This window comes from Grampus griseus (genome assembly GCF_964374135.1).
Source record: "Grampus griseus genome assembly, chromosome: 14".
NCBI lineage: Eukaryota > Metazoa > Chordata > Mammalia > Artiodactyla > Delphinidae > Grampus > Grampus griseus.
In genome coordinates, this window is record NC_139008.1 from 27,870,156 (window position 1) to 28,014,334 (window position 144,179).

Genomic DNA, 144,179 nt, shown 5'->3' on the forward strand with positions numbered 1-144,179 from the left:
AACTGAATGGGAGGATCCATTCCTGTTGGTAGAACAGCCTCTGGGCAGCACATCCTTTAGGCTCTCGGATGATGAAGGTTCTTCGTTTGTTGTCATGGTTTTGCTTAAGAGAGTTGTGCAGACTTTTCTTTTCTCTTGGAGGATTTATAATTCACCATATTCACTTCCTTGCTGGTCCAAATCAGGCTGCATCAGGTTCGATATGCATTTCTATCTTGATCTCTTATAAATGAGAGGCAGTTTTCACAAACAAATTGAGAAGCAGAGTTTTCCATCCCAGAGGCAAATATTTGATTTACTTCCTGGGCCTGAAGCAGGGGTGATGGTTTGGCTTCTCTGTGTCCATATGCAGAATTTGCATACCGTGTGGACATTTTACGTGTCCCAGTGTTTCGCATTGATGCCAGTGGGTTTGCATACCTGCCAGTTTCAGCTGTGACAACTCACATTCATAGAGTATTATAACCTGAGTGTTTGTGTCCTTCCCAAATTCACATGTTAAAGTCTTAACCCCCAACATGATGGCATTGGAGATGGGGCCTTGAAGGAAGTAAATAAACCTAATTGAGTTCATAAGGGTGGAGCCCTGACCCTTGACAAGGATTAGTGTCCTTAGAAGAAGGGAAAGAGAATACCCATTGCCCCGAAAATGTATTTCCAAGTATTATGTAAGCTGGTCATTCCATATCATGTGAAGAAGAGAGTGGAAACTGGCTTATGTTACATGCTCTAGAACTCAGGGCTCTAAAACTCCTTTAACTTTTTAGCTGGGGAATTGAACAAAGGTTTTAGTAAGAGGTACATTTGGTAGAAGCATGGAGTAGAGCGTAGGTCTCAAACTGGGAACTGTGGTTGAATTTGCCCACAGATGTGGGCTTTGTTTGGCTTACATATTGGGTTTTTGTGTGTTTTTTTTGATTGATTCAAAACAACAAAAAAAAAACAAACTCTAAATACTGTTTGACCGTGGGCAATTCACTTCTCTGAGTCTCCATTTTCTTATGTGTTAAAATAGTTGCAAGTTTGTAATGAGCATTACATGGGATCACATATACAAAGCACACAGCACAGGGACTTCCCTGGTGGCTCAGTAGTTTAAGAATCCACCTGCCAATGCAGGAGACATGGATTCGAGCCCTGGTCCGGGAAGATCCCACATGCCACGGAGCAACTAAGCCCGTGAGTCACAACTACTGAGCCTGTGAACTGCAACTACTGAATCCCGCATGCCTAGAGCCTGTGCTCCGCAACAAGAGAAGCCACTGCAACGAGAAGCATGGACACCCCAACGAAGAGTAACCTCCGTTCGCAGCAACTAGAGAAAAGCCTGTGTGCAGCAATGAAGACCCAACGCAGATAAATAAATAAATAAATAAAAAGAATCGTCCAAGGAAAACACATACATACTGACAAAATTTTAAAAAGACTTTAAAAAAAAAAAAGCACACAGCACAAAGCAGGGCACATAATAAGTGTTTAGGCAATGGTAGCTTCTACTGATGAACATAGCAAGTGCACTAACGAATGGGAGTTTTCCACCAAAGACAGCATCAGAGCCTTTCACTTGGCTGATTTACAGTGTATCATTTTCCAGTGTGATCAGTTGAGAAGTGTTGATGGCTTATCTGATCCACCTAAGGTCAAGTACCAGCTCAGTACACCCACCCACCAGCTGCCATAAAGGCTTGATGTTCTCCAGATGTCATTTGGAGAAGCTGCTCCTTCTCTGCGTGACAGCCCAGAACTATGATGACTCACATTGGGAATTGCTAGCCTGCCCACCACTCACTGCCTTGGTCCATACTTGGCCTCCAAGGCTGGCCTACCTTTGGATTTCAGACAGCATTTCCAAGAATGGCAGGTGCCTCATGGCTGAAATTCTTTGAAAGTTGAAGGACAGCGATAAGTGGGCCATCAGAAGGAATGCACAGCTTGGAAAAGTCCTCCCAGTGGGAACATGCCTCTGTATGGTAATTACCTCCTCATTCCTCGGACTCCTGTACTCCAGTAAAAAGTCCTTGAAGTTAGAATCCATGGGCAACTCATCTTTGTATCCCTAGTTCTAGCACAGGACCTGGCTCAGGGGTGGGGCCCAGTAAGGGTTAGTTGAATGTGTCTGTGAATAACTTATTTTTTTCTTTTAAAAAATCTTTTTATAGAAAATTTTGCACATACATAAAAATAGAGCCACTATATAATGAACCTCCAGGTACTAATCACCCAGCTTCAACCATTATTAACATTTGCCGCTCTTGGTTCACCTACTCTTCCCAGTTTTCTTTCTTCTGTAATAGTTTAAAGCAAATAATGTATTATAGCATTTCAACTGTAAAAGATTTAGTATGCATTAGTAACATAAAGAATCTGTTAAAAGCAGAACTATAATATTATTATCATACCTTACAAGTTTAACAGTCATTTCTTACATATTCTCTACTACTTGGTTTATATTCAAAATTCTACATTTGTCTTAAAATGTCTTTTTTTGCGGGGGGGGGGTCATGCTTTGAATGTTTGTTCAGCTTCGTTTTAGAATATTTTGCTAATTTACTCTCAGAATTGGTTTATGACGTAGGTATACGTTTGCTTTGTTCTGTACAGTCTGATTTGGGATATTTAAGGACCTCAAAGTTGAAGAGTTCATCACAGTGTATATGTGATACATGTTAGTGAATGAAAGTTTGTGTGCTTCTGTAAATAAAAACAAAGGCTATTTAGAAATTTCTGATATAAACACACATGCGTGCACACACACACACACACACACAAACAAACACAACCTAAACTTGAAATAGAAACAAATCCACTCTCACAAGAAAATTTTGGCTGTATTCAGATTAAAATAGAAAAGACTAGAATACACATTTCAAATAAACTGATTCTTTTGATAAAAATGTTTTAACTGTTTTTTATACACCTGAAGTGATTTTCATATTGAGATAAATCAGAGCACTTTAAACAATGAATTGAATATTATCGGCTATAATGTCTTATGCAAAATTTTAGACATTGGATGATATTTATGGAGGTGCTCATAACTGTGAAAAATAGTTTATGAAAATAATTTCTTATATATTACCTACTACTTGGTTTATATTCATAATTCTACATTTTTCTTAAAATGTCTTTTTATAGTTATGTTTTTTGAGATTGGTATCCAAACAACCCTTACATTTTAACTATAACAGTTTATATAAGAATACAACTGTGGGGGGCTTCCCTGGTGGTGCAGTGGTTGAGAGTCCGCCTGCCAATGCAGGGGACACGGGTTCGTGCCCCGGCCCGGGAAGATCCCACATGCCTTGGAGCGGCTGGGCCCGTGAGCCTGCGCGTCCAGAGCCTGTGCTCCGCAACGGGAGAGGCCACAACAGTGAGAGGCCCGCATACCGCATAAAAAAAATTTAAAAAAAAAAGAGAGGTTCTGAAGACAGGTGGAGACATATGGGACTAGAGCTCAGGGAAAAAATTAGCATGACAAAGAATGCAACTGTGATCATCTCCCCCTCTTTTTTCTTATATCCCAGATTTGGCTGATTGTAATCTTGTGGCTCTTTAACAACTTCCTCCTTTTCCTTTATTTCCTATAAACTGTTAGTTAGGGTTAGAAGCTTTATTTTCATGCTTGTTTTTTCTGGAAAAAAATACCTCTTGGATACCTCTGTTTGCTTCCTGTTGTATCACATCTGGAGGCATTGGATTTGTCCCACTTTTAGTGATTGAAAAATGGCAATTTAAAAATTATATAATTTCTTCTGTATTTATTAATAGGAATTCTCTTAGAAGAAACAATCTGGTGACTCTGAAATACAGCTGACCCTTGAACAATGTGGGTTTGAACTGCAAGGGTCCATTTATACTGAGATATTTTCCAGTAGTAAATACTGCAGTGCTACACGGTCAGGTCCATGGTTGGTTGAACCCACAGATGCATAAGAACTGCAGATATGGAGGGCCAACTGTAAATTATATGCAAATTAACCACCCCGTGTTGTTCAAGAATCAACATGAGTATAGTCTATTTATAAAAAGCAGGATGAATGCTTGGTTTCTGTATTTTTAATTACTAACTTAGAATAACGGATTGATGCCCTAGCAACTGCTAAAGTTGACTGGTTACTTTTTAGGTTAATATAATTATAAACTCATGAATTTTTACATATTTAGTGTGCTTTAATCCTTTGTGGTGACTTTTCTTTTTAATGCTCAAATTGTTCCACTTTGGACAGTGGAAGCCCCATCAAAGTAACTACTATGTCATTTTTGACACCAACACTTATTATTGATAGTTTCCCTGCTTTCAGACACAAAATGTCCCAGGCTCCCCTTGCTTATTACCTGTCTTATACCTGGGGTTAACCATTTCCCCAAGTAGCCCTAATTCCTTTTCTAAGGAAATAGTATTTAGAAACCACAATCTGGGCCTAAGAGTGATAATTACTAATGTACTGTCAATGTCTCTTGCCTTTTTAGTGTTCAGAGCTAGGAAATATATATATATTTTTAGAAAGAAAAAAAAAATCCTGAGTTCATACTGATATTCTCAATTCAAATAAAAATTAGTGGCTTTTTAAACTTAATTATTTAGATTTTATAGTTGTATTTATTTTCTCTGATGCTTAAAATCTAGGTACAAAGTGGCATTAACATTATATATATTTATTATATCATATATATATATATATATATTTTTTTTTTTTTTTACCGTACGCGGACCTCTCACTGTTATGGCCTCTCCTGTTGCGGAGCACAGGCTCCGGACGCGCAGGCTCAGCGGCCGTGGCTCACGGGCCCAGCCGCTCCGCGGCATGTGGGATCTTCCCGGACCGGGGCACGAACCCGTGTCCCCTGCATCGGCAGGCGGACTCTCAATCACTGCGCCACCAGGGGAGCCCCTATATTTTTTTAACGAAACTTTTATTTTATTTTTTTTTGGCCATGCAGTACAGCAGGAGGGATCTTAGTTCCCAAACCAGGGATCGAACCCACGTCCCCTGCAGTGGAAGCACAGAGTCTTGACCACTGGACCGCCAGGTAAGTCCTGTATCATATATTTATGTGTGCATATAATAATTTCAAGGTAAGAATAACAATACTTTTATTAATGCTAAGACTGCTGGAGACAGTTTAGCTCTTGCTTTTTGGATACTTGCCACTTGGTATGTAAAGTCAACATCCTCTGTGCTGTCACTTAAAATAATTCTGTGGGTGTTTATGGCAACAACGCGATATACAGTTAGGCTATTTGCTTCAATTTGTGTCCTGCAGGCAATTCTCCAACACCAATTTGTGCTCCTGTAATTCAATTCAATTCTGACATTTACTACCCAGAGTTAACATCCAGTCTCACAAGGTAAAGGGTAAGGTCCCCAACAAGAACCCCCCTTACTTCAGACACCAGCCTCAAGTGAGGTCCCCAGGCTACCTTCACTTCTGCACAGCCAACTGCAGTTTGGGGGCTTTCCACAACTTGCTGCCTTTAATAATTTTCTAGAACCACTCACAGAACTCAGGAAAGTGCTATACTTACAATTACCATTTTAATATAACCGATACAAATGAACAGCCAGATGAGGAGATACATAGGGTGGCAAGGTCTCAAAAAGTTCTTAGTCCAGGAGCTTCTGTCTTATGCAGTCAGAGGGTGCGCCTTCTCCAGTACTTTGATATGGTCACCAACCAGGAAACTCCTTCAATCCTTGGTGTTCAGTTTTTTACCAAGGTTTAATTACATAGGAATGATGGATTAAATCATTGACAATGTGATTGAACTCAAATTCCAGGCCTCTTCCCTTCCCCAAAGTTGGGCAGCTGAAAGTTCCAACCCTCTAATCATGTGGTTGGTTTTTCTGGTGACCAGCCCTAATCCTGAAGCTCTCTAGGGGCTCTGACATAAATCATCTCATTAGCATACAATGACATGTCCATCACTCAAGAAATTTCAAGGTTTTTGAAGCTCTATGCCAGGAACCAGGGACAAAGACCAGACGTTTAAAAAAATTATACTATGCAGATTATTCTCAATTTAATATTATTTTTAACAGTGGATATTGCTATTATGACGTTGTCCAAATAAAGGTGCCTAGCATAGCATTTTGTACATCAAAGGTGCTCCACTAATTATTTGTGCTCAGATGATTCTCAGTCTCGTTGGGTTTATGAATAAAATGGTGCCTGTGTTCTGTGTATGTGGGTTTCATGCACGTGGGTCTTTTCTCCCATCTTGTTTTTTTCCAAGATTAGGACAACTCCATTTCCGCTCATATATAAAATATCAGTGTTGCTGTGGCTGGGTTTGATAAATGAATATTGAACTAAATTGAAAAGTTTTAAAAAACACTGAGAATATAAAGGTAGAAGGTGTTAGGAAAATCCTCGAATTCTTCCATTTTTAGTAATTTTAATATGTAGTTTCCCAGAAAAAAAAATCTACCTTTACATTCTTGCCTCCATATCTGCTGTTTTGTCTTTATCAGTGATTCTCAAGGCTTGTGGCATCTTTCAGTCACCTGGGGGGGCTTTCCAAAAAATTACCTGGGCCTGGACAAGATACCTTTCTCCATCTTCCTCGAGTCAAATTTAACTGAGTCCAATTCAGTTGATCTGGACTGGGTTTGGGGCATTGGTATTTTAAAAAATATACCCAGGCATTAGTATGAACTCATATTTAACTTAATATAGATGCAGATGGTTACATATAGAAATACTTATAGATAAATGCATGTATATATACAGTTAGTATACATACATGAAATTCTTTCTCTGTTAGTTGAGAGGACCTAGAAGCAACACTTCAGTAGCAACAAGCAGTCCTAGAGCCCATATCTTAGTTTCTCATACATTCCCCAATAAATTCTAAGCTCCAATAAAATGTACCAGTGCTCCTTGGAGAAATGGCTGATTTCAAGACTGGGCAAAAAATATACAAGATAAGTCTGGAGTGGCTTGTGGTGCTAGAGAGTAAGAAAGTGCTAAAAAACAAAACAAAACAAAACAAAAACCAAAATCAAAAAAGAGAAAAAAAAAGACACCCCCCCCAGAAAAACCCCAAAATAACAACAAACGTAAAACAAATCCACAATGACAGGGATATGTTAAAGACATGAGGAGTCAATTGAAAGAACTCCCAATGGCCAAAGCTGGAACAACTGGAGCAAAAAGTAATAAAGCAGTATTGGATGATAACTCAGAGCAGAAAATAAATAGCCACCAGTCTATGCTGATGTAAGTAAATAGTTAAATAAATGATGAAAATAGGCAAATTTCCCAGGTAGAACAATTCCAAAGAATTTATGTAGGTGTTCCCTTTTCAAGGAGGGGGGAGCCTCAGACCCCACCCTGTAAGTGTGGGCTCCATATAATGACTTCCTTCCAAAGAGTCCAGTATGGAAAGGGGAAATAAGAGTGGCTGAATAGTGGAGAAACCTGGAAAACGCTACTCAGCCAGGTTATCAAAGTCAACATCAACAGTGATGTCATCTTGAGAGCATGTACCCTTGGTATTATGGCAGTTTACCTCTGTGTTCATCTTCCTATAAACCCATAATCCCAGTCTAATCATGAGATAAATGTCAGACAAATCTCAGTGGAGGGATATCCTACAAAATACTTGACCAGCACTCCTCAGACTCTCAAGGTCATCAAAAACAAGATGAATCTGAGGAACTGTCACAGCCCAGATTGCTTAAGGAGAACATGATGACTAAATGTCACGTGGTGCCCTGGATGGGATCCTGGAACAGAGACAGGACATTAGGTAAAAACTAAAGAAGTAAGAATAAACTATGGGCTCTAGTTAATGATAATGTATCAATATTGGTTCGCTAACTGTGAAAAATGCATTATATTAATGTAAGATGTTAATAATAGGAGGACCTGGATGGGGGTATAAGAGGATTCGTGCTATCTTCACAATTTTTCTGTAAATCCAAAACTGTGCTAAAATGAAAAGTTTTATTTAAAAAAAAAAAATCCTACCCAGCCATTTTCTTCCTTCCTCTCCTTTGCAACATCCCAGACTAAAGAAAAAGAAGAAAAGGATCCCTTCTACCACAGTTACAATACCCATTCAGTATGCTATTCAAGTATAAATTGGATATCTAACTGTTAAAACTAAAGTGTGACTTTCTAATAGGCTTAGCATTTTCAGGTGGTATTCACATTTTAAAAGAGGCTCTTATTTACTCAAATCTCAAAATATAACACCCTGGAGATATTTCTGAGCTGAGCCTTTTTGATGCTCTGTTATCTGTGACTTCCGTAAGCAATCCTCACAAAGAAGAACAACACAAAACCAACAGACTCCTGAAGTCTGCGTAGACAAAGCTGATAGCTTTTGACACAAATATGAAATAAAATTGTAAAAGCCCAAACCAGTAGAGACAAAGCATGGTGCAATGGGAAGATCTTGGTCACTGATATTAGACGGGCCTGGGTTCTGATTACGATGCCGGCACTGATAACTTCATGACTTTGGTCATGCTACTTGATTGCTCTGAGTCTCAGTTTCCATATTCGCGAAATATGGATAATTAAAGATTTTAAGAGACATAATACATATGAAATGCCAGGTATGATGCCTAGCACATAGGAGATTAAAAAAAGATGATTGTTAATGTGTTGCTACCATTCTCATCACCATCATCATTTTCATCGTGATCATTATCAATGGCCCCTCCATTCTCAAGCTGAGTAACCCGGGGCAAGTTACTCAACATACCTCAGCTTCAGTTGCTTGTGTAAAATGGCAATAAAAACTGTATATTCCACATGGAAGTGCTATGAAGGTTAAATGAAGTACTGGTTTGATATGTTTTTTCTTGTGTTCTGACACAGTTGTTTGTATCTATCTCTCTATCCATCCTTCCATCTGTCTTCCTATCTACCCATTTATCTATCTTTAACATTTAAATAGAGTTAACAAAACAACTAGGATCTTGTACAAGAGCTTGTCATTGTTTTTAACAGTGGAAAGGAATGAGTTTTGAAAAAGGTTCAAAGGTCTTCTTTGATATTCATGTGTTCCAGATAAAATTCTCAAATAATGCATATAAATGAAGAGAGCCTTAACCTGCAATAATTAAAGAAAAAAAACTATTGGTTTTGAATGATATTGAAACTGTGGCTTTATTACATGTCCAGTGCCTTGAATTTAGAGTATAAAATAAAACCAAGGCCAGGGAGCCTGCCTCTACTTAAAGGTTACTCCTAATTAATATTTTTTGGATTGAAACGTTGGTGTTTTCTTGCTGGGGACGCTGAAGCTGGTTGAGAAATTATTAATAATTCTGGATGCTTTGAAGCTTGAAGCCAGGCGTACTTCTCTTATTTTTCATTGCAACTGCCCGTATTGCAGGATCCTTGCAAGCAGTTTGTCAATAAATATTCAAAAACTTTATGGTTACACTGTGATAAGCAACACAGTGGTTAATATCCTTTGTTATTCCTGTCATCCTGTCCTTCACTGACATCTGTCTAAGACCACACACTCCTTCCTTCCTCAGGCAACAGAGACTCACTCTCCTCTCACATTCCAGCCAGTAAACAGGCAGACATAATGGTCAAATTGCTTGGGTGAGTCCAACTCTGAGATCTTTTGGATTAACTGGGAATCTAGCTTGGAAAATGAAGGGAAGGGAAAGAACTTGAAGGGGGCCCAGGACTGAATCCTGAGTAACTGCCCTTTGGAATCAAGTAGAAGACTAACAGATAGATGTAAAAGCATGGTTAGGGAGAGAGGGGGATAAACCAAATATGCTGGAAACAGACAGAGCCCAGCTCCAGCTGCCCACACAGACCTTGACAAGCGCAGTTGAGAGACTGAGTGAAATGAAGACCCACATATGGGCACTGGGTTTGACAATGTGGCGGTCACTAGTAGTATTGGACGAGAAGTCTCCATGGAGGGAGAAGGGTCGGGGAGCTGAGGTGGAGAAGTGAATGGGAAGTGAGAGTATAGGGGAGACCCATGCCTTTCTTTGTGTTTGAAAATTTTTATAATTAAATAAACGAAAGCATTTCTAAAGCCAGTTTCAAAAAGCTATACCTGCATACACATGCACACACATGGCTCTCACATTTCATGTCATGGATGACAAGGGACATGAACTTAAGTCCATAGGACTCGGGTCCAGTGCTGCCCCTACCCTGCTCCGCCTCACCTTTCCATGGCACCGTGTTACAGCTCAGCCCAGAGTACCCACCTGACAACTTTTTCTTTGCTGATGTCTTAATGATTAGATTCCTTTGCTACTCTCTTTCTGAGACACTATTTTGAGGTCAGCACTGTCTACCCTTCTTCCTAGAAGCAACTGGCTCTCAAGACTTCATTGCACGGTAGAGCAAGGTCTTCTCTTCTTTCCTTTGATGCCCCTTCACTGACCATATGGTAAGAGCAAAAGACCCAAGTTCTCCCTTTGGGCTACAGGGTTCCACCTGACCATCCAGCTCCTGGCTCCTTTCTAAACTTTTCTCACCACTGGCCCCCTGTCATAGCCCTCCAGCCATATTGGCTTCCTTGCAGATCCTTGAACGTATAAATGTCCACCTTGGGACCTTTGCACCTACTCTTCCCCCTGCCTTGAACACTCTATCCCATAGTCACATGTTTTACTCCCTAACTTCATTTGGAACTCTGCCCAAATGTTACCTCCTCAAAGTGTCACCTTCCCTAACATGCCTAGTTAAAAGAGCAACTCTTGTTTCTCTCTCTCCCTCTTACTCTGAATTGTTATATTTTTCATAGTACTTATCTTCCTCTGATTATATTGTTTAGTTGGTATTGTTTATTAACTGTTTCTGTACCACTCTTCCCACACCCAAAAGTGAGCTTCATGTATTAGCCAGTATGGTGAACAGGTTCTTGGTACAAAGTAGTTATTCGGTAAATAGTTGTTGAGTGAAGTAAAAGAATATGACTGATATTTTCTGATTTTAAAAGGATTTTTTAATCCTTTTCTTATTTAAAAAAATTATCTTTATTCCTGGTTACTGAGTAAAGAACCACAAAGTTAGTCCAGGAGTCTTGAAGTTGGAGGAGACCTGAAAAAGCATCTAAATCTGTATTTCCCACCAATTCTATGTTAGGTGAATCTGTGAAAAAAACTTTCGAAATTAAGCATGTTTGGAAGATGCTGCAAATTACCCTCTTGGAGAATTACAATGCATATTAACATAGGGTAAGCCAGAAGTTCCACCGTAAAGAAAGTTTAACTTGGTTTAACCCAACACTAACTGGGCAATTCACCTAAAAAATATTTTTTGATCATAGCATATTTTATTAGGAAATTTTCATGGCACTATTTTGTGGAATATATAGAAATACATAAATGCACAGTATAGCATAGTGGGGAAGATCAGTGTGGTGTAGTAATTGAGTGTAGACTCTGAGCCCAGGTCTGCCTTGATTATATCCTGGCCCCAAGGCTGCCAGCTGTGTAACACTGGGCCAGTTATTTAATCCTTCCGAGACTCAGTTTCCTCATAGGCAAAATGGATGATAACAATGGGACCTACCTCATTCAGTTGTAATGAAGATTAAGTGGGTTAGTCCATATAGGTGCTTACAGAAGTGCCTGACTCATAGTAAGCACCCACTAGCTCTTAGCTGTTCCTACATGCATATGTTTTTCAGAAAAAGTAAGTGCCAACACAATGTCGGTTTTCAGACTCTGTAGACCCCAGCGATTTTAAAATGCAGAAAGGTTTCAATCTCATTGTAGTGACAAGGAATTCTGACCTCATTTCTAGGAATTGCTCTTTGGCAGTTTGGAAACCTCTCTTGCCCATTTCACTGAACATTTAATGATGTCGCATGACCTCTTGATTTCTTTATTTCTGGCTGCTAAGCTATACTCAAACTAAAAAAATATGCAAAATAATATGATGTCCTTACTATGCATATATGCAATTGTCTTTAACAAATATATTGTTTCCTTCTTCCTCTGCTTATGTCTCTGGCCTCTGCCTTTCTCTGTGTTTATTTCTGTCTGTCTTTGGTTTTAAATTGAAGTATACTTGATTTACAATGTTGTGTTAGTTTGTGGTGTACAGCAAAGTGATTCAGTTATACGTATATGTATATACATATTCCCTTTCATGTTCTTTTCCATTATGGTTTATTACGGGATATTGTATACAGTTCCCTGTGCTATACAGTAGGACCTTGCTGTTTATCTATTTTATATATAGTAGTCTGTATCTGCTAATCCTAGCTCCTAATTTATCCCTCCTCTACCCCTTTCCCCCTTTGGTAACCATACGTTTGTCGTCTATGTCTGTGAGTCTGTTTCTGTTTTGTAAGTAAGTTCATCTAAGTTTTTAGGTTCCAATATAAGTGATATGGTATTTGTCTTTCTCTGTCTGACTTACTTCAGTTAGCATAATGTCCTCCAAGTCCATCCATGTTGCTGCAAATGGCAGAATTTCATTCTTTTTTATGGCTGAGTAGTATTTCATTGTATACATGTGCCACATCTTCTTTACCCATTCATCTGTCGATGGGTATTTAGGTTGCTTCCATGTCTTGGTTATTGTAAATACTACCTCTATGAACACTGGGGTGCATGTACCTTTTTGAATTACAGTTTTGTCTGGGTATAGGCCCAGGAATGGGATTGCTGGATCATATGGCAACTCTATTTTTAGTTTTTTAAGGAACCTCCATACTGTTTTCCATAGTGGCTGCACTAATTTACATTTCCACCAACAGTGTAGGAAGGTTCCCTTTTTCCACACCCTCTCCAGCATTTGTCATTTGTGTCTCTCTGTCTTTATCTCAGCCTTTGTCTGTTTCTAGCCTAGTTTCTATTTGTCTGTCTGTCTTTCTTATCTCTGCTTCTGTCTGCGTTTCTGTCTTTCTTTATCTCTTTCTTTTTTTGATGTCTTTCTCATAACACACACAAAAACAATATATATGGTGTGTCTGTTTTTCTCTTTGTGTGTGTGTGTGTGCATGAGTATTTTCCCAGATATGACTCTGCTTCATCTTGTTGCATCTTATACCAACTCTTCTCTCCCTTTATGATGAGGGACTGGGCTTCCCTAAGACACACATCCAAGTTCTCTTGGCTTAAGCCTTTTGACTTGGGCTAAGTGGAAGATAAAGGCCCCTCTCAATGGCTCCTTTTGTTTAACCCAGCATTGCAAACATGCCAGTGTCTATTTGGAAAGTGTTTCATTTGGGAGGATATTTCCTCCTCAAAATCCCATTTAAAATTACCCATTTTGGGTTCAGTCTTTGTCTCTTTTTGCAACTCAGTCCCACCCAAGGTCAATCACCTCTCTTCTCTACCTTTCAATTATCTTTGGTGCTTTTATTCCCATCCACAACTTGAGTTGCTACCTAGCAATTTGAATCAGAGTGTTCAGCCTCTGAGATTTGCGAATGAATAGAACCCCTGATAATAAGTGTTGGTTGACAAGCCCCATTGCCTGTCTGCATTGTTAAATGGTGGGAAGAATGAGATATAAATAGAAAGTCAAATTCTTGTATCTTCTTTCGGGTAATTCTCCTGTTAATTTCACTGTGAGTAGAAACCTGTGGTCTTCATTTGAAGCAAGGACATTTGACACTAGCATTTTAATCAGATTTGTCCGGAGTAGATTGGAAGTTGATTTTCCAGACATCAAAAAATTATCTAGAAGAAGCTGTCACAATGGGTTTGTTTTTGTGGGTTTTAAAAAAATATCCCAACAACTTTTTTTTCCCCTCTTTTTTCTTTTTTATTGAAGTATATTGACATACAATATTATATTGGTTTCAGGTGTACAACATAGTGATTTGACATTTACACACATTATGAAATGAAATGATCACCAGGATGTCTGTTAACCATCTGTCGCCATACAAAGTTACCACTATATTATTGACTGTATTCCTTATGATGTACATTACATCCCCGTGACTTATTTAGCTTATAACCGGAAGGTTGAACCTCTTTTTTTTTTTTAACATCTTTTTTGGAGTATAATTGCTTTACACTGTGTGTTAGTTTCTGCTGTAAAACAAAGTGAATCAGTTATATGTATACATATATCCCCATATCTCCTCCCTCTTGCGTTTCCCTCCTATCCTCCCTATCCCACCCCTCTAGGTGGACACAAAGCACCGAGCTGATCTCCCTGTCTGTGCTATGCAGCTGCTTCCCACTAGCTATCTATTTTACATTTGGTAGAGTATATATGTCCATGCCACTCTCTCACTTTGTCCCAGCTTACCCTTCCCCCTCCCCATGTCCTCAAGTCCATTCTCTACATCTGCGTCTTCATTTTTGTCCTGCCCCTAGGTTCTTCAGAACCTTTTTTTTTTTTTAGATTCCATATATATGTGTTAGCATAGGGCATTTGTTTTTCAATTTCTGACTTACTTCACTCTGTATGACAGACTCTAGGTCCATGCACCTCACTACAAATAACTCAATTTCGTTTCTTTTTATGGCTGAGTAGTATTCCATGTGCCCCATCTTCTTTATCCATTCATCTGTTGTTGGGCACTTAGGTTGCTTCCATGTCCTGGCTATTGTAAATAGTGCTGCAGTGAACATTGGGGTACATGACTCTTTTTGAATGATGGTTTCCTCAGGGTATATGCCCAGTAGTGGGATTGCTGGGTCATATGGTAATTCTATTTTTAGTTTTTTAAGGAACCTCCATACTGTTCTCCACAGTGGCTGTATCAATTTACATTCCCACCAACAGTGCAAGAGGGTTCCCTTTTCTCCACACCTTCTCCAGCATTTATTGTTTGTAGATTTTTTGATGATGGCCATTCTGACCCGTGTGAGGTAATACCTCACTGTAGTTTTGATTTGCATTTCTCTAATGATTAGTGATGTTGAGCATCCTTTCATGTGTTTGTTGGCAATCTGTGTATCTTCTTTGGAGAAATGTCTATTTAAGTCTCCTGCCCATTTTTGGATTGGGTTGTTTGTTGTTTTGATATTGAGCTGCATGAGCTGCTTATATATTTTGGAGATTAATCCTTTGTCAGTTGCTTCATTTGCAAATATTTTCTCCCATTCTGAGGGTTGTCTTTTGGTCTTATTTTTGGTTTCCTTTGCTAGGAAAAAGCTTTTAAGTTTCATTAGGTCCCATTTGTTTATTTTTGTTTTTATTTCCATTTCTGTAGGAGGTGGGTCAAAAAGGATCTTGCTTTGATTTATGTCATAAAGTGTTTTGCCTATGTTTTCCTCTAAGAATTTTATAGTGTCTGGCCTTACATTTAGGTCTTTAATGCATTTTGAGTTTATTTTTGTGTATGGTGTTAGAGAGTGTTCTAATTTCATTCTTTTACATATAGCTGTCCACGTTTCCTAGCACCACTTATTGAAGAGGCTGTCTTTTCTCCATTGTATATTCTTGCCTCCTTTATCAAAGATAAGGTGACCATATGTGTGTGGGTTTATCTCTAGGCTTTCTATCCTGTGCCATTGATTTATATTTGTGTTTTTCTGCCAGTACCATACTGTCTTGATTACTGTAGCTTTGTAGTATAGTTTGAAATCAGGGAGCCTGATTCCTCCAGCTCCGTTTTTCTCTCTCAAGATTGCTTTGGCTATTCGGGGTCTTTTGTGTTTCCATACAAATTGTGAATTTTTTTGTTCTAGTTCTGTGAAAAATGCCATTGGTAGTTTGATAGGGATTGCATTGAATCTGTAGATTGCTTTGGATAGTATAGTCATGTTCACAATATTGATTCGTCCAATCCAAGAACATGTATATCTCTCCATCTGTTTGTATCATCTTAATTTCTTTCATCAGTGTCTTATAGTTTTCTGCATACAGGTCTCTTTTCTCTTTAGGTAGGTTTATTCCTAGGTATTTTATTCTTTTTGTTGCAGTGGTAAATGGGAGTGTTTCCTTAATTTCTCTTGCAGATTTTTAATCATTAGTGTCTAGGAATGCCAGAGATTTCTGTGCATTAATTTTGTATCCTGCTACTTTACCAAATCCAACAACTTTTGACCTATATAATCTGTCTTCAGAAAGTGGTTTCCCCATGCGTGACATAGTTAGACTGCCTTGTAAAAGCACAATTTTTATTTGACAGTTTTAATATTTTGAACACTCCATGTTGACATTTTTTATCAGATGGTTTGGTTGTTTTCATTGGCAGTAAAAGTTTGCAAGCTAATGAGGAAAATAAGAAAGGAAATTAGCTTGAAGCTGCTGAGTATTTGTGACCAGTAGGTAAACTAAGAAGATACCAAAGTCTGGAAATAATTACCATCACTGCCACAGTCCTCCATTAGGTCTGGCCAAAGACCCAGTGTCTGACAGTTAAATTAAAGCTTGCAACCCAGTGAAAAATTCGCAGCAGAAAGCTTGAATTCTGGTAACATCACACTGCATGCCATTTACTGTAGGACATGACAACTTTGCTCCATTCATAAGATTCATTGGTGAGACAAGATTGCTTAGAAGATGTGGAAAACAAATTCATCTACAGCAGGCAGGGTTTACAAAGCAGTGACCCAAGCAGTCTGCCATTGAAGTAGAAGTTTGCTCAGTGAAATTCTTCTTTTATTATGTGACATTGGATGATGACTGGAGTCTGAGCTTTTAACTCAGATAGAGTTGAGTGTAATACCCAGTTCCAACAGTTACTGGCTATGTGTCCTTGGGCTGGTGACTTCACCTTTCTGAACATTAGTTTCCTCACCTTCAAAATGTAGATATTACCATGAACTACCTAATAAAAGTTACTGGGAGTCAATAAGTAAATGCATATAAAGTACATAGCATGATGCCTGGCACATCATCAGTGATGACATTAATAGTTGATTCTGTTGTTCATGCAAATGGTAGAGGAGGAGATTAACTGTATTGGAGACATTTGGAGGCTCCTTGGAAAATGTGGAAGTTGAGATTCACCTTGAACTAAGAGTGAGGGTTTGACACGAGCGTATAAGTTGGGAGAAGAATAGCAACCTAGAAAGGGAATGCTTGAGCAAAGATCTGGAGATGGAGGGTTTATGGCTTATTCAAGGAATAGGAGACGGGCAGGGAATAGGGAATGAGCTTGAGCTAAAGTAGTTTCAGGACCACTTTCTCTGTGATTCATCATGCATAAGAAGTGGCCTTCTTGAGTAGCCGGGTGACTTGTTTCAAACTAGGTTCTTTAGTCCAGTTCTTAAGCATCAGGGAAGACCCACCATTCAGGTAGTTCATCATTTCTTCCAAGACCCTCAAGCGCATTAACCCTTGCCCCCTTACCCTGGCCAGTATTTGCCAATCTGATGGATGAAAAAATGGTGTCTTCTGGTTGACTCCTCATTTGAAAAATGGATATAATGCTGCAATACAAATATAATGCTATGATCCTTTATGAAATTAACCCAGCAGTATCTATTAAGATTAGCTATATGAATACCCCTTCACTCACAAATCCGACTTTGCAGAATTTATCCTATAGAAATAAATGTACCAGTACATGAAGATCAATGTGTCAGCATGTTTATTGCAGTATTAATAACAATGGCTAAAAAAGGCAGAAGGAAATTCAGTGTCGTCCACTGATAGAGATGGTTGAATTAATGGATTGGATTGCTCATTTTACAGAATATTATACAGATTTTATAAGAATTAATTACATCTCTATACCTTAACCTGAGAAGTTGTACACTATATTGAGAATAGTGTGATCCAGTTATCTTAAAAATAACTTTATGTATGTGACTATGTTTACATATGACTGTATGAATGTAGAGAAAAGTTTAGAAGCTCACACCCTAAATTTAGCCTTGTTTCTTTGGTGGAAGGGTGACAGGGATTGAGTGAGAAGGGAGAAACAGTTGCCTTTTTTTTTGTAAACCTCTGATTTTTGACTTGTTGCCACAAGCATGCATTGTGTTGCTTGAAAGGAAAATCCAGTAAAATGTATAAAAAAGGCACTCACCTGATGAATGGAGGAAACAGTAAAAGAAAAGTAGAATAAAAGCAACGGAAAATTGTGGGAGCTGTAAGCATAGGAAAGAATGAGTGACAGCTGCTTTTGATCATTTATGTGCCGGTTGGGCTTAAAGTCGGCTTGAGGGGGAATTTTTCTCCCTTCCTGCACAGTGTAAAAGGAAGCTACGAAGTCAATTCACAAATCTTAGCTTGTCATGGAAACTTCCCTGCTAACCTGTCCAGCCTCGTGTCCCACCTGACCCTTACTCACTGGTAACTTTGAGCTGCTTATCCAGTGGCCCACACTCTACCATAAACACACACACAGTATGCACACTTGCATGCGCACACACATGCACAGACATTCATGGCTGTGTTTTATGTGGTTTCTCACCTCTAAGTTGTTCCTTCAGCCCAGAACACTCTTCCCTCTACTCATTGTCTGATTAACTCCCTTTCTCTAAGATTTGAGTTGGGAAATATTCCTCCACCCAAGACTGGGCTAAGCACCCTGCCTACGTGCCCCCCAGCAGCCTAAGTCAACGTCTAGCTCAGCATTTCCATCTGCATGTGTGGTACTATCTCCCCACCAAAAATGAATTTTCTTTCTCTCTTTTGATTAAACCATTTTAACTGGGTTTCAGTCCCAGTTAACAAGAGCTGTCATATAATTCCCCAAAGCACAGGGAATTAGGTGAATTTTTATTTGGTTTCTATTTCAGATGAAGAAATGGAAGCTCAGAGTACTTGAGTGACCTGTTCAAGGTCCCACAGTAAAGTATTGATAGGAGCAAACCTCTAGCCCATCTCTCCATACTCCTACCTTGGGACTTTTCCACTCCACCCACACTGAAACTGCAGAAATATACACAGTCTGATGAAATTAACTGGAGACTCTATTTACTATTATCCAGGTGTGCTTTGTAGTCTAGTACAGGTTGCCTCAGAAAATCCCATTTGTTTTGCATCATGTTTACTTGCTCTCAGCCAGACTATAATAGTCTAATGACCACGTGTATGAATTAGGATGCTTTCAGCTGCAAGTAACAAGAAAGTCTAACTGAAAATAGCTTAAATATTAAGGATGTGTATTATTTCTCATAAAGAAAAGTTTGTCTCAAGGCATTAGCAAGAACACTAGCCTTCCCATCTTTCTCCTCAGTCACCCTGCGCTTGTGACTTTTATCCCCAAGTGGGTCACCTCGCAGTTGCAGGATAGTTGCTGCAGTTCCAGGCCTCACAACTGCTCACAAGAACAATTAAATGTGGAAAAAGAGAGAATCTCTATCTTGTACCTCCTTTAAAGATAGGAGAGAAAAATTCCACATGTCCTCCTCTGTGAATCTGTGCAGTAAAGGATTAAACTTGCCCCAAGGTTTGGGCTTTGGCCCCAGCTCCTGGGAGGTAACCTCTAAGCCCTTGGGTAGTCCTGCCTGATAAGAATATCTGTTTACCTGGGGGCTTTGGGCCAGGCCAGACAGTCTCTGCTGACAATGTGATTTATGGTGGGAAGCCTTGGGCCAGGGTGTATCAGTTTGACCTTTGGAAGGGCTGGAGACTAAGGTCAGCCATGGGGATGGTCAATCACATCTTTGTGACTGAGTCCCAATAAAAACTCTGGACACCAATGTTTGGATGAGTGTTCCTGGCTGGCATTATATCATGCATATCATTATAGCTGCTGGGAGAAGTAAGTGCTATCTGCATGATTCCACTAGAAGAAGACAACTGGAATCTCCATACTGGGTATCTCTTGAATGCTGCCCATGAAACTTGGCTGATTTTAAAGCGTCCTTTTGCTATAAAAAAAAAAAAAAAAAAACGCGTAATAGTTAGTATGAAGACTTTGCTGAGTTCTGTGAGTCCTTCTAGTGAATTATTGTACTTGAGCATGGTCTTGGAGACCAACAAACTTGTAGTTGATGTCGGAAGTGAGAATGGTCTTGTAGATGTTTTCCTCCTTACACCTTTTTGACCAGAGCTGCATCCCAAGCTCACCTCTCAGCCAATCACAGGCAAGTGGAACTGCCATGAGTGGCTTGAGCTGATAAAGATATAGCCCGTGGGCTGGTGAAGAGCCTCCTCTGGAGCACATAGCCCATGAGTCTTGACATTTCTGTTAGCAACAAAGAAGGGGGGCATAGCTATTGGGGAAGCAACTAACAGTGTCTACCACAAACTGTTGCCACCTTTTTTCTGCCCAGTGGGAGGAACTACAATACCATAGAGGAACCCTTTACCTCTGCTCTTTGGATCCATCTCTGCTTCCCATAGGCTGAAGGACAGGGAATTTTTATTCCAGAGAGCAGCACTGATAAACTTGCCAATGTTCTTATCCACCTGGAGGCCAGAAGGCTTTGACACAAGCAGCTTGAGCTGACCTTCTCCTGTGAGTGGTATTTGTGCAGAATAAGGACAAAAAATAACTATGTAGAGACCCGAGAGAGGTCTTCCTTGGGGCAGCTTTCTATTCACAAACCACCTCCAATTAGTTTAAGCCCAGTATCGCAACCAGCTCACTTCGGCTTACAAATTGTTTCTAGTGATACAAGTGCCCAAGAAAAATAATAAATTCATATAATAATGATGTCAGTTTATTGACTGCTATTATGTACTAGGCATTGTGGAAGGGCTGTGCGTCCATTACCTCATTTACTCCTCAAAACAATCATGTGGGGTAGGTTTTGTTGATAATTCTTTCTGTGTAAATGAGGAAACTGAGTCTCAGAGAGCTGAAGTAACTTTCCCATAGTCACACAGCCAGTAAGTGCTGTAGTTAAACCTGGGAGCCTCTAAATCAGAGTCTAGAGCCTTTGGGCTACACGGCTATGTGAGGTCATATCTGCTGGGAAAGGGACTTTATCCCAGGAAGAGTAGGGTATCACTGAAGGATTTTGAGCAAAGGATAGCTAACTCATTCTGAAAAGGGCATTTGGGTAAGATTAGAGTGTTCCAAACTGCCCTTAGTAGGCTTGTTCACACTACTGCTGGAGTTTCTTTGAGAACTACCTTGAATGCACACTTGCCTCAAGTGAGAAGCATCTCTTTGTTCTGTTTTACACCTTGGATTCCATGTAATATTTCATTTGAATGAAACATTTAATTGTGTTTAGAAAAGAAATTTAGAAATCCATTGTGGACCAAATCCAAAAGTTGCCTAATTTTGTAAATGAAGTTATATTGGAACATAATCATATCCATTTACATGTTGTCTAAGGTTGCTTTTGCTGTGAATAGCAAAGTCTAAAATATTTACTATCTGGCCCTTTCCAGAAAATGTTTTCAGACCTCTGAGCTATATCAGGGTTTCTCAAACTTGGCACTATTAACATTTTGGGCTGAATGATTCTTTTTGTGGGATTCTGACCTGTATGTTTTAAGATGGTTAATAGCATCCCTGGCCCAACTAGACACCAGTAGCATTGTCCCCACAGCTGTCAACCAACACCCCCAGGTGAGAACTACTGAACTAGATGATATGTTCTTTCCAGAGCTGATATTCTAGATATTTGTTTGTTTGTTTTTGAAGTATAGTTGATTTCAATATTGATTTAGTTTCAGGTGTACAGCAAAGTGATTCAGCAATATATATATATGTATACCCACACATATATGTGTATATATGTGTGTGTATATATATATATATATATACACATATATATATTTGTTGGTGTATACGTGTTCATAGTATATTCGCATGATTTTTTTTGTATTTCTGCAGTATCAGTTGTTATTTCTCCTCTTTCATTTCTTATTTTGCTTATTTGTGTCCTCTCTCTTTTATTCTTGGTGAGCCTGGCTAGAGGTTTGTCAATTTTGTTTATCCATTCAAAAAACCAGCTCTTGGTTTTAGTGATCCTGTCTATTGTTTTTTTTATCTCCATTTTATTTATTTCCTCTCTGATATTTATTATTTTCTTCCTTCTGCTGACTTTGGGTTTTGTTTGTTATTCTTTTTATAATTCTTTTAGGTGGTAGGTTAGGTTGTTTATTTGAATTTTTCTTGTTTCTTTGGGAAGGCCTGTGTTACTATGAACCTCCCTCTTAGAACTGCTTTTGCTGCATCCCACAGATTTTGTAAGGTTGTTTTCCTTGCTGTTTGTCTCAAGGTATTTTCTGATTTCCTCTTTGATTTCATTGCTGACCCACTGATTTTTTAGTAGCATGTTGTTTAGTCTCCATGTCATCATTTTTTTTTCCTGTTTTCCTTTCTGTGGTTGATTTCTAGTTTTATACTGTTGTGGTCAGAGAAGATGCTTGAAATAATTTCTACCCTCTTAAATTTGTTATTCTTTATCTTTCCTTCAATTCTGGATGATAATTCTCTGGGTAGAGTATCCTAGGTTTTTCCCTTCCAGCACTTTAAATATATCATGCCACTGCCTTCTTGCTTGCAAATTTTCTGCAGAAAAGTCTGCTGATAGCTGGTTCCCTTGTATATGACTCTTTGTTTTTCTCTTGCTGCCTTTAGAATTCTATCTTTATGTTTAAAGTTTTCCATTTTAATTATGATATGTCTTGGTGTGAGTCTCTTTGGGTTCATCTTGTTTGGACTCTCTCTGATTCCTATACCTGGATATCTGTTTCCTTCTTCGGGCTTGGAAAGTTTTCAGCCATAATTTCATCAAATACATTTTTGTCCCCCTTCTCTATTTCTTCTTCTGACCTCTATAATGTGACCTAGGGGACTCAGAAGAGGATGGGAATATCACAAGCTTGGAGGTCCTCCCTGGGGAGTGTGTGGTTCAAACTGCATATTGGGCACAGGTCCCAAACTTAACCGCTTCTCTTCCCTCCCTTTGTGACTCTGTGTGGACCTTTCTTTACAGCCTTGGTTGTAGAAGAGTCTTTCTGACAGTCTCATTTGTTTTCGGTGAGAATTGCTCTACATGTAGATGTATTTTTGATGTGTTCGTGGGGGGCGTTGAGATCAGTGTCCTCCTACTCTGCCATCTTGATCTCTTCTCCTCCCTGGTACAAATTTGTATTTTCCTGCAGAATAGGAGAGGTACCTCTCTGAAGTACTAAAGTTTTGAGAAGGTTCATGAAACAAATGATTAAATTTTCTCAAGTCTCTCTTTTTGCTGGTAAAGAAATATGGCTTTGTGACTATAATACATTCAAGAGTACAGAGTAAAAGAAAGTGGGAATTAAGCTACATTTTATGATTTGGTGATTATAAACTCTTGGGAGCTGGAATATCACTGTAGAGTTAGACAAGAAAATGATGCTTGATTATGATATTTCCAGGCCCATAGTGTTAGTACCATAATTTTAAAAACTCAAGTTTGGAGCTGGGATGCTTTCCATTTTCACAATTTCTTCTGCTTTTGTAAATTCTAAGAATTCAGAGACCCTCTGTACCTGTGCCATTGTCAAGTACTGAAACGGTTGTCTCAAAATCTATTTCATTGTACTAATAGCTATAGAGTTGTCTATAGTTTAGACATTTCCTTGCAGCCAAAAGATTACACAGTGGTATAATCAGAGAGGCATGTAAGCTAATTATCTATGGTTGAATTTTGATTCAGCTTCCGCTTTTCTAATAAGAGATTTCACACTTAGGTTTTGAGCCATTATGGGGGTGGAACTTTCTCTTGTATGTATATGAATGTGTGTGCATACACGGGAATGTTAAAGATGTGATATGTGGAAAGCTGTCCAGGGAAAATAAATGGTGTGAAGGTCTCTGTCCAAATGCCGAAATTTTTGAAAGCTTTTCCAACCAGTGGGTGGATCCTGGGCTGGAAGTCAAAAAGTCTGGGTTGCATTCTGCTTCTGCCCATTGCCCGTTCTGTGTCCCTGGGAGAGTTTCCCTTCTCTGGGCCTCGGTTTTCTCATCTGTAAAATGAGCACTTTAGATGGAACAGAGCTTTTGCCATTGTGTTTCCTAGTCCTTCTCTCCATCTAGTCTTTCCTTCTCCTCTGACCTCCAGCCCTTCATTTAGGCCAAGTCGACATATTCAACTCCTTCTCTTTCACCTCTTCTATCTCAATCCATTATCTCCCACTGACTTCCATTGGCAACAGCCCTATTATGGGATAATTTTCCAAAAAACATAAAATTATGATTTCCATAGTGATACAGAATAAACACACTAGGTTGAATAGTGTCCCCCCATTCACATCTGTGAAGGCAACCTTATTTAGGGATAAGGTCTTTTCAGATGTAATCAAATTAAGATGATGTCATACTGAATTAGGGTAGGTCCTAAATCCCTATAAGAGGGAAATTTCAAGACAGACTCACAGGGAGAACGCTGTGTGTAGACAGAGACAGAGAAGTAGAATGATATCTATAAACCGAGGATTGCCAGAAACTGCAAGAAGCTAAGGAGAAGCAAGGAAGGATCTTTTCCTGGAACTTTCAGAGGGAGCATGGCCCTGCAGATGCCTTGCTGTCAGATTTCCATCCTTCAGAACTGTGAGAGAATAAATTTCTGTTGTCTTAAGCCACTCAGTTTGTGGTAATTTGTTGTGGCAGCCTTAGCAAACTGAAACACATGTTAAAGACTTTATTTAACTCAATTAGATGAGGAAAACAGGCAGCAAACAGTTCAAAGCACAAATTTATGGGAAGTAAAGGAAAGTTAAAATGTATTTGCAAATGGATACAAAATTGGCTTTTTCATGGGGATGAAGGAGTGGGGAGTTGGAGTAGGCGTCTCTCTACTGGACATAATTTATTTGCATGTCTATACCAGAATTATTTTTATTGCTATCAGTTATCTACAACTTACAAAGTCGGAAAGTAGGGTCTATAGAATTAGACAACTTGGAAGGTGCACTCTTGACAGTGCATAGTTGTCCACTGAAATACACATGTTCCCTTCTTTACTTTCTTGTTCACTCAGGCTTAGAGTTCAGGGTCATTTTTTATTTTCCATCTCTTCCATGCTTCTTGAAACCCTCCTCTTGCTTGTTTTCCCTCTTTTGCCTCCACCTTGTTTAGATGCTTCTTCCTGGATCATCCCTGGTTTCCCTGATCCCAACCTTCACTTACTTGGAGACCTAAAACTGGCCCCAGATCCCTGTGATGTTGGGGATTAAGGCAGTGCAGTGGGTTGAACAGCATGTCCCCAAAATTCATGTCTGCCTGGAACCTTAGATTGTGACTTTATTTGGAAATAGAGCATTTAAAGGATGTAATTGGTTAAGGATCTTGAGATGAAGTCATCCTGTATTTAAGGTAAGCCTAAATCTAATGACTTATATCCTTATAAGAAGAGGAGAGGACACAGAAAGACACACAGACACACAGGGACAAAGGCCATGTGAGACGGAGGCAAAGATTATAGTCATGCTACCACAAACCAAGGAAGGCCAGGAGCCACCAAAAGGTAGAAGAAATAAAGAAGGACTCTCGCCTAGAGCCTCCAGAGAGAGCATGGCCATGCCAATGCCTTAAGTTGGGCTCAGTGAAATTGATTTTAGACTTCTAGCCTCTAGAACTGTGAGGCAATAAATTTCTGTTTTTTTCAGCCACTGAGTTTGAGGTAATTTATTACAGCTGCCCTTGGAAACTATGACGGGAGAGAGGGCAGTGGGAAATAATTTAATTTAACAAACTTTTGCTGAGGACCTACTATATGGTTTCCAGCCTTGTGGCAGGAATTGGGAATTTTGAAACTGCTGACCAGGAGCTCTGGTCACCTTTGATAACACATGGTAGTGACCACACGATATGGGCTGGTTTTCCTCTTCCTCCTCCTCCTCTTCCTTCTTCTTCTCTTTACCTCCAAATGGATCTTCCTTTTCAATACATCATTTGGATTTTGTCACTGTATTGGGTCCCTCTCGTGGACCACCACAAACCCTGTCAGCCCAACCTCTTATTACCAATGCTGCTGTAGCAATCAGATGAGAGCAGATTTCAACAATTTTTAACTGGTCAGTCCCCACCTGGATCCGCAGGGCAAATTTCTGGCTTCTCTGACGTCGTGGTGGCCTGTAGGAAATGATTGGCATTCAGTTGGGACACAGGAGTTGTGTGTGTGTGTGTGTGTGTGTGTGTGTGTGTGTGTGTGTGTGTTTAAGGGACCACCTTGAACAGTGGGGCTGAGCAGATGAGTGCCCCCAGGCAGAAAGGTCCAGATGCATTCGATCAGCATCTACAGACTGAGCACCCTCAGCAGGGGCCACCACATCATGCATCTTCACATTCTTTTCCCTTCCCATTGTTCCTCTTCCCTGGTCTAACTCCAACTCCCTACAGTCACTTGCCAAAGAAATGACCTGCAGGGAGGCCCTTGTCACGTTTAGTTCTCTCAGGAGACCCTGATGAAGACAGCATTCCTCTCTCCCTGTGGTGCCTTCCTCTGTCAGATCTTCTTTCCATACAACCTCAGCCTTGACTCATCTTGTGCAAATCATTCCCCTCTCTGCTTTGGGACCACTTACCCTCTGGCCCAGGTCATGTTTTCGTTCTTCTGATCATAATGGAATAAAATATGCAATATGAGGAGACTGAAGCTGGTTGAAGCATTCCATAAGACATTGATGCTGTGGTTGTTAAATTCCAGGGGTCGCTCTGGACAGCAGAATTAGGTCTTCACTGTCTGCAGCTCAGATCCTTCAGATGTGTCTGGGAGCCTGCAGCAGAAAAGTGGGGGACCATTTCCAACTCTTTACTGTTTCCTTTTGGCAGAAATTGAGAGTCCTTAGGGACTCCAGTTATCATGTTGTGTTAGTTTCCTATTACTGCTGTAACAAATTATCACAAACTGTTGGCTCAAAACAACATAAATTTATCATCTTATAGTTCTGGAGGTCAGAAGTCCTAAAACCAGGGTGTTGGCAGGGCTACATTCCTTTTGGAGGTTTTAGAGGAGAACCCATTTTCTTGCCTTTTCCAGCTTCAGGAGTTCTCCTGCATTCCTTGGCTCGTGGCCCCTTCCTCCATCTTCTAAATGCATTGCTCCAACCTCTAATTCCATCATCACATCTCCTCCTCGGTCTCTGAGCTCCTGCCTCCCTCTTATAATACCCAGTGTAGCTACATTGGGCTTAGCCAGGTAATCCAGGATAATCTCCCCATCCCAGTGTCCTTAACTTAATCACATCTGCAAAGTCCCTCTTGCCATGTGTTAGCTTTAACATAGTCACAGGTTCTGGGGATTAGGGCATGGGAATCTTTGGAGGGGGTCATTATTTAGCTGAACGCAAGCTTTCTTTTATCTTATTTATGACATTGATGAAAAGCTCTTTATCTATCTATCTATCTGTCTATCATCTTTTTATCATATATAATCTGTCTACTTACCTTCATCTTTATGAATCTCATGGACCATGATTCTTAAATAACGAGGGACTCTCCTACCTGGTATAATTATCAAACAAGATGAAATTTAAGCAAAGAACCTTCAGACAATGAAAAATGTTTCCTCGCTACAGAGGAACAAATTAATTTTAGAAATGACACTTGGACTCTGGAACACCTTGTTCAAAAGTAATATTCTTTCCAGGAAGAAATATTATATGGAAGTCTCAGGTTGTAACAGGATTTCACAAAATCATTGCCTACCAAACTGGGTCCAAAATGAGATTTCTGCTCAAAGATTAGGTAATGCCTGCTTAGCAGTTAATTGATACAGTTAGGATGAGATTTTAATGTATGGCCCATTTCTTCTCTTCTAGTCCTTGTGGGTTGGCATTTTTCTTTCTTGGGTTTGCCCAAAGCAAAAAGTCAGAATTCCAGCCACCATGAAAGGAGAGTGATTATTTTCTACCAAAGAACAGTTGGAGGACCATGCCTGTCCACTGCAGTTTGTGTAAATCTCTGTACACTATCAGATTCCCATCTTGTGGTTCCTTTTCTCCCTGTTGAAGTTGTTATAACAATTATATGCAAGATAATGATCTCAGAAGCCTGTGTTCTGTTGATTGTATGATGGAGAGACCTGAGCTTCTTCCAATGCTTCAGTGTTGTGGTTTCTAGAGAAATATTCTAGTAAATATTCTAGTAAATATTCTAGTAAAATTAGTAAATATTGTAGTAAATATTCTAGTAAAAATGGCCTCTGGTCCTCAGGCCATGTATTCATTAATCAGCCTGAGTGGGTGATGTAATTAATCCTTCAACTGATAGCCAGAAGGGAGTGGATGGGAAAGTCAGACAGGGCTGGTGGTGTTGATACCGCCCATGGCAACATTCATTGGTGTCCCATGTTGATGTGGGAGCCAGGGAGTTAAGATTACAACCAAGGACCAGAGAGTTCAGGAGGGAATTCTTTCCTGCCCCCTGGTATTTGCTGAGATAGTGTCTTTATGGACTGAGATTGTTTTCCTCCTTCAGAAGCCAATTTATTAGGGAAAGGATTATTTCAGACACATCATCCTAGGACTTAGTATAGCAGGTGCTAAGGGTTTGTGTCTTTGTATGTACATGCCAACTAAGCATTTGAAAAAAGCAATCATTTTGGACAGAAATTTTAACCTCAGAGTAGTTGCCATTGGCAGTTATAAGCTACTTTATGACCCCAGGTGGTTGTTCATTTGTTCCAGCTGACCTTTGTGGCTAATGCTCTCCATCTTGACTGTCTATGGATAATGGCCCTCTTCCCTCCGTCCTTCTTCTGCCTTCACTCTAGATAGATCTACTTTTCATATTATACCATTGATCAGAAATATCAAATAGCTCTCATTTTGTATGTTTCCTATGAATATAGTCCAGCCTTCTTGGTCAGGCCCAAGGCTACATTTCTTGTCTTATCTCCTACTTTTTCCCTGAAAGTTTCAGCTACTGAAGACATCTTGTTTTCCAACATCCATGACTTTGGTCAACACTTATTTTAAGTTAGAACTTGCTCTCCCATCCTTTTCCTACAAATTCCTATCCCTTCTGCAATGGACAGTTCAAGTGCTTTCTGCTTCCAAAAACGTCCCAGCATTTTCTCAACCAGATGCAGCCTTTTTCTCCACCAGAGGAAGCCTTTTTTCTCCTTGAAACTTTTCTTCTTAGAGTTTCTGTAAACTCTTCTTCTTAGATATTTTTTCTGAGAAATGATGGGATCATTACCAGCTATGTTTTTTTACAAGTTATTAGTTCACGTGATAATTCCCTTAAAGGATTGACTTACTACGAAGAACTTCAATTTAATATTGTCCAAATGAGCAGTCCCCTGACCACTTTGAATGATTCAGTTAGCTAGGATGACATATAAAGGAACATACTGTTCCTTTATATAAGGAAACATATAAGGAACATATAAGGAAATACTGTTCCTTAGCATTTTTTTTAGAACCAATTTAAACCATGGGCTCTTGTTCTCCAACAGGTTAGCAAGGCAAAATTCCAGAGAATTTTTCATAACATTTCAGAATGTCCTCAGAGTGCTTGAAGTTGATCCATGGAACACCATACCCTCATTTGCCCAAGGTTGAGAACTTCAATAGGTTAATTCTCTTGCATCATGTATTAGCTGAAGTATGGGGGAACAACTATATTTGGTATTGCCAATAGACAACTTCCAACCAGATTAATAGTAACTTGATTCAATAACTGTATTTTTTAGGGTCTACTGTCAGAAGGAAAAGAAAAGGGACTATATGTAGGCCTTGATAAGGTCAGGACATTATAAGTGCTATTTGCTTGGATGTAAGTGAAATATACATTTTGGCTCTGTACTGATCAGAAATGCTTAAATCCAAGTTGCCAAGGGCTCGAACTACCCTCTTTGTGGCATAAAAATAACTTTCCCAGATCAGTAGCGACCATGTAGTGCATCAGATTCCAACCTCTGATAAAATAATAATACACTCTGCTCTCAACGGGGCCATTTCTTATTAAGCAAGACTGAAGCTGTAGCTGCTTTATATCAAATCAACTGTTTGGGGGCATTTTCTGTGGTTGTTCTACAAAGCTGTTAAAACAGCTGTGGGCCAAGTAATTAATTAATGGGTCAAATTAATTGATTGAATTTGGTCATTATTATGCTAGAGAAAGCAATTCACATGAAAGCGATAGAGTTTTGGATGATAGCTGTTCTTAAGAGCTTCAGTGTCACTATGTGTGAATGTAAAACTGAACTAACTCTCTTGCTGTCTATCTGCTCCAAGTCTGTGGCTTCTCTCTCGGAGAGCTCCTTCACCCTTTCTCTGGCTCTCCACTAATTTCTGTTGATTAGTGTAATTTCCCTTGTCATTCCTTTCACTGACATTGCTACCAATCCCTCAAACCCAGACCACTGCAATGCCCTCCGATCATGCTTCTAGCTTCTGTTTTCTCCTCCATGCCAACAAGTTTCTTTAAAAAAAAAAATTACTTTTTTTAAAAATGAATTTATTTATTTATTTATTTATTTATTTATGGCTGCATTGGGTCTTTGTTGCTGCATGTGGGCTTTCTCTAGTTGCTGCGAGCGGGGGCTACTCCTCGTTGCGGTGTGCGGGCTTCTCATTGCGGTGGCTTCTCTTGTTGCGGAGCATGGGCTCTAGGCACGCAGGCTTCAGTAGTTGTGGCACACGGGCTTCAGTAGTTGTGGCACACAGGCTTCAGTAATTGTGGCACATGGGCTCAGTAGCTGTGGTTCATGGGCTCTGCAGCGCAGGCTCAGTAGTTGTGGCACATGGGCTTAGTTGCTCTGCGGCATGTGGGATCTTCCCGGACCAGGGCTCGAACCCGTGTCCCCTGCATTGGCAGGCAGATTCCCAACCACTGCGCCATCAGGGAAGTCCCTATTACTTTTTATTGACATAAATAATACATGAATACATTTCCCTCATCAAAAGACATGAGGATGTATGTGAAATCCCTTTGACAACCTTATCCCCCAAATTGTGTTCCTCTCTCCAGACTCCTCATATGCATACAATTTGGTACGTGAATTTCCAGACGTCATTCTGTGTATTTGCCAACTTATGTGCCGATAGAACGTATGTCGAAATATGTGTGTGTATTAGAAGTATCTCAATTTATTATTATTTGGCAACATGCTTTTTTGCACTCAACAATATGACTTGAAGATCTTTCCAAATTCTCACATAGAAACTGACTTCATTCTTTTTAACTACTGCATAGGATTCCATGGTATAAATATACCAAAGCTTATTCAGCCATTTCCTGTTGATATTTTCACGTTTTCGTTATCAAAAGCAATGCAACTTATTTCTACATCTTCTATCAGTAAAGCACCCCGCAGGCTTCCCTGATGGTGCAGTAGTTGGGAGTCCGCCTGCTGATGCAGGGGACGCGGGTTCGTGCCCCGGTCCGGGAGGATTCCGCATGCCGCGAAGCGGCTGGGCCCGTGAGCCATGGCCGCTGAGCCTGCGCATCCGGAGCCTGTGCTCTGCAACGGGAGAGGCCACAGCAGTGAGAGACCCACGTACAGCGAAAAAATAAATAAATAAATAAAGCACCCCTCAGTGAGCACTCCCGCATCACACTTTCAGGTGCCTATACCATGAAGGCTCTGCGGGAGGTCCCTACGCTGATCTTCATCTTCTCTGTATATTTTACTTCTCACTGCTCCCTTACCACATGCCCATCACCAAGCTGGTGTTTACATTCCTTAAACACTCTTGTGCTGTGGTTCATTCAGCATGAGCCTTGATTGTTTTTTTTTTTATCACGTTCAGGATCATTGCCGCCATCCTCATCCTCCTCCTACTCATCATGGTTATCATCATCACATCACCCCTCCCCCATGTATAGGACTTACTATATTCTAGTCATTTTCTAAGTACTTTACACTTATCTAATCTTTTCTCATTTTCTAAGTACTTTACATGGATCTGATCTTTCCCACCACCCTATGATGTAGGTACCATAATTTTCCTCATTTTACAGATACAGAAACGGAGACACCATGAGGCCAAATAATCTGCCCAGAGCCACCTAGTATGTACGTGGTGTGGCCAGGATTCAAGTTCAGGCAGCCCAGCTCCAGAGGCAATGCTCATAATCCCTCATTCTCTCTTTTACAAATCATACACCACTGCCTCCTTTAAGTCTTCCTTGACCATCACTCTATAGACGTTTACTTTTATTCTCCTGTTCAACAAACAAGTTTGAGCCCCCTACTATGTGCACGTTCTGTGATAGTTTCCAGGGAGATACTGGTGAACAGAACGATGCAGTGCATATCCTGAACATGTCAAAGCTAATGAACTCGACCTTCACATGCATTGTTATCCACGCCACTCCATGGTACGTGATGCGTGCTACCGTTTATCTTTTTATATATGTGTTTTGCATCCTATATCTCCTTTAGGGAATTAGTTGTGTTTTTGCTGTTGGGCATCTCTCTTAACACTTAGCTGATCATGGTTGCTTAATTAACATTTAAAGATGATGATGCTATAGTAGACAGTGTTCCATATAGATTGTTTAAGTCTTACCTACAAAAGCATTTGTGATATGGTGCCACGTAAATCATAAGATTTGCTAATAAGTCTAACTCCCACCTCACTGTCCAGAGAACCACTTGACATACTGCTGAAACCCACTTGTTGAGGACTCTGATGTTCCCACTGAAGAAGTAGGACTTCAGGAAATTCCCTGGTGGTCCAGTGGTTAGGACTCGGTGCTTTCACTGCCGGGCCGGGTTTAATGCCTGGTTAGGGAACTAAGATCCTGCAAGATGTAGGGCGTGGCCAAAAAAAAAAAGAAAGAAAGAAAGAAGTGGGACTTCAGTACCTAAAGATCATCTGCATCTGAAGGACCTCATCTGAGGCCTCGGGTTCTTTCAAAGCAGATGAATGAATCCTGGGGGCTGAACCAATATGGCTTCAGGGAGCGTGTGGGCTTAGAGAAGTGTGTGGGGCCAGTCCTGGCTCTTGGGCCGTGAGCATCACACAATAAGGGAGACAAAGGGTAAAAGAGTGCCTGTTCACTATAGTGGCCTCATGTCTGTCCATTTTACCTTCTGTAAGACTGTTTCTATTAAACTCATGCCTCTGGTGCCCACACTTAATATTTTATCCCCTCACCTGACCTAGTGGAAGTAAAAACATTTGGAAGCATCTTTAGGTTGCATGGCTTAGAAGGGGATTATCCTACTGTGTAACATACCAGGTGAAAAATACCAGGTGTTGTGCTTTTTCTCCTATACATGATAACAGAGATTGAGAAGAGGATCAGAGAGAAGTAGGTAGAAACAACAGCAATTAAGAAGTGGAAACAATAGAGCTAGTGGTTCAGAGCTGTATGTTCCACATCATTATGCCATCAAAGGGCAGGAAAAAAACTCACTGGACCAAATTTGTTAAAATTGGTCCTTGCTTGTTTATATACCGGTATTGTTTAGACAATACCTTTGGAGCTTTTTAAGAATGTATTTTTTTGTTGTTGTTCATTTTGCCTTGATTCAGTTCTGACACTGGGAATAAAACTCAGTCCTTTACCTGTTCTGAGCATTTTTGGCAAAATACTCTTCTATTCATAGGCTTGTCCTACATCCTTGCTCAGAAAAGGAGGAAGTCGTCCCTGATCCCAATACTTTGTATTCGTACAGTGTTTTGAGGGGATAAACATAGCCTTGCAGCTTTCACAGTCTCTATTTCACAGATGAAGGAAAGCTGATTGCTGAAGTTAGTGGTAGAGTGAGTATTAGAATACGGACTTCAAATCCTTATCCAACCACCAGTTTTCCACCACAGTGCTTTTCTTTTCTGTACTGGGGATATCTTTTTAAGGTGAACATCAACATTAGCCTGAGAGGTCGGGTACTATTCAAAATCATATCCCGCCAGTTCTACATAGGCTGAGCGCTAATAATACCAACCAGCTCCCTAGTTCCCCTAGACATCCCTTGGCCTTTTATGCCTCTCTTCTTTTGCACACCTGGTTCTCTTCCCCCTTCCCCTTTTGTGCGGTGAGAGCCTCCACTTCCTTCCAGACTCAGTTCAAGTGTCACTTCCTCTGGGAAGCCCTCCATGATTTCATTTTTACTCCAGCTTTTTGAGATGACCCTTTCTTTCTTTTTTTTTAACATCTTTATTGGAGTATAATTGCTTTACAATGTTGTGTTAGTTTCTGCTGTATAACAAAGTGAATCAGCTATACGTATACATATATCCCCATATCCCCTGCCTCTTGTGCCTCCCTCCCACCCTCCCTATCCCGCCCCTCTAGGTGGTCACAAAGCACCGAGCTGATCTCCCTGTGCTATGCGGCTGCTTCCCACTATCTATTTTACATTTGGAAGTGTATATATGTCAATGTTTCTCTCTTCATCCCAGCTTCCCCTCCCCACCTCCCCTGTGTCCTCAAGTCTTCTCTACGTCTGCGTCTTTATTCCTGTCCTGCACCTAGGTTCATCAGAACCTTTTTTTTTCTTAGATTCCATATATATGTGTTAGCATAAGGTGTTTGTTTTTCTCTTTCTGACTTACTTCATTTTGTATGACAGACTCTAGGTCCATCCACCTCACTACGAATAATTCAGTTTCATTTCTTTTTATGGCTGAGTAATATTCCATTGTATATATATGCCACATTGACACTTTCTTTTGATATTCATCTCAAATGTCTAGAGCTCCAATCTAAGAGAAGGCAGGAAATCTGCTATCTGTATCTCCAAGGATTCCTGGCAGGACCCGGAGTGAAGGGACTTAACCCTCTCCTGGTTGTCTCTTGTCCTGAGGTTCTGTCTCTATTGAATTTCTGACCTTCTGCTTCTTACCACCTCCTGCAACTTTTCTCTTCTCTCCATCCCTTCTGACCCATACTGGTCTTCAAAGTACTGCTGACACAGGCTGTACTGTCTAGCAGATATTTATTTAACAGAAGATTTTTGCTCACAGCGGGAGATTACATCACGGAACAGAAGAGACCATAACTTGAGATGAAATATTAGATGTCACGAACCCAAGAACTCATTAAACGTTTCCTGGCACTGGGAATTTCTCACTGGCTAGGTCGTAGCTGAGGATTTCATTTTCTGTACCTTTCTTGCTCTGCTTCCCCAGATGTCCCCTCCCCTCTACTTTTGCCACCCTTGAACCCTGAACATCCTTGTGACTTAAATACAGAACATTCTAGTGCTCTTCTGTCCCTTATTCTAAACTAATCTCTGGCCTACTTTACATATCCAAAAATTTCATTAAGATGGCCCCACTGAATAAGGAGCTTTTAATCCTGGTCTCTCCCTTTAGACCACAATGCATCTAATTTGTGGACATTATTGTTTTTATTAGTAGTATTTCCAATGGGTGAGAAAATGGAATTGGTAGAAGGGAGACAGTCAAGGACTCTGTTTTCTTTTTTTCAATATGTATTTCTTTATGGTTTGCATTTTATTTTTACAATTAGTTTATTGGTGTATTTCTAATGAATTCGTTAATGCAAAAAAGTTTAAAATGCACTTCGAAAACAAATTGTAACCTTTTTCTAATTCTCGGGATAGTATTCAATTCTTGTACAGGTGTTTCTTTCACAGGGGCCTTGTAAACAGAACAGGAGCAACAGAAAGATTTATTCTCCTCCTGTTCGGAGAAAAGCAAGTCCTTTGTTTATGTCAGTTTTCCCAGATACCATGTGAGAAATCAGAGGCTGCATCTTAATCATCTTCGTAGTGTAAGGAAAAGTGGTGCTTCAGTGGGAAATTACCCACTGCCTAGAGCATGTTCTTCCTGGTTATCGGATGCTAGGCTTTCACTGTCTTTGAGTTCTTTGATGGCTCTGTAAGTTGTGGATAACCAACAGCAATGCAAAGTCATCCCTGCCAGTAGACATCCCAAAATTCTGTATAACGAAGGTTCAAATCTGGACAGTGGAGGTTCCCAAACTGTGGAAGAAGCCAGTTTTTCCCCATTTGCATATTCAGTTTAATATTTCTGACCTATGCATGTGTGTAATCTTTGCATTCTCCTTTGACCTGATCATAACCTACTATTTCCCTCATTAATGACTTAACTAAATTCTCTAACACGTTTTCACTTTCCTTCTGTATGAGAGTCATGATTTTCCCTTTACTGAAATTTGGAAAATAATCCGTTAACAATTTTATTGCCTCAGTCAAGGACTGATTTATGGCCCCCACAATAAATGTTTGTTGAATGAATGAATAAATGAGAAAACAGGAATGTCTAACCTCATTTCTATTAATATAACATGAGTTCAAGCGAGTGCATCATTAATAAGTTTGAGCTTTCCCACAGCTTGCTGGCTAATGTGAAAGCTGGTGATAACTTAGGTTTTACCCAAGCCATCTTCATTCGATTTTATTCCAGTTAGAAAAATACTATTTTTTAGAAAAATCAGAAGAGATAGAAAGGATAAAGAGTAAATCGTAACCATCCCATAATCTCTCTCCCCTGAGTAATCACTATTTTTTAAATTACAATTTAACTAATTTAAGATAGATAATACACATACATGGCAAAAGTACAAAGCGTACAAAAAATTTTTAAATAAAAAGTCAATCTTCCTTTCTTACCGGAATAGTCGTGGCTTAAAACCGCACAGATTTTCCTTACAGTTCTAGAGGTCAGATGTTCTAAAATCAAGGTGTTGGCAGGGCTGCATTCCTTCCGAATTCTCTAAGGGGGAATCTGTTTCCTTGCCTTTTCCAGCTTCTAGATGCTACTTGCTTTTTTTGGCTTTTGGCCCATTCCTCCATCTTTAAGTCAGCAACGTAACGTCTTCAAATCTCTCTGTCTCTGACCTCTTCTTCCATCGTCACTTATCCCAACTTTGACCTGTTGGCCTCCCCCTTATAAGGATCCTTGTGATTGCATTGGGCCCACTAGACAATCCAGAATAATCTTCCCTTATTACGATTCTTTACTTAATCACATTGCAAAGTCTCTTTTGCCATGTACATATCACAGATTTCGAAGATTAGGATATGGACAGCTTTGAGTGTCATTATTCTGCCTACACGTAATCTTCAAGTGCCAAGTAATCACTATTAATTCTTGGTGTATTTCCTTCTAGTTTTTTCCCTGCATCTCTTCATTCAACAAGAATTTACTAAGTACTTACTGTGTGCCAGGTACTGTGGCTATAGCACTGAAGAAAACAGACAAGGCCCCTACCCTTTCGGAGCTGACAATCTAAGTGGGAGGGGAGAAAAAATAGACACAGAAATGAATAAGAATATCCCAGTCAGTAAAGAGCACGTGTATGCTTCTCATTGAATATTTTCTATACGTTGAGTTTGTGTGAGTTAGTAAAATTAGTTTTAAGTCATGTATCCGTTATTAACAGCCTAAGCTCAAATGCATTGGTACAGAATTTTTTTTAAAATTTTATTGAAGTGTAATTGATTTACAGTGTTGTGTTAATTTCTGCTGTACAGCAAAGTGACCCAGTTATACATATATATATATTCTTTTTTATATTCTTCTCCATTTTGGTTTATCACAGGATAGTGAATATAGTTCCCTGCAGAACTGGTTATTGAATCAGCATCCAGCTCTTCTCTGTGGCCCTGCTCTCTTCTATCTCCACAACATTCTATAACGAGGTGTATGAAATTACAGTTGGTCACCCCTGCAAAGGTCAATGGCTCTGCTTCCCCTCCATGCCTCTGAGACTCAGAGTCAGGCTTTTAACTGAAACATCTTCCTGAGGGAACACAGAGTAAGAGTCATTTTTTTTTTTTCCTGTAGGGTTTCAAACAAGAAAAGCATCCCCAACGTGTGGGGAACTTGAATTTCCCCTTGATCTGTCCCTGATTGGTGGGAGGGGACTGTCACATGGAGAGAGAGAGAGCGATGGTGGCAGAGGAGGAGGTGGGAACAAGAGGCAGCTAAGTTTGATATTTTTCCCTTGAAAAGGTTATGCTCCCATTGGCAGACCTCACATATTTGGGGAGAAGTCACAGTTTACCAGCATCCAGACACGGTAGCTTTCTTTTCTTGTCAGGATGTTTCATTTCAAATGAAAGGTTCCTCAAACTTATATACATATATACACTACCAGATGTAAAACCTTTTATTAAATTTGAGAACCTAACCTGAGAGTACATGTCTTGGAGATGAAGGCACGCGCGTGCACGTGTGTGTGTGTGTGTGTGTGTGTGTGTGTGTGTGTGTGTGTGTGTGTGTGTGTGTGTGTGTGTGTGTGTGTGTGTGTGTGTGTGTGTGTTTCAATTTTAGACTAGCTCCCACACAGGAGCTGTGCTCTAAGATTGGGAAGAATGTAAGACTGTTTGAAGGGCTTACATCTAAATTGGTTCCCAGTCATAGCTTAGTATTGATTTATAACAAATTTCCTGTAGGGCAAATTCATGAGTTGCTTATTTCTATGACCTGGGGCATGAGATCCTTGGTTTAGTGATATAAGATAATGGCCTTTTCATATGGTTAGAGACAAGAATAGTGTCATCTCTTAAGGCTCTAGCTCTCTCTCTCTGCCTCTTTCTCTGTCCCTCTCTGATTCTGATGGCTCAGAATATTTTGTCCTAGTGCCAATGGAACAACGTCTCAACTCAGACATCTGAAAAAGATGTGAAAGGGCTTACCAAACACAGGCATTGCAGAGATACTACATTCATTTTAGAGCATGTCTTCACTCACTCTACTATGTATATATTTAATTGAACTATAATTGACATACAATGTTATATTAGTTTCAGGTGTACAACATAGCAATTCAATATTTGTATACATTATGAGATGATTATTACTCTAAGTCTAGTTACCATTGTCATCATTTAAAGTTATTACAGTATTATTTACTATATTCCTAATGCTGTACATTATATCCCCATAGCTTATTTTATAACTGGAAATTTGTACCTCCTAATCCATTTCACCTATCTCACCCATTCCCCCAGGCCCTTCCCCTCTGGAGACCACCAGTTTGTTCTCTGTATCTTTCAGTCTGTTTCTCTTTTATGTTTGTTCATTTGTTTTGTTTTTTAGATTCCACATGTGAGTGAAATCATGTGGTATTTGTCTTTCTCTGCCTGACTTATTTCACTTGGCATAATACCCTCTAGGTCCATTCGTGCTGTCAGAAATGGCAAGATGATATATATATATCACATCTTCTTTATCCATTCATCTATTGATGAACACGTCAGTTGCTTTCATGTCTTGCCTATTGTAAATAATGCTGCAATGAACATAAGGGTGCACATCATTTTTTGAATTAGTGTTCTTGTTTTCTTCAGATAAATACCTGGAAATGGAATTGCTGGATTATATGGTAGTTCTATTTTTAATTTTTTGAAGAACCTTCCTACTGTTTTCCATATTACATTCCCACCAACAGTGAATGAGGGAGAAGATGTTTGAAAATCATATATCCGATAAGGCAGGGGTCCCCAACCCTGTTGGGAACCGGGCTGCACAGCAGGAGGTGAGTGACGGGTGAGCGAGCAAAGTTTCAGCTGCTCCCCAGCGCTCCCATTACCGCCTGAACTCCACCTCCTGTCAGATCAGCGGCGGCATTAGATTCTCATAGGAGTGCGAACCCTAACGTGAACTGCGCATGCGAGGGATCTAGGTTGCCTGCTTCTTATGAGAATCTAATGCCTGATGATCTGAGGTGGATCTGAGGTGGTGATGCCAGCGCTGGGGAGCGGCTGCAAATACAGATTATCATTAGCAGAGAGGTTTGACGGCACAGAGACCATAATAAATCAATTGCTTGCAGACTCATATCAAAACCTTACCAGTGAGTGGCAAGTGACAAGCTGCATCTGGTGCAGGCTTTAAGTCAGAATCCAACACGTATTTTTAGTCTGCGTGTGGTTCACCCATTACTTTGTTTACCACTTCCATCCGCGCCTCCTTCCCCCACTGTGCACTTGTCTCAGTCAGTTTTGGTAAGCCCACAAGCTAACCCTAGCCAAAAGGAGTAAAAAACAAACGTCACTGAAGAGCTACTTTGAAAAGGGGGAAAGACTGAATGACGAGAGGGCAGAAGACTCTAAGACTGCCAACAAAAGGAAAGCTGCATTTAAAAGAAAATACCAAGAGTCCTACTTAAATTACGGGTTCATTGCAACCGGTGATTCACATTCTCCAAGCCTGGTTTGTATAATATGTGGCGACCTGCTAGCCAATGAAGCCATGAACCCTTCAAAACTGCTTCGTCACATGGAGACCAAGCACTCTGCATTGAAAGACAAGCCTTTGGAGTTTTTCAAAAGAAAAAAATGTGAACACAAAGAACAGAGCAATTATTGAAGGCCACCACTTCATCAGATGTTTCTGCACTGAGAGCATCATTCTTAGTGGCTAACCGCATTGCTAAAGCTAAGAAGCTCTTTGCTATTGGTGAAGAGTTGATCCTGCCTGCTGCTAAGGACATTTGTCGTGAACTTTTAGGAGAGGCTGCAGTTAAAGAGGTGGCACGTGTTCCTCTTTCGGCTAGCACCATAACTGGACGAATTGATGAAATAGCAGAGGATATTGAGGCACAATTGTTAGAGAGGATTAATGAGTCACCGTGGTATGCAGTCCAGGGTGACGAGTCTACTGATGTTGACAACAAGGCAACAATGCTTGCGGTATAAAAATGTGATATGTTTTTCAGGAGGATGTACATGAGGATATGTTATGTGCACTTTTGTTGCCGGCCAACACCACAGCTGCAGAACTATTCAAGTCTTTGAATGATTACATATCAGGAAAACTGAATTGGTCATTTTGCGTCGATATATGCATGGACAGAGCAGCTGTCGTGACTGGACGGCTTTCTGGTTTCACTACTCGGGTCAAAGAGGTCGCTTCTGAATGTGGGTTTATGCACTGTGTCACCCATAGAGAAATGCTGCCTAGCCAAAAAATGTCACCTGAACTTAACAACGTTTTGCAGGTTGTGATTAAAATCATCAACCACATTAAAGTACATGCCCTTAACTCACGTCTGTTTGTGCAGCTCTGTGAGGAGATGGACGCAGAGCACACATGTCTTCTCTTATACACAGAAGTGAGATGGCTTCTAAAAGTAGATCACTGGCCAGATTTTTTGAGTTATGAGAGCTGCTCCAGAGATTTCTTTTATAAAAACAGTCACCACTAGCAGCACATTTCAGTGACACAGAATGGGTTGCAAAACTTGCTTATTTGTGTGACATATTCAACCTGCTCAACGAACTCAATCTGTCACTTCAGGGGAGAACGACAACTGTGTTGAAGTCGGCAGATAAAGTGGCTACGTTCAAAGCCAAACTGGAATTATGGGGGTGACGAGTGAACATTGGGATTTTTGACATGTTTCCAGCATTAACAGAGATTTTGAAAGAGACTGAGCCAGGGCCTTCTTTCTCCCAGCTGGTGCATGGTCACCAGTCTCAGCTTTCGAAAGAGTTTGAGCATTACTTCCCAACCACAAAAGACCCCTGAACTGGGAAGAAGTGGATCGCAACCCATTTGTGAATAAGCCAGGTGAATCCACTTCGTCCGTGCTAGAAGAGGCACCTGCTTGAGATCGCAAATGACAGTGGCCTTAAAAGTATGTTTGAGACAACTTCAAATCTCCATATGTTCTGGATTAAAGTCAAGGTGGAATATCCTGAGATGGCCACAAAAGCACTGAAAAGCCTGCTTCCATTTCCAACATTCTATCTCTGTGAAACAAGGGTTATCTGCAGTGACAGCAACCAAGATTACGGAGTAGACAGGACATAAGCAATGCACTTTGGGTGGCACTGTCTCCCATCACCCCCAGATGGGACCATCTAGTTGCAGGAAAAAAATCTCAGGCCTCCCACTGACTCTGCATTATGGTGAGTTGTATAATTATTTCATTATATATTACAATGTAATAGTAATAGAAATAAAGGACATAATAAATGTAATGAGCTTGAATCATCCTGAAACCATCCCTACCCGCCTGCCCTGGGTCTGTGGAAACATTGTCTTCCATGAAACCAGTCCCTGGTGCCAAAAATGTTGGGGACCACTGCGATAAACGGTTAAATCCAAAATATATAGAAAACTCATACAACCTAATATCAAAAACCAAACAATTTGATTAAAAAATGGGCAGAGGACCTGAACAGACAATTTTCCAAAGAAGATATACAGATGGCCAACAGGCACGTGAAAAAAACCTCAGTATCACTAATCATCAGGGAAATGCAAATCAGAACCACAGTGAGACATCACCTCACACTTGTCAGAATGGATATTATCAAAAAGACAAGAAATAACAAGTGTTGGCAACGATATGGAGAAAAAGGAACCCTTGTCTGTCTGTAACATTATGTAATATACATGAGTATTTAATATTTCTTTTCTGATACTTTCATGGGTGAGTCTCGGTTTCACTCATCCAAGTGTTGATTACTGATCTTTGATATGTTTTAGACTCTTTACCCAACATATTGGTTTATTGGATTCAGGCTGCTAAGATCCCCATCCGACCCCTACCGCGCCACCAGTCCCTCAGTTGCTGTGGCCCCAGGGCCCTGGAGTAATACAAGTTATAAAAGGGACTAACTGCCTGGCAAAATTTTAGGAGGTGTTATTGGACCAGGCATGACTGTGGGTGATTTTCACAAATACTCTCCTGCTACCAATTCTCTTCCCAAGACGTTTCCTTAACCATCCAAGCAAACATCATCAGGAGACCCTAGGTAAATTCATTCACAGCTTCAGTCCGTGACCCAAGAAGTTCCTATGTTGTCACGTGGGGAAGAAGGAGAGGTTACTAATTCAGACTTGTTCTGTGGCTGGATTCATTCCAGTAAACTCTGGCCTTAATGTCCCCATCCCAAACCTCTTGGATTTTATACACCTGAAAGGAAAAATACCTGTCCTTCACCTTTCCCACCTTGTTGTTTGAAGGCTATGACAGTATGTAAGATCTGCAGTTAGATTATAAACAAGTGAGTCTTAACTGATGATTCATGGAAAGAAGATAAGGAAGATTATTTGTACACCATCTCTTCCAACAGGAAAGGCGGGAGGTTTGAACTTTTCTTTCCAAATTAACTGATAATTTTATTTTATTGTTAAAGTTCTTGTAGGATTAATGTTCCTCCTCTGCAGGTTTAAAAGTTTACCTTAACTGACTGTAAGTAAGCCCACTGTGGGCAGGAATCATGTGTGATGTCTTTGCCTAAGCCACCATTACTTCTCATTTAGATTACTGCAACAGCCTCCTGAACGGCCTCACTGCTTGTACACCTGCCCCTATAATATATTCTTCACACAGCAGCCAGGTGATTTTTTAAAAACATAATTCATATCATATTACTCCCTTGCTAAAACCATCCAGTGGCTTCCCTTGCCCCTTAGAATAAAATGGAAACTTCACCATGACTTACAAGTTCAATCTCTGCATCCCTGTTTCTATTTCCTCTTCCTTTCACTTACCAAGGTTTCAGAAATCTGAAGTTCCCACCCAGGGCCTCTGCACTACCTGTTCTGTCTTCCTAGCATGCTCTTTTTTTAAAAAATTATTTATTTATTTATTTATTTTTGGTTGCGTTGCTGCACGTAGGCCTTCTCTAGTTGTGTTGAGCGGGGGCTACTCTTTGTTGCGGTGCGCGGGCTTCTCATTGCAGTGGCTTCTCTGGTTGTGGAACATGGGCTCCAGGCACGAGGGCTTCAGTAGCTGTGGCTCGCGGGCTCTAGAGCGCAGGCTCAGTAGTTGTGGCGCACGGGCTTAGTTGCTCTGCGGCATGTGGGATCTTCCCAGAACAGGGCATGAACCCGTGTCCCCTGCACTGGCAGGCAGATTCTTAACCACCGCGCCACCAGGGAAGTCCTGAGAATGCTCTTTTTTTTTAGACTTTCGTGTAGCTAATTTCTTCTTGCTGTTGAGATCTCAGATTAAATTTCACCTCCTCGTCCAATATCAAACAGCCACTCTCTCATTCTCTCTTACTTCACTTAGTCTTAATTTATCTGAAAAAGCACTCATCTCTGTATGATCTTTTTCTTCATTTTCTTCTTTTGCTTTTCTGTCTCCTGTCCCCCTCCTGCCTCCCCTGCTGCCCAGAAGATGTAAGCTGCTTGAGACCAGAGATCTTACCTGTCTTGTTCATGGCTGTATCCTTGCTTAGCATCTAGTACAAAACTTGACATGTAGTGGGTGGTCAACAGATGTTTGCGGATTGAATGGATGAATTGTATAGCATCCCCTCCATTTCCAGATTGGAAGCCAGATTTTCTTTGGGAAGTAAAGGATGTTTTTGCATTGACTATTGTTTGTATAAACTATTGCAAGTGGGACATGAAACTGGGAGCACTGACTTATAGAAGCATTGGTTCCTGGGGTGACTGGCATTCAGCCTGTCATGCCTGAGTGACACTTATTCCCTCCCAGTGTGGTCAAAGCTTTTGATCTCTGAGTGTGGCTTAGGTCCCATGGGCCCAGAAGCAGTTGTAATTAACTGCCTGAGCCTTGAAAGGGTTTTCTGAAGTAACCCAGAGCAACCGAGCTTTGTAAACAGTAGTTAGCTAGAAGAAAAGGTAAAATTGCATGTGTCATCCCATTTTCTATCACATGCATTTTATGGTTCAAAGGGATTATATTAAAATGAATATCCCAATGTTCTCATATGTACCTGCCTTCAAAAGAGCAAAGAAAAAGCTTTTAAGTAAAGTAGGGCTGCAGGCACCCCTCCTTAATTACTCAGGCCAGGGATGTTTGAGGAGCAAAATGACCACGCTAGTGAAAACCATTTCTCACTGTTAACTACGCCCAATGAGACATTCTACAGAAAGTGGTGCATTTACTCTCATCATAGTTTGAGGGGGAGATATTGCCAGCCCTGTTTTGTAGATGAGGGGAAACTGAACCCTAGAGGGCAGTAATACACAGTTAAGTGATTTATTTTTTCATTCATTCATTCATTCAAGATTGATTAGGCATCCACGTGCAGCAGGGGCTGTGCTAGATGCGTATATTCAGTGAGCAAAACAGATGCAGCTCCCCCCTGCCCTCATGGGGCTTGGAGTCCTCGGGAAGGAGGACAGGCATTTGACAAATAAACGTGCAGATAAATATTTAATTATTAGAACAGAGCCAAGGTTGTGAAGAGAAAGGACAGGATGTTAGGAGATAAGAGGAAACCTTCTTCAAATTATGGGGTCAGGAAAGCCTTTCTGAGGAAGTGACATTCAGCTTAGACCACAGAATGAGGAGAAGCTGGGGAAGAAGGGCTCCAGGAGTAGGGGGTGGTGATTAGCCTAGGCCAGGAAGGAGCTCGGAATGATCCAGAGCTGTACAAGGCCACGTGGCTGGATGATGGTGAGTCAAGGGGCAAAGAAGCAATGGCTGGTGGGAGGCCAGACCATTGCGGGGGTATGTGGAAATTTGGATTTTATTCTACAGATAACTGGAAGCCAAGAGAGGGGATGTCTGACACTGTGCTTCCCTAGAAAGCGAAAAAAGAATAGGTCCCCAAACCTCTGAGTGTTCCCTGACACAAGTGAGTTTACACTGGGGTTACCTTGGAGGAATATAATTAATCCTCCTGTTTGTAGAAGACAGTGCCTTCTATCTCCTGGAGTCCACCCAGAATAATTCTGACAGTGCTACCACCAGAGAGTCCTTCTTAACAGCTAAGGATTTTGACTCTTATAAAACTCAAAGGAGATTCACTCATATGACGGAATAATATGCAGCCATTAAAATAATAAAGAAAGGAATTCCCTGGCAGTCCAGTGGTTAAGGCTCCACGCTTCCACTGCAGAGGCCACGGGTTCAATCCCTGGTCGGGGAATTAAGATCCCACATGCTGCAAGGTGCTGCCAAAAAAAACCAAAAAAAAAACCCAAGGAATTTAAAGGATGAGCGAAGATGGCATGATTGTATCTGATTACAAAGTAGTATATATTGCATGATCTTATTGTTTTAAATGCTGTTAAAAAACCCATGTTTTGGAAAAAGGAAAATCCTGGATGAATGTTTATCAAAATGGTGGCACCTCTGAGTCGTGGGATCCCAAGTACATTTTACTCCCATCCTAAGTTTGAGAGTAGACGCTGCCAACCCTAATTTCTAGATGAGGAAAACAGTTACCCAAAGAAATAAAACATTACTGATACAATTCAAGGTCCCTGTATATTATTCCATTCCCATTACACTCCGTCCCTTCACATTAGGGGTAAACACTACTGTGACTTGGGTGTTTATCATTCTCAGGCATTTCTTGGATTACAGTGAATTTTTATCTCCTTTTTGCACGCTCACATCGTTGAGATTTCCTGCAGCGAACACATACCCTTTCAAGGAAAAAAGAAAACCCAGTAAAAATTACTTTTTTAAACCCAAATGGAGATGATGGAAATCAGGCCTGAAAAAAACAGTCTGTCGAGGAACCTGCAGTCAATGGCTTTCCCCCCTCCTGCTGGGTCCTCTGAACCCTCCCGCCCCAGCTATCCCTCCTGGCCCCTCTCCTGAGATCTGGATAATCATCAGCCAGGAAGGACTCCTTCTCAGGTCCTCTTGCTTCCTAAAAATATCGAAAGGACCGTGTTTGTTGATGCCTGGAGCTGGGGTTGTCAGGCTCCTGATGGAACTGTGTCCTTGATCTCTTGCTACTCCATGGACACCCCTGTTCTTCGGGACAGCACTGACCAAGGGCAAGAAGGAGCAAATGTTCAAGCAGGGAGGAATGTCCTCCAAATGCATTTCCAATACAAAAGCTGAAATTAGAATGAAACTTTACCGTGCATTTTTTACGATGTGTGTCTTAGTCAACTTCTGTATTTGCAAAGGCAACGGGAATCGATATTTAATATGGGCATGGTGAAAGGAGAGGGGAAAGATCCTTTCTCTGCTGTGTTCTTGAATCTTCAATTTCCTTGACATTTCTGCCTTTAATCTCTTAATTATGAGGTAGATATTGTCCTCTTCCATTTCTCTTTGACGTTGGGTAAGAACTGCTTTGTCCTTGGACTCGAATAGACCTGAGCTCTTCCATTTATGTGCCAGGTGACCTTGGGCTTCAGTTTCCTCTTCAGAGAAATGGGGTAATAATACCTACACTGTGGGGGGGGGTGCAATGAAGATTCAGTGAAATAATTAGGTGTAGCAGAAGAAAACAATATATGGAACCCTATGAACCCAGATGGACTGTCGCCAGTCAGCCTCTGAAGGACGAGAATGGGGTGGCTATATCTGTTCTAGGAAGGGTAGAAGAAATCGCTTTCATTAGATAGACTGGTGTGGAAGAGAAGAGGGGGAGTCTGAAAATTTAAAGCTTCTATACAATCTTTTGTGCTGTGTGGAGGCCACACCTTGGCATATTTGACAATGGATTTCAACAGAGAGATTTTCTGTGTTTATGAATATGAAGATAGGTCCAAGACTAAATTGCTCTGCAAAATATAGGAGGGTCTGAGGGTGAAGGAACCCAAGCAAGCAGAGGATGGAGGAGACAGTCTTGCAGCTTCTTATTCAGCAGGTCTGGGGTGAGGACTGGTGAGGGCTATGAAGACATAGTACAGGAGAAGTGTGGCGGAGGGGGATCAGGGAGGAGGGTCTTATTTTAAATGCTGTTTTTAAAAAATAAATTTTATTTTGTTATTATTATTATTTTTTGCCTCATTGGGTCTTCATTGCTGTGCGTAGGCTTCCTCTAGTTGTGGAGAGCAGGGGCTACTCTTCGTTGTGGTGCGCGGGCTTCTCATTGCAGTGACTTCTCTTGATGCGGAGCATGGGCTCTAGGCACCCGGGCTTCAGTAGTTGTGGCACACGGGCTCAGTAGTTGTGGCTCGCAGGCTTAGTTGCTCCATGGCACGTGGGATCTACCTGGACCAGGGCTCGAACCTGTGTCCCCTGCATTGGCAGGCAGATATTTAACCACTGTTCCACCAGGGAAGTCCCAAGCATCTTATTTTAGATCAGGTGTCATGGAGAGCTTTTTGGAGGCGGGGGCATTTTGAACTGTGACCTGGCTGGTAAGGGAGAGTGTTTGTGCACTGACCCAGGGGAAAAGCATTTCAGGGAATAACTGGCAAATGGACCTCGGGAGGAAATGAACTGAAGCCTGGAAGACAGCCTGAGGGTCGAGTGCAGCAGATGAAAGGAGACTGAAAGGAGATACTGTCAGAGAAGCAGCCACGGTGCCCTTTTGTGTAAGTCAGGGAAAGGAGTTGGGTTGTATTCCAAATATGATGGGAAGACATTGGAGGGGGTGAGCCTTGATTCAGGTTTCAGCAAGATCACTCAGGATGCTGTCTGAGGAGCAGATGATAACTCAGTGCTTGGCAATAATAGCTGCTGAATAAATAGTAGCTCCTCCAGCAGCTTAATTCCCATCCATCAGGTGTCTTAGAGAAGATTTCTGCATTAGGAGGGAAATTGGCCTGACTACCCTCCAAAGGCTATTTGAAACAAACTATAATTCTATGACTTCTTATGCTAGGACACCTGGGGCCACATGACTCACTCACTAAGACTTTTTGTTTGATTGTGTTTCATTTACTGGAAAAACTGAAAAGACATAGTTTCAAGTATATAGTTTCCAGATTCTTTTATTGATTTTTTTCTCTTTTACTGACTTTTAAATATGGAAGGATGAGGTACATTTTGCAAAGTGCCAATACTTGACCCCATCAGATTGTGATACAATATGACTTTCCTTTTCTTTGAGTATTTAGTCTCCAGGCAACTGGCCCCTCTTTGCTCTCCACTAAAATTTTGTATTTTAAGCAAATTCTGTTATGTTTTCTAGTTACAGAAGGATGACAACCTATTATAGAAAAAATTATAAAATCCAGGCAAGCTCAACTATTATTAAAAATAATGACTGAAATTTATTGAGCACTCACTATGTGCCAGACACGAAGTTTGGCATATACTTGCATTATATCATTTTATTCTCACCGTAACTCCAGGGGGTAGGGACTATTATTATCTCAATTTTAGAGAAGAGAGCACAGTTTGAGTGGGGTCAAGTAGCTTGCTCAGCTGGGCAGCTAGTAGGTGGCGAAAATAAGCTGAACTCAGTTACCTGACCTCAAAACTTGAGCTCTTAACCATGCAGCCAGTGTTCCACCACTTGGATGAATCATCATAGGTGTTTGGTACATAGCCTGCCAGGATTTAGTATATAAGCAATATGCATGTGCATAAACATGATTTTGTCCGATTTTATCATCCATCACAAATATCTCATTTCCAACCAAAGGTACGGATATGTGTATGTACATGTGTGTGTATGTGTATATATATATAAATATATACATGCACACATATATACGTATATATATACACACACACAGAATAGGATATAAACACCATGAGATGTGGTCTCATTCCCTCACCCCTCCACCCTCACCATATCCCTAACATTTAGAACAGTGCTTAGAATGAAGCAGACACTCAGTGACTATTTGTTGAATAAACAAGCTAAATAAATATTAGCTCAATCAGCAACTTTTATCTATAAATATGTAAACATTTAAAATACTGGCTCAATCAGCAACTTTTATCTATAAATATGTAAACCTTTAAAATACTGGCTCAATCAGCAACTTTCGTCTATAAATATGTAAACATTTAATAATCCGATCCTTCCCTTGAAGCAAGCTATCACGAACGTCCCTGACATCCACTACTTTAGCAACACCTCGTTTTTAATGCCTCTGCGTGGTTATCAACGGACATTTTCAGTTCTTTTTCTTTTATTACCTGTTGGGAGTATCTTGAAACATTCTCTTTCGTTGGCCTCAGGAATTCTGCCCTTTCCTGGTTTTCCTGTGATCTCTCTGGCTACTCCAGTATCCTTTGCCTTCGCATCTTCCACCTTCCTCTCCAAGGCATGCTGGCGTTTCCCAGGGCTTGAGTTGGGTCCTTGTCCCTGCTCTCTCTTCACACTTCCTGGGCAAGCCCATCTACATCCTTGTCTTCAATTAGGACCTTCCAGATGCATGCTAGGCACTCCACATCCATTACTTTCTCTCCTTGATTCTTCACATGGTGCTCTGAGGCAGGCACCATCAAACTTGGAAGCATAACGTGCCTGCATGACTTCACAAGTGTCACGCAGCTGGAACACAGAAGTGCTAGGATTTTAAGTCAGATCTGTCTGATCAAAACAGAGGAGCTCCGTCCTCTGTATTCTCTAGAGCACTTAATACAGAACATCTTATACTCCTTAATAACTGCTCGTTGAAGCAGTAAATCCTATGTTTTAATCCCCAAGGACTACTTTTGTGAGCCATTTCTTCTGACTAAAAGGATTCTGTCTTGGATTCTCCAATTTCCACTTCCGCTTTTCCTCACAATTCTTCCTCTTCCTTTTGTTTCTGCTTTTGAATCCTCAAGCCTGACAATTGGAGATTTCCACCCAACTGTAATTGGAGTTTCAGTGGAACTTCAAAGTCTGTCTTATAACTTAGGAGCAGTTAACATCCACTAATTGAGTTGTGGCTGCCTAGAAAGATCCTGAACTTAAGCCGGTCAAATCACTGCACTCCGCTGGATCAAATAACTAAACCAGGGATGGTGGCTTCAGAGAAGCTGCTTGTCACTGCTGATTCAGCACCTACTACATTTGGGGGGTCAGGTGGACATCGAGAGGCTTCAGCAATAGCACTGCTACGCGGCCCCCTTTCCTCTCTCTTCCCACTGTCGGCCCCCCTACGCCCACATGGATGCAACATCCCACCCACAGAGATGGTCCGTGGTGAGGAGGATGACTGTGGAGGCAGGGGCTGGGCGTTGAGGATTCCAGGAACCACATAGAGTTTACACTGCAATGTGTGACAAAGTGAGACACGATGGTCCTCGTGGGATGCCATTAATGCCTTCCTTCAGTTCAAATGGAACTTGCTGGGTGATTCTGAACATTGGGAGAAGCACTACATCCAAGTACATCTTGGGATTAGTGTTGGCAAGGTCTCAAACGAGAACTTAAATATCAGAAAACCCACTATGTACTGAAATAGTCTATTCTGGGCTGTCCAACAGAAACTTCTGTGATGATGGAGATGTTGTATATGTGTGCTGTCTGAGCCATTTTCCACTAGCCACATGTGGCTATGAGTCCCTTGAGATGTGATCAGGGCACACATGTGTAGTTGCCTCAAGGAAAACAAAGGCATAAAAAAGAATACCTGGAAAGTGAGTAGAAGGTTAAAAAAAAAGTGCTAGATAGTGGGGAGGTAACAAGGAGAAGACACTCAGCCTCCTGACCTCATGAAACTCTTGGTCTAAGGGAAATGGCAGATATTAATCAAATTACCATGCAGATAATTAACTACAATCATGATAAATGCAACAAGTAAAAGTTCAGCATGCTGTGAGAGCACATAGTAGGAGTATTTCCCCTAATCTAAGAGGGCTGGTAGCTGTCCCACTGTACGGTACAGGTCTATTCTGTTGCTACATCTCTTTCTCCATCATCTGTCACTCCTATTTATCTCCTTATCCCTCTTCTTTTCTATGATGGACTGGATTTTGTACCCCTAAAATTCACGTGTCGAAGTCCTAACCCTTGATACCTCTGAATGTGACCTTAGTAGGAGATAGAGTCTTTAAAGAGATAACTAACTTAAAACGAGGTCATGAGGGTGGGCCCTAATCCAATATGACTGCTGTTCTTATAAGAGGAGGAGATTAGAACACAGACATGCACAGAGGGAAAGGAGATCATGTAAATACATAAGGAGAAGACAGCCATCCACAAGCCAAGGAGAGAGGCCTTAGAAGAAACAAACCTTGCTTATACCTTGAGCTCCGATTTCTAGTTTTCAGAATTGTGAGAAAATAAATTTCTGTTGTTTAAACCACCCAGTCTGTGGTACTTTATCATGGCATTCTGAGCAGACTAATACAGTTCTCTCTCCATCCTTCCTCCCATCCATCCAACCACCCATCTGTCCTTCCATCCATCCATGCTTCCATCCAGACATCCATTCATTCAACCACCCATCCATCCATCTGTCCATCCATCCATCCACACATTCATCCATTCAACCATCCATCCATCCATCTAGTAATTATGATTTCTTTTTATCACGTCATAAATTTCAAATGCTACTGGAGGATCATGTTATTTTCTTATCTTCAACACAATGTTATTACTAACTTAAAATTGACATTAATAATGATGGTTACTGTTTCTGACCTCCCAGCTTGAGCAAGGCCCTTATTTCTAGGTTAATCTTCCCAACTAGCTCAGACATGTTAAGTAAAATAGTCTAAATCAAAGCCTTGAGTCCATGCCTCTTTGCTTCTTAAAGTATTTGATGTTTTATCTCAAAGAGGCAAGGAGTTTATGTTCCTTCATACTTACTCAATTTCATTCACAAATGCCTCAAACCAGGGGCAGGAGTGATTATACATTGTCTCTTTTGCAATGGGGAAAGAAAATAAATAACCTACCACTTCACAAAACCCTGTTGGGGCCCCCTATATCTTAAAATACTCTCCCCCTGTAATACTCTGCCACTGTTAAGAAAAGATAGGAAGTGTGAAAAGGAGCATGGCTCTGGAGTCAAATAGAACTAGGTTCAAATTCCAGCTCTACCATTTACTTACTACCTCGTAAGTAGCTAATGCAAGTTACTGAACCTTGTAAATTTTCTTTTTTCTTATCTATGGAATGAAGGTAATGGTATCTATCTTCAAACATACCCATCTGTTGAACAAATATTTTCCAATCGTGAGTGCTGAGTATGTGGCTGGCACTGCACTAGATGGTGGCAGTTGAGCAGGGTCCCCACCCACCCAGAGATGTGGTCTAAAAGAAAAATCAGATGGCAATCAAATAATCATGCCAGTAATTAACTGCACTCATGATAAATGCAACAGAGGAAAAGTATGGTGAATTATAAGAGCACATAGGGCATTTGAAGACATGACAATTATCCTGCGATCCAGAAAATGAGGAAGAGTTGGCCAAGGGACAAGGTTCATGAAGTGCCTCCCACACAGAAGAAGCATCAGACTTGAATGTCCAGGAGGAGCTCGGTGTGGTGGCCAGTGTGGCTGGATCAGTGAAGCTGGGTGGGAGCCGGGGCGGGGAAGGGCCTCCCAGAACACAGCTCCAACAGTGGGTAAGGGTGGACTGATACAGAATCTCAGCCTGGCTTTACGGTTTTGTTTTTATTCAAATTGCAGTGGCAATGATATCAATGGCAGCAACAGTAATGGCTTTTACCAAGGCTATGTAATAGGCTTCTAAGAGCTTTACATATGAAATCTTATGTATTTATCCTCAAGACACCTGGTGAGATGGGCAGTTCTATTATGCTAATTGTAGCGATGAGGAATGTTTAGCTTTTGCAGGTTTAGAGACTTCACCGTCACACTACTGGTCAGTTTGGGAGCAGGCACTTGAACTCAGGTCTGTGTGGCTTCAAATCTCAAGCTTTTTACCACTACAGCCTGCCCTGTGCATTCGCAGGTTTTGCGTCTGCAGATTCAACCAACGGCAGATAGAGAGGGCCGACGGTAGTCATTGTATTGAGCCATTTTATATAAGGGACTTGAGCATCTGTGGATTTTGGTAACCACAGGTGCTCCTGGAACCAATCCCCTGCAGATACCAAGGACAATTGTATTTATACTGCTTCCCACGTAAGGAAGAGTCCCTACTATTACTACTCCTATTTCTATTACTGCTCCTTCTACTTCTCTTCTTCCTCCTCTACCCCCTCCTACCACCTCACTACTATTACTACTAGAGCTACCACTTCTACTACTAATTTTACTTTTACTCTTACTTTTACTATATGTAATGTTAAAGAAAAAATTATTCATGACATTTGTTGAAGACAGTAAGGCAGACTGTATTTAAGAAGGGCCATTGGATTAGGTGTAGGAACACCTGTCACGGGGTCTTGCCGTGCGGGGAGAGTTTGGACTCAACACTGAATACAGCAGGGCGAGTAGAAATTTACTACCGAGCAGCAGAGTGGAGATCAGTGGATGGAACATTACTAAAAGGAAATATCTAGGGTAAGGAGGATTCTGGCTAAACCAGCCTAACAGGATTCTTGCTGAAGTCAGGCCAGGATTTCAGACATTACCTGGGGGATGGTGGAGGATGAGGAATCCAATTAGATATTGAGGGTGATCAGATATGAAAGATGGAGAATTCTCCCTAAACCAACTTAGCAGGATTCTTGCTAAAATCTGACAATTCAGAGACAAACATGGAAGTCCCAAAGTCAGGCCTAACTAAGAAGGAGTTGAATGGAGCCTGAGTAGCGTTGAGTCAATGAGAGAATCTTTGTCACTGCTACATTAACTTCTTCTGAATCTACTATTTTATTATTTCTGCTACATCTACTACTATTTCTCTACTTCCACTACTTTCAATTCTACTATTTCTACCACTTCTATGTATAAGTCTATTTATCATCATCATCATTTTCCCCCCGTGCTTCCAGCAGTTGAAATTTTAGTCACTGACGATGGATATAAACCTGACTTTTGCAGGAAAACTCTAGATGAGACATAAAGCATTCTCAAATTGATATGCGTTAGTATAAACATAAGTAAACAAAATAAAAGGCATTATCTTAACATGTAATCTTGGATTTTCAATACTGAAGTGAGAAGGATGCCTCTTTTGGTTTTGTTTTACGTGGTCTTGCCCTTATTCTCAACACATCTTAATTAGAAGCTGTTATTGTGCAAAGCACCTTATCCCCACATCTAAAGCGCATGGTATTCTTGGACCTGAAGTTCTGCCTGCCTTACACTTCATTTATCCAGGTGGTTACAAGGTTTTTAAGCCTCATTTCAAAGTCAAGGGTAAAAGCTCTCCATAATTTTTCTTTCTCCAAAAGGCTGTGCAGAGGACAGAGCCTGGGGAGAGGGAAAATGCTACCATAATGTAATTATCTTTACAGTTGGCCGGTCAGAAGGCACCACTGCCCAGATTGAATGATGTAAGAGGAACACTCTCACTTTGATTCATACATATGGTTAGGATATTAAGAAGCAGCAAAATTCCCATTTGGGGTGAGGGAGTGGGGAGCCTGTGATCTAACAGACAGTCTACTACTGGTCCTAGGATGTAGGACTTAAAATACTCTGTGTATATTTTGGGGAAATGTTTTTTTTTTAATTTAATTTTTATTAAAAATAGAAATATAAAACATTAAAACACAGCCATATCAATGAAATCAAAGTCTCCCTCCCACCTTGGTCTCCTATTACTCTTCCCACAGACAACCAGTGTTCATGGTTTCTTATGTATTTTTTAATATATTTTCTATGCATTACAAGCATATGTATGTCAGTATATCCCTTTTTTAACATAAAAGGGATAAAACTAAGCACACTTCTGTATATTGCATTTTTCACTTACTCACTATTTCCAGATAAATAATGCAGATCTCCCTTAATCTCTTTTTTTTCTCAAATAGATGTATACTGTCATCTATAAAATGAGACAGTCTTGACCCACTTTAAAAATTTAACAGCATTCCTGTTGATGAATATTTAGGCTGTTTCCAGTCTTTCTCTTTTATGAACAATATTGCTATAAACCTCTTTGTGCATATATCTTAATGCACAAAGGGGTCCCCAAGCCAGTCGGCCGTGGACCAGTATCGGATCTCGGCCTGTTAGGAACCAGGAGAAGGTGGTGAGCGGCGGCGAGCGAGCGAAGCTTCCTCGCTCCCCATCGCTCACATTGCCGCCTGAACCACCGCTGGCATTACCGTCTGAACCGTCACCCCCCCCACCCCGTCCGTGGAAAAATTGTCTTCCACGAAACCCGTCCCTGGTGCCAAAAAGGTTGGGGACCGCTATCTTAATGCATTTCTGCAAGGGTAAATGTAGGGGAAGGTAAATTCCTGGTAGGTCATAGGATTTGTATCTGACAGTTTGTATAGTTGGGGCTAACTTGCCTTCCCAGAGGCTTCCCTGCTTTGCACACTTCGGTCAAGCTCTCCTCAATAACACCGTCTGTTATTAATATCTTTATATTTTCCAGCCTGTGAGGCGAAAATTAGGGTCTCATTGTTATTTTAATCTGCATTTCTTTAATTATGAGAGAGGTTAGGGATATTTTCATATGTTAATGAGCCATTCGATTTTTTTGTTTTGTTTTTCCTCCTGTGAACTGCTTGCTTGTGTCCTTTGCTGATTTTTCTACGGGGACCTGGGCCATTTTTTATTTCTTTGAAAGAGCACTGATTCGATGAAAGAAATTGATCCTTCTATCACTGGCAGTACAGAAGTATTTTTCTTTCAGCTTATTATTTTTCTTTTGACTTTATTTATTATGGCTGGGCAGAATCTATTTGTCCTGATTTATTCAAATTTCCATAATTGTTCCTAAAGGACAACTGGTCCTTTGGATCTTTCACCTAATGTCTTCTTAGTTCTTTGATTCATTCATTCAACAAATATTTATTGAGTTCTTAGTATGTGTCAGGCATCGTTTTAGGTTCTGGAAAGACAAATAAAATAATCACAAACCTTTGTCCTCTAGGGGCTAGTGAGGAAAGTGAGATAGTCAAAAAGGAAGAAAAGTAAAATAAATTGAATGTTCAATGATGATAAATGCTAAGGAGAAAATAAAGCAAGTGAAAGGAATCAAGGTCTCATGGGGTTGGGGGGATAGGTAGGGTGACAGTTACAAATTTTGAATTTTCAAAACCTTATTGTGAAGGTGACGTTTGATTAAAGATGTGAAGGGGACAAGGAAATGAACCACATGACTATCTGGGAGAAAAGCATTCGGCTAGGAAAACAGCAGGTGCAAAGGGAGCATGATAGGAACAGCAAAGTAGTCAGTAGGAATTGAGGTCGGAGATGTACTGGGGAGGAGGGCAGATCATTGGTCGTTGTCATTGTGAGGGTAGGAGGTGGGAGACCAGTGTGGAGGCCACAGTTCTAATCCAGGTAATAAGTGATGGTTGCTTGGACCAAGGTGGTAGCAGGGGAGGGTTGAGAAGAGGTGGGATTCTGGATGTATCGCGGAGGAGGAGCCAGTGGGCTCTAGTGAAGGATGTGTATGGGATATGACAGAAAGGGGGGAGCAGAGGGTGCCTTCAGTTTGGGTCTGAGAAATGGAAGAATGGTGTCAGCATTTACTGAGACCGGGAAGGGAGAGATTTAGAGGCACATGATCAAAAGTCCAGTTTGGGACATGTTAAGTTTTAAATGCCCATTAGGACATCAAGAGCAGAGGTTGAGTAAGCAGTTGAACATATGGTTCTGAAGTTCAGGAGAGAGTTCTAGGCTGGTACTAAAATTTGGGAGTCTTTAGCTTAGAGATAGTGTTTAAAGTCATGAGGATGAAAGCACTAGAAAATGAACCTAGATAGAAAATAGAAAAGTGGCAAGAAAACCAGGAGTATGTGGTTTTTTTATGGCCACAGTATGGCCAATAGGCTCTGATACTTAAGGTGAATAAGAGGCAAGCCTAGGAAATTGTGTACCAGGCAGAGGGAGCAGCGTGTGCAAAGGCCAGGAGTGCGGAAAAGCATGGTCTAGATCAGGATTGTAAACTGAGGGTTGGCAGGCCTCATCTGGCCCACTAATATCTTTTGTTTGGCTCATCCAGTTTTTTGTTTGTTTTAGTGGAATTAGTTGCCAACATTTGAAAATAGGGAGATTTCACATTTAAAACAAATTCAGAAACCTGTCATCTCTTGAATAATGTGTATTTCACAACACTGGCTCACATTCCCCCAGAGGCAAGGACTGGCCATTGCTAAGTGGCTGCTGCCCACTTCGAAAGCATTATGTGGTTTGCTGCAGGAGCCCCCTAGCCTGCCTCATTCATTTGAGTTCCAGGTGCAAAAAGCCATGTCCTTCAGCTTACAAACTGGAACTTCTTTCAGCCTGCACTCCTCCTCACCCCACCCCAGGACCAGGCGTGGTGGCTTCCGTTGGGAGCACCTCCAGGCTGGGGGTACATCCTGATTCTGTGACTCACTGTGCAGTCTGAGTCAGTTCTACAATTAAGGTGACTGACTGTCCAGGTTGACCCAGAACTGGGGGGTTTCCCAGGATATGGGACTTTCTGTGCTAACACCAGGAAGGACCCAGGCAAACCAGGACAAGTTGGTCCCCCATCACTCTAAACCCACCTGGCCCTCAAAGGTGAATGGTAGACATCAAAAATCCTCATGTTTTCCCCTAAGATACTGACATGCTCTTTAAAACTCGTAGAAGGTGAAACTTGAGAGAGAACAAAAGACTACCATTTGAAATCAAATTTTTATGACAGTGAGAAATTACAAACAAGCCTTGATGATGATGATCATTATTATGATTACTACAGTTATAATAATGATAGATGACACTACACGCCAGACCCTGGACTAAGCATTTTGCATGCATTCACTCACTTCACGATAGGAGAAGCCCCATGAGGTAAGGACTGTTAGCCCCCAGTGCAGGTAGAGAAGTGGAGTCTGTCAGTGTAAGGTCACAGGGCTAGTAAGTGACAGAGCCAGGATACAAACCCAGGTCTGTGTGTCTCTGAAGTCTGCACGATTTTGATCAATGTCAAAACTCCAAACAGAGACTTCTTTAGGTGGCTGCCGTTGTCTGGATTGGTCGCATGCTGGACAAAGCACCTACCCCACAGTCGTCCAGGTCAGAACTCCCCAGCAAAGGCCACCCTGTGCCTCAGAAGTCAGCACCCAGCGAGCCTTGACGAGAAGCCACCTCCTTCCACAGCGTTCTAGTTATCTTGTTTTATGCCGAGTGGCTTAATATCCCGGCAACACAAGCCCTGGCATTTTATTTCCCCTATTTTCTGAAATTTGCAACCAAATGAGAAGCGGTTTGGGCTTCTGATTATCTAAACCACCTCATCTGCAAAGCAGAGATAGGATCAGAGTTAGCCCACGTGGCAGCTGCTCTCTTTCATGGATGTGGATTTAATTAGGCTTCTGTGTCACACAGGCTTGGGAGAGCTGTCCCTTCTGTTGAGCTTATGGAAGTTTACTTCCTTCCTCTCCTCCTGGGTTCCACAGTGGGTGGGGAGAAGGAAACTGTTTTTCTTATTCTCTGAAGCTGAGCTGTGAGTCCCAAGGATGGGCCTCTGAGCTTTTTCTTTTGTGCAAGTCATTTGACAATTTACATAGAAGTCAAAGGCATGTGCAAGACCAGTCAGAGATAACAGGGGCCTGAACACCCCTTTCATTCTCCTTTTGGGGATTCTGACATCACTGGAAGTCCAGGAAGTCTATCAGACCCCTCTGGTGAAAAATATCCTCCATATGGCTTCAACACTTTGATTCTACCCACCTCCTCTTTTGTACCCAAAACCTTGGGCCTCTGCAGCAGGCACATCCCCCAGCCCCCAACTTTCTTTCCTTCACTTGACTAAGTTCCACTCGAGCTTCAAGAAATGCCGTGGGGAGGGGGAAGGGTAAGCTGTGACAAAGTGAGAGAGTGGCATGGACATATATACACTACCAAACGTAAAATAGATAGCCAGTGGGAAGCAGCCGCATAGCACAGGGAGATCAGCTCGGTGCTTTGTGACCAGCTAGAGGGGTGGGATAGGGAGGGTGGGAGGGAGACGCAAGAGGGAAGAGATATGGGAACATATGTATATGTATAACTGATTCACTTTGTTATAAAGCAGAAACTAACACACCATTGTAAAGCAATTATACTCCAATAAAGATGTTTAAAAAAAAAAAAAAATGCCGCTTTTCCAGGGAAACCATTCCCAATCCTTTCAACTAGGTTAAACCCTTCTGTTTCCTGGTCCCAGGGCACACACTGTAGCTACCTTCCCTTAATACCCTTCCCAGCTATAATTTGCTTAATGTCTCTCTCCTAGTCTAGAAAGCTCTATCTAAGAATAATTTTCAAAAAGTTAACAACATGACTTTCATGCAAATATCAATTGAACACATGTCAAGATTTTATTTCACTCTTTAACAAAGGAATTGGTAAAAAGGTAAAAACATATTCAAAGAACATTTTGAAGAACTGGGTATTTATAGGCATTTTGGAAAAAAAAGTCCGAATAAGATTGCTAGGTTAGATGCAAGACTGAGTAATGTCCTGTAGGACAAGAAAACTGTAACCTCTAGGGCTGCCTTTTCAACGGCACAGAAATCTACAAGGTGACATGTAACTTCATAGTATTTGGTCTCTAATCAAAGAAAAAAATAGCAAAACCAACACAGATACGTTCTCTAAGAATTAAATAAACCTTGAGTGAGCAGAGCAGTGCTCTGACATGATATCGAGAACACAGGCTATGTTTTTTGACCTTATTTCTAAATTTTAGATAGTTTTTCTTAACAGCCCCTTTTGTGTTGTTGTATCATCTAACCCAGTACTTGGCATTGGATTTTTACTGTGATCAAGATCCAGTGGAGACTTGTGAATTGCTTTCTGAAACAAAAGAATACTATGTAGCAAATTAACTTGAAGCCTGTATTAGTCAGCTCAGGCCGCTAGACGGTAAGGTTTAAACAACAGAAATTTATTTTCTCACAGTTCTAGAGGCGAGAAGTCCAAGATCAAGGTTCTGTGATTTGGTTCTGGTGAGAGATCTCTTCCTGGCTTGCAGAGAGCTGCCTTAGTGCTATGTCCTCATATGGACTTTCCTCTGTGTACATAACACACAGAGAGAGCTCTCCGGTGCCTCTTCCTATAAGGACACTAGTCCTATTGTATCAGGGCTCCACCTTTATGACCTCTTTTAATCTTTACCTCCTTATTCCGAGAACAGCCACACTGGGAGTTAGGGCTTCGACATATGTATTTTGGGAGAATACATACGTTCGGTCCATAACAAAGCCCAATTTTGAATGGAATCAGGTGTGAGTCAGGTTTATTCACTTTTATACATGACAGACCTTCAAGTCTTTTCCTTGTTCTGGATAAACTATGCAGGCTTCATCATTCAGCTGGTGCCTATCCCATGACTAGTATCACTCTTTCTTCTGGATATCCACAAGTTTGTAGAGATCAGTATTAAGCAGTGCAATAAAGCTTTTCTCTTCTTATGTGGGACCCAGTAATATCTACTGGTTAAGACAGTGTAGCAAATATCTGTCATTTCTGTCCACTTATCCATCCTCTCTTCCTCTGTTATCAAATGTTCCTTTATCGGCTGAGGCACCACAACTTCCCTGCTCTCAATCCATGTGATTCAGAAGGAGTTTACTCTGTTCTTACTTCCAGCAGTAGCCAAGAGATTCAGGCATAGCCAGTCAGAGTATACAACCCCCAAACCTGATTGGTTTATGGCTGGACATGTGATTTAACCTGGGACAATCCAGGTCTTAACTAGGACTTTTTCTGTAGCTACCAAGAAACAGTCTTTGTCCTTTCTTTCAGGGATGCTCAGCTTTTATAACATAAGCCTGAAGGAGCTAGTGGCCATTTGTGCAGCCTTGTGATGATATCTGAGAATGAGGCTATTGAATGCTGGCTTCCCCCAATACCACCAACACAATTTGCTGATAAGACAAAGTTGATTTTTACCACTAGAGGAGAGAGCACTACCTTGCTAGAATCTTAGTAGCATCTCAGAGGAGCGAGGACAAAATTGAGATATTTATTGAGATTTTGAAGTCGATTTAAGGTGAATCTCTAATGTGGGGACTTTGTTAGAATTAGTAGGGATTGTGATATAATAATTTAGGATTGGTAGACACAGCAGGATGAGAAATTCGAGATAAGGGGTTCAAAGAGTCTTGGGTATAAACTATTGTTTAATGCTTTCTATTGAAGAATTGATGGGTCTTTCATGAAGTTCCTTGAATGAATAATAAAGTTCTTTGCATCTTTTATCTTGCTGGGTAAAAGTTTTCTGGAACAGTAAAATTAGGTCGATGAAGACAGGAAAATAGTCAAGTCATGATAATGTAGACAGTAAGCTGTGGCTATAGGTGGTGGAAGGCGGAAGGATGAAAGAAATGATTCCTGTTGGCATTTAAATTTCTGGGGGGTCATAAATTAGAGCTTTGGGATTCACATGTACATGCAACTATATATAAAATAGATAACCAACAAGAACCAACTGTATAGCACAAGGAACTCTACTCAATATTTTGTAATAACCTATAAAGGGAAAAGAACCTGAAAAAAAAGATGTATGTATGTATAAGTGAATCACTTTGCTGTATACCTGAAACTACCACAGCATGATAAATCAACGATATTTCAATAAAAACAAATAAAATAAATTTCTGAATCCAGAAATACTGAAGCCAAAATATGGGTGATTGAATCACTTTCTCTTTGCATTAGAATTACACATGTGCATCCTTTACCATGCAACCACAACACCTCCTAATAAAAAATGTGGAGTCTCTTTCTTAGCCCCACCGGTGCTGGGCTAGTCACATGACTGGTCTTGGCCAACAGAATGTGGGCAGGAGTGATGGCTGCCAGTTCCAAGCAGAGACCCTAGAGCATTCGTATTTCTACTACCCATTTTAAGCTCCTGTGGTCAGCCATGAGATGATCCTCCCCAAGTTGCCACTGTGGTTTCTGCAGGGCCGCGGAGTGAAGACCCATGGAGTAATCAGGACCAACCAGATGTCCTGAATCCAATCTGGTTCAACCATGTCCAACCTGTATCTGCCAAAAAGCTGCCCCATGGACCTATGAGAAAGAAAAACAAAGATTTGTTGTTGAAAGCTACCGAGATATGGAAGTTGTTTGTTACACATTAAAAAATGACTGATGGCACTTCCCTGGTGGCGCAGTGGTTGAGAGTCCGCCTGCCGATGCAGGGGACGCGGGTTCGTGCCCCGGTCCAGGAAGATCCCACATGCCGCGGAGCGGCTGGACCTGTGAGCCATGGCCGCTGAGCCTGCGCATCCGGAGCCTGTGCTCTGCAACGGGAGAGGCCACAGCAGTCAGAGGCCCGCGTACCACCAACCCCCCCCCAAAAAAAATGACATTCAGAGTTTACCCTTGGACTTTTAGGTATATGATCCAATAGATTCTCCATACTGCTCAAATCAATTGGAGTTGGAGTTTTGTTATTTATTAACAAATGGAGAAGAGTTTTCTCCATTAGTGTCTTTTTATGACCTTGTATCACTTTTTGGCTCACAGGAGCCTCTGTGACACCCCGGGTCTTTCTCAGGGAAATCACAGCCAAGCCTGATCCTCTCCATTCTCTTCTTGAGCAATTGATTTTTTAAAAGCAGTATTTATCCCTGTTAATGCTTATCTTTTGGCTTGTGCCCAATGTTTCAGTCTAGTGAGATCTTTCTCAGTTTGATTCTTTCATTCTGGGGCTTAGCTGTCTCATTCAGCATTTTGTCAAACACAAATTGGATCAGCAGGGCCACGAGAGCCTCCTCCAAGCCCTTGATTTCTCTGTAATGATCTTGCAGTGTTGCACTAAAGACCAACCTCAAGATTGACCCCAAACCACACAAATGATCATTTAGGCCGGGTATTCTAGATGAAGCCCATAGGACAGAAATATCTTTCAGCCTTTTTTTTTTTTGCCACCTTAATGATCTGAGAGAAGTTGAAATCAGGAGATACTATGTACCAGCTGCCTGAAGCACTATCTTCCCAGATAATATTTTCCAAATCTACCGCAATGGAGTGACCCACTTTTCAAGCCAGTGGGTTGGAATCTGTAAATCTCCTGAAAAAAATAAAATTGCCCAGCTCTTGAGTTCTAGTCCTGCCCATGATGTAAAGCAGTTGACCTTGAGTGAGTCACTGATAGTGACTCACTATAGTCCTGTGACTATGATAGTCCTGTGATAGTTCTGTGACTCTCTGTTACCATAACTTAGATAGCATTTGTAATTACTTCTTAAAGTTCAAAAGACCAAGGCAGATATAAACGTATCAATTTATGCAAACCTATCTTTGTCCCCCTAGACTGTTTATGTACAAGGATTTTAAAAATCTGGGGAATATGCTTCATATCAGAGTTTCTGTAATACATCCCCGGATCCAGCAGTTCACTGTGTTGTAATTTTCCGTTAGCGTGTGAATTTGTCCTGCTTATCTCTGGGCTTTCTGAGAGAAAGAATCAAGTTGATCTTGTTATCGAAATACCTGACATTGTTTCTGGCACATAGTGGGCACTCAGTAAATATTTGCATGGTTGAATAAATAGAAGTTGTTCTTTAGTTGTGTGTGTACATGTGTGTTTCTGCATGTGTCTGTGTGTGTTCATGTTGGAACAGCTGGATGATGTTCGTCATTTGCCTGAAGCACTGGATAATGTTAAATTTAAATTAAAATGTACTCTTGGGTGAGTACCTCTTCAATTTCATGGTTGATTCCTTTGTGACTGACTTATTAAGCTAAACCAGGAGTTGAAAACTAAAATACCTTGAGGGGCCAGGAAGGAAACATAATAAACCAGGATGGTTAGGTACAACTGAAACATACCCAGTATCTTCATGGGAATGGATACCCAGCATTGCTAGATATTCTCTTTTTTCAGAGTAGGATTTTAGTTTTAAAATGTGCTTTTAATAAATGTAAAAACTCCTGATTTAAAAATTGTTTAGAATTCAGAAGTGCTAAGACATAATTTCTAAAATATTATGTGGGCCAAATAAATAAAATATATCTGCAGCCTAGAGCCAACTCACAAGCCATCAGTCTGAGAAAGGGAGTTAAATGTTCTCCACCCGTAATGGTATCTTAGTTTGCAATGAATATTTAATTTACAGTGAACAACCTTGGGTAATAACAAATACTGTGTTTATTGTTGAACAGTACAAATCCTATAAAATTGATAGAGATTCAATATAGGCTCAATTTTGAGGCCTGAGTTTAGATTTTAGTGGGCTTACATCACAAAGGGTTTCCCAGTTAACACTTTACAGAAAAGATTATGGAATTAAAGATCAATTTTTAGCAATTTGCACTAGTATTTTACTAAATAAAATAGCTACCTTGAGTCAGTTGTCTCCAGATAATTGATCTCCATTATGGTTGAAATAATGGAAGGTCTGTCACCCTTGAAAAGCTCCCTATCACACCCCCTGACCTTGCCCCACCATGTTCTCAATGGTTAAACATTAATATTCATAGAGGGAGATGGGTCTCTTAAATGCTTCTGGCTTTCAGCTCATCAATTATTGTTCTTGGTTTATCCCACTCAGTTTAGTAACTACTAGTCAAGCATGTCAGAATTCTCTTATGTATTTACCAAGATAGAAACCGGAATCTCTCCTTGGAAAAATGACCACGTAATCAAACCCTACAACTTCCAACAAGCAGAAATCCATCTGAGGGTTTCATTTTATTAACCATTAATTGAAAAACATATTTAATATTCATGCCTAATTGACCCTAGATACCAAATGGATCAAGCATCGTATAGCATTTTTTTAAAAAAGTACAAGATATTCATATAACTCTGCAAGTAATGTCTAAAAGGACCACTGTATCTAGGATGTTGCCTCCCTATGAGAATTAAGAGAGAATTATAGGTTCCTGAGAATGAGAACTCCAGTGAGGAGAGAAGTGGTTGAGGAAAGACAGGGTAGAAGTGACTGGAGTAAAAAAGGTAGGGTGCTCTCCCACAGCAGGGATCTGATCTTCATGCAATACCTGTCAATTTGTAGAGAAGGGTAGGGATGCTCTATTGAGGATGATTTCAAGACCATGTACTAATTCTGAGGGATGGAGTGCTGTAATTGATTAGTAATGTCTGCAACAGGTATAGGAAGAAGAAATGGCACTACACATGTACTGTAAAATAAATAAAACTGAATATTTGCATAGGATTATTGTAAGTTCCAGTTTGCCTGGAGCAGTCTCAGTTTATGCTTGTCATAAATCAGTTAATCCCTGTTAGTTATGCACAGTACCCCTCTGTTTTCAAGAGTGTCCTAGTCTGGATAGTAAGTTATCTATAGCCACTCAGGAAAGATTCTTGCATAATTTTTATTAGTTTATTTTGTTTACTCAAGAAATATTCCTAAATCTCTTCTGTTAGGCCCTGATCACTAGTTATTAGCCACCACCTTCTTTTTGGGGGCCAGGGTTTTCTCAATATTCTGCTCAAAATATCTCAACACAACACAGCCTTTATTTCTTTAGACACAAGCATGATTCCACACTTCCCATCTGAAGCACTCTCTGGTATATTCCGGAACACAGCCATGAGATCACACTCCTCAGCCAGTCCTGTATCTCTGATAATTCTCCCGTTCTACCTTCCCAAAATAGCTACTGAAAAAAAATATCTCTCTTCTGAATGGAGCTCCTTTGTATTTCTGCCATACCAGGTATCCTATGTCAAATAATGTTGATCTCCATAAAGCCCAGATTAGCCAAAGACTAAGGAACATATATATCTCAGATTTTTTTCACAGCAGATTCCTGGGAGTTTAAAATCTTGGATTCTGTCTGGATTTTCCAGCTCGTTTCCCAAGGGCAGAGCCTGGGTCCTCTAACAAAAACACCCATCGCAACTGAGGATCTTAGCTGGATTTGCTCTCACGGACATACCAGTCAATTTGCTTGCTGTAACCAGGCTTTAAGAGAAGCCAGATTACTCAGCGTCAGCAGTATTAACATTTGGGGCTGGATAATTCTTGGTTTGTGGTCTGTGTATTTTTGGATAGGCAGCATCTCTGCCTCTACGCACCAGGTGCTAGTAGCGCTCCCTCTCCCCCAGTTGTGACAACAGAAATTTCTCCAGATATTGCCAAACATCCCCTAGAGGTGAGGCAAAATTGTCACCTGTTGAGAAATACTGGGATAGGCACTCTGAATATCAAGACAAATAAACCACACTTTCTGGTCTTGAGCAAGTACGTTACGAAACTTTAAGTGCCCTGTTACGAATTTGGCAAAAGTACTGTGGAGCCAGAGACTGAGGGATGAGTTTCTTCTTGGACAGTCAAATGAGCTTTACAGAGGATGTGCCTTTGGGGCTTCAGGTGATCATTCAGTGTTCCCCAGGTGGGAGAGAAAGGAAGGACATTCCAAGTAGAGGAATAGCCTATGCAAAGGGGCTCAGATATGAAGGCAAGTCGCATATTTGAAACAGAGTAAGAAGTTTAGAGAGAATGGAGTGATGGATACACTGGGGAGAGAGGGATTCAGGGATAGGACGGGGATCTAGATTTAAGTCTGATTTGGAAACTTGCTAGGATATGGATCTGGAGTTCATTAACTGGGCAGCAGGGAATCACAGAAGGCTATTAAAAGGAATATGGCCAGATCTGGGCTTTAGAGCGATCACATGGGTGTTGGTTAGAAGCAGGGACATCAAGGTTAACGACATTGTCTTTGGAATCAGGCTGCCCTGGGCTGGGATCTTGCTTCACCATCGAGTAGCATGCGGGACCTTGGGCAAAGCCATTTCTTTTCCCTAAACCCCTGTTTCTTCCTCTGCAAAATGAAGATGATAATCCTACCTACCCACTGGGTTGTTGTGAGGATTAAACAAATTAACCCATGTAATGTGCTTAAGTATCTCGATGTAATTGAAACTCATTAAATAATTACTTTTTAAGATTGCCAGGTGGTGTGGGAGTTTGAGACTGAAGGCAGGGAGACCAGTTTAGAGGAGGTAGTGAAACATGATGGGGACATGAGCTAGCACAATGATTGGGTGATGGAGAGGAGATTAATTAGCTCCCGCCTGAACTGAGTTGACTCAAGAAATTGACATTCTCCAGGGTCCCAGCAGCAAGACATCCAGTTCTCCAAACAGATGCCCCATCCCTCGGGTTCCTACCACATCCAGCTCTGGACAGCCCTCTGCAGAAATTTTCTGCCACCTACAACGTCCCTGACAGTGTAAGCCTGTCATCTGAGAAAGTGTTAATTCAATGAGGATCCATAGGTGGAGGGTACATCTTCATCTCATTCTGCCTTGTCTGTATTTTCCTGTTCTTTTCTGCAGCCTGCCTTCTGTTCTGAGGAAGAAGGGCTACAAATGACCTGCTTCAGGACCAAATAACAGTTTAATAAAGTGGAGATTCATTAAGACAGGGCTGATCGCGACTGCAGTTTCCAGAATGGAGAAACAGCCCAGAGGATTTCGATTCTCTACCAGTTTTCTAACCTCAGTTTACAAAGCAGAATCAAGTTCTGGAAACCACAGAACAGAATGAAATAATGAAACTACTGGCTTTTAATCACTGGTGGAACCATGAGGAGTTAGTAGACCTCTAACATTATCATTTAGTACTCTCTTTTAAAGAGAAGTTTCTATATCAGTGACACATAGCCTGATGTGATTGCTATTTCCTTTCATTTTCGAAATGTATTCATCCTAAGGTATTTTTAAAAAACAAACTATGCGCCATGACAGTGCCAGGTATTGGGAAAACAGTGATAAGACCAACCTAGCCCTTGTTCTTGTGGAGCTTACCTTCAGGGAGAGCCAGACAACAAAGAAAGAACTACTAAGAAAAAATCCGTGGCAATTACTAAAAAAGGAGATGAGCCAGCTGCTCTTTATGGAGCTAAAGGAAATGGATCCCAATTTTACACGATTCTCCGGTTTTTTTTTTTCTTTCAGATCATAAACGTTATGAAGCAGACAGACAATTTCGTATCCACCTCTGGCAGTTTGGGGAATTGACTTAAATTGATTGAGTCATGGGTTAATAACCCAGAGTTATTACCACTTTCTTACATATCTAGGAAATCAGTGTTCAGGGGTAGAAAAGAGAAACCTTCTTTGTTTTAGTTTTTCCATAGTTAGATGAGGTTTGGTTTCTTAGGACATTTTGGAGGAACTTTAGTAATGATATTAAAATAGGGGCTAGGAGTGTGGGCCCGGAAGTCATATACTTGGGTCCAGATCTGGGCTCTACCGCTTGCTAGGTACATAACTTTGGAAGGTTCGTTCACCTTACCATGTCTCAGTTTGTAAAACTTAGAGCTTTTGGGAGAATTGAATGAGATGATACATATAAAGGCTTAGCAAAGTGTCTGACCCATATTGCATATTTAAAAAAATAATATAGCAAAGAAAGGAGGTGTGTTATATTGCCAGGTGGGTGGAGATTACTGAACTGGTCTCTGAGCAGCAGCAACTGGGCAGCAGGGAGAGTAGATTCAAATGCAGCTTTGCTAGCTCCTAGCAATATGAGCGTGGATGAATCAGTTCCCCTTGCTCAACCTCAACTTCCTCCTCTGCAAAATAGGGATAATAATGACCCTCTTCCGAGGCTGTAGTGAGGATATCAAGAAATGTACGTAAAATGTCTAATACAGAGGCTAGTACATGTCACAATCCTCAATACATGCTAAGGATCACCATCATCATCGTAATCACCATCATCGCCATCGTCATCATTATCATCATCATCACCATTATTAGAGCCAATCATTGTTTTTGCTGTTTAGCATGCTTTTTCCATTCCCATCTGCCTTAGGTTGTGTTGCCTAGAAGTAGAATTTGCAATAGAGTTTCTTATGCAGATGTTTACTGAGGGATTGCTCTCAGGACAAACCTGTAATGGAGTATGAAGAAATCAGGAGAGGCTGGAAGAGGAAAGGATGCAAAGAAGTGTTTTCAAGTGATGTCTAGCCTTAGCGAGCTCCTGCAGGCAGCTCTGGTGCATTGTAGCACAGAGTTTGCCCTATCCAGAGGCCAGGGAGCTGGGCTTTATACCCCAATATCAATCAGTCATTGGTCGCTGGCCATTCCCAGAAGAAGGACCTAATTTACCAGGCATGCCTGGTGAGAAGGCTCCTATCAATAGCAAGGAAATCCTCCAGAGAAGGATGCAGGATGAGCTGTTAACATCCAGCATCACCGCAGCTGGGAGATGGAGGCACAGGCCTTGTACCGAGGTTCTGGTTGGGACCCCAATAGCATCCACTGTACTTTTCCTTTCCAATACACTTTGAATTTCTTCTGGGAGCCCTCTCCCCTATTCTCAGTCTACCCCAGCTCCAAGGAGAGGCGTGTGACCTGGGACCTGGCCAAAGACATTATGAGATTTGCCTGCCCATAGTGATTGGTTCAGGGATGATCATGTGATTTCATGAGAGCCAGTAGAATACAAGGAAACTTTTGCTAGGAATGCTGGGAGAGAGCTATTTTCTACAGGTAATGCTAACAATTATAGGGTTATGAGCTAGACCAACCAGGGACCAAACATGGGGTCTGAGAATGAAGATAGCCCAGTGGATGGTAGAGTCAAGTGACAGAGAGAAATAAGGTCCCTGGATCAAGACATGCTTGAAGTTTACTCTCCCCTTTCACTTTCAAGTTACGTGAGTCCACTTTTTCCCTTTTGCTTAGTTCTATGAGCTGGGAGTTCTGGGTACCTGCAACACAGAGTCCTGACTGATATCATTATCGTAATGGACCCAGGAGCACTATGTAAGTTAGAAGCAGTCAATCAACTTATAGGATTATTGTTGTTATGTAAATAAAGTTCTCTTTTGACTGTGTGAGCAGAGCCTTCCAAGCCAGGACAGCTTTCCAGGTTAGATTTTCATTGTCTCAGCCAGAGAAGAGGTACATTAGGCGACTCAGAGGGCACTAATGCTGCCCATACCTCTGAGAAAGAGATTTTCCTGCCAGCTTTCCCTAGCAGCCGAGGACCAGGTGCTGGCAAAGTGACCTTCAAACAGAGTGGCCATCGCAAGGCTGACAGCCCAAACCAAGCCAGAGGAAGGCACAGAAACACTTGACAAGGAGAGGTAGGCAAAAGTAGAGGGGGGCAGGCAAATTGGTGATGTTAATGGATATTTTTGAGACAAACTGAGGCATATTAAAAATTTTAATAGTTTGAGCAAAAATCTATTTGAATCTGCCAGTGCCAAACAGGAAGTGGTTAGGTGTACCCCACCACAGGAGCTAGGGGAAAGATATTTATAGAGAAAGGTTGGAAGTAATGCAAAGAAATGATTTGATTGGCTGAAGCTTAAAGGGTTGCTTTACTGGGAGAAACCTAGTTGGCTGTTTGTGACTGGTTGTCCTTAGGTGTCAGTTTCTTAACCTTGAGAGATTTCAGGCTTAGGTTTTGGTTTGCTTAGTTTGGCTGCTAAGGCATTAAAGCCACCTCAGTCTTTTGACCTCCTTGTTTAATTAATTTAAAAACATGGACAGAAGCAGTTCACTAACAACAACCAAAACCCCTTTTAATCCACACAAAGACACCTACTGATAAGGCAGAATACATTAACCTTATTCACGGTTATTAACATTTTAAAGAAGTTCTTAACCACTACGCCACCAGGGAAGCCCAGAACATCTTTTCTATGAATCACATTTGGAAACTTTGAAATGCCTTTTCTTTTCGTTGGAGTATTCTTCCAGCTTAAGGGTGGGGAGGGCTCTGGCAGTTTGGGGGTGTTTAAGAGAATGAGAAGTCTAAAGTCACAGGGGGAAGGCTTTTGAGGATAGCCATCCAGAACCAGTGGAGTGACACATAAGGACAATGATAAGACAAGAAGTGACAGGAAAGAAAAATGAACTTGTGGATGAGCCAGTATAGAGAGAAAGGTGGCAGGGAGAAAAAAGTTGTGGAAATAAGTTTCAGTAATATGGCTCCTACCTGCCCAGCTGATTTGGGCCAACTGGCCAACTGTGCTTGGCACTTAGTACCCCTAGCTGGGTTGGTGTAGCCAAGAGATATATTTTCCTCGAGCAGTATTTTTCAAAGTGCAGTTCAGGGACCACCTACACCAGCATGTCCTGGGAGGTGTGTTAAAAAATTGATTCTTGTATTTCACTTACTGCTACTTAACCATTTCTGGGCATGGGACTAGGTGGCTGCATTTTTTTTTTTTTTTTACAGCTTTATTGAGGTATGATTGACTTAAAATATCTTCACACATTAAAGTATACAGTTTGATGAGTTTGGACATTATGATGCATCTGTGAAATCATCACCACAATCAAGATCATGAATATATGCATCACCTCCACAAGTTTCCTCATGCCCTTTTGTAATGCATTCATCTCCATACCTTCCCCCTCCTCCCATCCCCAAGTTGCCATGGATCTGCTGTCTCTGTAGATTAGTTTGTAATTTTCTGGAATTTCAGGTAAGTGGATTCATAGCTTACCTACTCTTTTTTGTTTGGTAACTTTCACTCATTTACCAATCCCTCTGATGAGAGACTGCTAAGATGCTTCTATTTTGGGGCTATTATGTGTAAAGCAGCTTTGACCATATGTCTACAAGTCTTTGTATGGACATAAGCCTCAATTTCCCCTTGGTACATACCTAGCAGTCGAATGGTTGGATCATACATTAGTCGAAGGTTTAAACTTTTAAAAAACTGTCAGACTACATCCCAAAGTGCTTGTAACTTTTTACATTCTCAGCATCTGTGTATGGGAGTTCTAGTTCCTCCAAATCTTCACAAAAACTTGGTGAGTTTCATCTTTTACATTTAGCCATTCTAGTATGAGTGAAGTGTTATCTCAGTGTGGATTATTTTACATTTCCCTAGTGACTAATAATATGGAGCAGTTTTCTGTGTGCTTGTTTACCTTCTATATATCTTCTTTGGTGAACTGTTCAAATATTTATATTGGGTTGTTTGTCTTATTATTCAGTGGTAGGAGTTCTTTGTGTACTCTAGATAGAAGTCCTTTGTCATATATATATTTGCAAGTGTTTTCTCCCAATCTGAAGCTTCCTTTTCATTTTCATAGACTTGCTTTGGCATCTTCGTCAAAAATCAATTGACCATATATGTGTGGGTCTATTTCTGGACGCTTTATTCTGTTCCATTGATCTTTGTGTCTGTCCTTTGGCCAGTACCGTGCCATCTTGATAACTACAGCTTTACAATAAGTACTGAAGTCTCGTTCTGCAAGTTCTCCAACTTTGTTCCTCTTTTCCAAAGTTACTTTAGCAATTCTAAATCCTTTGTTTTTCCACATGAATTTCAGAAGCGGCTGTTCAATTTATACAAATAAAAGCCTGCTGAGATTTTGAATAAATTTGTATTGACTCTATAGATCAATTTGAGGATTGATACCTTACCAATATTGTCTTCCAATTCACAAACACTGTATCTCTATTTAGATGTTCTTCAATTTCTCTCATCAATGTTTGATTTGTCAGATATAGACCTGGCACAACTTTAGTCAAATTTATCCCTAAGAATTTAATATTTTTGGTGCTATTGTAAATAGTATTGTTTTAAAAATCTTAACTTCCATTTATTCATTACCAGTGTGCAGAAACAAAATTTATTTCCAAAACATATTGAGCTAATATCTAGAAACCATGTTAAGCTGACCTATTAGTTCTAGTAGCTTTTTGGTAGATTCTATAAAATTTGTCTTGCAAATGATCATGTCTGTGAATAAAGAGTTTTGCCTTTACCTGTCCAATATGGCTTCTTTTCATTTACTTTTCCTTGTCTTATTTCACGGCTAGAACCTCTGGAGCTATGGCGGACAGAAGTAGTACAAGCAGACACACAGCTGATTCCTGATTTTGAGCAGAAAGCATAGGCTTTTTTACCATTAAGTATGGTACTAGCTGTAGGTTTTCACGGATGCCTTTTATCAGGTTGATGAAATTCCATTCTATCCTAGTTTTCAGAGATTTTATGCTGAATGGATGTTTGTTTTTATAAACAGTTTTTCTGTGTCTATTATTGAAGTGATCGTACTTTTTTTCTTATAGGTTGCTCTTACCATGAGTTTCATATATTGATTTTTATATGTTAAACCAAGTTTGTATTCCTGAGACAAACCTCACATAGTTATGATTATCTCTTTTAAAAATGTTAGCTTTGGGGCTTCCCTGGTGGTTGGGAGTCTACCTGTTGGTGCGGGGGACGTGGGTTCTGGCCCTGGTCCGGGAGGATCCCGCATGCCGCGGAGCAGCTGGGCCCACGGGCCGCGGCTGCTGAGCCTGCGCTCTGGAGCCCGTGAGCCCCAGCTGCTGAGCCCGTGTGCCATGGCTGCTGAGGCCCGCGCCCCTGGAGCCTGTGCTCCGTGGCCGGGGAGGGGGCTGCTGCGGTGAGAAACCAGTGCACCACGGCTGGGGGTGGCCCCCCCGCTCGCCGCGGCTGGAGAGGGCCTGCGTACGGCAACGAAGACCCAGTGGAGCCAAAAATAAATAAATAAATTATTTTAAAAATAAAATTAAAATGTTAGCTTTGATTTGCTGAAATTTTGCTAGGAATTTTTGCATCTATGTACATGAGGGATATTGGTCTGTAGTTTTCTTCTAATGTACTTTTCCGGTTTTAGAATCAGGGTAATGTTGACCTTATAGAATGAACTGGGAAGTATTTCTTTACCTTCAGTTTTTTCAGAAAGTTTTTGTAGAATTTGTATTATTTATTCCTTAAATGTTTGATGAATTCACAAATGAATTCATCCAGGCAAGGAGTTTTCATTGCGGTGAGGTTTTTAAACTATAAATTCAATTTCTTTAATAGATATAGGACTATTCAGATCTATTTCTTTTCAAATGAACTTTGGTAGTTTGTGGTTTTTAAGGAATTTGCCCATTTCATCAACAAGTTGTTGATTATACTGGCATAAAGGTGTTCATAATATTCCCTTATTATCCCTTTAATGTTTGTAAGACCAGTAGTGATGTCCCCTCTCTCACTTCTGATATTGGTAATTTACATCTTCTTTTTTTATCCTGATCAATTTGCCTAGAAGTTTGTTAATTTTATTGATCTTTTCAAAGAACTTGTTTTTAGTTTTAATATATATATTTTCTATTTCATTGATTTCTATTATTTTTTTTATTACATTTCTTCTTCTGCTTTTTTGGATTTAATTTGATCTTCCCTTTATAGTTTAAGTGAAAGCTTAGGTCACTAATTTGAGTTCTCTCTTCTCTTCTAATATAGGTGTTTAGTGCTATTAATTTCACTCCAAGCTGCTTTAGCTGTATCCTACAGATTTAGGTATTGTACATTTTTCTTTTATTTAGTTCAAGATATTAACTAATTTTTTGACCAATTTGCTATTTAGAAGTTTTCTATTTAGTTTCCAAATATGTAGAATTTCCCAGGTATCTTTTTGTTATTGATTCTTAATTTAATTCTGCTGTGGTCAGAGAACATACTTTACATCTAAGTTATTGAGGCTTTTTTAACGGCCAGGAGTATGGTCTATCATGATAAATATTCTATGTATATTTGAAAAGAATGTGTATTCTGCTGTTGTTGGCTGGAGTGTTATATAAATGTCAATTTGGTCATATTGTTTAAAAGTGTTATCCTAGTTAATCTTTTCTATGTTCTTGCTGATTTTCTGTCTGCTTGTTCTATCAGTCATTGAGTAGGAACTTTTGAACTCTTCCACTATATTTGAGTACTTTGTTTCCTCTTTTTGTTCTATCAGTTTTCATTTCATATATTTTGAAGCTGTGTTGTCAGTTACATACACTTCTAGTATTTTTATGAATTGACCCCTCTATCACTATGATAAAGTGATACTTTGTGATACTCTCCTTTTTCCTTGGTAATATTCTTTGGTTAATATCATGGAAACTCAAGCTTTTTTTTGGTTACTGTTAGCCTTGTATATCTTTTCCATCCTTTTACTGTTATACTATTTGAGTATTTTCTTTAAAGAAGTTTCATGTTGTTAGGCTTTAGTGGGATTTGCTTCTTTTTCTAATCTGATATTCTCTACCTTTTAATTGAGGTGCTTAACCCATTTATGTTAAACAGGATTATTTACATAGTTGAAGTCAAGTCTTCCATCTTGCTATTGGTTTGCTATTTACTTCCTCTTGTTTCTATTGTTCTGCCTTCTGGTTTAGCTGAGTTTTCTTTATGCTTCCATTTTGTCTCTTTGTTGGCTTGTTAGCTGTAAGATTTTGGGTTTTCTTTTTAATGGTTGCTTTCACTTTATAATATATATCTTTAGCTTATCACAGCTTATCTTCATGTAATATTATGCCACTTCTATATAAGAATCTAACTATATTTTCATCTCCTTGGTACCCACTTTTGTGCTATTTTTGTCATATATTATACTTCTATATATGTTTTCACTTCCATGATATATTCTTATTATTTTTGCTTTAAACAGTCAGTTGTCTTTTAAGGAGATTTTTTTTTTTAATAAGAAAAAGTCTTACACGTTTACCTACACATTTACTCTTTCTCATGCTCTTCATTCTTTTCTACAAATTCAAATCTTCTGGTATCACTTTCATTTTGCCTGAAGGAATTTCTTTAACATTTCTTGGGCTATGAATCTGGTAATGAATTCTTTCAGTTTCTGTGTGTGTGAAAAAAATATTTTATTTAAAAAAATGTTTTACCTTTACTTTCAAAATTTATTTTCACTGTGTATAGAATTCAAGATTGACAGGTTTTGTTTTGTTTTGTTTTGTTTTTTAATATTTAAGGATGTTCTGAACTGTCTCTGGCTTGCATGGTTTCCAGTAAGAAGTCTGCAATCATAAATATTTTAGTTTCTCTGTGCATCTTTATTCTCTGATTGCTTTACTTTTTTTTCTTTCTCACTGGTTTTCAGCATTTTGATTATAATATGAATTTGTATCATTTTCTTCATGACTCTCATGTGTAGGTTTCATCAGTCTTCTTGGATCTCTCTGTTTATAGTTTTCATCAAATTTAGAAATTTTTGTCATTTCTTTTAAATATATATATTTACCCCTACTTCCTTCTTGGGATTACAATTACATATATTTAAGCCATTTGAAATTGTCCCACAGCATACTTATCTTCTGGGTTTTTGTCATTCTTTTATTTCTCTCTGTTTCTATTGCTATGTTTTCAAGTTCACTAATCTTTTCCTTTGTAGTGTCTAATCTGTATTTCATCTGATCCAGCGTATTTTTCATCTTAGAGATTTTGTTTTTCCTTTCTAGAAGTGTGATTTGGGTCTTTTAAAATATCTTCTCTACTTAACATATTCAGGCTTTTCTCTCTTCTTGATCATATGGAATACAGTAATAATAGCGGTTTCATTCTCCTTGTCTACTTATTCTCTAATCTGTATCATTTCTGGGTCTCTTTCTACAGATTAATTATTCTCCTCATTATGGGAGAGTTTTTTTCTACTCCCTTGTGTGCCTGGAAATTTTTATTATTAGCCATTTTGAATTTTACCTTGTTGGATGCTGAGTAGTTCTGTAATCCTATAAATATTTTGGGACGTTGTTGTGGGACATATTTAAGTTTGATACTTTGTAGTCTTGCTTTTTAAGTTTTGCTAAGAAGATCCTTTAATCCAGGGTTGACATTTCCAAAATAATACGATGCCACATTTTTTAGTACTTTACCTCATATTCCATGAATTATGAGGATTTTCTCTCCAGCTAGTAGAAGCACAAACTGTTCCTGGACTTTTGTCATCTTCGGGGATTGTTCTGGCGTTACATTTTTGACAAGCGTCCAGGGTACTTTTAGGTACACGTAAGTTGTGAATTTTGTCCTATGCAATTTGAGGATGCTGATAGAAACCAGTAGTGACTGGGCTCACGAGATTAGTCAGGAAAGAGGCATCTACAAACTCATGGCTCTTTTCTGACCTGAGGAACCTCAAGTCTGCAGAAGTTTTTAAGAAATTTTTTTATTCTTTAATCAGAGAGGTGAGAAGGGAAGGGGATTATGTGCCATGTTGTTTCAAACAGGCTTCTGTTTTAAGCTGGGGTATTATATAGGCTTCGTGAGTAAGCACATAAGGTGGCCTAGATAAGGCTGGAGTAAGTATTCTTGCTGGTCAAGCCACCAGTCCTTCCTGTTAAGCTCTTAAGACTCTGTGTTTAGATACTCTGGGAGTCTGGGTTTACTGGACACTCAGAAGCCAGAGGGAAGATTGTAGACTCAGAAATGCCATTATTAATGCATAAGATATCCAGCTGACACACAGAAAGACTCCTGATTGTCTGGTAGACAGTGAGGGCAACCTCTAGAGGAATGGCTTTAGCCTGCTTAACTTGAAATTGAACCACATGTCAGCCAGGCCAGGGGATCACTTCCAGTCCCCCATTTAGCCGTCAAATTCTGAGATCATTCCAAAAGACATTCTGTTCTTATCACCCCACTGTTTCCACAGGTCTTAATCTACACAAAAACAACAGCTGATTAGGCATTATGTCATGTCAACTTTGAGTATCAGCATTCAAAAATTGATTGGAATTTTATTTGCAATTTATTAAAATTTGATTCCACTAGAATGTAAGCTCCACAAAGATAGGAATTCTGTATGTTTTTCCTACTGCTATATCCTCAGAAACTAGGGTAATGCCTGGCATGTAGTAGATGCTTAATTAATATTATTGAATGGCTGAATTTTAAAAGTTACATAATAGTTCATGCTTGTCATTGCAAGTCAAATTATGCAAAATAACATATAAGGAAATTCAGTGATTAAGCTCCCTCTACTCCAAACTTCTCTCCCTGAAAATTAGATTACCAGTATTTACTTTTGGTATTTTATATATATATATTTTTTCATTTTGCACAAGCCTCAGAGACATGGAAAATTATACACATTTATATTGTTTATTGTCTTATTTTTCTTCTTGTTGTTTTTCTTCATTTCCCCCCTCCCCTTCTTGCTTTTTTACTTAATATATGATGATATAATGGTGTCCATTTAAGCTGTTGGGTCTCAATTCTAACTGCACATTAAATCACTGTGGGAGTTTTCAAACAATTCCAAAGACTGGGCTCATCCAAAACCAATTGAATCACTTTGGACAGTGGCATTTTTAAAGGCTCTTTCGGTGATTCTAATGTGCAGCCAGGGTTGAGAGCCCCTGATCTATCTCAATACATACAAATGTAACTTATCCATTTTAATAGCTGCATAACATTTCATAGTAAGGGTGCACCAAAACCTATTCATCTGCTTCTCCATTCATGCTCATTAGGTTGTTCTGATTTCTTTCCCTTATGCTCTGTTGTTTGGTGCTGAAAGTTTAATTACTATACTGTTTTCTCCAAGAGTTATACCTTTTATCATTTGATAATCTATCATTTGGGCAAATTTATGCTTTTGGTCTTGAATTGTATTCTATCTGATGATACCAGTACCACTCATACTTTCAATGGTGGTTTTTGCATTTGCCTACTGTACCTTTACCTGTAGGTATATTCGCAAACTTTTATTGTCACTTGTTTTAGGCATAAACAGCATATAGCTGGAATTAAACCAAAAATTCTTATCTGACAGGCTTTGCCTTTTTATAAGGATATTAGCATTTTAAATAAGAATCCAAAAAGACTATAAAGTCTTCAAGCCTCAAATTAATGGACATCGTAGTGGAGTTTCAGGCACCACGCCAGCCTGATAGATGAGCACGATGACTGAGCCGGCTTCACCTTCCCAGCCCTCTTGATTCCTGTGTATGCACCTGTCACACAAGGCACTTCTTACTGCAAATGCAAATTCCAAATGCAAACTGTTTCTTTCTTAATTTTATCACTCTTCCCTCCTAATTTTCAAGAGGCTTAAATTATTAGCACTTGTCTAAACAATGCAGCTTCGCCTGATATCTCTGAGGACGTGTTGTTGATAACTTCCAAATGATGTCACTCCTGAAAGCACAACTTCAAACACCCATTCCATCATGGGCATTGTTCAGAAACCGCCTGAATAATTCAGTGACCCACAGCCTCGATGCATTTATAAAAGTGCAAATTGAAAAGTAAATCAGAAACTTCATTCCCACGTCTGGAACTCTCAAAACTCTGTATATTCCCTGTGTACCAACACATCTCATCAACGGGGGCGGGGAGCGGCAGAAATAGTCTCCTGTGGGAGCCGAAAGATCAAATTCCCTCCAGGAGCTCTCCTTCTCATATTCTCAGCAGCATATTGGGCCTTTGGGGGGAATTATGACTCCCTGCCTCACCTTGCAGGAGTGTTCCACAGTAACATTTATTCTGAACAGATTATTTTAGTTAATTATCACCACCACTCTCTGAGGTAAGCACTGCTAGTTTCCAATTCTTCGGATGAGAAAACTGAGGCTCAGAGAAGTGATGTCACTTGCTCAAGTCACCCAGCAAGTTAGACGAGGAGTATGGATTTGATCCCCAGTCTGCGTGGTGCCAGAGCCGTGCCAGTACCCCTTATGATAACCTGATTCAATGGAGCATGAAGGGCCCGTCATGATCAGGTCCCTGCCAACTTCTCTGGCCTAATCTGTCTAATCTAGCCCCCTAGCCCCCGCACAGTCCATGCTCCAGCCATACCTAATGTCCCCCTAATGTGCTTTGCGTCTTACCCCTTCACGCCTTTGCTCACACTGTTCCCACTGAGTGGGAGTGACCACTGGACTCCATGCAGAATTCTATCACACCTCTCCTACACTTCACAGCACCCTGGGCATTCACATCTCCACACCCGCACCCCCGTATAGTGTGAGCTCTCTGAGGGCAGGGACTGTGTCTCACTCACCTCTGTATCTGATCACTTAGCACAGTGCCTGGCACGCGGCAGATACTCAATAATAAATTGGATGTTCCCCCTCAGAACTTTTTTTCTCCCCACTATGAAAAAAAATCAAGCCTTTTTGATCTGTCATTTCATTCCTCTTCAGACAAGTAGGAGACATATTTGTTTCTGTCACTTTATTGGTTTCCGTTTATTGGTTGTTGGCCTTGAACACTGGATTGTCTATAGCACCCACGAGCCCTTGGACACATTTAGCGTTCCTCTCCAGAAATGAGAGAGACCAGCAGGGTATATGTTTCCTGGAGCTGATTCTGAATGCTCCGCTTCCATGAGATTTAATCATATGCAAATGTCAAGGTGAATGAGTCTAGTGATCTAATGGACAGTATGATAACTAGTTAATAATACTGTATTGATTACTGGAAATTTGCTAAAAGAGTAGATTTCAGGTGCTCTCATCACACACACACACACACACAAAGGTAACTATGTGAGGAGATGAAATGTTAATTATCTTAGCTAGAGCAACCATTTCACTATGTATATGTATATGAAAGCATCATGTTATACACCTTAAGTATAAACAATTTTTATTTTTAAAAAATGAATGGATGGCTTTCATCAGCACCATCTTGGGCCAGGTTTCTTTTCCTCATCTCACTTTTTATGCGGTAGAAAGAAGAGCAACCCCGCATAGATGCCATGCTAGGCGCCAGGTACTGGGGATACAGCCGTGATAAGTACGAATAGGAGGATGCCCTCACAAAGTCTGCAGCAGGGCTCACAAACTTAAATGCCAGCAGGGGCCAAGAAGGAAACTTTAGTGAGAGAGGCGGTCCAGGTGGAGACTGGGGCAAACTGGAGAAAGCAGCTGTGTTTCAAGGGGCCGCGTCTTCTCACTCCAGCCAGCTGTTGCCATGTGGGAATTCTAGTTTACTGCTATGAGAAATTTCAGCTTTTCCAGACTACTTAGAAATCTGGATGTTTACATAAAATCTGAATTTTAGTGGCGGCCAGTCATTCTAAAGTGTTTTAAAAACTTCATGGTCCAATAACCGAACTCATCTTCTGGCATAATCTTGCTCGATTTTGCCAGCTTTCCACTTCTGGCTTGGGATTTTCAGACAGGGCTAAGCAGTCGAACTGATCTGGGCTTGAATGTCCATTCTGTCACATGTTTCCCCGGGTGACCTTGGGAATATCTCAGGGTGCTGGTTTCTTCGTCTCTAAGGTGGGAACTCTGCACAAGCCTTCTGAATCCAACCAAGCCCATGGAGGTTCAACAAGAGAAGCATTTAGTTTGCTGAGCTGTCCTGAGTACCTAGAACAGTGCCTGGCACATAGTAGGGGCCAATGATATTACTGGAAGGAGTGGATGTTATGCTATGCTGTCTTCAATACGAGCCACGTGACAAGTAGAACACCACTTGGTATCATGACATGATTTGAACAAAACAGTCAATATCAGTTAGGACCCATTTGCTTGCAAGTAATCAAAACCCAACTCCAGTGGTTTAGACAAAATAGGAAATCCATTGGCTCACATCTCCACAAGGCTCAAGTCTTCAGGTATGACCAGATCCAGGGACACAAAATTGTCTCTTTCCACTTTTGGCTCGACTTCCCTCTGTGTTGGCTTTAGTGGGACCACATCTCCCTACATGGTAAGATGGCTGCTGGCTGGTTTTAGATCTTCCCAGGTGTAAACATTCTTGCCTTTCTCTGTAAGAGTCCCAGCTAATGCTCATTGACCCTGATTGGATCCTGTGTGCATTCCTGATCCATTCCCTGTGGCTGGGAGAATGAGTTGCTCTGATTGGCTGGACCTGAACACTGGACCTGAACACACACCCATCCTTGGTCTGGTCAGTCGTCTCCAAACCATGTAAAGTAAGAACTGGGGAGAGAGTGGTTCCCTAGAGGAAGAAGAGAGAATAAATGCTGGTGGGCAAAATGGTATCTGCTCCAGAGGCTCCATCTGGATGATTTGGGTCTACAAATGCCCCTCCTAACCTTGCCTTTAGAGAGCCCCTGTATCTCTCCATTCCCAAAGATGGAGAAGGCTACAGAGTGGTAGGCACCAGCTGCATACCTCCCACCATGTGATAAACCCAGGGTTGCTTTGGCCCAAGGCTGATGAAGCATGGAGTATTTGCAAAGCCCTCTCCAGAGAGGTTGCAAAACACAGAAGAAATTTAATAGTATCATCAAGTAATCACACCATACACTAGACTTTAAAATGCACTCCTTCTTCCCTTTGATCTTGTTCTAATGGATAATGCCCATGGCATTTGCTGTGACCTAAATCCCTCACAAGATTGTTGGAGAGGAAAACTGAACCAGAAGAGAACAGTGGCCTGGAATATCGAGTATAAGGGGCCAATTATCCCTGCTCCTTGAGACCCCATCTATCCGGCTTGCATATTCATGGGACTCACATACAGATGACACAGCAGCTGCTGATTAAAATGGCTCACTTTGTTGTGGGGGAATTTGGGGACTCTGGGGAGGTCTTTTGAAGCTGATCATTGGTGAAATGTCCTCTTCAGGGGTTGTTCTGTTCCCACTCAATGTGATCCTTTGGAATAATAAAAAATCTGGATCTTTCAGCTTCAGGAAGCAAATGCTTGCCTTCCAGCTGGATTGTGTTGGGAGGTTAAAAGTCTGGATATAAATTGGGAGAGACAGATCCTCAGTTTACCTGCTGCAGAACTGTCCTAAATGATGCCCCCCCGCTTTTTTAAAGGATGGGTATGGGGGTAGAGTAGAGATAGGAGTCTGTGGAAATTGGATGGAGTTCTGGGGACTCACTGGTCCCTGTCTGGGATGGTCTAGGGCCGTGCTTCTCAAACTTTGTTAATAGACACAAACCACCTGAGACTTCTGTTAGTATTGCAGATTCTGTGTTGGTAGGTTTGGGGTGGAGACTGAGATTCTGCATTTCCTGCAGGCTCCCAGATGGTACCAGTGCCGCTGGTCCATAGGTCACTCTTAAGAGTGTAAAGTGATGGTTGCCAAACTTAGTTGCATATTAGAATTGCTTGGAGAGCTTTTAAAAATCAGGATGCCAGACCACACCCCAGACCAGTTAGGTCAGAATCTCAGGGTGGCATCCAGGAATTAATATTTTTGTTAAGCCTCCCAGGTAATTCCTACGTGCAGTCTGAGAATCAATGGTGTAGTGGTTCACAGCCCTGGCTACTGCACATTACAATTGCCTGGGGAGTCTAAAGAGTACCAGTGCCCAGCTGCATCCCAGGCTGAATCTCTTGTGAGGTGTGTATGGTGGGGATGGACCTGAGCATTCTTGTGTTTTAAAAGCTTCAGAGCTGATTATCTGCAGCCAAGGTTGGTAATCAGAGATGTAGAAGGAATCAACCTCTGTGGTTTTCTCCAGTCCTGAGATCTTGTGAACTACTTTTGCTATTATTATCATTAGGGATGTTATTATCACTTTTGGACTCAGATTTATATCTCTTAAGGCAACAATAGGTAAACTGTTGTACAACAGACCTCTTAGAGTTTTTTCATCTTGTTTAACCGAACCTTTATGCCCAATGATTTGTAACTCCCCACCTCCCCCCTCCCTCCAACTCCTAGCAACCATTATTCTACCTTTTGATTCTATGAATTTGACAATTTTAGATACCTCAAATAAGTGGAATCATGCATTATTTGTCCTTTTGTGACTGACTTATTTTACTTAGCAAATGTCCTCAAGGTTCATCCATCTTGTAGGATATTGCAGAATCTCCTTTTTGAGGGCCGCATAGTATTCCACTGTGTGTATACACCACATTTCCTCTAGTCATCCATCTGTTGATGGACATTTAGTTTGTTTCCACATCTTGGCTGCTGTGAATAGTGCTGCAATAATCGTGGGAGTGTTAAGGTCTCTTAGAGATCCTGATTTCAGTTCTTTTGGATAAATACCCAAAAGTGGGAAGGCTAGATCATAGGGTAGTTCTAATTTTTGACTTATGCTCTTCTAGTCCTTTTTTTTCATTTTACAAGTTTGGAGTTGTTTCACAACCACATTTTCCCTCTTTTTGAAATCACTTCCCCATATCATATCTTTTTCTGTCAGGCATTTCTTAATGGCTACAGATTATCATGATTCATTTAACCATTCTTCTACTCTTGATAAACATTGAGATTGCTCCTACCTTAAATATAATTTCTTTAAGAAAACATCTTAGATATGGAATTTTGGGCTCAAAGACAGGAACATTTCTTTAGAAGAATGGATTCATACTGTCAAATTAGGGCTTCAAAAGTGTAATTCAGTTTCTAATGTCCAGTGCCTTGCATACAGTAATCATCTAATTGGTGAATGAATGAGTGAATGAGTAAAGTGAGGCGCTGCATCTCCAGCATTTAACAGCACCTGGCCCAAAGGAGTCATTCAACAAGTGTTCCTAGAATGAATGAATGAGTAAACTCTGTACAAAACTGTAAAACATTACAAAAATTACCTACAAATACTTCCCAAAGTGAGGGCTAACATCATACTATGCTCTTGGTAAGGTATTAAGAAATTAATTTTTCCATTTCTCAAAGACCTTTACTGTGCAATAAAAAAAAAAATCCCTCCACTGTAGCAAGTCTCTATAATTACTAATGAAAACAGGTCTCTTCAATGCCTTTTCAAATTGAGACATGAATGGTTCATTATCGTGGCGGGCAACTACCAATATCTGATTTTCAATGGGATGTTGAAAGCAAACATAATGTGGAGGATCATGGGGGGACACAAGGGAATGGGCACTTCCTGGCTGCTGCTCATTAGAAGAAATTTGGTGGAGGAGGCAGAGGTTGACAAGCATTAAAATAGGAAGCAGAGAGTTTCTTGGGGATGTAGAGCGCTGTGTGGCTGAGAGAGGTATAAAATAGCAACAGTGTAGGGGGATAAAAATCTCTTCTTCCAAAAGCCTTTTTTATGGAGTGAAATTAGCTCAATCAAGCTATTGTCTCCAAGCTTACTTTCTGCATCTGTTGAGTGGCCACAAGCAAACCTCAACTTATTTGGCCACGGAACCCCTTTTACAGATAAGATTTAGGGCTGTTATGGGGAACTAACTGAGAAAATGGGTAAAAAGGGAATAGCATAGTGTCTGGCATGGGCCTGGAGATCAAGAAGTGATTCCATTCTCCTATTTCTCCTTTAAAGATCTCTTTAATTCTTAATTTTTGTGAACTTGTGATAGGAAAGGTGGACCTGGCATAATAGGGCGTCGAAGCATTGCAGAAATTAGAACTCTGCACTCCTGTCCCCACATTTTCTGTTGCATTGCACGCTGGGAGTTATCACTCATGAGCAGATGCATAAAGCAGGGAGTCGACAGGAGAGAAGCTGAGGAGTATCAGAACTTGGCCTGGCTGGCTCAGGAAACAGTCTCCATGCATTTGAAGGATGGGCAGATTTATTTGGGGGGATTTTCCGTCCCTGCATCCTAGTTTTAGCTGGAAATAGTGGAGTGGGATCAATAGTTTCTCTAATTTTGTTCTTTGGGGATACTCCGTTGTAATCCAGAGAACCAGAGCTTGTGGTATGTATCCCATTGACAATACAGCTAGCCAAATGCCCCCCGGGACTTTGTGATTTCCATAAAATGCAGCTCCAGAAGCTGTTCTGCTCTAAAAGGTTTCCACAGCCTAATGTGTTTGAGGAAAATTGTATACTACCTTTCCCTCCTGGGAACTTTGCAACAGAGATTGACATATTTCTGCAGTGAGAGTCCTAGAGCAGAGAAACATGATTAACTGGCTTTACCCAGTCTTTTCTAAAGCTATTTGGCCACAGAACTGCTTTTATACGTAAGAACTATTAACATCCCACTGATCTAGTGTTCTGTGGAGCATGTTTTAAGAAACGTTGGTTTGTAGTCTTTTCTCTTTGGTTTTCCTATCAAGTTTTGAATTCTTACGTATCTCTACAAGTCTGTTAACGAGAAACTGAGCTGCAGAGGGCAATTTTGGTTTTGTCCGTCCAATAGTCTGTGGATCTCTTCTTTGTCTCCTCTAGCTGGTGACTGGGGAGTTTCCAGTCACAGAATCTTCATCCTGCCTCTGGCAAACACAGAGCTGCCAGATAAAATATAAGACACCCAATTGAGTCTGAATTTCAGATAAGCAATGAATAACTTTTTAGGCTATGCTTACACTGTCTTTTTTGTTTGCTGAATCAGGCAAACCCTACCATTAGGGTGTCTGTGCACCCCAAGGCTGGCCAAGCTTGGACCTCCTTTTTAACGGTTCATAATGCATGTTTCAGGGGGTGTTATCCCACCCAAGCAGGTTAATCAGAGAACATCCCCTGCAATTCTTGATTTGGTGCTGGAGGAAAAGGACTTCATGATTCATGTCATAAAGCTAAAAGGAAGGCAGTCAGTGACTGGGTCAACCATCTCCCCCTCTACATGGAGAAAAGCTGTCTGTGGAAGGTGAGGATGCAGTCACCACCTACAGAGAAGCAAACCAAGAGATGGAGAGAGACTGAACTCTTGCAGCTTCAGTGATGTGCCTGGATCCACTCCTGACTGGAACTAGTCCCATCTTCAGCTTCCCAGGTACACAAGCCAATACAGCTCTTTTGCTTTGTTGTTGTTATTGTTATCTTTTCTTAAGCTAATTTGAATTGCGACCAATACAGAGTATACCTGGCACTTCTTTTCTGCTGTCACAGTCCTATAGATTATTTAACATTTATTTAGCATCTACTATAAGCCAGGGCTTGCGCTACGTGATTCCCTTTGCTCATCGCCTGGCATTTAGGGCCACTCAGGTCACTGCCTTGACCTTGACAATCAGACTCACCAGGCCAGCCCTTTCTCCCAATCCCAGCTTCCTACATCTGGCCACTGCTGTGTTGTTAAAATCTGAATTTGAATGGAGTCCTGGAGAATCAGCGTGCTTCAACCCAAAACCCAAGCAAAAGTGTCAGATACAATTTTGCTGCAAGCCTCCTCCCTCCTGAGATCTGTCAGTGGAACAAGGAGAGGTTCCTGTCCACAGTTTGCTTCTCACTTAGACTCCTTAGCAGCGGAGCAGCTGTTCGACATCAGCTTGAGAGTGAAGTCTTGGGACTAGAGATTCCCAATAGAGCTGGTGTGTTGTAAGGAATGTGAGGCTGAATCCTGCTCCTTCAAGCCCATGAGTTATGTAAGAAATGCAGTGACTGGTGGGAGGAGGCTGCTGGTTCTCTCAAAGACATTCGTTTGGATGACTCATGCTCTTCTAATATTCTGGGACTAAAAGGTGCCAGAGACTTCACTTGACATAGCAGATTTCTGACCCTAGTGTTTATATCTTATTCAAAAAGATGTTTAAAAAATAAATAACATGGAAAGAGTTTGTTGTTGCTGTTCAAGGACTGAGATGGCCCTGAAATTTCTCTAGCTTCCTCTGTCCTTTGTGTGTAGAGCTTGTGATCCAGCTGTCGCGAAACACCAGAAATTCTTTGGGCAGTTCGGGTCCTCTCAGCCCTGTGTCTTTGCACGCGTTGTTCTCTCTTATTGGGATAGTTTTTCATCCTGATTCTTACTGTGAAATCCAGCCCTCTTTGGACACCTAGCTCAGTCATTATCTTTTCCTTTGAGTTCTTTTTAGCCCTCATGTGATTCCACAGTATTCTGAATTTACCTCTGTCATTGAAGAAATCACACTGTATTGTCATTATTGGTACATTTCTTCACTTCATCTCTAGATTGTGAACCTCTTTGGGGAGGGAGATTGGGAGTCTTTCATCTCCATATACCCAGAACTAGCATGGGACCCAGAACAATAATATTTGTGGATCAGTAACTAGTTTTTTAAAAAAAGAGCAATTTCTGAAATTATTCTCACTTTGGGGATTTCCTTGAGGGTGTTTGGCCTCGTGTGTGTCAGAGTGTAGTAGAAAACTGTTCCCCTCTTTCTACCAGCCGTGAATTTTGGTAGATTCTTCAGGTACTGGGAGAGCTGACACAAACCTCTGGATCATGTGACCCAGCCCAGCAAATCAGCAGTGCCCATCTTCCTGGCTCTGGTGGTTGGTTCAGGGGTAGCCATGTGACCTAAACCAATCCAATCAGAGTGAATCTCAGATCCTTGGCTGGAAACTCTGGACCACAGACGCTCTTTTCCTCCAAGTTCTGTTTTGGGTAGATGCTAAGTCTTGGACTCCTGAAGACATTTTGCTGCTGTGAAGGAAGCAGTCCTGAGGACGCAGCTAAGAGAACTGCAGAGAAACTGAGCTGCGAAACTGCAGAGATATGTTAAGATACTTTTAATCTCTGGAGCAACCCATATTGGAAATCTACCCTAACTCTGGACTTTTCTGTTATACAAGTCAATAAATTCTCTGTCTTGTGCATTTTAAAGCCGATATGAGTTCAGTTTTTCATTATTTGAAGCACAAATTCTTAACTGGTACTCAGAGGCACTCTTGCTTCCCTGCGAACTTTTTCCAGCAAGAGCTGTTGCTTAAAATGAAATCAGTCATTCCAATTGGTGTGATTGACTTTAGCTGAAGGTAGAGGCTGCATTTGGATCTTCTGGGAATACCCTCCACCCTGTCAGTGTTTATTGAATACCCTCCACCTTTTCTGTAATCCACCCTGTCAGTGTTTATTGAACACTGCTCTGTTCCAAGCACTGGACCAGATGCTCTGTGACATCCCAATAATAGTGAAGATCCCATTTGCAAGGTGCTGGCAGTCTAGTAAAACTGAAGGAGCCCTGAAACATGGCTTCAGAAATACATGCTTGCTTTTGCCCCGATTTGCTTTGTGATCTTGTGCTGATCACCGTCCTTCCCTGGGCTTGAGCTTCTCATCTGTGAGGTGAGGGCATTGGTTGATAATTCTCTAAAATCCTTTCCAGCATTAACATGCTACTCTGTAAATACACTTGGTGTTGTGTCTGGTTAGAATACAGCTTCGGGCTTACTTACCCAGCCAATATTTTTTAAAAGTCTGTTATATTCTAGGTGCTGGAGACACAGCAGTGAACACAACAGACAAAATCACCTGCTGTCTTGGAGTTTACATTCTGGTGGGAGAAATAGATAATTGAGAAATATCTAAGTGAGATATACAGGAGATCCTCATTATTCGTGGAGTATTTTTGAATTTGCTTACTTGCTAAAATTTCTTTGTAGCCCCCAAATCAATACTTAAGGCACTTTCACGGTCACTGGCTGACATGTGAGGGAAGTGGTTAAAAAATCTGAGTCACTTAATACACACAATTCCCAACTGAGGTCAAACAAGGTGATGCCTTCTCCTTGCAGCTCTCATGTTGTAAACAAACGTCCTTTTAGCACACAACTTTCAGTGTGAAGTTTTTCACATTTTTCTGATTTTTGTGTGCAATTTAAAAATAGCCCTCAAGTGTAGTTCTGAAGTGCTGTGTAGTCTTCCTAAGTGCAAGAAGGCTATGATGTACCTTACGGAGAAAATATTGGGTTGGCCAAAAAGTTCATTCGGGACTTTCCATAAGATGTTATGAAAACCCCGAATGAAGTTTTTGGCCAACCCAATACATGTGTTAAGTAAGCTTCATTCAGACATGAATTACAGTGCTTGTTGGTCATGAGTTCAATATTAATGAAACCATGTATATTAAATAAGGTGTCTTTAAACAAAAACCAAAAACAAAGTTACGGATTGATTGGTTGACAAACATGTGGTGACCAGAGGCTTGCAGAAACCAAATTTTGCGTTACCTTTAGGAGCAAATGGCTCTGTGTTTGCTAATTCAGAGTTCACTGCAACTTCACGGACCATCACTACTGCCAATAACAAGAAGCGACTGGATACTATGTCAGACTGGGATAAGAGCTATGGAGGAAAGCAGGAGATGGAGTCCATATCTTAAAAGCGTGCCAGAAAAGTGTGTTTCAGGCAGAAAAAGTGGCAAAAATGATAACTGTGCAGCAGAAGTGGTCTTTGCATGTTGGAGGGGCAGCCTAGTGGCTGGTACGGCTGGAGAAGACTGAGGCTGGGCACAGCAGGTGGAGATGAAGTTGAGAAAGTAGCAGAGACCACGCCATGTAGGGCTTTGGGGGTACAACAAGGACTCTGACTGCATGCTGAGCCATATGGGAAAGTGTTGGAGGGTTTTGATAGAGGAGGGCTATGATCTGAGTTCCTTTTAAAGGGGTCCCTCTGGCTGGGGTGTTGAGAACAGACTGAAGCAGGACAAGGAAGAGGACAGCAGACCAGCTAGGAGGCTGTTACAGTGACTTGGATGAGAGCAGACGACAGTGAATCTTGAACAGCACACCTGCAGCATCACCATTAGCCTCCTAACCAAGCAGAGGTTGCCAGGAGTCTGAGAGGTTTGCTGTTATTGCAGAAGTCCTTGAACTTGAGCAGTAAATTATCCTCAAAGTTTCATTAGCTCACCTTGGCATGGTTCTCTCCTCGGACGCCCTGTGCCATGTTCCTCTTGAGAAGCGGCTATAAATAACCTGCGATTCTGCTCTCATCAGGGAAACAGGACCTGGAGTCGTTTTCCAGACACGTTAATAATCACCCTCTCCTCACCCCCAAATTAATCTTATTATGAGGCAGCCTTGCCCTGGGTATCTCCTAATCATCATTTAACCCCAGGACTCAGCCGTCCTGTAATGCACCAGGCTGTGCTTCTCCTTAGTGGCGTCAGAGGAGCACTAGGTTCAGTTGAAGTTCCAGCCAAATATCTTTTCCAGACAAATCCATTGCATTGCAATAGAGTGTGGTTTTGATCTAATTAACTGAATTCATCTTTATGCTGTTCTATGATTACCTGTACTTCGGGGCAAATTTGAGGCAAAATTCAAGATTCAAGGAGAAGGCAAGAGGTTTGAATGCAACTTTCATTAACTCTTTAAGGACAGCAGGTGGGAGGAAGGAAGAGGGAACTGACATTGGTTGAAATGTACTCTGTTCATTCATTCATTCCTTCATTCAGTATTTACTGAACACCTACTATGTTCTAGGCATTATTCTAGGTGCCAGGGACAGAGCAGAGAGCCAAGACGTATATTAATCAGTGGTGTGAGAAGCAGAAGAGAACGATGCACTGATTCAGAGCATGAACTCTGGAGCCAGACTGTGCTCACACCCAACCCTAGTTGCGTGACCTTGGGCAAGTACTTCATCTCCCCTGTGCGTCAGTTGCATCATCTGTAGCACAGGAGATAATAAAAATACCTGGATCACAGCTGATTAAATCAAGCGAGTTCATGTTCAGTGTATTTAAATAGTATTAGTCTGGTTGAGCCTGCTTGGTAAGTGATGTGAGAGAACACGTGTCCTAAAGGCGGAATTTAGGAAAATCCTAGAGTGGAAGGGGGGCCGGCCTCGTCTCCTTAGGCACTCTGTTCAGAGCTTTGCTCAGCTCGTCTGCATCTCCACACAGTCTCAAGAGGTCAGCCGTCCTTCCTCTTTCTCACAAACAAGGAAACTGAGAACTGGGACTGGGCAGCTGTTTGCCGCTGAACACACAGAGCGAGATTTGTGAGGCGGAGTGAGGAATCCAGCTTGGGTACGTTTGATTCCAAAGCCTCACTTCCCCAGGCTTCACTGTACTTCACTGTGGGGCTGAGAGGTAGAAGGTTATTTTACCCCTAAATACAGAATACCCTGCCCCTTCCCTCCACCTAAGTGGCATCAGGGACCAGGGTCTCTAGGAAAAGCACATGGATTATTAGTCCAACGCCCCCTTTGTACTACGTCGCAACAAATGGCCACAACGTGTTCTCTTGAATTTCTCTGGCAGAGCTGGGGGGAGCTCAGTCCCTCCCCAGGTACCTCGGTCACAGACCTGGTTTGCCTGAGATGCCTGTTGTACAAGTTAATAAATTCTCTCTCGTGCTCCTTTTTTAAGCAGTTGGACTTCTTGTACGTTCTAAAATGCTGTATTCTCACGCAGCTCACATGTACCCTTTCCCTGCACGTCATTTGAAGGAGCTACCAAACCTTCTTGGGTTTAGGTGAAAAAAAGCTCATTTTCTTCCCCCCAGCAATTTTTAGAAGGGTTCTGAGGGTGGTGACACCATCTTTATTCACCATAAAAAAAGGCCTCTATTTGAGTGACAGGACTAATGTTTTCTAAGCCCAGATTAGGTTCTAGGGTTGATGACACAAGTTTTGTACAGGTAGAATATTCTACAGATAATAATAGCTAACTTGTATTAAGTGCTTATTATGACCAAGTGTTATGCTAACACCATATACAGATTGTTTGCTCATTAAATCCTCACAACACCCTATGAGATTTTTATTAACCTGTTCAGTAGATGTGGAAACCGAGGCTCAGAGAACTCAGTCACTTGTCTGATAACATGTAATAAATGGTGGAGTCACTTTCTGAATGCATGTCACCTGACCCCAGAGCCCACTTTCTTAACCACAGATCACAGCCTCCCTGGTTCATGAAAGTACTAATGATGTCATATAAAATACCATGTATACTTGAAATTATACTCGAAATTATTACATGGCTGCAAGGCTAACAGTTTGTCTCCATGCCAAGTGACATTTTTGGAATACAGTAAGTACTCAGTAACACTGAATGAATGAATGAGTGAATTAATGAATGAATGACTTCACGTGTAGGATTGGTACAGTCTCCGCATGACCTTTTAAACATGCTTTAACAAAATCCATTTTCCTTCATGGACTTTCTTTTTTTTTTTAAATATAAATTTATTTATTTATTTAGGCTGTGTTGGGTCTTCGTTGCTGCATGCGAGCTTTCTCTAGTTGCGGTGCGTGGGCTTCTCATTGCAGTGGCTCCTCTTGTTGCGGAGCACGGGCTCTAGGTGCGCAGGCTTCAGTAGTTGTGGCACACGGGCTCAGTAGTCGTGGCTCGCAGGCTCAGTAGTTGTGGCTCACGGGCTTAGTTGCTCCCTGGCATGTGGGATCTTCCTGGACCAGGGCTCGAACCCGTGTCCCCTGCATTAACAGGCAGATTCTTAACCACTGTGCCACCAGGGAAGTCCCTCCTTCACTGACTTTCAAAGTTAGTATTGAATACTAAAAGTCTCATTTCTTGGAAGTGGATTTTGGAAGCATCCTGGTAACAGTAACCTTGGCTTTGGGGAATTGGAAGCAATTTTTGGACCCCAGAAACTTGCAGTCTCTCCTTCCCTGCCCAGGGTGGCTTAACCTTGGTAATTCTCAGCTCTTCTTTTAGGTCAACCCCGGGGTATTAAGAAAACAGACTTGAAAGCTTCACTGTCAAAGAGATTTTATGAATGTATTATGCATAGGATGCTTGAAGGAACCAAGAGCTCTGGATCATGTGCCTACTCATGTAGCCCATTTATTTATTCATCGCTCTAGCTGTGGAATGAAATGAAGGGGATGGCGCTAATTTTGCTAGAAGCAACTGGAGAGTACCTGCCACTTTGTGCTCCAGACTAATGTGTCTCTAGGAGCTGGTGATTCAGAGGTGGGAGGTCTGGGGGAAGGTGCAGCTGGAATTTGGAAGTATCTCTCATAGTTAGCAATGTCCCCAGGTATCGCATCATGGAGCCATGTTAAAGTCAAGAGCACGAGCTCTTTAATGGCTGTATTCACAAGTTATCAATCCCATTTAAAGAGTTTGTTTGACGAACTTATGGTTACCCGGGTCTGGGTGGGAGGGTTGGGGGGAGAGATAGTTAGGGAGTTTGGGACTGACATGCACACACTGCTATATTTAAAATGGATAACCAACAAGGACCTACTGTATAGCACAGGGAACTCTGCTCAAAATTATGTAACAACTAAATGGGAAAAGAATTTGAAAAAGAATAGATACATGTATGTGTATAACTGAATCACTTTGCTGTACACCTGAAACTAACACAGCATTGTTAATCAGCTATACTCCACTATAAAATAAAAAGTTAAAAAAAAGAGTTTGTTTGAAATAGTTGTACTGTGAGCTAAAGAAGTCCCCCAAAGCAGGTTTCCAGAAGCAGGAGGGACACAGTGTTTTGAAGTGAGGGGTCTTAAAATCCCAGCTCCACTACTTCTTAGTTGTACAAACTCCTTGTCGGTGAGGAGGTCAGTCTGTGTGGAATCTTGGTGAGGCAAGGTGGTTTAATAAAAATAATTACCTTTTTAAAGAATTGATCAAACTGGAGTTCAAATCCTAGTTCCACCACTAACCAGCTGTGTGTCCTTAGGCCAGCCTCTTGACCTTCACAGCCTCAGTTTCCTCATCTGTAAAACAGCAATGAGCATATTTAACCATTCAGGATTGTTTGAGGACTAACACAATAATGGGTGTAAATTTTCTGGCATGGACATGATTACCAATGTCAAGTGTCATTCTTTTCTATGTTCCTCCTATATGCTCCCAGTACGTAAGGATAAGCCCTATTTTTAGCTAATACTAATTGTATATCAGAAATCTGATGCTTGAAGTTACTGGAAAATCCAACTCAAGCAAAAGGCAACTTATTGACTGGGGTAAATGAACATCCCAAAGGAAGATCTGGCTTCAGACAGGATGCGACGCATCTTACACAGATATTCTTCATCTCTTTTCTCCAAATTTCTCTTTTCTGCTTCAGTATAAGAATGACTCCCCTTATGATGCAAAATGGCTGCCGGTAGCTTGCAGAAGCCCTATTCTTCCTCCTCCCAGGCAGCAGGGGCCAAGTATGACTTTCCCCAGAGCCATCTCAGATAGAGGAGAAATATTGTTTTCTCTTCTAACAAATAGACCTCTTATCTCATTGGCTCAAAGTGTATCAGATGCACTGAACCGAGCAGAGTGGCTTCCTGGAGAGTGTGGACTGTTTTAAGCCAAAAAGAGCACGTCCCTGGAGGTGAGGGTGGGGCTGTGTGTAAGAAGGGGGTGATACCCAGCTAAAAACTGAAGTTTTATTACCAAGAGGAAAGGGGAGTGGATGTGATTTGCTTTTTTACTTTTTACTGTCCTTCAGAATAGAATAAGAGAGTTCCCCTAGAAACCTCTAAATTATGGTCTTATACCATTTTAGAGGACTTCACGGGATGCTAGATTTTAATAGGATGTTATTTTTAACCTTTCACAGTCCTGACCCATATATTTTGTGTCACAAAGACACAGGGACCATGATCTGGGTTGGACTCGAAGGTCTCTGGACCATCCCAGAAGGTTTCACACAGCCCCTGTAATAGTGGAAAATGTGCTCTGTTGTAAGGTAGTTAATTGGTACTAACTGAAGCCCAGTACAACAATCTGGCGGTGATTCAGAGGAGAATGATACTTAAGGCTTATCCATGATCGCACAAGAGTTTTGCTTTATAATTCAGTTGCGCAATTTAGTTTTTTGTAAATAGTGACTCTGATACTCCAGAATCACTATGCGAGCTCACAAGGCAGGAAATGTTCAAATAAAAGCCCGTGTTCTGGTCTGTAATCTTTCCTGTCTGCTAGGGCAGTGGTATTTTAGACCTGGTGAGCACCAAGACTGCAAGTCACATGGCACAAGATGGAATCCCTTCTCCACATTTTGCTAGCTGGACCTCTGTTTTCTCACCTGTAAAATGGAGATGTTTGTGGTGTCTACTGCAAAGAGTTGTGGTGAAACTTAATAAAGTAAAGCCCAATGCCTGGCACAGTGAGTGCTTAATAGCAGTTGCTATTATTGGAAGTAGTAATAGAAACCCATAGAGGGATAACAGTAACCTGAGTCAGTTATAATATATGCATTTTGTGCTTCACTTTCCCCACCTATAGAATGGGGGTGTCGATACCTTATAAGAGTTGTTGGGAAGATAAGTGAATTCAAGTACATCATTCAGTGCCTTGGACACAGTAGGTGTTCAGGAAGGATGTAGCCCAGTGGTTCTCAACCAGGGAAGATTTTGTCCCACTAGGGGCCAGTTGGTAATGCCTGGAGGCATGTTTGGTTGTCACAGCTGATGACGGGGAGCTCCTGGAATCCAGTATGTAGAGGCCAGGGATGCAGCTAAACGTCCCACAATGCACAGGACAGACTCCCCACAGCAAAAATTATCTGGCTCAAAATATCAATAGCGGCAGAGGTTCAGAAACTGCTATAGTCAAAAGCCTGAACAAGGTCATCTTTTGTTCCTTTGTGGCTTTTGTGGCTTCCCTTGGAAAGTTGTTCCCATGGGACAGAGGCCAACTGTCAGAAAAGAGCCAGATTGGCCTTGTGAAGTGGGTTTTGGTTATGCTCCTTTAAAAAGTCTGTTTAAAAATAAAGCTTTAAAAAAAAAAAAAAAAAAACCTCATTGTTGTAAAACACCCCATGCTCAACCGCCTCCTGTGTCTGTCTTTCCAAATCCAACCTGCGTTCAAAGAGCAGCCCCATCAGTTGTGACCTTGAGCAAGTTATTACCTCTCTTAGCCTCACTTTACTCAACTGCAAAATGGCAATAATAATACACTGGCCCCTTAGGATTCCATGAGTTAAGGTAGCAGAAGCACTTAGCACAAAGTCAGGCACCGTGTGAATATGTGAGATCGCTATCAGGGTCTTGGCGGTTGTTAACTCTTACATGGCGTCATGACATCTGCCTTTCCCACCTTTTGTTGAAGCCTAAAAATAAAAAGAGAACAGAGATGTGAAATCGTTTCCCCCCCACAAAGTTAAAAGGAGTCATAAGCATAAGGCTGTTGTTAATATCACTTTGAAGGAAGGTGAGGAATATCCTGGGAGACTCCCTCTGGTGAGGGTTTCATGAATTTCAGGAGCAGAGACCTGACTCCCTGCAGAGCCGAACCTCCTCTTCCTCTTTATCTTGGCGGGGAGATGAATACCAGACCCCTGGTTCCCTAGGAGTCTGCATCTTATTTTCTGACTGCTTCCCTTATTTCACTCCAGTTGATTTTCCATTTCATAGCAGGGGGAAAAAACACAAAGCAGAAGCAAAAAATGCATCCTCAATCCTTTACCAATTGTATTTCTTTTGACCTGATCATTTAGGAAAACAGGCTGAAGCCCCCAAGCGTGTGTGTGTGTGGAGTGTGTGCGTGTGTGTGCACACAGCAGTTGTGTGTCTGCATGCTAGGGTCAGGGAAGTGATCACATGCGTGTCATTTGCGTGCTTCTAAGTACTTGTGTACATGAGTGCATGCCTGTGCGTGCACCCACAGTTGCATATGTATCAGCATGTGTGGCTTGTGTGCCTATGTCATTATATTTGTGTGTGAGAATCTCAGAATTCATATCTAAGGCTGTACGTGTCCCTGCATGTTTGTGCTGTGTGTGCACGTGTGAGTTCTCTATTGCAGACACTCATCAGTTTTGTGTTTGTAAGTGCATAAGTAGGTGGATGTGTTTGCTTGTGTGACTGTTATGATGTGTGTCGGGTGCATGCGAATATTCCTACATGTAGGAACACAAGCAGGTGAACATTTGTGCACACACTGGAGGCTGTGAATATAAGTCTGTGTTTGTGCTTGTGTGTATTTTAGTCAGTATTATCGGCGACTGTGCATCTGATACATTGGTGTGTGTTTGCAGGTGTGTGTATATGTGTGTGTGTGGGTGTGAAAGAGAGGAAGAGGAGCAAAGACCTTCAGTGGATTTTTATCTTTTTGTCCATCACTACTTGGACCAAATATCCTCCCCAGCTAGTCATCTCAGGGAAGAAACAGCAACAGCGACCATGTAAATGCAGGGGGAGAAGTGATTCGTCAATTAGTTCCTCCTTCCCCTTTCACAGTGACTACTTACAGATATATTTTAAATGAGAGTGTATTAAAATGTAGGGAGGAAGCTAGTTTTAAAAGCTTCATTGTGTATCTGATATTCCCAGAAAGGCCTGGAGTCCGAAGGGCCAGCCTCGCATCCAGGAATCTTGCTTCGTTTACGTTCTGACGAATTGCACATCTGAGAGGACGTGATGGAAACCACCGGCTTAGCTGTGTGTTTGCTGATCCGTGTTTAAGAGTTGCCATTTCGACAGTTTTAAAAATGATGAGGACGATATTTTGCTGGTGCTGAAAGGCGAAGCCAGTGGATTTCAGCTCTACGATCTCAGAAAGTTCAAATTCTATGTAGGTTTTAGCTGGCGAGGCACTTACACATTACCTAGTTTAATTTTCTTGTTGCAGGGATGAGGAAACTGAGAGTTTGTTTCTAGGGGATGGAGAGACAGCAGTGAACAAGATAAGTTAGGTCTCTGTGGAGATTAAAACCTAGTGAGGGAAAGAAGGACACCCCAGCCCTGCTCACTCAGCTTCAGACTTGTTGCTTTCTTTCTGTTCCCTCTAAGCTTGTCCCTTCCCCAGGGCCTTTGCACTTGCTAGTCCCTTTTTTTAGAATGTTCTAGACTTCACATGGTTCACTCCTTCTTGTCATTCAGCTCTCTGCTCCATGTATTCTGTCTAAAATATTCCCCAACCAGTTCTGTCTTCATAGCCCTTCTCACTAAATAAAATGAGTCCGTGTGTGTGTGTCCATGTGATTATTTTTTGTTTCCCCCAACTAGAATGTGAGCTCTAAAAGGACCAGAATCATTTCTGACTTATCCACTGGCCTATACCAATTGCCTTGCATGTAGTAGACACTCCGTAAGTGTTTGCTGAATGAGTAAATGGTTTAAGTGAAGGAATAAATGTAGAATTTCCCAAGTCATAAATATTATGAAGAAAATAAAACAGTGTGTTGGTCTGTCAGAGGCATTTGAGTGAGGTAAGAGCCCTGTGATGAAGAGTCAGGCCGGTGACGAGAGAAAGGAAGGACATTGGCCTGGGGTGGGAAGGCGCTCTGTGGAGGCCTGGGTGTCTGTGGCAGAGCAGGAAGGCTGGAAGTTGCAGGGGCGAGCCAGAGACAAGAGTCAGGTGATGTGAGGCAGGGACCAGCAAACTCTTCCCAGGAAAGGGCCACATGGCAAATAGCTCAGGGTTTGCAGACTATATGGTTTCTGTTGTAATTGCTCAATTCTTCCATTTACAGAAAGATCAGCCATAAACGATACAAAAATGAATGGGTTGTGTTCCCCAAAAAACTGTCTTGACAAAAACCAATGTTAGGCTGGCTTTGTTTGACCCAAGGACCTCAGTTTGCAGACCTCTGATGCTGGGCACCCTAGGCTGTGGGAAAGCATTTGTGTTTCATTCTCAAAGCATCAGGAAATCCTATGGTTAGTGTCTTTGAAAACCATCATTCTAAGGAGAACAGAACGATGGAGCAGGAAGAAGCACAAGCACACTTCATCTCGGTTTGGGCTCAGAGGCAGTGGCAAGACTGCCTGAGATCAAATATCTGCTTTGCCAGCTAGGAGCTGTGTGATCTTTGGTGAGTTACTTGCCCTCTCTGAGAGTTTCCTCACCTGTACAATAGGGATGTTATCTATCTTGTAGGTGCTTGGTGATGATTAAATGGCAGGATGGTTGTGAAAGTTCATCCCTTGTTCCTGTGCAATCACCTCATATAAGAGTTTCCCAGGGCTGCTATCACAAGTTACCACAAACTTCATGGATTAAAACAACAGAATCTGTTCTCTTGTGGTTCTGGAAGCCCAAAGTCTGAAATCAAAATGTTGGCAAGACGATATTCCCTCTGAAGTCTCTAGAGGTGAATCCTTCCTTGACTCTTCCAGCTTCTGGGGGCCCCAGGCATTCCTTGGTCTGTGGAGGCATCATTCCAACCTTTGCCTCTGACTTTATATGACTTTCCTCACTGTGTTCTCTGAGTCCTTTTTTTATCTCTTATAGGGACACTCGTATTTAGAATTGACCCCAATCCAGTATGATCTCATCCCAGTCTTTACCTTAATTACATTTGCAAAGATTCTATTTCCAAGTAAAGCCCTATTCTGAGGTTCCAAGTGGACATGAATTTGGTGGGGGGACATTACTCAATCCACTATTCTGCATAACCTGAAAATCCTACATTTCACGTTGGACGCTTTCTTGTCCTTCATTCTGTGAGTCCGCCATCTTTTCTGAGTGACTCGCTCACCAATATGAGTTCCCAAGAATCATCCTCACTCTCTTGACCAGTCCCCACTTCCAGTCAATGGTAGTTGAATTAGGTGGTGGTTCAGTTCTTAACAACCTTGTGAAGGAGATGCTGTTTGTTTCTGAAGACCCAAACTGGAAACTACCCAAATGTCCATCAACAGAGAATGCATAAACTGTGACACGTCCATACCATGGAATACTCCTCAGTAATAAAAGGATCAAACAATTATTATCTGCAACAACATAGATGAATCTCAAAAGCATTATGCTGACAGAAAGAAGACAGACACAAAAGAGGACATAGTATATGATTTCATTCACGTGAAAATTTAGATAAAGCAAAGCTAAACTATAGTGACAGAAAACAAAAAGTGACTGCTTCTGGGGTTGGGTGGGAGAAGTATTGACTTGAAAGAGTTATGAAGGAAACTTCTGGGGTGATGGACATATTCTATAGGTTGAATATAATGATGGCGACTCTGATATATGTATCCAAACTCATCAAACTTAATTTAAATGATTGCATATTACTGCCTATAAGTTACAACTTCAATAAAGTTGATTAAAAATAACTTTAAAAAGAGTGAAGGCAATCCCACTCCTGGACATATAGCTGGAGAAAACCATAATTAAAAAAGATACATGTACCCCAGGGACTTCCCTGGTGGTGCAATGATTAAGAGTCTGCCTGCCATTGCAGGGGACATGGGTTCGATCCCTGGTCCAGGAAGATCCCACATGCCATGGAGCAGCTAAGCCCATGCCCCACAACTACTGAGCCTGAGCCCTAGAGCCCACGAGCCACAACTACTGAAGCACATGCGCCCTAGAGCCCATGCTCTGCAACAAGAGAAGCCACCGCAATAAGAAGCCCACATACCTCAATGAAGACCCAATGCAGCCAAAAAATAAAGTGGGGTACATGATACATGTACCCCAATGTTAATTGCAGGACTATTTACAATAGCCAGGACATGGAAGCAACCTAAATGTCCATCAACAGAGGAATGGATAAAGAAGATGTGGTACATATATACAATGGAATATTACTCAGCCATAAAAAAGAATGAAATAATGCCATTTGCAGTGACATGGATGGACCTGAAGATTGTCATACTGAGTGAAGTCAGTCAGACAGAGAAAGACAAATATCATATGATATTGCTTATATGTGGAATCTCAAAAAAACTGGTACAAATGATTTATAAAACAAAAATAGAGTCATAGATGTAGAAAACAAACTTATAGTTACCAAGGGGGAAAGGGTGGAAGGAGGGATAAATTGGGAGATTGGGATTGACATATACATACTACTATATATAAAATAGGTAACTAATAAGAACCTACTGTATAGCACAGGGAACTCTACTCAATACTCTGTAATGACTTATATGGGAAAAGAATCCAAAAAAGAGTGAATGTATGTATATGTATAACTGATTTACTTTGCTGTACAGCAGAAACTAACACAACATTGTAAATCAACTCCACTCCAATGAAAATTAATTTAAAAAATAAAAAGAATGAAGGAACAATGAGGGGACATTGAGTGTCTTCTATAAGGGGTTTAACGTACATTGAGTGTCTTCTATAAGGGATTTAACGTGTGTGTATACACGTATGTTTGTCTGTATGTAAATGGGCATTGAGCTGAGGAAAGGACGTAAGCATTGGGCTGCAAGTTAGACTCAGAACTCTCAAAGATCCATCCAGCTCTCATAGTATATGACACTCCAGCATCGACAGGATATGTTGGTTGCTGGGCATTATCCTCCATGGATCATCTCTCTTGACCCCCGAGATAATGTCAAAGACCCTCAGAGAGCATTAGAACTCACATTCAGAGCAGGCTCCTTGAGTGATCAACTTCCAACTGTCAAAGTTCTGGCTTGCAGTAAACTCACTGAAGCCATTTTCTTTCTCAGTATGAATCAACAGCCTTTTCTTATCATCCCTTACACATTTTACATCCAAAGGCATTTTTTTAATCCAAAAAAGATTGTGTTATTAAAGTTTTGTGTGAAGCTGTGATTGCCATCCTTGGAACTGAAGATGCAATCAGGGGACAGAATTGATGCCTTATAATTCAATGAATGGATTGCTTCTGTGGTAATTTCTTCAGTAATTACTTGTGTAAACTGTGTGTTTCTGTAATTGAAACTCGACAGTGTGGGGTAATTTATCAAAATCTATAATTTATTATAGCTTTTCCATTTTGTCTCTTGGTTTCTCTACTTGTCCTCATTAGAATGTTGTCCCCTCACCACCACTTCAGTCCATCATAACCGTTTAGATGAGAAGGCAAAAACGTACATTGCATTTGGGAAAAATGTTCTGACGGACCTAGATGGAAGTTTAAAATCTGTTTTCCAAAGGACACAATTGTTATTGTCGTTTGCAATATGTATTTTCTGACAGATTCCAAGATGTGACTTATGAAATGGTTTTGAAGAGATTGTCTACTTCAAGAGTCTAGATAATAACAGAATTTTTCTCTTATGGTCACCAAGCATTCTGAGTGTGTCTCACGTTTGTTCACAAAAGCCTGGAGAGGGAGGCAGGGGCTGGGATGTGGGTTTTGCTAGCAGAGGACATTGAATCACAGAGCCTTCTGAGAGAAAAGCTGTGTCTCCTGACCTGAGGAATTGCCATGGGGCGATGGGAGGGAGCAGCTGTTAGAATCCCATTCCAAGCCCATGCTAAGCTAGCAAATGCCCAGGAGCTGTCCATGGTGCTTATCTCTGTTTCCTCTCCAGTAGATATCAAGCAAAGTAGTGTGTGCTGCTGGAAGGACCCTAAAGTCAAAGACAATTGAGAGAAACTTCCATAATCTAACATATGTTTAAAGCAAACTTTAGTTGTTTCAACACCAGAATGAAGCACAGGAAAGAAGAAAAGTAGTAGGAAACAACATTTGCTCTCCCACCACCAAAGTCTACTGTTAGTATTTTGACATGGTTTCTTCCAGTGTTTTTTTCTCTGCATAGTTTCTGTGTTACTTGATATTGTTTCACATTGCATATGTAATTTCTCCATGGCATTCAAAATAATAAAAATATACTTTTAAACCTTTCTTCAGGGTTTTTGAGGTATAGTTTTCACATAGTAAAGTTTACCCATTTTAGTGCATAGGTCTCTGAATTTTGACACACGTGTACCACCACCATAATCAAGACATAGAACAGCCCCATTGTCACCAAAAATTTCCTCATAAACCTTTTAAATCATACTTTCTCCCCACTCCTAGACCCTGGTAACCACTGATCTCTTTTTCTGTCCTTAGACAAATATTATTTTGATAACTCATAATACAATAAGTAGGTATACTATATTTTCTTAATTTTGTCTCTGTAAAATATTTAGTTTATTCTATTGTTTCCTATCATAAATAATACTGCAATGAACATTTTTGTACATAGAGCTTTTCCAGAATCTTAAGTAATTACCTTATTATGGAATTCCAGGAATGAGATTGATGCATGAGAGATTAGGAAAATTTTGAAGCTTGACTCTAGAACCAGACACCAATTTAAAACTCTTGATACTGAAAATCTGGAGGAACTGTTTATAAAAACTTCATAAGGACGTCCCTGGTGGCACAGTGGTTAAGAATCTGCCTGCTGATGCAGGGGACATGGGTTCGAGCCCTGGTCCAGGAATATCCCACATGCCGCAGAGGAACTATGCCCATGTGCCACAACTACTGAGCCTGTGTGCCACAACTACTAAAGCCCGCATGACTAAAGCCCGTGCTCTGCAACAAGAGAAGCCACCGCAATGAGAAACCCATGCACCGCAAGGAAGAGCAGCCCCCCTCGGCGCAACTAGAGAAAGCCCGCGTGCAGCAACAAAGACCCAGTGCAGCCAAAAATTAATTAATTAATTAATTAAAAACAAAATAAAAAAACTTCATAGTACAGGGGAGAGAATTTGGAATGTGCAGTAGGACAACACTAGTGTTAGAAACCAGCATTTCCAGTCATGCCACAATTCAACTTAGTCAACAACTTCTCAGACATGTTGAAACATCCTAGCTTGACATTCAAAGTTTTTTATCATCTGCCCTATATCTATTTTGCCCCACCCCCCTCCATCGTGATCTATATGTATATCTGTGGTACAGTGTACTCTATATGCACCTCTACTTGTGCTTCTAAGTGTGCCACCTTCTCTTATAGTTCCTGTCTTTGGACATATTTGTCCCCTTTCTGAAAAAACCTCCTTCAGCCTCCACTGTCCCCTTCTTTTCCAGCTTTCTTAACCATCCCTTAGTGCTAGGCACCTTTGCTTTGTGCTCCCACAGTCCGCTCTGCTTATCTCTGTGTTAGGACTCTTTCATTTATACCCTCAACGATTATATATTGAGAGTCTACAATATGCAGGGCACAGAGGACATGATAGTGAATGAGAGAGACAAAATCCCTGTCAAATGGAAAATGACATTCTTACAGCAGAGGAGATGGTACTGGAGCAGAGACCTGAGTAATGAAAAGAAAGAGCCATAGGAATAGATGGGTGAAAAGTGCTTTAGGCAGATGGCAAAACAAGCGCAAAGACCCTGAAAACTGAAATGCTTGGCTTATTTGAGGAACAGTAAAAAGGCTGTATGACTGGAGTTTGGTGAGCAAGAAAAAAAGTTGCAGGAAATAAAGTTAGAGAGGAAAGTAGGTCCTGATCATTTAAGGCCTTGTAGGTCATGACACAGTATGGCTTTTATTGCAAAATATGATTGAATAATTAGAGTTTTTAATTAGGAGAGTGACAAGATATGATTTGTATTTAAGAACATCATTCTGACTTCTGGGTGAAGAAGAGGGAAAATAATAGAAGAAAGACTACCACGTAGGCGACCACGGCAGTCACGTGGGTATGAAACAATGATGACTTAGGCCAGCAGTCAGCAAACTTTTCCTGTAATGGGCCAATTGTAAAAATTTTAGATTTTGTGGACCAAATGGTTTCTCTAACAAGCACTCAGTTCTGCCATTGTAGCATGAAGGCAGCCACAGACAATATATAAATGAATGAGGTGGCTGTTTTCCAATAAAATGTTATTTACAAAAACAGATAGTGGGTTGGATTTGGCCCAAGGGCTTTTTGAGCTCTGTCTTATACTAAGAGTTATGATGAAGGTAGTGATGAATGATTAGATTAAATATACATTTTTGGATATAGAGTAGGTTTTCTCTGAGAAGTCAAAAGTTCTCTTTTGATCTAAGGTATTGAAGATGCTCATTCAATGTCTACATGAAGGTTTTGAATGGGCAGTTGGAGGGTTGAGTGAAGAGTAGAGTACTGTGGAAAGACTGGCTAGCAGTATTAACTCTGGGATTATCAACATGCAGGTGCTAAATAAGAAAGGATGTAACCATTTAGGGAAAGAGTTTAGACAGAGAAGAGCAGAGGAGAGCAGAGGGGAGGCGAGGAAAGATGAGGCCTAAGTTATTGAGCCTTGGATCATTTCAGCATCGAGAAGGTGGTATATGAGGACGATCCAGAAAAAGAGACTGAATGAAGAGGAGCTTTCAGTGAAGAGGGTGGTATCCCCAAATTCAGGTGCAGACAGTGTTTTTTTTTTAATTGAAGTATAGTTGATTTATAATGTTATATTAGTTTCAGGTGTACAACACTGATTTGATATTTTTATAGATTATACTCCATTTGAAGTTATTATAAAATATTGGTTATATTGCCTGTGCTGTGCATTAAATCCTTGTATCTTATTTATTTCATTCCTTGTAGTTTATATCTCTTAATCCCCTTCCCCTATCTTGCCCCTCCCGGCAACTCTTGTCCCACTGGTAAGCACTAGTTTGTTCTCTGTATCTGTTTCTGTTTTGGTATATTCATTCATTTGTTTTATATTTTTAAGAAGAAGGAGTGCCAGATGTATCAAAGATTGCTGAGAATTCTTGTAAAAAGAGCGCGGAGGGTTGACTATTAATTTTGGCAACATAGAGGTTATTGGCATAAATGAAATGGTGTAAGTAAGACTCATATGGATACAGTCAGAATAAGCCTGGAATGTGGGGTAGTCTGCAATAAGTTGAAAAGAAAAATGGGATGCTGGATGGAAGAAAATGTAGTATCAAGGGAAGTGTTCTTTAAAAAATGAGAGTTGCCGTAGCTTGTCTGTGTGCTTATGGGAACGATCCACAAAGAGGGGAGAACTGATGCAGGAGAAAGAAGAGACAGTTGAAGCAGTAAAGCCTTTGAAGAGGAAAGAGTCACAGGGGAGGGGTTGACAGTCCATCCAGCGCAACAGGGAAGTCAGAATCAGTCTGTACAGATGCTTGTAAATTTGGTGGTGGCGGTGGGATGATGAAGGAATCCTTTTGAATGCTTCTTGTTTTTAGTGAAATAAGAAAAATGTCATCAGTTTTCCAAGGATGGGAGAAGAGGCATTGGAGGTTGGGGAAGAAGACTTTTAAATAGTCATCCTGGAAAAACAGACAGGGAAACTTTCCAGGGAGACACTATAAGATTTTCTGGTAGGGCTATGGTCATAAGGGGAAAGTGAGGTCAGTCAGCTGGGTGTTTTTCTCCAACCATGTTGAGCTGTTGGGCTGCAGGCACAGAAGCGGTGAAGCACTGGGTTTAACCTGGGCTTGACTTGGATGGAGAAACAAAATAGAGTGAAGGGGAAGTAAAAGAGTTATTGGTGTCCCCAAGTGGTATGGGTTAGGGTTTGACCATGAGCGTAAACTTTATGAAGAAAAGAGTAAGAGTGGACAAGAGATGATCATTAGTGAGGTGGTGATTGGGAACCATGGGTTAGAGACCTTAATGGTGGAGAAGAGTAATTGGATTAGAGACTGCTGCAAGGTATGAGGTGGAAAGATAAGAGGGTGGAATACTTAAGTTTGAGGTCTTAGACCTGGTGCTATCAAAGTTCTAGGGTGTAATCATGCAAATGTGTGGCTGAGATGAGACAAAAGAACATATTTGCAGAGGTAGGGTGGTCAAGGACCCGAGAAGCTGGGTCCTTGGATGGATAATTGGACAATTCACATGGACATTGGAGTCACAAGGAAGGATGACAGGAATAATGGTGGACAGGAAGACAGTGGTCCAGGTGCTAGAATCTTCTGTGAATGAGAGTGTGTGGCTGTGAAGTAGGCCCAAGACTGTGAAAAGAAGGGGCTGTGGATGGTGAAGGCTTGGTGTGAACTTCAAATGAGCTGAAATTTTGGAAGCAAGAAGGAAAAGAAATGGCTGGGAAGCAGCCACGTTGAAGTAAGAAGGATGCTTTCCTACCTTTTCGCACGTAAGAAAAAATTATTGCTCTCAGGGAATAGTCATGACTGGGTTAGCGTCTCTATACAGGCATTCCTCATTTTCTTGTGCTTCACTTTACTGTGCTTCACAGATATTGTGCTCTTTACAAATAAGTAGAACGGAAACAGAATCACAGGTAAAAAGAACAAACTGTGGTTATCAGTGGGAAGAGGGGTGGGGGAGGGGCAAGATAGGAATAGGGGATTAAGAGGTACAAACTGCTATGTATAAAATAAACAAGATACAGGAAATATTGTACTGCGCAGGGACTATAGCCAATATTTTATAATAGCTTTAAATGGAATATAATCTATAAAATATAGAATCACTGTGTTGTACACCTGAAACTAATATAATATTGTAAGGCAGCTGTACCAAGTAAGTCTATCAGTGCCATTTTTCCAACAGCATTTGCCCACTTTGTGTTTCTGTGTCACATTTTGGTAATTCTTTCAATATTTCAAACTTTTTCATTATTATAATCATTACGGTGATCTGTAGTCAGTGATCTTTGATATTCTACTGTGACTCACTGAAGGTTCAAGATGATTGTTGGTGTTTTAGAGCAACAATGTATTTTTAAATTAAGGTATGTACACTGTTTTTTAAAGACATAATGTATTGCACCCTTAATAGACTACAGCACAATGTATACATAACTTTTATATGCACTAGGAAACCAGATAATTTGCATGGCTCACTTTATTGCCATATTCCCTTTATTGTGGTGGCCTGGAGCAAAACCCACAATATCTCTGAGCCATGCCTGTATATATAGTATTACTCCTTTGCCCAGCCAAGAAAACTGAGGTTCAGCAAGATTAGGGAACCTGCCCAAGGTCACAGGGCAGCTGAGGTTCAAGCCCGTGTCTTCCTGATTCTGGAACCTGTATTCTGGTGTGGTATGATTCGCAAATCTGAACCCCATGCTATAATCAGTTCTGCCATGCGTGAGCTCTTCTGCCCTGACCCTGTAGCTTCCTCCTTCAAAGATCTCCCCCTGAGGTCATTCAGAAGGTTACTGGCATTTGTAGCCTTGTCTGGGGCTGGCCTTGGCCGAGAATCCTTGGATATTGTTCTCAGAGTTAATGACCCCTACAGGGAATTCACCCTTGACTTCTCCTCCCTCCCAGATTCTACTCCGAGCAGGGACAAGTTGGTACTAGACGGCTGGTTTTCATTCTCTTGATGCTGACAGGGAGATAATGAGTCAGATAGGCCTTGGTTATGAAATGAAGCCCTGGGAGGAAATTATCATCAGACTTCTTAGTGAGGAGAGCAAAAAAAAGGGATTTAAATTAAAGTGGTAACTGATGTTTTGGTTGGCATTCAGACCGTCTCCTTAAGTCTTTTTTCCTCTTCATGTCATCATTAAATGAAACAGAGCAGGCAACTGGCAAATGGGAGAAAGGTAGGCAAATACTCTGATGCTGTAAGAGCTGATCTTTAATAGCTCTCATTTAGGCTTTGAGCCCCGCAATGAATGGGAAGCATTCATCTGCCTTGACTTTGCTTAGAAGCTGGAAGGAAGAAGGCAGAGGCCAAATCAGGAGATTGAATCAGATTTCCTCGTGGTCTTCCTCTCCTCTGTATCATAAATTCTAGTGCTTGGCTGCCTGGGTATTAAGTATTGCCTCTGTCACCTACCAGCTGTGTGACCTTAGGGAAATTACTTAATCTCTCTGAACCTCATTTTCTCCATCTGTAAAACTCTTGTAATTATGCATCTCTCTCACAGGGTTGTTGTGCAGATTAAATAATTTAAGTATGTTAAACACTTAAAACGGTGCCTGGCACATAAGCAGTGTTTGCTGTTATTTTTATAGTTTCCGCTGTTGTTTTTATTATTGTCAGCTAGTAATAGTGATAATGATTATGATGACATCAATGATAAGAGCTAACTGTTTGTTGTGCCTCTACTGGGGTTCCAGGGTTGACTGTGACTAGTGATTTGCATGTGGTATCTCAGTGAGCACTCATCAGTCAGGATACTTTCGGATGCAAGTAATAGAAATTGTACATCAAGCTGGTTTCAATGATAAGTCACTTATTACTGCCTGTTAACAGGAAACTCAGAGGTAAGACAGATTTCAAAGTAGGCTGATTCGGAGGATCAACAGAGATGCACGAATCCAGGCTCTTTTTACCCTTCTCTGTTTTCCTCAGTGTTAGTTTCACCCATAGGCTTATCTCAAGATGGTTAAAGAAGCTCCAGGCATCACCTCTGGACCAGACAACATCTAGAAATGAAAGAGACTCTTGGATAGATGGAACTTTTCTGAAAAGTCCCCAGTAATCTCCTGCTCTTGTCTCATTACCAGAACTGTGTCCTATGCTTTTTCCAAATCAATTGAGAGAATATTTCCTCCAGACCAATCAGGTCGCCCTGGGAGCTGAGGGTGAGATCAGCCTTCCAGAAGTATATGGACACCTGGAAAAATCATGGTACCTGAAAAAAAAAATCATACTCCATGAGGAAGAAAAGGAAATAGATGTGGGTGGTCAAAATCAGGGTTCACTGTAGGTAGGTGGTGTTGTTCCTTTTTTTTAAAAAAAATTAATTTATTTTTGGCTGCATTGGGTCTTTGTTGCTGCGCGTGGGCTTTCTCTAGTTGCGGCAAGCGGGGGCTACTCTTTGTTGCCGTGTGTGGGCTTCTCATTGTGGTGGCTTCTCTTCCTGTGGAGCACAGGCTCTAGGTGCATGGCTTCTGTAGTTGTGGCATGTGGGCTCAGTAGTTGTGGCTCGCAGGCTCTAGAGCACAGGCTCTAGAGTGCAGGCTCAGTAGTTGTGGCACACAGGCTTACTTGCTCTGTGGCATGTGGGATCTTCCTGGACCAGCTCTCAAACCCATGTCCCCTGCATTGGCAGGTGGATTCTTAACCACTGCGCCACCAGGGAAGCCCTGTTATTCCTTTTTAATAGAGAAGGAAACTGAGGCTCTGAAAGGTTTAGTAATTTTACACGGTCATCAATTTACAAGTGGAACTCAAACCCAACTGTGTCTGATCCTAAAATTCATGTTCTTTAGGGCCACAGTAAAGCTTTATGGGATTTGCTATGTTCACAGCAGCACTATTTACACTAGCCAAGACATGGAAGCAACCCAAATGTCCATCAGCAGATGAATGGATAAAGAAGATGTGGTACATATATACAATGGAATATTACTCAGCCATAAAAAGAATGAGATAATGCCATTTGCAGCAACATGGATGGACCTAGAGATTATCATACTAAGAGAAGTAAGTCAGACAGAGAAAGACAAATACCACATGATATCATTTATATGTGGAATCTATAATACAAGTCAAAGTATCTATGAAACAAAAACAGACTCACAGATAGAGAGAACAGACTTGTGGTTGCCATGGGAGAGAGAGGAGAGGGGAGGGAAGGAATGGGAATGGAATGGAATTAGCAGAGGCAAACTATTATATATAGGATGGATAAACAACAAGGTCATACTGTATAGCACAGGGAACTATATTCAATATTCTGTGACAAACCATCACAGAAAAGAACATGGAAAAGAATATATATTTTATACATATTATATATATTTATACATATATATATTTATATATATATATATACACAAACACACACACACATACATACTGAGTCACTTTGCTGTACAGAAGAAATTAACACAACATTTTAAATCAACTATACTTCAATAAATTTTTTTTAAAACTTTATGGGCTTTAGAGATGTGACAATTTTTATTGATTGAGCACATACCAGGTGCTGGACACTGTGGAGACACTATACAAGAATCTTATTTAATTCCTTTAATCAACCCAATAAATTAGGCATTTTAGTTCCATTTAATGGGATGAGGGTGGTAAACTGAGGTTAAAACAGGGTATGTATGTGGCTTGTTGCAGGCTATAGATCTAAGCCAAAAAATCAAAATTTGAACCCAGGTCTCTCTGGCTCAAAAGTCTAAACTTTTCCTATGACCCCAAAATAATCAAATGTCATTCTCATATTCCTCTATTACTTGGGATTCGTATGGGAAAAAGTCAAACTTTTAATGAGGATCCTGACAACTTTCAATTCAAAGACCCAGGTATTTTTCCTAATTTTTATTTTAGAATAAGACTTCAAAGCACACATAGCCGTGAGCTTTTTCTCTTCTTTTGCGCTCCAAGTTCTGTGACCTCCTCTTTCCACCTGCTTTCACTGAGAACTTTTAGGATAAAACATCGTAACTGGCTGCTCTGGTGCCCTCTGGGCTGCATGGGATCAGGAGTGTGGAAACAGCTTCCTTGGGTTCCATGCTGGCTTACCTCCTCTTCTCCCTCAGCCAGGAGCAAGGGGAGAGCTAAGGGCACTATGATTCCATGAAACCCAGGTCGTGCTCATATCTCAGCAGTTTCTCCCCTTTGTTCCCTAAAATCCCTTCTAGTTCTAAGACAGGGAAAGGAATTCTGGTTAGTTGAGGCCCCAGCAAAGTACAAGGCAGTATACCACTATTTAATTTTCACAACATCCACATCAAACATTAGTATCCTGTATGAGGGTGAAGAAACTGTGGTTCACAGAGGTGATACCCAAGGTATCACAGCTGGTGAGTGAGGGTTTGGAGCTGGGCTGTGTCTGACTCCAGATCTCCGACTTTTCTGTTGTGTTTCCCAGGTTGTAAATTCCTGTAGGGAATCTGCCAAAGTCTTATACTTCCTTGCACCCCTCCTCTGCACCTTAGGCGTAGTCATATTAACCTACTCAGATTAGCTTAAGCAAATAGAGGGAAGTATTATAAGAATACTGGTACCTCACAGAGCCCCAAAGCAGGTCTGAGTCCCAGGAGCAAATGGAAATCATCAAGGCCTTGAATGCCATGTAGACTTTCCCTCCATCATGTGAGCTTCTGCGTGTTTGCTTCATTTTTGTTCACTTATGGTAGCTTCCTTTGCTTCCCACAAATTAAAAAAAAAAAAAAAGACTGCAGGCACCTCTAGTTTACATGTGACTAGATTATTCATGCACAAGACCTTTGTTTTTCCTTTTTTTTTCCCTATTTCTCAATCCATTTCAATCTCCTCCACATCCTGTGCTCTCAGGGAAGGGATTAATTGGCCTGGCTAGGCTAAGGCTTGTATCCAACACTAGCCCAATCATCTGTGTCTAAAGGCTGGGAGTAACGTTGGGCCAAAATGGCAGCTTCCCTTGGAACTTCATGGATGGAGGGAAGAGGAAGTGGTCTCAGAAAAACGTAAGGGGGAGATCCCAGAAGTTGTGTTTTATTAGATAGACAATCTGATAGGTATCCTTCATAATAAATATTGCAACTGTACTATCTCATTAAGACAATCCAGTGATTTATGTATAAAGCATGTAGAACAGTGTCAGTTGATATAAATGCTCAATAATGCAGAAAATTTTTTTGTTTGTTTGTTTTAAAATATATATATATATATTCTTTTTCAGTTTCTTTTCCTTTATACGTTATTACAAGATGTTGAATATAGTTCCTTGTGCTTGACAGTAGGTCCTTGTTTATTTATTTTATATATAGTAGTGTGTATATGTTAATCCCAAATTCCTAATTTACCCCTCCTCCCTTTCCCCTTTGGTAACCATAAGTTGTTTTCTGTCTGTGAGTCTGTTTCTGTTTTGTAAATAACTTCATTTGTATCATATTTTTTAGATTCCACATATATGTGATATCATAAGATATTTGTCTTTCTCTGTCTGGCTTACTTTACCTAGTATGATAATCTCTAGTCCATCCATGTTGCTGCAAATGGCATTATTTCATTCTTTTTTATGGCTGAAGTAGTATTCCACTGTGTGTGTGTATATATATATATATATATATATGTCACATCTTCTTTATCCATTCATCTGTCAGTGGACACTTGGGTTGCTTCCATGTCTTGGCTATTGTGAATAGTGCTGCTGTGAACACTGGGGGTACATGTATCTTTTCAAATTAGAGTTTTCATCTTTTCCAGATATATGCCTAGGAGTGGAATTGCTGCATCATATGGTAGTTCTATTTTTAGTTTTTTAAGGAACCTCCATACTGTTCTCCATAGTGGCTGCACCAAAAGTGCAGAAGGTTTTTATTCCCTCCTTTGAGTCTTGAGGTGGAAAACAGAATAAATTGCCATTTGGAGAGGAGGAAACGTCAGTGCGTAAGCTCAGGGGGGCGTGGCTAAAAGGCCATGGCATTCTTCTTAGAATCGAAATTGGGCCATGCTTATCTCTAAGGCAGAAGTCCTTTGGTTACAGGTAGACTCAAAATGTGTAAAGATTTTTTTTTTCTCCTTCACTTAAAACCATGCTCTTGACCATAGATGCACATACGGATTTTTAAAACAAACGTGTTTTAAAAATTCTGATGCTGAGTCCCACCTCCAGGGATTCTGATTCAAATGGTCTGGGGTGGGGCACATGCATTAATTTTCCAAAGAGCTTCTGAGGTGAGTCTCATACACACAGGAGGGAGAGCTACTGGTTTATAGCGAGAAGCAATTACCTGATGATCTGAGCCTATTCCAAGAAGATGTTCAAACCAAAAGCGACATGATCCCAGGCAGGCAGGGAAGGTGTCTTTTGCTCCAGGCAGACATGGGCCAGGCTCTGAAGTGATGTCCTCTCCAGGAGGTGCTGTGCTGAAGCCATTGATGGGTCTCTTCTGGAGTGAGACCTGTTTTTGGTGATCACAAGAGAAATACTGAAGCTCAGGTGGATCTTGTTAGTGTCAAGTTCATTCCTACTGGCTCCAGTTTGCTCTGCCCTTTGAATTCATCATCTCCGATTTGAAACGGTATTAGGGCATATTAGAAAGAGACTGAAGGGGATGGGAGAACAGGTTCAAGTGGCCTTTCCTGATACACAGCCAAATTTTAAGAGCAGAAGGAGAATGTACAGTAGCTGCATTAGCTCACATCAGGGAAGGGCTCCTGGTCTCAACCTTTGCTCCCTTTTCCAGACAGTTACAACAACTGCCCTGCCTAGACAAAATTGATAATAGCACCTTGAATCTGACAACACTTGCAACCTATAAAGCTCCCTCACAAATACCTTACTGTTCCCAAAGTGTGAAAACATGAACCACAGGAGGTGTAAAAGATGATTTTAAGTGGTACACAGAGATTTTTAATAGTTATCTTAAAGCCTATTTGGGAAAACATAATTATCAAGGGAAAACTGATTTCACAGACATTTCTTATGATAAAGTAGATGATTAAGTAGTGAGTTCATTTAAAGAGAAGTGTTCATTTCAGGTTGTGGTAGATATGGTAAGACATTGTGATGTATTTTGAGGGTGATCAAAGTTTGGGGTACACTGGGTTATTTCATTGTCACCAGTAATCCAGAGTAAGTTGGTTGTCACTTTTTTTGGCTTTATTTTTATGGATTAGGAAATTGGGGCTTTGAGAGTTTAAATAACTCATCCAGTTTTTTTTTAATGCCCTCAAATTCATGTCTTCTGAATCTAATTCCAGGCTTCTCTCTAAGACCTTGCTCTTCTACTGAGAGTTAATGTCTAAGCCAAAACCTTTGTTGTTCTAGCAGGTGAGGAAGGTCTTCGCAGAGCCATCCACACTCAGGATTAATGACACGCATGACTCTGGACACATAATGGAATGGACCAATTCAGTGGTTCTCTAAGGGTGGTTTCTGGGCCAATAGCAGAAGCATCTGCCTGGAATGTGTGCAAATTCTTAGACCCACTTGAAGACTGTTGGGTCAGAAGCTCTGAGGATGGGGCCCAGAAATCTCTGTTTTATCAAACCCATAGGGTGATTCTGAGGCACACTAAAGTTTAGGAACTATCCTGTGGTTCTCAACTGGGGGTAATTTTATCCGGAGAATCAAATTATTTGGAATGACATCCCTGCTTTACTGTTTCTTGGCTGTGTGACTTTGGCAAATTTCACCACTTTCCTGAGCCTCTGTTTCCCCATCTGTAAAATAAGGGTGATAATAATTGTAGTACTGATGAGGACTGTAGGGCACAATGCATGTAAAACTCTTAGAACAATTCCAGACCCATAGAAAGTGCTTGCCACATGCTAAGTATAATCATTATTAATTCTTTGTATTGTCTGTTTAGGTCTTGCATCTTTAAAATGGCAAGTCTGTCCCCTTTGTGCTCAATAGGACGCCCGATGCCCACATGCTAGCGTTCATTCCTAGTCTCCTCGCTCTGCCTCATATCTGAGAGTGTATCCTCTTTGTCTAGAACCAACCTTTTCTCTCTCTACTTCATCTGGCAAAGTTGTCCATCAGAAATAAAAGAGAGTTCGATTTTATGATATGCCAGGTAACGAATTGCATCATATGCCTCCAGCTTCTTGGACTCTACATTGGTCCTTGAAGGTTGGTGTGATTTTTTACAGTGGGGATGAGACAGGTGTCTGTCACTACACTAGCTGCTCTCAGTTTCAAAGGATGCATTTTGAATGATGGGTTTTCAGCATCACGCGAGGGATGACTTCGCCCCACATGGGCAGGCTCTCACTGAAGCTTTCATAAGGTCAGCCTTGCCTGGGTTAATATGGCTTTCAAAATAATAAAGGGGAAGAATCAAAATCTGTCTGCTTTCATTAAGTCTAACCCTGGCCTGCCTATTAGAATATGTGTAACTCAGCACCATGTAGAAGGATGGCCGGCCTCCAGGTTAAGCTAGGTACAAAGGAGAGGAATGAGGCTCCTCATTTATGGTCCAGGAAGCAAATGGGGTCAACATCATTAATATCAGAGCATCCCCAAATTGTCTTCAGATGATCAAACCACTGAGGGAAGGGCCAGTGAGGGAAGCTCTGAACATGTCATTATGATGAGAACTGTTCAAGCTTCTTTTCCTTCCATGTAACCTCAGAAATATGTGGCTCCCAGCTCACACCATCGTCTACCTGCTGCAAAAGCCTCTTTCTGTCTTTGCATCTGAGCACCATAACGGGAACTCTCCTCCAAGTCAAAACAGAAAAAAATGGGAAAATCTTGCACAGATGGCTGTGCAGCCCTCTTGATAACAGTGCCCTCATCTAATATGGAATTACTGGAAAGCAGTTTGAACAGGCTTTGGATTCCAAGGCTGCGGGAGGAGAGAAGTCGGCAGATTCAAACATTCTGGGGGCTTCTGTCAGATTTGTTGTTGTTATTCCAGAGTTCTGTTTCTGGGCCACAGAGCATCTCCCAGGGTAGGTGTGGGCTTCATGCAAAAAAGATGAAGTCAACAGGCAGCCGCCGTCCTTGAGAGGGAGTTATTTCTTGAGTGTTTTTTCTGAGCCTGCCTAGGAGGAGAGCACTGATAGATGGAGACTTCTATTTCAAAGGTTTGTTTAGTTTTTCAGGGAGGAGTGATATTTTGGTGACTCATCTTAACAACAGTTGTAGGGGAAGATCTGCTAAAGGTTAAGAGCATTAAACATAAGGAACATGAAACAGTTAAATGACAGAGTATAGTATACCAAGCCCTGTCCTAGGTACAAGGGCAACGGCTCTCAACCTTGGCTGTGCACTAGAGTTCTCCTTGGCACTCAAAAACAATTTAATAAAAAGAAATACAATCTAATGCCAGACCCCAGACTAATTAAACCGGAACCTCTGGGGATTCTCCCAGGCATCTGCATTTTTCAAAGCTCCTCAGGTGATTTCAATGTGAAATCAGGGCGGAGCATCCCTCACTAAATTGACAGAGTTGAATAGACATAATTTGCTCCCTTGAGAAAGTAAGCAATCATGTAAATAAATATATGTGATATAAGACATTATATGGCACTCATGGTAATGCACACAAGGGATCGTGTTTGGGGAGAGAACGAATAGACTAATTTTCCTTGGGAGGATCGGGGATACTTCATGGGGGAGACGATGTCAGAATGATTTTGAAGATGACAAAGGATTTTGCCAAGTTGGCAAGCAGGGAAGAAGATTGGAGGGGGGAAGGGAGCCCACATGCTGTGCATGCAGGTAGAGAAAAGTTAAGAAGATGCTGGAGATTTCCGACCCATAACATAACTATCAGATATGGAACCATTTGTGCAGTGCTCTCAACACCCAACCCGGAAGCTGCTCCTGACTGCTGAGAAATCAGTGGCTGGGAAAATTCCCCTTTCTCTTCAGTGGAACCTGTAGTGTGAGAGCCTAGAGCTGGAAGGCAGTGCTTGTGCAGAGATATCCTTCCACAGACTAAGGGGTGACAGGGAGGACATTGAATGACATCCAACTTTTTGTGCTGTTAAATTTTTAAAGCAATTTTTAGCATTTAATGAAAACCATGTGGCTTCAAGCCACCAGGATATCAGACCCCTCTTCCTGCCCTTAATCTTCTCCCTGGCTCATCTGCTGAAGAATTTGACCTTCATGATGACAGGCAGCTTTAGGAGCTTCTCTTCTCCAGAACGTTTTAGTAGCATGATCGTATCACATCCGTGATGGGGGTGTCTCCAGTCTTGGTTTTGGAAGCATTTACCCATGTCTGCTCACTGACCAAGGTCCATAATTTAGTGAGGTTGACAGTGAGGCAGAAGTTCTGGTTCCTCTTTAAGTGGTTATGCCTCATACGAACCTTGACAAGGTAACCTAGGTAGTGTTTGCCTAAGTTGATCGTATGGTGATGCCTGCCTCTAGCATGACCCCAGCTTCCCCAGTGCTTCTGGTTCTTGCTCATGTGGCCATCACCATGGCTCCCATGGTCCTGAATTTTATGGTTCTTCCTTAGTTTGGATGGTAGGTCAGTGACCCAGACAAATGAGATGTTAATATTTTTGAAGTTGCAACATTTTCATGAGTGGATGCTGTAGCTAATAGAAATAAAAACTGGTTACAGAGATAAAATTTATGAAGTCTTGGTACTTGGTGCAAATTTTGAAGACGTGGTATGAATTTTGGCAGTGACATTCACGTTTGGAAATACTGCTTGAGGTCAACACCAATCAAGCCACATACCCATTGCCAGCTGAGTTGTGACCAGGCTTATCCATCATGTGACGTCTTGTCAATTACCACGTCATTGCCCCTAACAATGCTACAACTAAAGCTACAACCACAACAATTTAAAAAACATTTTGAGGGCTTACTATGCCCTAAATGTGTTAACTATTTTAAGAAATCTTTGATTATGTTTTGCCACCTATACTCCATTTATTTTATTCTTAATATTCATCAGATGTTTTACTTGCATATCTGTTTACTCATAACAACGGTAATATTTTGAAAAATTTAAGGAGATACTTTTCTCCTTTTTGTGGTAAATCATGTTCTTCCAATACAGTTTTAATTTTTTTAATTTATTTTATTAAAGTATATTTGATTTACAATGTTGTGGTAATTTCTGCTCTACAGCAAAGTGATTCAGTTATACATGTATATATATACATTCTTTTTCTTTTCCTTTATGGTTTATCACAGGATGTTGAATATAACTTCCTGTGCTATACAGTAGGATCTTGTTATTTATCCATTCTATATGTAATAGTTTGCGACTGCTAATCTCAATCCTTCCCTCCCCCATCTCCCCTCCCCCTTGGCAACCACAAGTCTGTTCTCTATGTCTGTGAGTCTGTTTCCTTCCAACCCAGCTTTAGAATAAGAAGGAAGAAAGATGCCACCTCGGGGAAGAGAAGAGTGCAGAATAGGGAACATCGTTGTGAAAGATGAAGAAGTAGCTGAAGGCCCATTCCTGCTGCTTCAGATGGCGTGGGAAGAAACAAGGTAGCAGCTCAATGAAGCAGGCGGTGAAATACGTGTATCTTTATCAACCTCTTTGGGCTGCAGTACAGGCAGGGGAAACCAGCTAGATAGATTGAGGGGGAGATGAAGGCAGAAGAGGATTTTTTTCTTTTTCTGCTTCCTATTTGGGATCTGAGAGGAGAAGGATTTATGAGGTGTCCCCCACGTTAACACGGGGTGGCTGCTTCAGAGCCAACTCAGATGCACGCTGTAGTTAGGGGAAGAGTTAGCCTGAGACAGCATCTTAAGCCTCCCTTGGCTCTTGTAGGGACTGGAAAAAGCCAGAATTGTTTCTGAATTACTGAAGGACCAGGATGTTAGCTGACAATGACTAGAAAGCTTGCCTTAGGGGGTGCTGCTCCAGAAGCAAAGTGATTTATGGTAGGATGCTGCAGGGGGGGGCCACCTGGCCTGGGGAACGAAAGGGAGTGGTCAACCACACAGGGATGTGCAGAGGCAGGGAGAGACCCATCACAGGCCCTGACTGGGTTGGGAGAGCAGAGATCTTAAGTTTACCTATCATGGGCTTCCACATGGTCCACTGCCAAGCAGGGTACCCAGAAACTGGACAGCAAAGGACAACACCATGGAGACCACAGGAGCCTGGATTCAGTGGATGGGCCTGGGTGGGTGGATGTGAGGCCCCTTCTGTTCCTGCCGCCACAGTGCCGTGTTCTCCTGCCTCCTTGATCCCCATCCAGTGCTCAGTGGAGAATAAGTGTAAGGAGGAGGGGAGGAAATTGGAAACACTGGGGAGAACCTAACTTACCTTAAGAGATTGTTTGAAGTATTGCATCAGACTGTGTTAACTTGATTAAACTAACTTCAGGTTTTCCCCACGACCCCTCGAGGTAAGGATTTGTGAGGATTATCAGGTTAATTCAGGAAATATAAATGGTGCATTTTCTTTGAAATCTGAGTATAATGTACAAATTTGTGATCCAACTATCCTAGTTTCCAGGACTGCCGCAACAAATCGCCACCAACTGGGTGGCTTGAAATAATAGAAATGTATACTCTCATAGTTCAGGAGGCAAGAAATCTGAAATCAAGGTCTCAGCAGTGTTGGTTCCTCTTGGAGCCTCTGAAGGAGCTTCTCGTGGTTGCCGACAGTCCTGGGTATTTCTTGGCATGTAGACTCATCACGAGAACTCTGTCTCCGTCTTCACGTGGCTTCTCCTCTGTGTGTCTCTGTGTCTCTTCTTCTTTTCTTACTAAAGATACCAGTTATTGGATTTAGGACCCACCCTAATCCAGTATGACCTCATCTTAACTAACTACATTTGCAAAGACTCTCTTTCCAAACATTCTGAGGTTCTGGGTGGGTGTGAATACTTGCGGACACCATTCAACCCAGTACGCCAACAATACTTATTTATTTCTCCCTCACTACCCTGTAAGCTCTGTGAGGGCAGTAACCAGACTGGTTTTATGGATCATATTGGCACCTCACACAGAGTGTGTTCGCATCATGTTTTTATGGATTAAATGAAAGAATGGATGCACTCCATCAGTTACGATGTTTTCTCCTTTCCTCTAATCCTTCCACCCATCCCAGTGGTACATCTTTAGTCCATCTGGGGTCAGACTAGTCTTCTGTTCCCATTACCCAGGACCTCCATCCCCACCTTTTTCTAGCCCTTGCAGGAGGTTTCTCCAACAATATGGCTTTGATCTATGAGCAAGTCCCCAAAACTTGTTCCCCTCGGCTTTTAAGTAGAGGGTGATTCCTGAATCTTATCCTTTCTGCCTCTTCTGGCATTTGTTGAGCAAGAGAGGTGTCCTGCCTCTGTGCAAATACAGAGGATGTTTATTTCTCGCCTTGCAAGTCTGGGAGAGGCCAAAGCCCTGTCTACCCCGTCCACCCCCTCCTGACGCTCCATTAGCTCTGCTGTTTATCTGAGTTGAGGATTAGCCTGGGTGAGACACCTCCTCTGCAGGAGGGAGGGTTCCCATGCAGAATTTTGGAAGGCTTTTGATCAGCCCGCCACGTAATTAGGAGACAAAATAAGCAACTGATGAAAGATGGGAAAAAATTTAGGTTATTCAGGCAATTACAGGCATTGTGCCTCATCTGTGGTAAAACAATTATTACTTGTATGGCTTATTTAGCTGTATGCTTGCAACAAAAGAGATTACCTGGGCAGGCTTGGTCAAATATTTAGGACCTGTAGACTAAATTCAGTGTAATGACCAGGTGACAAAACTGCTCTCAAAGCCCTGGGAACCTGCATTTTCCCTGTTACAACTGCATTCCAAAGTGAGATCTAAGTGTGGTCAAAATCGAATCCCTCTCCCATCCTCCACTCTGCCAGCCTACTCTAATGCACCTCTCTGTAAAATGCTCTTACCTTTGCTTACTGGCAGTGAAACTGGAGGTTCAAACCCAGGCTGTGGAGTCAAACGGACCCAACTCTACTCTTAGTTGTGTTTTTAACTAGTGTTCTCAGCCCTGGTTGCATGTTAGAATTACCTGGGGAGCTTAAAAATCCTGATACACAAGCCCCACCCTACACCAATGAAATCACAGTCTTTGGGGGTGGGACCCAGGCATCAATATTTCTTAAAACTCCCCAGGCAATGACGAAGCGCATTTACATTTCAGAACCAGGGACCTCAGGCAAATCATTTGTCTTTCTAAGTCTCAGTTTGCTCTTCCGTAAATAGAGGTAACATATTCTCATAGAGTTTTTTCGAGGATTAAATGACAGTGTGTGAAACATGCTTAGTACAGTGCTTGGCACTAAATAACCTCTCAATACATGATAGCTATTTTTATTATGTTTAGTCTTGTATTTTTCTCAAATGGTTTCTTATGTCTTATTTCCAAAATAAGATGGGAAGTTCTTCTCTAGACTATTATATTTTGTTTTTAATTAACTAATTAACAAGTATTTATTATGGTACATCTCTGTATTGAGTACTGTAGGGAAGAGGATTTAAAAATAGTAAAGACAAGGCTTCTTATCTCCAAGAGCTCAACATGTAATGGAGAAAGGTGACGTCATGTACCTGGCTCTAATTCAAAGTACACTCCATGATAAGCATGTTAATGTAAGTACCCAGGATGTGCAATGCAGGAGAGTGTAGTTTATTCTGGTTGGGGTACTTGGAAGAGTCCTTAGAGAAAGTAGAGCCTGAACTAACTGGACTTTGTAGAATGAGTAAGTCTGAAATGGACATCTCAGTGCTGGGCAAAGAGCCTGCATAGAGAATAGCTTTTACAAAGACAAAAAGGATGAAGAACATTGAATTTTTTCCCAGAAAAGCAAGTGGTTCATGTCTCAAGAGTGCATTTGGGAAGGAAACACAATGGGAGAAAAGAACATAAAGGCAGGTAGAAGCAATTGATGGAGGGCTTGGAAATCCAAGTGAAGGAGTTCGGACTTTTTTGTCTGTTTTAATAGTTGGGAGCACAGGTTGTTGTTATGACCTTCTTGCTAGTTGGGGCTGAGTTGTGAAAATAAAGAACAGTCCCATTTATTGCATCACATGAGACCTAATCACATCAGGCCCATTAGCATCAAGCCTGGTACAAAAGAGTATATATTTCCCAAAATGTGTGTAGGACAGACACTGGTCAAAATGTGGTCCATTGCCCAGCAACATCAGCATCACCTGGGGGCTTGTTAGAAGAACAGTCTTGGATCCTATCCCAGACCTGTTAAGGCTAAATCTGAATTTTAACAAGATCTCCAGTGATTGATGTGCACATTAACATTTGAGAAGCAATGGACTAGCCTCTTCTCTTTGCAACATCTTTCCCAATCTCCATCCAGTTGAACACTTCTCTCATCACCATAACAACTTGTATCCCATAATAGTCAATAAGGATGTTAGCAGAAAGGAGCAAGTTGGCAAATATAACCTTTACCCCCAATTTAGAAATGTTTTGTTTCTAGGAGTTTCTTGTAGTGATACCAATTTCTTCTTTTGGGTACTCCTCGCATTTTAACATACAATATTTACTTATTAATGCCGGAAAAGTCACCAGTAGATCTGGGTATTCTTGCCACCAGTGATCCCATTCAGATGCACACATGCATTTTCCAAAGTCTAGCAAAAATACTAAGAGTACATAAATCTTAAGAATTGTGTCCTCTGATTGCCTGATATCTTGATTGCCAACAGAGAGTATTTAAGTTATTCTCTATTACTAAGAGTTGCATAAATAAGTTTCCTGGGGTAAAATTACTATGGGAAATATCATATCTTTTCTTTCCTCTCTTTGATATTTATAACGTATGCTAACATATTTAAGATTCTACAGTATCCTATAGGAAATGTCTGCTTAATTTACTGTTCCCTCTGTGTTTCACCACAGAACACACTTAATGAATGCATTAATCTCTCATAGAGCACAGTTAGAGAAATTCTGCTCTAGGAAAGAAAGGGATGAACAATGTCAGGAGGCATAAAATTAACCATGAGAAATGCACTATTCACAGAGGAAAAAGGTGGAGAGGAAACTGTGCAAAGATAAACTTGAAATCCATTGGCCTCAGACTTCTGCCCTGTAAGAAGGTGCTCAGTTAGTCCAGATCAATTCTAATGGACTGAATACTGTTTTAAGCCTCTCCATATTTCAGAATACATTCTCAGTAAATGGAAAAAATATTAGCCAATTTCACAGTTAAAACCATATAAAACTTCTGGGAAGGGGCAAGGGCTTTGGTATCAGACATATCTGTGACCCTGGGAGAGTTCTTCACTTGTATGAGTCTTAGTTTTCTCATCTCTAAAATGGGAACACTCATTTCCACATAACAGATCTTTGTATTATTATATTTGCTTTAAACAGTCAGTTTAGTCTTAAATAAATTTAAAATATAAGAAAAAATCATACATGTACTCATGTAGTTACCATTTCTATTTTTCTTCATTTTTTCATGTAGCTCCAGATTTCCATCTGGAATCATTTTTCTTCTGCCTGAAGGAATTCATTTAATATTTCTTCTAGTGCCAGTTTGCCACTACTGAATTATTTACATTTTGTATGTCTGAGAAATTCTTTATTTCGCCTTCATTTTTGAAAGATATTCTCGCAGTCCACCTTTTTTTTTTTTTTTTTTTGCGGTACGCGGGCCTCTCACCGCTGCGACCCCTCCCGCTGCGGTGCACAGGCTCCGGACGCGCAGGCTCAGCGGCCATGGCGCATGGGCCCAGCCGCTCCGCGGCATGTGGGATCTTCCCGGACCGGGGCACGAACCCGCGTCCCCTGCATCGGCAGGCGGACTCTCAACCACTGCGCCACCAGGGAAGAAGCCCCTTTGAAAGATATTCTCATCGGGTATAGAATCCTAGGTTGACAGCTTTTTTCCCAGTACTTCAAAGATACTGCTGCACTGTTGTCTTGCTTGCATTGTTGCTAATGAGAAGGTTACTATCATTCACATCTTTGTTCCTGTGTATGTAATGTGTCTTATTTCTCTAGCTACTTTTATGATTTTTCTCTTTATCACTGGTTTTAAGCAATTACATTATGATGTGTCTTGGTACCTTTTCTTCATGTTTCTTGTGATTAGATTTGTTGAGCTTTTTAGCTCACTGGGTTTATAGTTTTCCTTTTGTTTATAAAATTTTGGTAATTATTTCTTCAAGTATATTTTTCTGCTCCCCACTCTTTGGGGTCTCTAACTACACATATATTAGGCCAATGGAAGTTGATTACTGCTCACGGATGCTCTGTTTATTTTTTTTAATTTTTTAAAATTTTGGTTTTTGTTTGTTTTAATTAATTTTACTTATTTATTTATTTTGGTTGTGTTCAGTCTTCGTTGTTGCGCACAGCTTTCTCTAGTTGCAGTGAGTGGGGGCTACTCTTCATTGCGGTGCACGGGCTTTTCATTGCGGTGGTTTCTTTTGTTGCAGAGCAATGGGCACTAGGTACACAGGCTTCAGTAGTTGTGGCATGTGGGCTCAGTAGTTGTGGCTCGCGGGCTCTAGAGCGCAGGCTCAGTAGTTCTGGCGCACAGGCTTAGTTGCTCCACAGCATGTGGGATCTTCCCAGACCAGGGCTTGAACCCATGTCCCCTGCGTTGGCAGGCAGATTCTTAACCACTGCACCACCAGGGAAGTCCTGATGCTCTGTTTTATTTTATTTTTTTGCTTGTCACTTTGGAAGGTTTCTATTGCTATGTCTTCAAATTCACAAATCTTCTTTTGCAATGTCTAATTTTCTGTTGATCTCCTCCAGTGTAATTTTCATCTCTGGAAGTTTAATTTAGGTCTTTTATGTGTCTTCCATGTCTTTACTTAAGGTGCTCAATTTTTCTTCTGCATTCTTGAACATATGGGATACAGTTATAAGAACTGTTTTAATACTCTTGTCTAATTGATTCTATCATATATGTCATATGTTTTGATTATTTTTTTATTCTACTAGTTGTGGATCATATTTTCTGGCATCCTTGAATGCCTGGTAAGTTTTGTTTAGTTACTAGACATTGTGATTTTAGCTTGTTGGGTGTTAGATAAGTTTGTATTTCCATAAATATTCTTGAGCTTTGTCTTGGGATGCAGTTAAGTTACTTGGGAACATTTTGATCCTTTTGAGGTTGCCTTTCAGCTTTGTTAGGGGAGACCAGAGCAGCCTTTAGTCTATGGCTAATTTTGCCCCACTACCAAGGCAATATCTTTCTGAGTACTTGACCCAATACCCTGTAAAAACTGTGAGTTTTTCCACTTTGGTTGGCAGAAATAGGAACTTGCCCTGGCTTTTTGTGAGCTCTGGGGATTATTACTTCTGCTGCTTTCAGGTGATTCTTTCCCTAGACTTTGGTAGTTTTCTCACCTAATGTGCTGACCAGTAGTGAGCCTAGGACTTGAGAGGGATCTTCTTCAGACCTCTCTCTCTCTTTCTCTCTCTCTGTCTCTCCCCTCCACTACTCTTCTCTGTGAACTCCCTAATCACTTTGGTCTCTGTGAATTTCCATCTCCTTCTCAGCTCAGAGACATCACTGGACTTGGCCTGAGTTTCCCCTCCTTACACTGTGGCCTGAAAATTCTCTCCAGTAGTAAGTTTGGACAATCCGTGGGACTTATATGATTTGGTTCCTTTATTTCAGGGATCACTGCATTGCACTGCCTGATGTCCAGTATCAGAAAACAGATGTTTGATTTATTGCACCCAGTGTTTTAGGTCCAGTATCTGAAAACAGATGTTTGACTTATTGCACCCAGTTTTTTAGGTGTTTTAAGTAGGAAGATAAATCTGTTCCCTGTCACTTCACCTTGCTTGCAAGCCAAAGATTCTATATATAAAAAATTCTGAATGCAGGCAGACAATAGATAAATAATATCCATTTACTTCTCATTATGTTATAATTTGTGATGGTAAACTGAGGTTTCTTTCATTTATTCTAGACATTTCTGCTTCTTTGTTCAAAATAATATTTTGACTATCACAACTTTGTGTGAATTCCACATGTTAGCCATAGGGTCTCATATCAGTGGCTAATTTCCCCAAAAGATTTACAGCGAACTACAAGGGTCAGATTTCAGCTAATAAATGACTTGTTATTTTTCTATTACTACAATCTGGGCTATCATTAATTGATTTATTAGTAGTTAGTCTCAATTTATGAACATTAGCCAAAGTTTTGTCTTTAGCCAAGACATGTTACTGATGTAGTTATGTACCCCCAAAAGGAACCATGTGCTAAATTTTGCAGATATCCATGCCTGGTGAAAATCTAATTGACCTAATCAGGCAGAGACAAATGTCACCTAGTGGCTGCTTCACAAATTGCAGGCATAGATCTAATATGTATTAATGGGACCTACTACAATACCTAGTTCCCAGGCTAAAGCACAAGGGTCCTTGACTGGAGAGATGGTAACAGCTACACTATTGTTTTATTACAAAACCTCAACTGAGAATCTGCATTTGTCAACAGTCAATCTATACAGAGTAACTATAGGGTCATTTATCATTGTTGTTTCTTTGGGCTGAAATGATAAAATGTAAAAATAATGACTACTATTTGATAAACAAATATTGTATTCAAGTCATCACTTCTAGGCCTCAAAACAACCATGCAAAAAAAGCAGAAGTGAGAAAACTTCACTGTTCTGAATACAATGTGCCTGTCACATTGTGCTTGTCTGCTTGTCATGAACTGGTAAGAAAGTCTATTTAGTACTTACAATTTTGTTTGACTGATAAGATTATGGGAATGAATAAATTATTACCACCTCAGTACAGTTTGTCAACATGATATAGTAAAATGGTTATGGTCTTTGGAATCAGACAGAAATGGATTCATATCTCAGCTCACTAATTAGTTTTGTGATCCTGGGAAATTTATGTAACTTATATGAATGAGTCTCAGATTCTATAGTATTAGTAAAGTAAATAATTAGTAAATAATAACAAGATTCAGCATGATTTGAGCACTTAATATGTGCCAGCCGTCACAGTAAGGTGAAGTCAGGATGATTATTATCCTCATTTTACAGGTGAGGAAAATGAAGCTTAGAGAGGTCGCTTTCCCTAAATCACATGGATAATAAATGAAGAGCTAGGATTTGAACCCTGACTCACAACAGTATGATGCAAAAATAAGGCAAAACAACACCTATGTTAAAAAGTCGTTGGTGAGGATTAAGTGTCATGACGTGTGTTCCTAAAACATGGTGATTCTTCAATAAGTGGTACTTTCCTTTTCTTCACTGTAATTTCTTAAACAAGGATTCCATAGGGGAAGATCTAATAATTTTAAAAAGTAGTTCTTGGTGGTGAGAATACTTGAGATCAATGGGCAAATTCAAATGCAGACAACGAAGGAAACTTTTAGGATATCTTAGGAATAATATTAATTTACTTTATGTGGGCCCCATGCCTGAGGATATGCTCAGATCATGTTCACAGCAGTAAATGAGGCAGGCACAACCTTCATCTTTTCTATCGAGACTTGTGGAGGTTATGTCTACTTTATTCAAGTTCATCCAGTAAGGACTGGGGAACAGAGGCAGTTTGAGTCCAGACAGTCCAAATCCAGAGTTCCAGTTCTAACCACTAAACCATACTGCCTCTTCATAGCTCTTACACATTGTTTTCAACCAGCGTTTTTGCGTTTCTGATTGGTACCAGCTATCGGCTTGCTCCAGGATCATCACAGTCATCCAAGAAGATACTATCCCACTCATGGATTCAACATGCCATTTAAAGTTAACATGGCAAGTTCAAAACAGGTTATGCAAATATTTCTACTTCACTTTCCATTGTGTAATTACCCTCTTGCCACGGCCTGATTTCAAATTCCTGTTCATGAAAGCCAGTTTGGAGCCAAGCAGGGTTGAATGCATGAAATCCTGGAAATCATGTGAGAAATCCCTTTTCTTCCCAGGTTTACTGCAATTAAATCCTTGATAATGAATTGCTCATCAGTTCTGCCAGCATTGGAAGTGATTGCCTCTGCAGGTAGCAATCATTTTGTACAGTTGCGACAATTATCAATCCCCTTCAGGATGATTGGAATTTAGCAATAGGGACCAGAAGAGTGGAAGATTATTCAAGATAGAGACTAATATTAGAAACTTGCCAATGAGAAATGATGTCTTTCCATTGATGAAGGTCTCTTAGAAAGTGAGCAGTGGTTAGAAAATGATCAGCATTTCTGAGGCTCTTCCCTTACAGACTTGAATGCACTGTATACACCCAGAAGACTCGATAATTTTAAAGATTTATCATAGATTTTATCTTTCCTCTTCACAACTCCCACCAATTATTATGCTGACGCACATTCATTTCTGACATAAGTGTTAAATTCTAGGTAATTTTTAATACTGGTGATGGTATTGGGAGTCTACACCTCCCCCCTGCCACTGGAAAAATAATTGGGCAGCGTACATGAAAAGCCTTAAAATGTTTATACTCTTTGTCCTTGTCATACCTTTTCTGGAAGTCTATCCTAAGAAAAATAGAGAGGTTGGAAAAGATTGAAACACTCAGTGTTATTTCTAATAGAAGAATATTGGAAAACACTTCAATGCTCATAAGAGAATAGTTAAGTAAATTATAGTTCATTAAGTGATGGGGTATTTTGCAGCCATTAAAAGTCATGTTTTTGAAGAGTGGTTAATGACACATGGAAAATATTCATTATAGAATGTCAAGTGGAAAAAATAAACACAATCAAGGTTAAATAACAGTAGGTGTAATATAATTTATTAAGCATCCATTATATAACCCTGAAGGGTAGGTATTTTTATCCCCATATAACAGGAAAGGAAACAAAGGTTCAGAGAGGTTAGGGGAAAGAGAGAGAGAGAGAGAGAGGAAAAATGTGACATGAAAAGATACAAAATTTATTGCTGGCTATCCTGGAGGGATGGGAACAAAAAGCAATTGTTTTTTCAATATGCATGGTGGTAATTTCCACTGTAAGTATGCATTATATTTGCAATCAGAAAATAATAAATATCATTAAAATATTCTGGGCACCTAAGAAACAGCTTTGGAAAAGAACTTTTTCTTGGAGCAGGCTAAATGAAGCAGGAAACGAACTTGAGTTCTAGACTTCAAACACTCAGACCTGACCACAGTCTTGCTCGCTCCTCTGGCCCCTGGTTTGGGGTCATTCAGACACAGGAATTGGCCCAGCCTGGTACAGGGCTAGCAGTCTCCCTACAGCTGATCCTCTCATTATGTATGAGTCTCTGTCCCAGAAGGAAACATCTGGTAAACTCACCCACACTGGGATGTTTGGCACTAAGAGTGCTGTTTCTCAAAACACCTGGTTTGGGTCCTTTAACCCCTGACCTAGGAATCACCTGGGCTACCTATTGAAAACAGATTCCTGGGTCTCTTAGACTTCCTGAATCAGGATGAGGCTGGGCATTCTGCATCTGCAAAAAGAGCTCCGGGTGATTCTAATGTGCACTATTGTTAGAGAGAGCCATTGCCCCAGAGGAACCTACTGCTAACAGGAAGGGAATGAAGAGGGAAATGAACCCAGTGAGAGCTTCTACAGGGAAGATGTCTGGGGGCAGAAAATCCCTTTAATGTCTATTCAGCAACTTCCTACTAGGATCCTGGCTCTGTTCCTTCCCACGAGGGTGACCTTGACCTTGGGAAAGTTACTTCTCCTCTCTGAGAGTCTCATCTTTCATCTGTGAAATAGAAATGACGTGAGGATGATGGTAATGATGATGATGGTGGTGATGATGGAGATGATGAAGATGATGGTGGTGGTGGTGGTGATGATGAAGATGATGTTGATGATGGTGATGATGATGGTGGTGGTGATGGAGGTGATCTGATGATGATGATGGTGATGATGGTCGTGGTGGTGGTGATGATGATGATGATGACTGGGCCCACGTTCTAGAACAGCAGCCAGAGTAATCCTTGCCTGAAAAGTAAGTGTGGAATACATTCCTCAAGCCAGATCTTTAAAATGGCCTACAAGGTCCTATCTGATCCACTGTCTACCCCCATAACCTCTCTGATCCTACTGTATTCTCTGTTTCTGTTTAATCAGGCCTCCCATTGTAAGGCCCTCGCATCTGCTAACCAGACTGGCCATCCACATGTCTAATTCCGTGGAGTCTTTTGCTCAAAGATACCTTTTCTATGAGACCATCCTATTTAAAATTTCAATCCATTCCTCCTCACAACAGTCCCAACCTCCCCTCACTTTCTTTCCTTTTTGTTTTGCCCTGCACTTGTCACCTTGGAACATGGTGTATAATTGGTTTTTCTTATTCTTGTTTTTTCACACTCTCTCCCAACCACTTATCTGTTGAAATGTAAACCATCCCAAAACCAGGGATCTTTGTCTTTTTATCGTTGTTAATTGATGTCCCCAAGCACCTTGAACAGTGCCTGGAAGATAGAAGGTGCTCAGTAGATAGTTGTTGAGTGAATGCATGGGTGAATGAATGAATGAATAAAAAAATAACTTGGTGAATCTCCATTCTCTTCTTTACCAGCGCGACTGATACTTATCTAAAGCAGAATGGCTTTAATGTTCTAGTATTTACTCATTTGCCACTTTTTTTTTTTTTTTGCGGTACGCGGACCTCTCACTGTCGCAGCGTCTCCCGTTGTGGAGCAGAGGCTCCAGACGCACAGGCTCAGCGGCCATGGCTCATGGGCCCAGCCGCTCCGCGGCATGTGGGATCCTCCCGGACCGGGGCACAAACCCACGTCTCCTGCATCGGCAGGCAGACCCTCAACCACTGCGCCACCAGGGAAGCCCTGCCACTTGTTTTATCTGAGTTTTAGCTAAGTCTTTGGAAGTCCCTGCTAATCTACCATATCTTTCTTGCCAAAGCTTTTTGTCTCTGAGAGGGACCTAGATCTATGTACAGATAACTTAGTGAGTGGGCCAGGGTCTGGAGAGCTATTTGCCTTGGACATCATTTTTAAAAAGTCTCTGAAAAAGATGTGTTAAATGCCTCCCTGCCACAGACATGGGGACAAAGATTTCTGCAACAGACACAGATCCATACCATAGTGTGTCTGGTGGAACTAGACTATGGTGGAACACCATAGATTAGATTGCACTATTATATTAATGATGCACTATTACATTAATAGACAAGATTGCACTATTACATTAATCTCACCAGAAGAGCCTTTTGACATGAATCTAATAGAATTTCCCAGGTTACTAAAACCAGTTCTGACTCTGCCTTCTCTGAGTTCCTCTCGAGACGTGCAGAAAAACAGGACTACTGGCTCAGAAATCAAAATGTGTTTAGTGGAGAGATACTGCAGATTGTAAAACACACCACATTTGAGTGATGGGTATTATTATTATTATTATTGTCATTGTTAGTATTTATTTGCCCTCTGCCATATACAAGGAAGACTTAGTAACCATTCCTGCTTCCCTGATCTTAAAAGCCTTCATGGATAAAGAAGATGTGGCACATATATAGAATGCAATATTACTCAGCCATAAAAAGAAATGAAGTTGAGTTATTTGTAGTGAGGTGGATGGACCTAGAGTCTGCCATACAGAGTGAAGTAAGTCAGAAAGAGAAAAACAAATACCATATGCTAACACATATATATGAAATCCAAAAAAAAAAAAAAAAGTAGTTCTGAAGAACCTAGTGGCAGGGCAGGAATAAAGACGCAGACATAGAGAATGGAGTTGAGGACACGGGGCGGGGAAGGGTAAGTTGGGAAGAAGTGAGAGAGTGGCATGGACATATATACACTACCAAATGTAAAGTAGATAGCTAGTGGGAAGCAGCCGCATAGCACAGGGAGATCAGCTCGGTGCTTTGTGACCACCTAGAGGGGTGGGGTAGGGAGGATAGGAGGGAAACGCAAGAGGGAGGAGATATGGGGATATATGTATATGTGTATACCTATAGCTGATTCACTTTGTTATACAGCAGAAACTAACACACCACTGTAAAGCAATTCTACCCCAATAAAGATGTTAAAAAAAAAAAGCCTTCACATTTGCCCCAAATTGGCCTGAGTGATATAATTAGCCCAGAATAGCCACTCATTGTTATCCTGATAAAAGCAAGTTTTCTCCAGGTCAGCTTGCTTTCTCTATTACCCTGGGCCTCCACAGAGGGGATCAATAAGGATATATAAAGCACCCAGAAGGGCACCGTTCTGGGGAGAGGGGACCAGGGGACAGAACCAAAAAGAGCTTCTCAGGGCTGCTCGGACTCCCTTAGGCCAGGCCCCTGGACTTTCATGATTGTTTTTGTCATTCTGCACAGCAAGATGCTATTTATCTTGCCTGGGATTTCAGAACAGGATGTTCTCTTATGCTTGGGTCTATTTTGCATAATCGCACTGGAGTTCTTTAGCCATCACTTGCAGTGGCACAAACCAGAAAGCAGAAAGAGAAAAAAAATGGGCAACTCGTGGAACCTTCAAACTCCATCCAGCAGCCTTTGTATAATTCCTAGCACATGGAGCACAAATGAATACGAAGCCTGGGGGATTGACCTTGTCTGCTTATCTAAACTGACAGGATGGTGGGAGAGTCATGGGATAGGTCTCAGTTCAGGAAGACCTTAATTCTAATCTGGATTCTGCTACTTTCCATCAACATGAATTCGGATAATTTATTGAGACTTTCTGTGACTCAGTTTCTTCATCTGTAAGATGGGAACAATAAAATCTCTGGTAGAGGGACTTCCCTGGTGGTCCAGTGGGTGAGACTCCACGCTCCCAATGCAGGGGGCCCGGGGTTTGATCCCTGGTCCGGAAACTGGATCTCACATGCCACAACTGAGAGTTTGCATGCCACAACTAAGAGTCTGCGTGCTGCAACTAAAGGTCCCGCATGCTGCAACGAAGACCTGGCACAGCCTAAGTAAAATACATTAAAAAAAATCTCTTGTAGAGTTGTGAGAACCAGAGGAAATGACTTAAAGATCTTGGCACATAGTAGGTACAGAATACATCATTATTATGTGAAGAAATGCCTCCAAGGCTGGTGGTCCATATGTTGTAAACAGTGGGTTTCATCATTGCACAACTAAAGTTCCTCTATTTCTCAGTCCTTTTGTAATACTGGTTATTTTTCCCCCTCAGGCAAAGATCTCCGGTGATGGATTTCCATAATCCATGGATTTCCATAATTGATTTCCATAATCTTGTCACCTTAATTGCTGCTGTCACTATAGGTATTGAAGTTGATTTTGATTTCTTTTTGTTTCTGCTTAGCGCTTCGGAATGTGACTAATGGATTATTTCCGGATTTAGCATAGAGCAGTGTTCCTGGCAGTTTGAAGAGCAAACCTGAGCTTTCTGTGTGGGGCCGCTTTCTGCCCAGGGACTGCGAAGGTGTTGGAAGACTCAGGCATTTCAGACAAATGGCACATAAATGGTGTCTGCTTTCTGATTGTCAGTTCCCTTTAAAAAAAAAAATATATATATATATATATATATTTACTTATTTATTTAGGGTGCGCCAGGTCTTAGTTGCGGCACGCAGGATTTTTTCTTAGTTGCAGCATGTGGACTCTTAGTTGTGGCATGCGAACTCGTAGTTGCGGCACGTATATGGGATCTAGTTCCCCAGCCAGGAATCTAACCCCTGCATTGGGAGTGGATTCTTACCCACTGGACCACCAGGGAAGTCCCGTCAGTTCCCTTTTGTACACCCCAATGAAACCTTATCTGTTGGTCTTACCCACAATCTGGGTACTGTAAGGAAGGAAAGAAAAGAAAGTTTATTGAGTGCCTAGGCATTATATTGCTTTATATGAACTATGTGACTCGTCATAAAAACTCCAGGAGCAAAATCTAAAATATGACACAAACGAACTTATTTACAAAATGGAAACAGACTCACAGACATAGAAGACAAACATGGGTTGCCACAGGGGAAAGGGGTGGGGGAGGGATAAATTAGGATTTGGGGATTAGCCGGTACAAACTACTATATATAAAATAGATAAACAACGAAGTCCTACTGTATAGCACAGGGAACTATATTAAATACCCTGTAATAAACCATAATGGAAAAGAATCTGAAAAAGAATATATATATAACTGAATCACTTTGCTGTACACCAGAAACTAACACAATGTTGTAAGTCAACTATACTTCAATTAAAAACTAAACTCCAGGAGCGAGGGGTGGGTGCCTGTGTCACTTATGCTAGACCCTTCAAATGCTTTCTCCCTGGAATCGAGTCTTGAGTGAAACAGTAGATTCACCACAGTTGATCCTGTTGCAGCTTCCAGAGGAGACCAGTCTAGCTTTCTAAAGATTCTTCGAGTTATCCCACTCCAGTTTTTTAAGCTTCTTGGTGATTCTTGGAGCCGCCCTGCATTTTCCCAGTAAGCTCCCTTTCTCCCTTCCTTGGTTAGTTAGAGTCAGCTTCTGTGATCTAGGACCAAAGAACCCTAACTCCTCCTACGCACTTTACAATTTTTAGGATACCAGTGGTGACATAACCTACCTATCTCTCTCTCTCTCTCCCATTGCTGAGCCTGGCATACCGTGCCCTCCCAGCCCATCTACTGCTTCTTCATCCTTCAAGACCCAGATCAAATGTTTCCTTCTGTGAATATCACAGAGATATTGACGCCTTTTCCTTCGTTTCCCCTGCAGTGTGCGTGCCTCCAGTGTAGTGTCTGTTATATCACACTGCTGTTTTTGTTTGCATGTCTGCCTTTCTGTCATGGAGCATTCCTTTGGGGTGAGAATCAGACTTCTGAAGGTTATACGCAGGATGCTGAGCACAGCGGCACACACAGGGTCCCTGCTCAGCCATCGTTCCTGGCATGTGTCGGTGGATGGATGGATGCGCTGACCCCACACAGGGACAGAAGGTCTGAGTTGTCATATGTCCTGACGGAGAGCAATTGCACTGAATTGTCTCAGAATAAACTTTTGTGGGTTTGTACTCATGTGTTCAAAGTGCCCTGGGCCAAAATCAAAGAGTTTATTCCTCCTGATGAGCAGAGGACAAATAGTGCAAAGTCACTCTGACCTCTAAGGTTCTGCTTTCTTCAAAAATAACATGGATTTTTTTCCTGATTATAAAAGCAGTACAGACATAGCGTAGAGAATTTATATAATACCAGAAAGAAAGAAAGGAGAAAAAAAGAATCCCCATAGCCCCAGCACCCAAAGATAAATGCTGGCATTTTAAAGTACTTTCTTCTGGTCTTTTTTACCTCAGCTATTACAATTTGTAGGTGTATTTAGTTATGCACTATTTTTGTTATGTGCTTTCTCCCATTTTATCTTAGATGCCCATTTTCTTTTATGTACCACTTTTATTTACCACTTTTATTTTTTTTATTTTATTTTTTATTGAAGTATAGTTGATTTACAATGTTGTGTTAGTTTCAGGTACAGAGCAAAGTGATTCAGATATATATATATATGTATATATGTATATTCTTTTTCAAATTCTTTTCCCTTATATGTTATTATAAAATATTTAGTATAGTTCCCTGCGCTATACAGTAGGTCCTTGTTGGTTATCTATTTTACATATAGTAGTGTGTATATGTTAATTCCAAACTCCTAAGTTATCCCTCCCCATTTCTGTTTTGGTAACCACAAGTTTGTTTTCTATGTCTGTGGGTCTATTTCTGTTTTGTATAAAAGTTCATTTGAATCTTCTTTTTTTTTTTAGATTCCACATATAAGCGATATCATATGATGTTTGTCTTTCTCTCTGTGGCTTACTTCACTTAGTATGATAATCTCTAGGTCCATCCATGTTGCTGCAAATGGTATTATTTCATTATTTTTTATGGATGAGTACTATTTCACTGTGTATATAGTATGTACCACTTTTAGAGTCTGTATGATATTCCATCCTATAGAGAAACTAACATTGAGTTCATTAATCCCCTCACTTGCTTTATGTATGTCGTCCTGTTTTGGGTGTGTGGTTGTAAATAACAATTGGGGTTTGGGAGGGGGGTTAATAAACAGTACCCTCTTGTCCCCACCCACCCTCAGAGCAGGTTGAAGGTTAGACACACACAAGTTAGGACGCGTAGGGACCAAACTGGCAACTTAGTTACTGATTGGTTACTAATTTGGAGGATGTGAAGCAACAAAGAACTCCCTGATCCCACACCCCAGAATATTTTTTCCAGCTTTGTTGAGATACAATTGACCTATGACATCACGTATGTTTAAGATGTACAAGTGATGGTTTTATCCATGTATATATTGAGAACTGGTTCCCACAATAATGTTACTTAACACCACCATCACCTCACACACTTCCTATTATTTTTGTGTGTATGGTGAGAACTTTTTTTTTTTACTTTTTGCTGTGTTGGGTCTTCGTTTCTGTGCGAGGGCTTTCTTTAGTTGTGGCAAGCGGGGTCCACTCTTCATCGCAGTGCGCGGGCCTCTCACTATCGCGGCCTCTCTTGTTGCGGTGCACAGGCTCAGTAGTTGTAGCTCACGGGCCTAGTTGCTCCGCGGCATGTGGGATCCTCCCAGACCAGGACTCGAACCCGTGTCCCCTGCATTAGCAGGCAGATTCTCAACCACTGCACCACCAGGGAAGCCCTGGTGAGAACTTTTAAGACCTATCTTCTTAGCAGCTTTCAGGTGTCAAATACAGTATAGTTAACTGCAGTCACCACGCTGTACATGAGATTCCCAGCACTGATTCATCTCATAACGGGAAGTCTGGACCCTTTGACTGACACCTTCCCATTTCCCCCACCCCCCAGCCTCTGGCAACCACCAATCTGTTGTCTGTTTCTATGAGTTGTTTTTTTTTTTCTTTTAATACTTCACATGTGAGTTCATACAGTATTTGTCTTCCTTTGTCTATTTCACTTAGCATAATGCCCGCAAGTTTCATTCATGTTGTCACAGATGGCAAGATTTCCTTCATTTCTGTGGCTGAGTTATATATATATATATGGGAGAGAGAGCGGAAGAGAGCAGAAGACACCTTCCTGTGTAGAGAGGCAGATTCCACCTGAAGGGAGAGGGGTAGAGAAGGCAGGACCACTCAGACCCGGTATCTTCTCCCAGATTCACCAACTAGATGGGTCTCTCCCCTGTCCCCTTGGTGAGCAAGAGGTAATAGTCTAGTGGATATTTTCCGTCTGACTGACTGTGTTGGATATTCTGGAGCACAAATCTGAGTTTTTTCTTAAGGAAGATTTCTGGAAGAGTTACTGGGAGATTGAATATTTTTAAGACTTCTGAAACAGATTTCCAACTTTCTTACTGCAAAGTTCGTTACAATTTACCTTACCACCAGCAGTGTGTACGGCTGACCATGTCACTGAACCTACATCAGCACTGAGCCGTGTCCCTTTCAAGCTTTTCTTCTCTTTATTTGATAGGGGGAAAAAAAGCAGCTTATTTTTTCATTTGTGTTTATCTGCATGGTAAGAAAACTGATCATTTTTTTCAGTTTGTCAGTTTTTCATTTTGAGCTTTTGCTCTAAATAATCCTTTCATGCCCTTTGGCCATTTTTCTATTGAATTTTAATTTCTAAAATAGAGTTATATACTAAGCATAACACATCTGGCATTTTTAAAAATTTGTTTTACTTTTATTTTGTTCATAGCTTAAATAAATTATGTATTGCTGAATTTGTTAAGTGTTTGCTTTGTGATTCTTCCATTGCTTACAAATTCTTCCTTTTTTTGAATTTTATTTTATTTATTTTTTTATACAGCAGGTTCCTTTTAGTTATCCATTCTATACATATTAGTGTATATATGTCAATCCCAATCTCCCAGTTCATCCCACCACCCCCCCGCCACTTTCCCCCCTTGGTGTCCATACATTTGTTCTCTACATCTGTGTTTCTATTTCTGCCCTGCAAACCAGTTCATCTGGACCATTTTTCTAGGTTCCACATGTATGAGTTAATAGACAATATTTGTTTTTCTCTTTCTGACTTCACTCTGTATTATAGTCTCTAGATCCATCAACATCTCTACAAATGACCCAATTTGTTCCTTTTTATGGCTGAGTAATATTCTATTGTATATATGTGCCACACCTTCTTTATCCATTCGCCTGTTGATGGGCATTTAGGTTGCTTCCATGACCTGGCTATTGTAAATAGTGCTGCAGTGAACATTGGGGTGCATGTGTCTTTTTGAATTATGGTTTTCTCAGGGTATATGGCCAGGAGTGGGATTGCTGGGTCATATGGTAGTTCTATTTTTAGTTTTTTAAGGAACCTTCATACTGTTCTCCATAGTGGCTGTAACAATTTACATTCCACCAACAGTGCAGGAGGGTTCCCTTTTCTCCACACCCTCTCTAGCATTTGTTGTTTGTAGATTTTCTGATGATACGCGTTCTAACTGGTGTGAGGTGATACCTCATTGTCGTTTTGATTTGCATTGAGCAGCTTTTCAGGTGCTTCTTGGCCATCTGTATGTCTTCTTTGGAGAAATGTCTATTTAGGTCTTCTGCCTATTTTTGGATTGGGTTGTTTGTTTTTTTAATATTGAGCTGCATGAGCTGTATATATTTTGGGAATTAATCCTTTGTCTGTTGATTCATTTGCAAATATTTTCTCCCATTCTGAGGGTTGTCTTTTAGTCTTGTTTGTAGTTTCCTTTGCTTTGCAAAAGCTTTTAAGTTTCATTCGGTCCCATTTGTTTATTTTTGTTTTTATTTCCATTACTCTGGGAGGTGGATCAAAAAAGATCTTGCTGTGATTTATGTCAAAGAGTGTTCTTCCTATGTTTTCCTCTAAGAGTTTTATAGTGTCCGGTCTTACATGTAGGTCTCTAATCCATTTTGAGGTTATTTTTGTGTATGGTGTTAGGAAGTGTTCTAATTTCATTCTTTTACATGCAGCTGTCCAGTTTTCCCAGCACCATTTATTGAAGAGACTGTCTGTTCTCCATTGTATATCCTTGCCTCCTTTGTCATAGATTAGTTGACCATAGTTGCATGGCTTAATCTCTGGGCTTTCTATCCTGTTCCATTGATCTATATTTCTGTTTTTGTGCAAGTACCATATTGTCTTAATTACTGTAGCTTTGTAGTATAGTCTGAAGTCTGGGAGCCTGATTCCTCCAGCTCCGTTTTTTTCCCTCAAGACTGCTTTGGCTATTCAGGGTCTTTTGTGTTTCTATACAAATTTTAAGGTTTTTTTGTTCTAGTTCTGTAAAAAATGCCATTCGTAATTTGATAGGGATTGCGTTGAATCTGTAGATTGCTTTGGGTAGTATGGTCATTTTTACAATGTTGATTCTTCCAATCCAAGAACATGGTATATCTCTTCATCTGTTTGTATCATCTTTCATTTCTTTCATCAGTGTCTTATAGTTTCCTGCATAAAGGCCTGTTGTCTCCCTAGGTAGGTTTATTCCTAGGTATTTTATTATTTTTGTTGCAATGGTAAATGGGAGTGTTTCCTTAATTTCTCTTTCAGATTTTTCATCATTAGTGTGTAGGAATACAAGAGATTTCTGTGCATTAATTTTGTGTCCTGCAATTTTAACAAATTCATTGATTAGCTCTAGTAGTTTTCTGGTGGCATCTTTAGGATTCTTTATGTATAGTATTATGTCATCTGCAAACAGTGACAGTTTACTTCTTCTTTTCCATTTTGCATTCATTTTATTTCTTTTTCTTCTCTGATTGGCGTGGCTAGGACTTCCAAAACTATGTTGAATTATAGTGGCGAGAGTGGACATCCTTGTCTTGTTCCTGGTCTTAGAGGAAATGCTTTTCAGTTTTTCACCATTGAGAATGATGTTGGCTGTGGGTTTGTCATATATGGCCTTTACTGTGTTGAGGTAGGTTCCCTCTGTGCCCACTTTCTGGAGAGTTTTTATCAGCAATAGGTGTTGGATTTTGTCAAAAGCTTTTTCTGCATCTATTGAGATGATCATATGGTTTTTCCTCTTCAATTTGTTAATATGGTGTATCACATTGATTGATTTCTGTATATTGAAGAATCCTTCCACCCCTGGGATAAATCCCACTTGATCATGGTGTATGATCCTTTTAATGTGTTGTTGGATTCTGTTTGCTAGTATTTTGGTGAGGATATTTGCATCTATATCCATCAGTGATATTGGTCTGTAATTTTCTTTATTTGTAGTATCTTTGTCTGGTTTTGGTATCAGGGTCTCATAGAATGAGTTTGGGAGTGTTCCTTCCTCTGCAATTTTTTGGAAGAGTTTGAGAAGGATGGGTGTTAGCTTTTCTCTAAATGTTTGTTATCATTCACCTGTGAAGACATCTGATCCTGGACTTTAGTTTGTTGGAAGATTTTTAATCACAGTTTCAATTTCATTACTTGTGATTGGTCTGTTCATATTTTCTGTTTCTTCCTGGTTCAGTCTTGGAAGGTTATACCTTTCTAAGAATTTGTCCATTTCTTCCAGGTTGTCCATTTTATTGGCATAGAGTTGCTTGTAGTAGTCTCTTAGGTTGCGTTGTATTTCTGCGGTGTCTGTTGTAACTTCTCCTTTTTCATTTCTAATTTTATTGATTTGAGTCCTCTCCCACTTTTTCTTGATGAGTCTGGCTAATGGTTTATCAATTTTGTTTGTCTTCTCAAAGAACCAGCGTTTAGTTTTATTGATCTTTGCTATTGTTTTGTTTCTATTTCATTTATTTCTGCTCTGATCTTTATGATTTCTTTCCTTCTACCAACCTTGGATTTTGTTTGTTCTTCTTTCTCTAGTTCCTTTAGCTGTAAGGTTAGATTATTATTTGAAATTTTTCTTGTTTCTTGAGGTAGGCTTGTATTGCTATAAACTTCCCTCTTAGAACTGTTTTTGCTGCATCCCATAGGTTTTGGATTGTTGTGTTTTTGTTGTAATTTGTCTGTAGGTATTTTTTGATTTTCTCTTTGATTTCTTCAGTGATCTCTTGGTTATTTAATAATGTATTGTTTAGCCTCCATGTGTTTGTGTTTTTTATGTTTTTTTCCCTGTAATTGATTTCAAATCTCATAGCGTTGTGGTCAGAAAAGATGCTTGATATGGTTTCAGTTTTCTTAAATTTACTGAGGCTTGATTTGTGACCCAAGATGTGATCTATCCTGGAGAATGTTCCATGTGCACTTGAGAAGAAAGTGTAATCTGCTGTTTTGGGATGGAATGTCCTATAAATATCAATTAAATCTATCTGGTCTATTGTGTCATTTAAAGTTTGTGTTTTCTTATTAATTTTCTGTTTGGATGATCTGTCCATTGGTGTAAGTGAGGTGTTAAAGTCCCCCACTATTATTGTGTTATTGTCGATTTCATCTTTTATAGCTGTTAGCAGTTGCCTTATTTATTGAGGTGTTCCTATGTTGGGTGCATATATATTTATAATTGCTATATCTTCTTGGATTGATCCCTTGATCATTATGTAGTGTCCTTCCTTGTCTCTTGTAACATTCTTTAATTTAAAGTCCATTTTATCTGATATGAGTATTGCTACTCCAGCTTTCTTTTGACTTCCATTTGCCTGGAATATCTTTTTCCATCCCCTCACTTTCAGTCTGAATGTGTCGCTAGGTGTGAAGTGGGTCACTTGTAGCATATATATGGGTCTTGTTTTTGTATCCATTCAGCAATCCTGTGTCTTTTGGTTGGACATTTAATCCATTCACGTTTAAGGTAATTATCAATATGTATGGTCCTATTACCATTTTCCTAATTGTTTTGGGTTTGTTTTTGTAGGTCCTTTTCTTCTCTTGTGTTTCCCACTTAGAGAAGTTCCTTTAGCATTTGGTGTAGAGCTGGTTTGGTGGTGCTGAATTCTCTTAGCTTTTGCTTGTCTGTAAAGCTTTTGATTTCTCCATCGAATCTGAATGAGATCCTTGCTGGGTAGAGTAATTTTGGTTGTAGGTTCTTCCCTTTCATCACTTTAAATGTATCATGCCACTGCCTTCTGGCTTGTAGAGTTTCTGCTGAAAAATCAGCTGTTAACCTTATAGGAGTTCCCTTGTTGCTTTCAATAATTTTTCTTTGTCTTTAATTTTTGTCAATTTGATTACTGTGTGTCTCGGTGTGTTTCCCTTGTGTTTATCCTGCCTTGGACTCTCTGCGCTTCCTGGACTTGGGTGGCTATTTCCTTTCCCATGTTAGGGAAGTTTTCGACTATAATCTCTTCAAATGTTTTCTCAGGTCCTTTCTCTCTCTCTTCTGGGACCCCTATAATGCGAATGTTGTTGAGTTTAATGTTGTCCCAGAGGTCTCTTAGGCTGTCTTCATTTCTTTCCATTCTTTATTCTGTTCCGTGGCTGTGAATTCCACCATTCTGTCTTCCAGGTCACTTATCCGTTCTTCTGCCTCAGTTTTTCTGCTATTGATTCCTTCTAGTGTATTTTTCATTTCAGTTATCGTATTGTTCATCTCTGTTTGTTTGTTCTTTAATTCTTCTAGGTGTTTGTTCTTTAATTCTTCTAGGTCTTTGTTAAACATTTCTTGCATCTTCTCAATCTTTGCCTCCATTCTTTTTCCAAGGTCCTGGATCATCTTCACTATCATTATTCTGAATTCTTTTTCTGAAAGGTTGCCTATCTCCACTTCATTTAGTTGTTTTTCTGGGGTTTTATCTTGTTCCTTCATCTAGTACATAGCCCTCTGCCTTTTCATCTTGTCTATCTTTCTGTGAATGTGGGTTTTGTTCCACAGGCAGCAGGATTATAGTTCTTCTTGCTTCTGCTGTCTGCCCTCTGGTGGATGGGGCTATCTAAGAGTTTTGTTCCACAAATTCTTCCTTTTGAGATTTAAAATTACTATTTGTCTACACATTTTAATGATGTTATTCATATATTTATTCACCTAACATTTTATTCTGGTTAGAGTTTATTTTTGTGTCTGTTGTCAGTCCAAGTTTTCTTTTCTTCTATAACAAATAGGTAATTCATTGTCCTAGAACCATTTAGCTTTTATTGCTGTTTTATGTAGTATCTTACTAGAAATTTAATATCTGCAAGACAAGAGGCTAGATATTTTACACCTCTCATATCCCCCCAAATCTTTTGGTCAGTCTCACCTCATATTTTCAAATGAGCTTTAGAATAATTTTATTATGTTCTAAAACAATCCCTTTTAGAATTCTGATTTGCACTGAATTAAATGCATTAATTAATTTTAGAAGAAGTGATATTTTGATAATACTAAGTTTTCCTATTCAGGAAAAATGGCATATTGAGCTCTTCAAATCTTTATGTATATCCCCCAGCCAAGATTGCTTTTTTTTTTTTTAAACCTTCTGTGGATATTTTGTCTACTCAAGTAAAAAGCTATGAAGTTCCTTGTTTTGATATCAGTGATTTAACACTTTGCAATATAAAATACAATTTACAGAAATATCTATCATGTAAACCTAAAGAAACACAACGTAATTTTTACATTGGTGATATTTAAATTAGCAAAATTTCTTTTACATGTCAAAAAATCATCACATCACATCAGATGTTGTGTGTGTGTGTGTGTGAGTGTGTGTGTGTGTTTTGCCCATGAATTCTGGGTGTCTTTGTTTTATTTTGTTATTATTGCTACTGTAAATCAACTGTTTTCTATTTTCTAATTCCTTTATTTCAAACATATAGGAAAAATGTAGATATATTAATTTTGCAACTCATCACCTTCAAAACATTCTTATTATTTCCATTTTTCCAGTTCATATTTTTCTCACGTAGGCAATCATATCTTATGGAAGGAGTAGTGAATTTCCCTACTCCTTTATTTCTCATGACCTGTTGGATACATTAGAATATCCAGCACATTAATAAATAATAGTGGGCTTCCTTGTCTTAATGTTAATGGAAATATCTCCTTATATGATGTTAACCATTGACTTAAGACAATTAAAAAATTGTGTTGAGGTACTTTCATCTTATTCTAGTGGCACTAAGCTTTTGTTAGTAGTGCAGTGAGTGTCAGCTTTCTCAAATGTCTCTTGTTCCTTGGTTAGGATGATTTATCATTGCTTCAGGAGATTTGGTGGTAATTCTTGTGTCA